The sequence below is a fragment of the Oncorhynchus masou genome, chromosome 13, assembly GCF_036934945.1.
Source record: "Oncorhynchus masou masou isolate Uvic2021 chromosome 13, UVic_Omas_1.1, whole genome shotgun sequence".
Classification (NCBI taxonomy): Eukaryota; Metazoa; Chordata; class Actinopteri; order Salmoniformes; family Salmonidae; genus Oncorhynchus; species Oncorhynchus masou.
This window is the reverse complement of record NC_088224.1, coordinates 11270458-11412095: the sequence shown is the minus strand read 5'-3', so window position 1 is coordinate 11412095 and position 141638 is coordinate 11270458. Positions and strand designations below refer to the sequence as shown.

At 42.5% G+C, this 141638-nt stretch overlaps 5 protein-coding genes, 1 long non-coding RNA gene and 1 pseudogene across 10 annotated transcripts; 3 read left to right on the top strand and 4 right to left on the bottom strand.

The window, feature by feature from the left end:
* Positions 1 to 65884: 65884 nt before the first annotated feature.
* ntaq1 (N-terminal glutamine amidase 1) lies at positions 65885 to 67663 on the top strand. Its single transcript, XM_064982944.1, has 6 exons — positions 65885 to 66060; positions 66252 to 66351; positions 66435 to 66485; positions 66652 to 66800; positions 66927 to 67051; positions 67166 to 67663. Exons 1-6 carry the CDS (start codon positions 65981 to 65983, stop codon positions 67270 to 67272), a joined length of 612 nt encoding a protein of 203 aa, XP_064839016.1. The 5' UTR covers positions 65885 to 65980; the 3' UTR covers positions 67273 to 67663.
* Positions 67571 to 71930, bottom strand: LOC135551738 (proteasome subunit alpha type-2-like). Its single transcript, XM_064982943.1, has 8 exons — positions 71830 to 71930; positions 71262 to 71338; positions 70928 to 71060; positions 70586 to 70708; positions 68446 to 68527; positions 68274 to 68347; positions 68014 to 68071; positions 67571 to 67852 (listed from the first exon to the last, which is right to left on the bottom strand). Exons 1-8 carry the CDS (start codon positions 71868 to 71870, stop codon positions 67736 to 67738), a joined length of 705 nt encoding a protein of 234 aa, XP_064839015.1. The 5' UTR covers positions 71871 to 71930; the 3' UTR covers positions 67571 to 67735.
* A 369-nt stretch (positions 71931 to 72299) lies between these two features.
* LOC135551732 (succinate dehydrogenase [ubiquinone] flavoprotein subunit, mitochondrial) lies at positions 72300 to 85230 on the bottom strand. The gene is made up of 15 exons (XM_064982935.1): positions 85120 to 85230; positions 83876 to 83953; positions 83495 to 83656; positions 81924 to 82067; positions 80423 to 80587; positions 80120 to 80268; positions 79241 to 79365; positions 78715 to 78883; positions 76749 to 76944; positions 76373 to 76547; positions 76038 to 76156; positions 75770 to 75881; positions 75179 to 75309; positions 74417 to 74530; positions 72300 to 72849 (listed from the first exon to the last, which is right to left on the bottom strand). The coding sequence occupies exons 1-15, from the start codon at positions 85177 to 85179 to the stop codon at positions 72763 to 72765; spliced, it is 1986 nt and encodes a 661-aa protein (XP_064839007.1). The 5' UTR covers positions 85180 to 85230; the 3' UTR covers positions 72300 to 72762.
* Positions 85231 to 85266: 36 nt separating this feature from the next.
* LOC135551736 (coiled-coil domain-containing protein 127-like) lies at positions 85267 to 87709 on the top strand (annotated as a pseudogene).
* An 887-nt stretch (positions 87710 to 88596) lies between these two features.
* On the top strand, positions 88597 to 89157 carry LOC135551747 (uncharacterized). The gene is made up of 2 exons (XR_010457364.1): positions 88597 to 88704; positions 88849 to 89157. It is a non-coding gene; the product is annotated as an uncharacterized LOC135551747 (long non-coding RNA).
* A 15695-nt stretch (positions 89158 to 104852) lies between these two features.
* On the bottom strand, positions 104853 to 108376 carry LOC135551733 (protein DEK-like). Of its 5 annotated transcripts, none has more exons than XM_064982940.1 (9): positions 107920 to 108373; positions 107632 to 107790; positions 107398 to 107517; positions 107059 to 107241; positions 106786 to 106944; positions 106522 to 106674; positions 106189 to 106395; positions 105930 to 106100; positions 104853 to 105604 (listed from the first exon to the last, which is right to left on the bottom strand). In XM_064982940.1, the coding sequence occupies exons 1-9, from the start codon at positions 107936 to 107938 to the stop codon at positions 105480 to 105482; spliced, it is 1296 nt and encodes a 431-aa protein (XP_064839012.1). In that variant the 5' UTR covers positions 107939 to 108373; the 3' UTR covers positions 104853 to 105479. The 5 variants fall into 5 exon arrangements, with proteins under 5 accessions (XP_064839012.1, XP_064839011.1, XP_064839010.1 ...); XM_064982939.1 differs by having other exon boundaries at positions 107362 to 107517; positions 107920 to 108371; XM_064982938.1 differs by having other exon boundaries at positions 105930 to 106091; positions 107059 to 107517; positions 107920 to 108376.
* Positions 108377 to 109840: 1464 nt separating this feature from the next.
* Positions 109841 to 123812, bottom strand: LOC135551731 (lysine-specific histone demethylase 2). Its single transcript, XM_064982934.1, has 21 exons — positions 123628 to 123812; positions 123203 to 123351; positions 122773 to 122894; positions 121544 to 121633; positions 121321 to 121432; positions 121078 to 121191; positions 120938 to 120976; positions 120636 to 120828; positions 119961 to 120145; positions 119019 to 119189; positions 118863 to 118937; positions 116909 to 117046; positions 116483 to 116654; positions 115581 to 115708; positions 114342 to 114473; positions 113923 to 113997; positions 113688 to 113804; positions 112105 to 112230; positions 111803 to 111925; positions 111506 to 111658; positions 109841 to 110946 (listed from the first exon to the last, which is right to left on the bottom strand). The coding sequence occupies exons 1-21, from the start codon at positions 123641 to 123643 to the stop codon at positions 110863 to 110865; spliced, it is 2514 nt and encodes an 837-aa protein (XP_064839006.1). The 5' UTR covers positions 123644 to 123812; the 3' UTR covers positions 109841 to 110862.
* Positions 123813 to 141638: the final 17826 nt, after the last annotated feature.

Genomic DNA, 141638 nt, shown 5'->3' with positions numbered 1-141638 from the left:
AGATCAAACATGGTTACATTTAATTCAAATGTTGATAATCTTGCAGGACTGTTCGAACGCTGGTTTGACATTGGGAATGTTCTCAAATAGTTCAGAGAATGTTATAAAAACAACGTTCTTCTGTGGGAATTTCAGTACTTCAGCCTAACGTTTCCTGGTGGTTCTATTTAAAAGCATGTTCTCACATTGTTCTGAGAACAGTAAGAGACAACACAGTAGGGCAGCCCCCCCCCCCCCCCGAAGTGACCCCTCTCATCAACACTCTTCGCAAAACGTTTTTAATGTCTTCTGAGGAAATGCAGCCTTCTCTGTGTTGATCTCACCAACCCCCATTGTCACAACACTGAGAAAAATAGGTTTTGCTGTGATTACGTATATAGGTCTCATATCTGTATTGGATGTTAATTTATATTAATACTATTGGTCAGCAATTCAGATTTTGAATGCAAACAACTCAGATGTCATGAAGGGTCTCAGACACACTGTATTTGTATCTTATGTGTCTGACCTGCTGTGCTGAGATACCTGCACTCTTTCTCTTCCTGACCTGCTGTGCTGAGATACCTGCACTCTTTCTCTTCCTGACCTGCTGTGCTGAGATACCTGCACTCTTTCTCTTCCTGACCTGCTGTGCTGAGATACCTGCACTCTTTCTCTTCCTGACCTGCTGTGCTGAGATACCTGCACTCTTTCTCTTCCTGACCTGCTGTGCTGAGATACCTGCACTCTTTCTCTTCCTGACCTGCTGTGCTGAGATACCTGCACTCTTTCTCTTCCTGACCTGCTGTGCTGAGATACCTGCACTCTTTCTCTTCCTGACCTGCTGTGTTGAGATACCTGCACTCTTTCTCTTCCTGACCTGCTGTGCTGAGATACCTGCACTCTTTCTCTTCCTGACCTGCTGTGCTGAGATACCTGCACTCTTTCTCTTCCTGGCCTGCTGTGCTGAGATACCTGCACTCTTTCTCTTCCTGACCTGCTGTGCTGAGATACCTGCACTCTTTCTCTTCCTGACCTGCTGTGCTGAGATACCTGCACTCTTTCTCTTCCTGACCTGCTGTGCTGAGATACCTGCACTCTTTCTCTTCCTGACCTGCTGTGCTGAGATACCTGCACTCTTTCTCTTCCTGACCTGCTGTGCTGAGATACCTGCACTCTTTCTCTTCCTGACCTGCTGTGCTGAGATACCTGCACTCTTTCTCTTCCTGACCTGCTGTGCTGAGTAGAGGTCGACTGAATATGATTTTTCAACGCCGATACCGATACCGATTATTGGAGGACCAAAATAGTTATTTATTTGTAATAATGACAATTACAACAATACTGAATGAACACTTATTTTAACTTAATATAATACGTCAATAAAATACATTTAGCCTCAAGTAAATAATGAAACATGTTGAATTTAGTTTAAATAAGGCAAAAACAAAGTGTTGGAGGAGAACGTAAAAGTGCAATATGTGCTTTGTAAGAAAGCTAACGTTTAAGTTCCTTGCTCAGAACATGAGAACATATGAAAGCTGGTGGTTCCTTTTAACATGAGTCTTCAATATTCCCAGGTAAGACGTTTTAGGTTGTAGTTATTATAGGAATTATAGGACTTTAGTATTGCCAGTGTAACAGTATAGCTTCCATCTCTCTCCTCGCTCCTCCCTGGGCTCGAACCAGGAACACAACGACAACAGCCACCCTCGAAGCAGCATTACCCATGCAGAGCAAGGGAAACAACCACAGGCTCAGAGCGAGTGACGTTTGAAATGCTATAAGCGCACGTTAACTAGCTAGCCATTTCACTTCGGTTACACCAGCCTCATCTCGGGAGTTGATAGGCTTGAAGTCATAAACAGCGCAATGCTTGACACACAACGAAGAGCTGCTGGCAAAACGCTTGAAAGTGCTGTTTAGATGAATGTTTACTCGCCTGCTTCTCACGCCTGCTTCTGCCTACCACCACTAAATCTGATACTTAGATACTTAGATGCTTGTATGCTCAGTCAGATTATATGCAACGCAGGACACGCTAGATAATATCTAGTAATATCATCAACCATGTGTAGTTAACTAGTGATTATGATTGATTGATTTTTATAAGATAAGTTTAATGCTAGCAATCAACTTACCTCGGCTTACTGCATTCGCGTAGCAAGCAGTCTTCTTGTGGAGTGCAACGAGAGAGAGGCAGGTCGTTATTGCGTTGGACTAGTTAATTTAACTGTAAAGTTGCAAGACTGAATCCCCCGAGCTGACAAGGTGAAAATCTGTCGTTCTGCCCCTGAACAAGGCAGTTAACCCACCAAGGCCGTCATTGAAAATAAGAATGTGTTCTTCACTGACTTGCCTCGTTAAATAAAGGTTTATAAAATGTAAAAAATATATATATTTTTTTTAAATCTGCAAATTGGCGCCCAAAAATACCGATTTCCGATTATTATGAAAACTTGAAATCAGCCCTAATTAATCGGCCATTCCGATTAATCGGTCAACCTCTAGTGCTGAGATACCTACACTCTTTCTCTCTTTCCTATGAGCTATGGGCCATGGCACAACCCATGGTTTCTTTGTCTCTCTCTTTCTCTCTCTGATCATGCCTCGAATAATGCTTCGTTAATGTCAGCATTGCTTTGTACCTTAAGCTTGATGCCTTGTGTGTGAATCCATTCATTCTACAAAGGGAATTATATTGATTAAAAATTCCATTCTCAAACATTTCTTCATTGCCTATTACTGTAACTCAGCCAGAGTGTTCTATTACCGTAACTCAACTATAGTGTTCTATTACTGTAACTCAACTATAGTGTTCTATTACTGTAACTCAACTATAGTGTTCTATTACTGTAACTCAACTATAGTGTTCTATTACTGTAACTCAACTATGGTGTTCTATTACTGTAACTCAACTATAGTGTTCCATTACTGTAACTCAACTATAGTGTTCTATTACTGTAACTCAACTATAGTGTTCTATTACTGTAACTCAACTATAGTGTTCTATTACTGTAACTCAACTATAGTGTTCCATTACTGTAACTCAACTATAGTGTTCTATTACTGTAACTTAACTATAGTGTTCTATTACTGTAACTCAACTATAGTGTTCTGTTACTGTAACTATAGTGTTCTCTTACTGTAACTATAGTGTTCTGTTACTGTAACTATAGTGTTCTGACACTGTAACTATAGTGTTCTATTACTGTAACTATAGTGTTCTATTACTGTAACTCAACTGTAGTGTTCTGTTACTGTAACTATAGTGTTCTATTACTGTAACTCAACTATAGTTTTCTATTACTGTAACTCAACTATAGTGTTCTGTTACTGTAACTATAGTGTTCTATTACCGTAACTCAACTATAGTGTTCTGTTACTGTAACTCAACTATAGTGTTCTATTACTGTAACTATAGTGTTCTCTTACTGTAACTATAGTGTTCTGTTACTGTAACTATAGTGTTCTGACACTGTAACTATAGTGTTCTATTACTGTAACTATAGTGTTCTGTTACTGTAACTATAGTGTTCTATTACTGTAACTCAACTATAGTGTTCTATTATTGTAGCTATAGTGTTCTATTACTGTAACTCAACTATAGTGTTCTGTTACTGTAACTATAGTGTTCTATTACTGTAACTCAACTATAGTTTTCTATTACTGTAACTCAACTATAGTGTTCTATTACTGTAACTATAGTGTTCTATTAATTTGTAAGTCGCTCTGGATAAGAGCGTCTGCTAAATGACTTAAATGTTAAATGTAAATGAAACTATAGTGTTCTGTTACTGTAACTATAGTGTTCTGTTACTGTAACTATAGTGTTCTATTACTGTAACTATTGTGTTCTATTACTGTAACTATAGTGTTCTGTTACTGTAACTATAGTGTTCTATTACTGTAACTATAGTGTTCTATTACTGTAACTCAACCATAGTGTTCCATTACTGTAACTCAAACATAGTGTTATGTTACTGTAACTATAGTGTTCTATTACTGTAACTATAGTGTTCTATTACTGTAACTTTAGTGTTCCGTTACTGTAACTAAAACATAGTGTTCTGTCACTGTAACTATAGTGTTCTATTATTGTAACTATAGTGTTCTGTTACTGTAACTCAACCATAGTGTTCCATTACTGTAACTCAAACATAGTGTTCTGTTACTGTAACTATAGTGTTCTGTCACTGTAACTATAGTGTTCTATTATTATAACTATAGTGTTCTATTACTGTAACTCAACTACAGTGTTCCATTACTGTAACTCAAACACAGTGTTCTGTTACTGTAACTATAGTGTTCTATTACTGTAAATATAGTGTTCTGTTACTGTAAATATAGAGTTATGTTACTGTAACTATAGTGTTCTATTTCTGTAATTCAACTATAGTGTTCTATTACTGTAACTATAGTGTTCTGTTACTGTAACTATAGTGTTCTATTACTGTAACTATAGTGTTCTATTACTGTAACTCAACTATAGTGTTCTATTACTGTAACTAAACTATAGTGTTCCATTACTGTAACTCAAACATAGTGTTCTGTTACTGTAACTATAGTGTTCTGTTACTGTAACTATAGTGTTCTATTACTGTAACTCAACTATAGTGTTCTATTACTGTGACTCAACTATAGTGTTCTATTACTGTAACTCAACTATAGTGTTCCATTACTGCAACTCAAACATAGTGTTCTGTTACTGTAACTATAGTGTTCTATTACTGTAACTATAGTGTTCTGTTACTGTAACTATAGTGTTCTATTACTGTAACTACAGTGTTCTGTTACTGTAACTATAGTGTATATTACTGTAACTCAACTATAGTGTTCTTTTACTGTAACTATAGTGTTCTGTTACTGTAACTATAGTGTTCTATTACTGTAACTCAACTATAGTGTTCCATTACTGTAACTCAAACATAGTGTTCTGTTACTGTAACTATAGTGTTCTATTACTGTAACTATAGTGTTCTGTTACTGTAACTATAGTGTTCTATTACTGTAACTATAGTGTTCTGTTTCTGTAACTATAGTGTTCTATTACTGTAACTCAACTATAGTGTTGCATTACTGTAACTCAAACATAGTGTTCCGTTACTGTAACTATTGTGTTCTGTTACTGTAACTATAGTGTTCTATTACTGTAACTCAAACATAGTGTTCTGTTACTGTAACTATAGTGTTCTATTACTGTAACTATAGTGTTCTATTACTATAACTATAGTGTTCTGTTACTGTAACTATATATATATGTTCTATATATCCCATTTAACTATAGCTTTTGTTCTACTTACAAGTCGGCTGGGGCCACTACTAGTTTTACATATGGGTGGCCCCACCGGGTCGAACCCATACGTGTTCTGCCATGCTCTAACGACTAGCCACACAGGACCCTAACTATAGTGTTCTATTACTGTAACTATAGTGTTCTGTTGCTGTAACTATAGTGTTCTATTACTGTAACTATAGTGTTCTGTTACTGTAACTATAGTGTTCTATTACTGTAACTATAGTGTTCTGTTACTGTAACTATAGTGTTCTGTTACTGTAACTATAGTGTTCTGTTACTGTAACTATAGTGTTCTATTACTGTAACTATAGTGTTCTGTTACTGTAACTATAGTGTTATATTACTGTAACTATAGAGTTATGGAATGGCATCAAACACATGGATATCTTTTTCTTTTCTATTGTGTTATTAACTGTACATTGGTTTATTCCAGGCTCTCCAGAGGGTGGTGTGGTCGGCACAAAGCATCACCGGGGGCAAACTACCTGCCCTCCAGGACACCTATAACACCCGATGTCACAGGAAGGCCAAAAGATCATCAATGGTATCAACCACCCGTGTCACTGCCTGTTCACTCCGCTACCATCCAGAAGGCAAGGTCACTACAGGTGCAACAAAGCTGGGACCGAGAAATTGAAAAACAGCTTCTTTCTCAAGGCCATCAGACTGCTAAACAGCCATCACTAACTCAGAGAGGCTGCTGCCTTCATTGAGACCCAATCACTGGCCACTTCAATAATGTTTACATATCTTACATTACTCATATCACGTGTATAAACTGTATTTACACCATCTATTGCACCTTGTCTATGCCGCTCGGCCATCGCTCATCCATATACTTACATGTACATATTCTCGTTTGCCAATTTAGATTTGTGTGTATTAGGTAGTTGTGGGAATTGTTAGATTACTTGTTAGATATTACTGCATTGTAGGAACTAGAAGCACAAGCATTTCTTTACACTCGCATTAACATCTGCTAACCATGCGTGTGACAATTAAAATTTGATTTGATTTGATCATCAAACCACCTATGTTTAGTCTAATAGTGACAACCAGAAGATACCAGAAATTATTTTGTCCAATCAATTTAAGCTACAGTATGATGTGGCTGTCCATGGTATTGATTTCTGTGTGTGTGTGGTGTGTGTCTGGAAAAAACAGTTTGACTCACCCTACTTGTAGAGATGGCCAATGCCATCCTGCTCTCTTTCATGTTGCTTAAACGGGTTATCACTCTGTCATACAGTACACACTTTTAGTTTTTGTTGTCCTAGGCTACCTGGCTAAAATGCTTGCTCACTAGCCTAACTTCCATTCATGAGCAACAATGCGCCAGGCCAGCTAGTTAACATTAGCCTACTACATCTAGCTACATGTTGAACTTCCATCCTCTCAGGCCAGGGGAACATTTTTTTCAGTCAATGACGTTTAGCGTCTGATGTGATTGTTCTGAAGCCAAATCCAAACTGGCTTCCCTTTTTTTGACATTTCACAGTTAAGCTCACTCAACACTGATTGGCAAATGTTTATACTTTTTATCAAGGGACGCCTAATGCTTGCTGGCTTCCCTTGCATTCAACTCTATGGGCGGCAACAATGTCATACTCTTTTTGACCAGACAGCATCAGATAGATGGGCTACACATACAGAGACAGAGGGGCGCTGTTTCGCTCGCTTGGATGCTTTCTCCGGTGAGATAAAGTCAGCCTCTCGCGAATTTAAGGACATTTGTGAAACACAGAGAGACTAAAATATCTTTGTGGAATTTTTTTTTTCGGGGGGGAAGCCTGGCTTCCCTTGGCATCCATCAAGCTACTGGAGAATGTTGAAAAAAACCAGTCAGGAAACTTATGGCTTCGTTCCCAGAACCAATAGGAACCAAAAAAACGTTTCTTTCCAACAACTTCCAAGGAACCAAATGTGCTAGCTGGGTATTCACACACACACACACAAACACACACACACCAGCATAAGCCCTGCTCAGCCACTCTGTGTGAATCCCTGCTGCTGCATGCTGGGAAGATGGAGGACCTGATGCCGGTGCCAGAGTGACAGCCAAATCCAGCGTCATGTTAAACCAGCACGTCGCAGACGTCAAATTTCAGTGGCTCGCTAGCAAAAGATAAGAGACGAGAAGCTGGGGGGCCTGGAGATTTTACAGCTATCACATCTCCAAAAATGTGACTGCCTGGCATTTGATAGGACCAAGTATCTTTGAGGAGAGAGGAGATAGGAGAGAAAAGACAGAGAAGAGAGAGAAGAGAGGAGAGAGACAGAGAGGAGAGAGACAGACAGACAGACAGACAGACAGACAGACAGACAGACAGACAGACAGACAGACAGACAGACAGACAGACAGACAGACAGACAGACAGGCGAATGAGAGGAGAGAGACAGACAGTCAGACAGACGGACGGACGGACAGACAGACGGACAGTGAAACAGACAGAGGAACGACAGGTGAGAGGAGGAAGAGGAGATTAAGGCAGACAGCTGGAGGCAGCCCCATCCTAGCAATCCTCCCCCAGAGTAGAGCAGAGCTCCCAGCATAGAGCCCATCTAACAGAGCATCATTAGACACAGCAGGCCAGTAAACAGCCAGCATCAACCAGGATTTGGATTATGAGAGGCCAACACACAAAACTGAACACACAGAGGTCGGTCTGAAAAGACCAGGCCGAACACAGCCCTTACCCGAAAAAGCACATGTCAAATTTGCAGTTTCACATGTGAAATAGCTGTTTACACATGGCGAGCTTAAATTTCACATGAGAAATCATAATTTTCACATGCATTCAATTTAGAGTTCACATGTTAACACCATCTTCTCACATGTGAGGAGAATATCATGTTTTTACCCCACATGTGAATTGCAGTTTCAATCGAACTTGCAGGTTCACAAGTAATAAAACTCCACGTGAAACTTGGAATTGCAGATTCACATGTGGGGTTGAAATAATGTTATTCCCCTCACATGTGAAAAGATGTTGCAGTAGTAGTAATGTTTCCACCGGACAAATTAGGAAGACCACGTCTAAAAAGCCCAAACGCGGGACAAGGGAATGACTTTGAGGTGCATTGGTGGAACAGTAGACAGAATCCATTTTTTGGGGTCAAGTAAAGGGGTCATGTTCAAGTGTCTGTTAAAAGGGCAATCTTTAGTTGGTACATGCCTTTTTGGATTTATAAATATAATGATATATATCCATTGATTCTTGAAGAATATAACTTCCTACATTTAAAAAAAATACTATAGTATACTATGGTATAAATACTATAATATTCACTGTTGTGTTTTGGGGGACTTTACTGTAGGATTCACTATAGTGTTTAATTATCATAGACAAAGAAGTGGAGGCTTTCTCCTTCAGGAAACCTACTGGAGAAATGTTACATAACCTATAGGTAGGCAGGACTGGGATTTGAATGGATAGTTCACAATATATAGTCTATATTTGGCATGTAGGTTTCTCACTTACGTGTTGCAATTGCAGCATGGAGCAGGGGAATGGGTAGGGTAGAGTGCATTCTGAAAGTATTCACGCCCCTTGACTTTCTCCAAATGTTTTTGTTACAGCCTTATTCTAAAATGGATTTTTACCTCATCAATCTACACACAATACCAGTCCCTCCTGCAGCAAAGCACCCCTACAACATGATGCTGCCACCCCCGTGCTTCACTGTTGAGATTGTGTTCTTCGGCTTGCAAGCCTCTCCTTATTCCTCCAAACATAACAGTGGTCATTATGGCCAAATAGTTCTATTTTTGTTTCATCAGACCAGAGGACATTTCTCCAAAAAGTATGATCTTTGTCCCCATGTGCAGTTGCAAACCGTAGTCTGGATTTTTTATGGCGGTTTTGGAGCAGTGGCTACTTCCTTGCTGAGCTGCCTTTCAGGTTATGTCTATATAGGACTCATTTTACTGTGGACTCGTTTCCTCCAGCATCTTCACAAGGTCCTTTGCTGTTGTTCTGCGATTGATTTACACTTTCGCACCAACGTACGTTCATCTCTAGGAGACAGAATGCATCTCCTTCCTGAGCGGTATGACAGCTGTGTGGTCCCATGGTGTTTATACTTGCGTACTATTGTTTGTACAGATGAACGTGGTACCTTCAGGCGTTTGGAAATTGCTCCCAAGGATGAACCAGAATTGTGGATGTCTACAATTGCATGATTTCTTTAGATTTTCCCAAGATGTCATGCAAAGAGGCACTGAGTTTGAAGGTCAGCCTTGAAATATATCCACAGGTACACCTCCAACTGACTCAAATGATGTCAATTAGCCTATCAGAAGCTTCTAAAGTCATTACATCATTTTCTGGAATTTTCCAAGCTGTTTAAAGGCATAGTCAACTTAGTGTATATAAACTTCTGACCCACTGGAATTGTGATACAGTGAATTATAAGTGAAATTGTCTGTAAACAATTGCTGGAAAAAGGACTTGTGTCATGCACAAAGTAGATGTCCTCACCGACTTGCCAAAACTACAGTTTGTTAATAAGAAAGTTGTGGAGTGGTTGAAAAACAAGTTTTAATGACTCCAACATAAGTGCATGTAAACTTCCGACTTCAACTGTCTGTACGCAAGGACTGACCAATCGTGGTATCAAAATTCTTGTTTGAACCATGTTATGAGGCTATACAGTGTTTGTTTACAATTACATTGTTTACAGACATTGGAGAAAAACAAGCTTATATTTTGGGTTCTAATGGAGTGTGACAGTTTAACTAAGCTCATGAAGCATTTCTAAGTTATATTCTTCAACAATCAATATATATAATGTATAATTCAAAAAATGGATTGCCCCTTTAAGTCTATCAAAAGTGTAGGAGTCTGAGAATGTGTCCATTAGCCCTATGGATTTTGGTTGCTGATCATGGGCCTCTGTACTCCTATGTAGATTTTCCATAAAAAAATAAGCCATTTCCAGCTACAATAGTCATTTACAACATTAACAATGTCTACACTGTATTTCTGATACATTTTATGTTATTTTAATGGACAAAAAATATTATTTTCTTTCAAAAACAAGGACATTTTTAAGTGACCCCAAACTTTTGAACGGTAGTGCACATAGACTTGAAACACCGGCCACTTGAATAAATGGAACACTAGTCACTTTAATAATGTTTACATATCCTGTATTACTCATCTCGTATGTATATACTGTATTCTATATTATTCTACTCTATCTTAGTCTATGCCGCTCTGACACTGTCCCTCCATATATTTATATATTATTAACTACATTCCTTTACTTAGATTAGTGTATATTGGATATATGTTGTGAAATTTGTTAGATATTACTGCATTGTCGGGGCTAGAAACAGAAGCATTTCGCTACACCCACAATAACATCTGCTAAACACGTGTGTGTGACCAATGAAATTTGATTTGATCTGATTTGAAAACTATCTGTAATCAGATTACAATATTTTTTTCCGGTAATGTAACGGATTACAGTTAGCATTTATTTTGTAATCCCTTACATGTAATGGATTACATGTAATTAGTTACTCCCCAAACCTGCCTGGACATTACTCTGTTTTGCCATTATGGGGTATTGTGTACAGATTGCTGAGAATTTGTATTAATTTAACCATTTAGAATAATGCTGTAACGTCACAAAATGTGGAAAAAGTCAAGGAGTCTGAATACATTACCAATCCACTGAATACATATAAATGTATATATACGTGTGTACACGTAAGTGTTCAAAAACCATGCCTTTGTTTTGTAAAGGAGATGCCAGTTGGAAAGATGAAGAAAGGAGAGAGGAGGAGTGGAGGAAAAGTGGAAAGGGGACGAGGAAAGGAGTGAGGACACAGGGGTTAATCTTAAATCTTTGTTGGTAAGGGAAACAAGAGTGTTCATTAGGGAAGAGGAAAGAGTAGGAGGGGAGGGTTTTGCATTCACTCATCACTCTCCATGATAAATGCAGTAATAAATAAGGCTCTCATCCTGCAACTAGTTCTCCTCACCTGCGATCATTTTTGTTGACTTAATACACAAGTTGAATATCAATATGAAACTTCATTTTTCTCTTACTTATTTGTGCTCGCTAGGCACCAAGGATGGTAGATGGGTAGTGTTCTATCTGGGTAGTGTTCTAGCTGGGTAGTGTTCGATCTGGGTAATGTTCTATCTGGGTAGTGTTCTATCTGGGTAGTGTTCTATCTGGGTAATGTTCAATCTGGGTAGTGTTCTAGCTGGGTAGTGTTCTATCTGGGTAATGTTCTATCTGGGTAGTGTTCTGGGTAGTGTTCCAGCTGGGTAGTGTTCTAGCTGGGTAGTGTTCTAGCTGGGTAGTGTTCTAGCTGGATAACGTCCTAGCTAGGCAGTGTTCTAGCTGGGTAGTGTTCTAGCTGGGTAGGGTTCTAGCTGGTTAGTGTCCTGGCTATGTTGTCTCCGAGCTGGGTAGTGTTCTAGCTGGGTGGTGTTCTAGCTGGGTAGTGTCCTAGCTGGGTAGTGTCCTAGCTGGGTAGTGTCCTAGCTGGGTAATGTCCGAGCTGGGTAGTGTCCTAGCTGGTTTGTGTCCTAGCTGGGTAGTGTTCTATATGGGAAATGTTCTATCTGGGTAGTGTTCTAGCTGGGTAGTGTTCTATCTGGGTAATGTTATATCTGGGAAATGTTCTATCTGGGTAGTGTTCAAGCTGGGTAGTGTTCTAGCTGGGTAGTGTTCTACCTGGGTAGTGTTCTAGCTGGGTAGTGTTCTATCTGGGTAATGTTCTATCTGGGTGGTGTTCTATCTGGGTAGTGTTCTATCTGGATAGTGTTCTATCTGGGTAGTGTTCTATCTGGATAATGTTCTATCTGGGTAGTGTTCTAGCTGGGTAGTGTTCTATCTGGGTAGTGTTCCACCTGGGTAGTGTTCTAGCTGGGTAGTGTTCTATCTTTGTAATGTTCTATCTGGGTGGTGTTCTATCTGGGTAGTATTCCAGCTGGGAAGGATCCTATCTGCATAGTGTTCGAGCTGGGTAGTGTCCTAGCTGGGTAGTGTTCTAGCTGGGTAGTGTCCTAGCTGGTTGGTGTTCTAGCTGGGTAGTGTTCTAGCTGGTTAGTGTTCTAGCTGGGTAGTGTTCTAGCTGGTTAGTGTTCTAGCTGGATAACGTCCGAGCTGGGCAGTGTTCTAGCTGGGTAGTGTTCTAGCTGGGTAGTGTCCTAGCTGGTTAGTGTCCTAGCTGGGTAGTGTCCTATCTGGGTAGTGTTCTAGCTGGGTAGTGTTCTATCTGGGTAGTGTTCTATCTGGGTAGTGTTCTATCTGGGTAATGTTCAATCTGGGTAGTGTTCTAGCTGGGTAGTGTTCTATCTGGGTAGTGTTCTATCTGGGTAATGTTCTAGCTGGGTAGTGTTCTATCTGGGTAGTGTTCTAGCTGGGTAGTGTTCTAGCTGGGTAGTGTTCTATCTGGGTAGTGTTCTATCTGGGTAATGTTCTATCTGGGTAGTGTTCTATCTGGGTAGTGTTCTACCTGGGTAGTGTTCTATCTGGGTAATGTTCTATCTGGGTAGTGTTCGATCTGGGTAATGTTCTATCTGGGTGGTGTTCTATCTGGGTAGTGTTTTAGCTTGGTAATGTTCTAGCTGGGTAGTGTTCTATCTGGGTAGTGTTCTAGCTGGGTAGTGTTCTATATGGGAAATGTTCTATCTGGGTAGTGTTCTAGCTGGGTAGTGTTCTATCTGGGTAATGTTATATCTGGGTAGTGTTCTATCTGGGTAGTGTTCAAGCTGGGTAGTGTTCTAGCTGGGTAGTGTTCTAGCTGGGTAGTGTTCTAGCTGGGTAGTGTTCTATCTGGGTAATGTTCTATCTGGGTGGTGTTCTATCTGGGTAGTGTTCTATCTGGATAATGTTCTATCTGGGTAGTGTTCTATCTGGATAATGTTCTATCTGGGTAGTGTTCTAGCTGGGTAGTGTTCTATCTGGGTAGTGTTCCACCTGGGTAGTGTTCTAGCTGGGTAGTGGTAATGTTCTAGCTGGGTAGTGTTCTATCTGGGTAGTGTCCTAGCTGGGAAGTGTCCTAGCTGGGTAGTGTTCGAGCTGGGTAGTGTCATTTACATTTACATTTAAGTCATTTAGCAGACGCTCTTATCCAGAGCGTACCTGGTGAATTCACCTTCTGACATCCAGTGGGCCACTTTACAATAGTGTCTAAATCATTAAGGGGGGGTGGTGAAGGATTACTTATCCTAGCTGGGTAGTTCCTAGCTGGGGTTTAGGTGTCTAGCTGGGTAGTGTTCTAGCTGGGTAGTGTCCTAGCTGGTTAGTGTTCTAGCTGGGTAGTGTTCTAGCTGGGTAGTGTTCTAGCTGGTTAGTGTTCTAGCTGGATAACGTCCTAGCTGGGCAGTGTTCTAGCTGGGTAGTGTTCTAGCTGGGTAGTGTCCTAGCTGGTTAGTGTTCTAGCTGGGTAGTGTCCTAGCTGGGTAGTGTTCTAGCTGGGTAGTGTTCTATCTAGTGCTGGGTAGTGTCTAGCTGGTTAATGTTCTATCTGGGTAATGTTCTATCTGGGTGGTGTTCTAGCTGGGTAGTGTTCTAGCTGGGTAGTGTTCTCGCTGGGTAGTGTTCTATCTGGGTGGTGTTCTATCTGGGTAGTGTTCTAGCTGGGTAGTGTTCTATCTGGGTAGTGTTCTATCTGGGTAGTGTTCTATCTGGGTAATGTTCTATCTGGGTAGTGTTCTAGCTGGGGAGTGTTCTAGCTGGGTAGTGTTCGAGCTGGGTAGTGTTCTATCTGGGTTGTGTTCTAGCTGGGTAGTGTTCTATCTGGGAAATGTTCTATCTGGGTAGTGTTCTAGCTGGGTAGTGTTCTAGCTGGGTAGTGTTCTATCTGGGTAATGTTCTATCTGGGTAATGTTCTATCTGGGTAGTATTCTATCTGGGTAATGTTCTATCTGGGTAGTGTTCTAGCTGGGTAGTGTTCTAGCTGGGTAGTGTTCTATCTGGGTATTGTCCTAGCTGGGTGGTGTTCTATCTGGGTAGTGTTCTAGCTAGGTAATGTTCTATCTGGGTAGTGAAATATCCTAGTGCTGGGTAGTGTTCTATCTGGGTGGTGTTCTATCTGGGTAGTGTTGTAGCTGGGTAGTGTTCTATCTGGGTAGTGTTCTAGCTGGTTAGTGTTCTAGCTGGGTAGTGTTCTAGCTGGGTAGTGTCCTAGCTGGGTAGTGTTCTACCTGGGTAGTGTTCTAGCTGGGTAGTGTTCTATCTGGGTAATGTTCTATCTGGGTGGTGTTCTATCTGGGTAGTGTTCTAGCTGGGTAGTGTTCTATCTGGGTAGTGTTCTAGCTGGGTAGTGTTCTAGCTGGGTAGTGTTCTAGCTGGGTAGTGTTCTAGCTGGGTAGTGTTCCACCTGGGTAGTGTCCTAGCTGTAGTGTATCTTTGTCCTAGCTGGGTGGTGTTCTATCTTGGTAGTATCCTAGCTGGGTAGTGTTCTTTCTGGGTAGTGTTCTAGCTGGGTAGTGTCCTAGCTGGGTAGTGTCCTAGCTGGGTAGTGTCCTAGCTGGTTAGTGTTCTAGCTGGGTAGTGTCCTAGCTGGTTAGTGTTCTAGCTGGGTAGTGTTCTAGCTGGTTAGTGTTCTAGCTGGGTAGTGTCCTAGCTGGGTAGTGTTCTAGCTGGGTAGTGTCCTAGCTGGGTAGTGTCCTAGCTGGTTAGTGTCCTAGCTGGGTAGTGTCCTAGCTGGGTAGTGTTCTAGCTGGGTAGTGTTCTAGCTGGGTAGTGTTCTATCTGGGTAGTGTTCTAGCTGGGTAGTGTTCTATCTGGGTAATGTTCTATCTGGGTGGTGTTCTATCTGGGAAGTGTTCTAGCTGGGTAGTGTTCTCGCTGGGTAGTGTTCTATCTGGGTGGTGTTCTATCTGGGTAGTGTTCTATCTTTGTAATGTTCTATCTGGGTAGTGTTCTATCTGGGTAGTATTCCAGCTGGGAAATCCTATCTGCATAGTGTTAAAAGCTGGGTAGTGTCCTAGCTGGGTAGTGTTCTAGCTGGGTAGTGTCAAAATGTTCTAGCTGGGAATGTTAAAGCTGGTTAGTGTTCTAGCTGGGTAGTGTTCTAGCTGGTTGTGTTCAAATATGGCTGGGCAGTGTTCTAGCTGGGTAGTGTTCTAGCTGGGTAGTGTCCTAGCTGGTTAGTGTCCTAGCTGGGTAGTGTCCTATCTGGGTAGTGTTCTATCTGGGTAGTGTTCTATCTGGGTAGTGTTCTATCTGGGTAGCATTCATCTTAAAATCAATCTTACCTAGCTGGGTAGTCCCCTATCTGGGTAATGTTCTATCTGAATGTTCTAGCTGGGTAGTGTTCTAAATGTTCTAGCTGGGTAGTGTTCAGCTTAGTGTTCTATCTGGGTAGTGTTCTATCTGGGTAATGTTCTATCTGGGTAATGTTCTATCTGGGTAGTGTTCTACCTGGGTAGTGTTCTATCTGGGTAATGTTCTATCTGGGTAGTGCCATCTGGATAATGTTCTATCTGGGTGGTGTTCTATCTGGGTAGTGTTTTAGCTTGCTAATGTTCTAGCTGGGTAGTGTTCTATCTGGGTAGTGTTCTAGCTGGGTAGTGTTCACAAATGTTCTATCTGGGTAGTGTTCTAGCTGGGTAGTGTTCTATCTGGGTAATGTTATATCAATGTTCTATCACCAGTGTTCAAGCTGGGTAAGCTGGGTAGTGTTCAAAGTGTTCAGCTGGGTAGTGTTCTATCTGGGTAATGTTCTATCTGGGTGGTGTTCTATCTGGGTAGTGTTCTATCTGGATAATGTTCTATCTGGGTAGTGTTCTATCTGGATAATGTTCTATCTGGGTAGTGTTCTAGCTGGGTAGTGTTCTATCTGGGTAGTGTTCCACCTGGGTAGTGTTCTAGCTGGGTAGTGTTCTATCTTTGTAATGTTCTATCTGGGTGGTGTTCTATCTGGGTAGTATTCCAGCTGGGAAGGATCCTATCTGCATAGTGTTCGAGCTGGGTAGTGTCATTTACATTTACATTTAAGTCATTTAGCAGACGCTCTTATCCAGAGCGACTTCCCTGACATCCAGTGGAACAGCCACTTTACAATAGTGCATCTAAATCATTAAGGGGGGGGTGGTGAGAAGGATTACTTATCCTATCCTAGGTATTCCTTGAAGAGGTGGGGTTTCAGGTGTCTAGCTGGGTAGTGTTCTAGCTGGGTAGTGTCCTAGCTGGTTGGTGTTCTAGCTGGGTAGTGTTCTATCTGGTTAGTGTTCTAGCTGGGTAGTGTTCTAGCTGGTTAGTGTTCTAGCTGGATAACGTCCTAGCTGGGCAGTGTTCTAGCTGGGTAGTCCTTTCTGGGTGTGCTAGCTGGTTAGTGTCCTACTGGGTAGTGTCCTATCAGTGTTCTAGCTGGGTAGTGTTCTATCTGGGTAGTGTTCTATCTGGGTAGTGTTCTAGCTGGGTAGTGTTCTATCTGGGTAATGTTCTATCTGGGTGTGTTCTACAAGTGTTCTAGCTGGGTATTTTCGCTGGGTAGTGTTCATGTTGTTCTATCTGGGTAGTGTTCCTGGGTAGTGTTCTATCTGGGTAGTGTTCTATCTGGGTAGTGTTAATCAAATCATTATGATGTTCAAAGCTGGGGAGTGTCCTGGGTAGTGTTGGAGCTTGAGTGTTCTATCTGGGTTATGTTTAATGAGGATGATGAGGAAATGTTCTATCTGGGTAGTGTTCTAGCTGGGTAGTGTTCACCCCAGTGTTCAGTAATGTTCACCTTTAATCATCTGGGTAGTATTCAATCTGGGTAATGTTCTATCTGACAGAGTGAGCTGGGGTGTTCTAGAGGGGGAGGGAGTGTTCTATCTGGGTATTGTCCTAGCTGGGTGGTGTTCTATCTGGGTAGTGTTCTAGCTAGGTAATGTTCTATCTGGGTAGTGAAATATCTGGGTAGTGTTCGAGCTGGTTAGTGTTCTATCTGGGTGGTGTTCTATCTGGGTAGTGTTGTAGCTGGGTAGTGTTCTATCTGGGTAGTGTTCTAGCTGGTTAGTGTTCTAGCTGGGTAGTGTTCTAGCTGGGTAGTGTCCTAGCTGGGTAGTGTTCTACCTGAGAATGAGAGCTGGGAGTGTTCTATCTGGGTAATGTTCTATCTGGGTGGGATCTGGGAGTGTTCTATCTGGATAATGTTCTATCTGGGTAGTGTTCTATCTGGATAATGAGGGTAGTGTTCTAGCTGGGTAGTGTTCTATCTGGGTAGTGTTCCACCTGGGAGTGAGAGCTGGGTAGAGTGTTCTATCTTTGTAATGTTCTATCTGGGAGTGTTCTAGAGAGAGAGTATTCCAGCTGGGAAGGATCCTATCTGCATAGTGTTCGAGAGGTAGTGAGAGCTGGGAGAGAGAGGTAGTGAGAGCTGGTTGGTGTTCTAGCTGGGTAGTGTTCTAGCTGGTTAGTGTTCTAGCTGGGTAGTGAGCTGGTTAGTGTTCTAGCTGGAGAACGTCCTAGCTGGGCAGAGTTCTAGGAGCTGGGTAGTGAGAGCTGGGAGTGAGCTGGGTAGTGTCCTATCTGGGTAGTGTTCTAGCTGGGTAGTGTTCTATCTGGGTAGTTCTATCTGGAAGAGTGAGAGCTGAAAGATCTGAGAGTAATGTTCTATCTGGGTGGTGTTCTATCTGGGAAGTGAAGCTGGGTAGAAAGAAGTGTTCTATCTGGGTGGTGAAAAGTGTTCTAGCTGGGTACTATCAGTGTTCTATCTGGTAGTGTTCTATCTGAGGCAGATCTTTCTGCATTATTTCTTTGTTGGGGGTCTGGAGTGCAGTGGGAAAACAGCTGCAGGCACTGCCAAATCATCTGGCATAATGGACAGCCAGGGTCTAATGAGAAAATCTGATTCATCCCAGTGCTTAGCTGGAGTGGAGCAGGTAGTGTTTATTCATCCCTAGCTTATCTGGGTATGGAGGAGGTAATGTTATTCATCCCAGTGTTTATGGATGGAGCAGGGAAGTTATTCATCCCAGGCTTATGGATGGAGCAGGGAAGTATTCATCCCAGGCTTATGGCTGGAGCAGTGGAAGTTATTCATCCCAGTGTTTATGGAGTGAGCTGGGTAAGTTATTCATCCCAGGCTTATAGACTGGAGCAGCTGGGAAGTTATTCATCCCAGGCTTATAGACGGAGTGCAGCTGGTTTATTCATCCCAGGCTTATAGACGGAGCTGGGTAGTGTCCTATTCATCCCAGGCTTATGGATTGGAGCTGGGAAGTTATTCATCCCAGGTTTATGGCTGGAGTTATTCAGCTGGATAAGTTATTCATCCCAGGCTTATAGACGGAGCAGCTGGGTTATTCATCCCAGGTTTATGGATGGAGCAGGGTAGTGTCCTAGCTTAGTGTTCTAGGCTGGGTAGTGTCCAGGGAAGTTATTCATCAGTGCTTATGGATGGAGCTGGGTTATTCCTAGACGGAGCAGGGAAGTTATTCATCCCAGGCTTATGGATGGAGCTGGGAAGTTATTCATCCCAGGCTTATGGATGGAGCAGGAAGTTATTCATCCCAGGCTTAGTGTGGAGCTGGGAAGTTATTCATCCCAGGTTATGGATGGAGCAGGGAAGTTGTTCATCCCAGGCTTATGGGATGGAGCAGGGAAGTTATTCATCCCAGGCTTATGGATGGAGCAGGGAAGTATTCATCCCAGGCTTATAGTGTGGAGCTGGGTGGTGTTCTATCTGGGTAGTGTTCTGGCATGGCTTATGGATGGAGCAGGGAAGTTATTCATCCCAGGCTTATGGATGGAGCAGGGAAGTTATTCATCCCAGGCTTATGGCTGGAGCAGGGTTATTCATCCCAGGCTTATGGATGGAGCTGGTGAAGTTATTCATCCCAGGCTTATGGATGGAGCAGGAAGTTATTCATCCCAGGCTTATGGACTGGGAGCAGGGAAGTTATTCATTCAGGCTTATGGACTGGGAGTGCAGGGAAGTTATTCATCCCAGGCTTATGGACGGAGTGTTCAGGGAAGTTTATTCATCCCAGGCTTAGTGGACGGAGTGCAGGGAAGTTATATCTCCCATGTTCTATCTGGGTAGGCTTGTTCTATCAGGGAAGTTATTCATCCCAGGATTATAATGACGGAGCAGGGAAGTTATTCATCCCAGGCTTATAGACGGATGTTCAGGGAAGTTATTCATCCCAGGCTTATCTGGACGGAGTTCTATCTGGGAAGTTATTCATCCCAGGCTTATGGACGGAGCAGGGAAGTTATTCATCCCACCTTATAGAGGAGCTGGAAGTTGTTCATCCAGGCTTATGGACGGAGCAGGGAAGTTATTCATCCCAGGCTTATGGGAGTGAGCTGGGAAGTTATTCATCCCAGGCTTAGACGGAGCATCTGGGAAGTTATTCATCCCAGGCTTATGTGACGGAGCAGGGTATGTTATCATCCCAGGCTTATGGGACGGATCTGTGTAGTGGAAGCTTATTCATCCCAGGCTTATGGACGGAGCAGGGAAGTTATTCATCCCAGGCTTATGCAGGGTAGTTATTCATCCCAGGCTTATGGACGGAGCAGGGAAGTTATTCATCCAGGCTTATGGATGGAGCAGGGAAGTATTCATCCCAGGCTTATGGATGGAGCAGGGAAGTTATTCATCCCAGGCTTATGGATGGAGCAGGGAAGTTATTCATCCCAGGCTTATGGATGGAGCAGGGAAGTTATTCATCCCAGGCTTATGGATGGAGCAGGGAAGTATTCATCCCAGGCTTATGGATGGAGCAGGGAAGTTATTCATCCCGGAGTGTTCTATGGAGTGTTCCTGGTTAGTGTTCATCCCAGGCTATGGAGGAGCAGGGAAGTTATTCATCCCAGGCTTATGGATGGAGCAGGGAAGTTATTCATCCCAGGCTTATGGATGGAGCTGGGAAGTTATTCATCCCAGGCTTATGGATGGAGCAGGTTAGTTTTCATCCCAGGCTTATGGATGGAGCAGGAAGTTATTCATCCCAGGCTTATGATGGAGCAGGAAGCTTATTCATCCCAGGCTTATAGATGGAGCAGGGAAGTTATTCATCCCAGGCTTATGGATGGAGCAGGGAAGTTATTCATCCCAGGCTTATGGATGGAGCAGGGAAGTTATTCATCCCAGGCTTATGGATGGAGCAGGGAAGTTATTCATCCCAGGCTTATGGATGGAGCAGGGAAGTTATTCATCCCAGGCTTATGGATGGAGCAGGGAAGTTATTCATCCCAGGCTTATGGATGGAGCTGGGAAGTTATTCATCCCAGGCTTATGGATGGAGCAGGGAAGTTATTCATCCCAGGCTTATCCCAGGCTTATGGACGGAGCAGGGAAGTTATTCATCCCAGGCTTATGGACGGAGCAGGGAAGTTATTCATCCCAGGCTTATGGACGGAGCAGGGAAGTTATTCATCCTGGGTAGTGTTATAGACGGAGCATCTGGGTAGTGTTCCAAGTGTTACCTGGTATTCTGGGTAATGTTATTCCCAGGCTTATGGATGGAGCAGGGTTATTCATCCCAGGCTTATAGATGGAGCAGCTGGGTAGTTATTCATCCCAGGCTTATGGGATGGAGCAGGGAAGTTATTCATCCCAGGCTTATGGATGGAGCAGGGAAGTTATTCATCCCAGGCTTATGGATGGAGCAGCTGGGAAGTTATTCATCCCAGGCTTATGGATGGAGCAGGGAAGTTATTCATCCCAGGCTTATGGATGGAGCAGGGAAGTTATTCATCCCAGGCTTATGGATGGAGCAGGGAAGTTATTCATCCCAGGCTTGGGTATGTCCTAGCTGCTTATGGATGGAGCAGGAAGTTATTCATCCCAGGTTTATGGATGGAGCAGGGAAGTTATTCATCCCAGGCTTATGGGATGGAGCAGGGAAGTTATTCATCCCAGGCTTATAGATGGAGCAGCTGGGAAGTTATTCATCCCAGGCTTATGGATGGAGCAGGGAAGTTATTCATCCCAGGCTTATAGATGGAGCAGGGAAGTTATTCATCCCAGGCTTATGGATGGAGCAGGGAAGTTATTCATCCCAGGCTTATGGATGGAGCTGGGAAGTTATTCATCCCAGGCTTATGGATGGAGCTGGGAAGTTATTCATCCCAGGCTTATGGATGGAGCAGGGAAGTTATTCATCCCAGGCTTATGGATGGAGCAGGGAAGTTATTCATCCCAGGCTTATGGATGGAGCAGGGAAGTTATTCATCCCAGGCTTATGGATGGAGCAGGGAAGTTATTCATCCCAGGCTTATGGTTTCTGGGTAGTGGCTTATTCATCCCTGGCTTATGGCGGAGCAGGGAAGTTATTCATCCCAGGCTTATGGACGGAGCAGGGAAGTTATTCATCCCAGGCTTATAGATGGAGCAGGGAAGTTATTCATCCCAGGCCTATGGGATGGAGCTGGGTAGTTATTCAGTCCCAGGCTTATAGATGGAGCAGGGAAGTTATTCATCCCAGGCTCTATAGATGGAGCAGGGAAGTTATTCATCCCAGGCTTATGGATGGAGCAGGGAAGTTATTCATCCCAGGCTTATGGATGGAGCAGGGAAGTTATTCATCCCAGGCTTATGGATGGAGCAGGGGTTATTCATCCCAGGCTTATGGATGGAGCAGGGAAGTTATTCATCCCAGGCTTATGGATGGAGCAGGGAAGTTATTCATCCCAGGCTTATGGATGGAGCAGGGTAATATTATGGTTATGGATGGAGCTGGGTAGTCATCCCAGGCTATGGATGGAGCAGGGAAGTTATTCATCCCAGGCTTATGGATGGAGCTGGAAGTTATTCACTTCCCAGGCTTATGGATGGAGCAGGAATTATTCATCCCAGGCTTATTGATGGAGCAGGGGGTTATTCATCCCAGGCTTATGGATGGAGCTAAATAAGTTATTCATCCCAGGCTTATGGATGGAGCAGGGAAGTTATTCATCCCAGGCTTATGGATGGAGCAGGGAATTCATTATTCATCCAGGCTTATGGATGGAGCACACAAGTTATTCATCCCAGGCTTATAGACTGTAGGAGTAGGAAGATAATTCATCCCAGGCTTATTGCTAGTGGAAGACCACACAGGGAAGTTATTCATCCCAGGCTTACAGACACACTCAGGGAAGTTATTCATCCCAGGCTTATGGATGGAGCAGGGAAGTTATTCATCCCAGGCTTATGGACACACACAGGGAAGTTATTCATCTGACCAGGCTGCCTGGACCGGTCAGGGAAGTTCTTCATCCCTTTCCTCCTTTCCTCTTCATCCCAGGCTTATGGATGGAGCAGGAAGTTATTCATCCCAGGCTTATAGACGGAGCAGGGAAGTTATTCATCCCTCCTTATGGATGGAGCAGGAAGTTATCCATCCCAGGCTTATGGATGGAGCAGGGAAGTTATTCATCCCAGGCTTATAGACGGATACAGACACAAATAAGTCAGCTCCCAGGCTTATGGATGGAGCAGGGAAGTTATTCATCCAGGCTTATGGAGGTTGCAGGCAAGTTATTCAATCATGTTAATGAGGATGAGGGATTATTCATCCCAGGCTTATGGATGGAGCAGGAAGTTATTCATCCCAGTCTTATAGACGGAGCAGGGAAGTTATTCATCCCAGGGTTATGGACGGAGCAGGGAAGTTATTCATCCCAGGCTTATGGACGTGAGAGGGGAGTTATTCATCCCAGGCTTATAGAGAGGAGCAGGGAAGTTATTCATCCCAGGCTTATGGACGGAGCAGGGAAGTTATTCATCCCAGGCTTATGGACGGAGCAGTGGTTATTCATCCCAGGCTTATGGACGGAGCAGGAGAAGTTATTCATCCCAGGCTTATGGACGGAGCAGGGAAGTTATTCATCCCAGGCTTATAGACGGAGCGCATTAGGGAGGGAAGTTATTCATCCCAGGCTTATGAGAGGGAGAGAGGGAAGTTATTCATCCCAGGAGAGGAGGGAAGTTATTCATCCCAGGCTTATGAGAGAGGGAAGGATCCCAGGGAAGTTATTCATCCCAGGCTTATGGACGGAGCAGGAAGTTATTCATCCCAGGCTTATGGACGGAACAGGGAAGATTTTCATCCCAGGCTTATGGTCTGGAGCAGTGGGAAGTTATTCATCCCAGGCTTATAGATGGAGCAGGGAAGTTATTCATCCCAGGCTTATGGATGGAGCAGGGAAGTTATTCATCCCAGGCTTATGGATGGAGCAGGGAAGTTATTCATCCCAGGCTTATAGACGGAGCAGTGAAGTTATTCATCCCAGGCTTATGGATGGAGCAGGGAAGTTATTCATCCCAGGCTTATAGACGGAGCAGGGAAGTTATTCATCCCAGGCTTATGGATGGAGCAGGGAAGTTATTCATCCCAGGCTTATGGATGGAGCAGGGAAGTTATTCATCCCAGGCTTATGGATGGAGCAGGGAAGTTATTCATCCCAGGCTTATGGATGGAGCAGGGAAGTTATTCATCCCAGGCTTATAGATGGAGCAGGGAAGTTATTCATCCCAGGCTTATGGATGGAGCAGGGAAGTTATTCATCCCAGGCTTATGGATGGAGCAGGGAAGTTATTCATCCCAGGCTTATAGATGGAGCAGGGAAGTTATTCATCCCAGGCTTATGGATGGAGCAGGGAAGTTATTCATCCCAGGCTTATAGACGGAGCAGGGAAGTTATTCATCCCAGGCTTATGGATGGAGCAGGGAAGTTATTCATCCCAGGCTTATGGATGGAGCAGGAAGTTATTCATCCCAGGCTTATAGACGGAGCAGGGAAGTTATTCATCCCAGGCTTATGGATGGAGCAGGGAAGTTATTCATCCCAGGCTTATGGATGGAGCAGGGAAGTTATTCATCCCAGGCTTATAGATGGAGCAGGGAAGTTATTCATCCCAGGCTTATGGATGGAGCAGGAAGTTATTCATCCCAGGCTTATGGATGGAGCAGGGAAGTTATTCATCCCAGGCTTATGGATGGAGCAGGGAAGTTATTCATCCCAGGCTTATGGATGGAGCAGGGAAGTTATTCATCCCAGGCTTATGGACGGAGCAGGGAAGTTATTCATCCCAGGCTTATGGATGGAGCAGGGAAGTTATTCATCCCAGGCTTATAGATGGAGCAGGGAAGTTATTCATCCCAGGCTTATAGACGGAGCAGGGAAGTTATTCATCCCAGGCTTATGGATGGAGCAGGGAAGTTATTCATCCCAGGCTTATGGATGGAGCAGGGAAGTTATTCATCCCAGGCTTATAGATGGAGCAGGGAAGTTATTCATCCCAGGCTTATGGATGGAGCAGGGAAGTTATTCATCCCAGGCTTATGGATGGAGCAGGGAAGTTATTCATCCCAGGCTTATAGATGGAGCAGGGAAGTTATTCATCCCAGGCTTATAGATGGAGCAGGGAAGTTATTCATCACAGGCTTATGGACGGAGCAGGGAAGTTATTCATCCCAGGCTTATGGATGGAGCAGGGAAGTTATTCATCCCAGGCTTATGGATGGAGCAGGGAAGTTATTCATCCCAGGCTTATGGATGGAGCAGGGAAGTTATTCATCCCAGGCTTATGGACGGAGCAGGGAAGTTATTCATCCCAGGATTATAGACGGAGCAGGGAAGTTATTCATCCCAGGCTTATAGACGGAGCAGGGAAGTTATTCATCCCAGGATTATAGACGGAGCAGGGAAGTTATTCATCCCAGGCTTATGGATGGAGCAGGGAAGTTATTCATCCCAGGCTTATGGATGGCGCAGGGAAGTTATTCATCCCAGGCTTATAGACGGAGCAGGGAAGTTATTCATCCCAGGCTTATGGACGGAGCAGGGAAGTTATTCATCCCAGGCTTATGGATGGAGCAGGGAAGTTATTCATCCCAGGCTTATGGATGGAGCAGGGAAGTTATTCATCCCAGGCTTATGGATGGAGCAGGGAAGTTATTCATCCCAGGCTTATGGACGGAGCAGGGAAGTTATTCATCCCAGGCTTATGGATGGAGCAGGGAAGTTATTCATCCCAGGCTTATGGATGGAGCAGGGAAGTTATTCATCCCAGGCTTATGGATGGAGCAGGGAAGTTATTCATCCCAGGCTTATGGATGGAGCAGGGAAGTTATTCATCCCAGGCTTATGGATGGAGCAGGGAAGTTATTCATCCCAGGCTTATGGATGGAGCAGGGAAGTTATTCATCCCAGGCTTATAGACGGAGCAGGGAAGTTATTCATCCCAGGCTTATAGACGGAGCAGGGAAGTTATTCATCCCAGGCTTATGGATGGAGCAGGGAAGTTATTCATCCCAGGCTTATGGATGGAGCAGGGAAGTTATTCATCCCAGGCTTATGGATGGAGCAGGGAAGTTATTCATCCCAGGCTTATGGACGGAGCAGGGAAGTTATTCATCACAGGCTTATAGATGGAGCAGGGAAGTTATTCATCCCAGTCTTATAGACGGAGCAGGGAAGTTATTCATCCCAGGCTTATAGACGGAGCAGGGAAGTTATTCATCCCAGGCTTATGGATGGAGCAGGGAAGTTATTCATCCCAGGCTTATGGATGGAGCAGGGAAGTTATTCATCCCAGGCTTATGGATGGAGCAGGGAAGTTATTCATCCCAGGCTTATAGATGGAGCAGGGAAGTTATTCATCACAGGCTTATAGACGGAGCAGGGAAGTTATTCATCCCAGGCTTATGGACGGAGCAGGGAAGTTATTCATCCCAGGCTTATGGACGGAGCAGGGAAGTTATTCATCCCAGGCTTATGGATGGAGCAGGGAAGTTATTCATCCCAGGCTTATAGACGGAGCAGGGAAGTTATTCATCCCAGGCTTATAGATGGAGCAGGGAAGTTATTCATCCCAGGCTTATAGACGGAGCAGGGAAGTTATTCATCCCAGGCTTATAGATGGAGCAGGGAAGTTATTCATCCCAGGCTTATGGATGGAGCAGGGAAGTTATTCATCCCAGGCTTATAGATGGAGCAGGGAAGTTATTCATCCCAGGCTTATAGACGGAGCAGGGAAGTTATTCATCCCAGGCTTATGGACGGAGCAGGGGAAGTTATTCATCCCAGGCTTATAGATGGAGCAGGGAAGTTATTCATCCCAGGCTTCTAGACGGAGCAGTGAAGTTATTCATCCCAGGCTTATAGATGGAGCAGGGAAGTTATTCATCCCAGGCTTATAGACGGAGCAGGGAAGTTATTCATCCCAGGCTTATGGATGGAGCAGGGAAGTTATTCATCCCAGGCTTATGGATGGAGCAGGGAAGTTATTCATCCCAGGCTTATAGACGGAGCAGGGAAGTTATTCATCCCAGGCTTATGGATGGAGCAGGGAAGTTATTCATACCAGGCTTATGGATGGAGCAGGGAAGTTATTCATCCCAGGTTTATAGATGGAGCAGGGAAGTTATTCATCCCAGGCTTATGGATGGAGCAGGAAGTTATTCATCCCAGGCTTATAGACGGAGCAGGGAAGTTATTCATCCCAGGCTTATGGATGGAGCAGGGAAGTTATTCATCCCAGGCTTATGGATGGAGCAGGGAAAGGTCTATTGATTTGAATGTACAGAGCCTGGTGAATTCAACATATAACCAGCTATCTGCATAATAACAACACTGTGTGTGTGGGCGTGTGTGTGTGTGCGTGCATGCCTGCGTGTGTGTGTGTGTGGGCGTGTGTGTGTGTGTGGGCGTGTGTGTGTGTGCTCTACGGAGTGAAGTTCAGACACGCACACACACACACGCCCCACACACACACACGCCCACACACACACACACGCACGCATGCACGCACACACACACACACCCCACACACACACACACACGCACGCACGCACGCACGCGCACACACACGCACACACGCACGCACACACGCACGCACACACACACACTATCTTATTGGATGTATGATGGTATTAAAACAAATGCAGCCCTCCGTTTTATTGTAGAGAAGACTGTGCATCCCTGGTCAAGTATATAACTACAAAACAAACCTTGTCAATTGACTGGATACGTGCAGCTTAAATGTGTTCTTCCCTTATTCAGGACTTCCACCCATTTAGATGGACCAGTAGTGTAATTCCACGTCAGCAGCAGTGGTAAATATTTTGGGTGTCTCAGATTGTCCAATTCAATTCCCTATGCAATTCCCACATAGTCACTTCGTTGGGAGGAAGGATGTTGGGAGGAAGGATGTAGGGAGGAAGAATGTTGGGAGGAGGGATGTTGGGAGGAAGGATGTTGGAAGGATGTTCGACATGGTTTTTACATTTGTATCACGAACCATTTTTGACAAGATTGTGATGAAAGCATTTTTTAAATAATTTTTATGTGTGTTGAAGACTGTACTGTTCCAAACAATATGTCCGAAAAGAAGCTAAAAAAATGGTTGCTTGTAGATATTAAAAGTAATAGTTTTAATGTTGAATAAATTAATGTGTCATTATTTATTTTAGAATCTAGACCTACTCCATATGTTAGAGCACATACTGTATATACAACACGTACAGCATTATACAAGTGTAATAACACCAGTATGATGTCTGTATTATGTACGCTTCACAGATCATAGGATCTTAGATGAGGAATCGAAAAAGGTTCTAAAATGGCCACATGATTTTCCACAAAATGGCGGAAGTTTCTATATGAGAATTACCAGAACAATCTGAGATACCAAAAATATTTTCAACTCCCGCTGGCGTGGAAGCTCTCAGAAATAGCCACCGATGAACAGTGCTGATGCTTACAGTAAATCACAGCCAGGTCTGGTCTGTTAGCCAGGGGCTTCTAACATACCAAATACTGCTGATGCAGAAAGCCAGAGAGAGAAAGAGAGAAGGGGGGGAGAGAGAGTGAGAGGGAGAGAGAGGGAGAGAGAGAGGGAGAGGGAGAGAGAGAGGGAGGTAGAGAGAGAGAGGGGGGGGAGAGAGGGAGAGAGAGAGAGAGACAGAGAAAGAGGGAGAGGGAGAGAGAGGTAGGGAGGGAGAGGGAGCGGGAGAGAGAGGGAGAGAGAGAGAGACAGAGAGAGAAAGAGGGAGAGGGAGAGAGAAAGGGAGACAGACAAAGAGGGAGGGAGAAAAGATGGAGAGATAGACAGGCAAAGAGAGAGGGGGGAGATAGAGAGACAGAGTGAGAGAGACAATGAAGATTAGAAATTATATTCATATGTACATAAATGATGAACATCCCACATTCAATGCATACTCCAGCTCCACAACAAACTGTGACTTTGTTTCTTGTGACATCGTGCCGACTTTGACATGAAAATGAGGAGAAAAGGAGGAGTAGAACGCAACATGTCTCTACGGTCAGGAGTTTGTAACCAGACAGACTGGCTCTTACACTTACAGTAACTCCATGGCATCTGAGTGTGTGTTTTGTATTTATTAACGATTCCCATCAGTTCCTGCCTTGGCAGCAGCTACTCTTCTTGGGTTCCAAACACATTAAGGAAATTGCATCGCACAACAAAACAGTACATCCATTATTACACCACTACATAGCTATAGTACAAAATGTATAATACAATAGAATGTGTAAGATCCCTCGGGGGCTCCCGGGGGCTCCCTGTCACGATCGTCGTAATGAGCGGACCAAGGCGCAGCGTGATTGAAGTTCCACATCTTTATTACGGTGAAACTTTAAACAAAAACAATAAACCAATAACGAAACGTGAAAGTAGTGGTGCACAAACACAAAACAATATCCCACAACCCAGGTGGGAACAATGGAGAACTTAAATATGATCCCCAATTGGAGACAATGATAATCAGTTGCCTCAAATTGGGAACCATACCAAGCACACCAACACAGAAATAGGTTCACTAGAACACCCCCCCTTGCCACGCCCGGACCTACAATACGATAGAGAACCAAGGGCTCTCTATGATCAGGGCGTGACAGTCTCTCTTCACAGTCTGCATTGCTCCATAAGTTTTAAATATATCCGTTTTTTAAATTAGATTGGACTGCTTGCATGAGTTGATGTGGAATAGAGTGCCATGTAGTCATGGCTTTATTTAGTACTGTGTGTTTCCCAGTCTGTTCTGGACTTGGGACCGTGAAGAGACCCCTGGTGGCATGTCTTGTGGGCTATGCATGGGTGTCTGAGCTGTGTGTTAGTAGTTTGATCAGAGAGCTCAGTGTTTTCAACATGCCAATCCCTCTCACAAAGACCAGTAGTGATGCAGTCAATCTCTCCTCTACTTTAAACCAGGAGAGATTGACATGCATATTATTGATGTTAGCTCTCTGTGTACATTCAAGGGCCAGCCATGCTGCTTTGATCTGGGCCAAATGTAATTTGCCTATGAACCTCGTGGCACTTGACCATATGACGGGGCAGTAGTCCAAGTGTGATTAAACTAGGGACTGTAGGACATCTTTTGTTGATAGCGATGTCAAGAAAGCGCTTTGTTACTGACAGACCTCTCCCCATCTTAGCTACCATTGAATCAATGACAGTTTACAATCCAGGGTTTGTCAGGATTTGGCCAGGGTTGTTCCGGGTTTTGGTCACTAGATGCCCCCATTGTGCTTTTTGACCTTATGTTTTTTCCCTTGTTCCCCATTATTATTTGCACCTGTACCTCGTTTCCCCTGATTGTATTTAAACCCTTAGTTTCCCTCAGTTCTGTGCTCTGTGTTTGTATGTTAGCACCCAGCCCTAGTGTTCTGTGTTTTCTTGTCGATTCCGGTGGATGCTCTTGTGGAATTCTGTTTTTTGTTTTTGAGTGTCTCTTGAGGCTTTTTTGTGCTATTCCTACCACCTTTTGGATTTGCCATTTTTGTATTTAAGGACTTCTCCTTTTTACTTAATTAAATACACCGTCTTAAGTACTGCTGTGTCTGCCTCATCTTCTGGGTTCTGCTGACTATTCGTGGCTCAGTTGGTTAAGTGACTGTTTCTCACCCCGGAGACCCAGGTTCGTAACCGGGTCCTGACAGGGTTACAACAAGAATGTTACTCTCCTCAAGCTCAAGTTCCACATTATTCAATGGCACAATATTTAGTTGAGCTTTAGCGAATGGTTTGTTCCAAGTTTTTTTTAAATATTTAATACTAGCTTATTACTTGCCACCCACTCTAAAACTGACTACAGCTCTTTGTTAATTAAGTGTTGCAGTGATTTCACTTGCTGTGGTAGCTGACATGGAAGCATTGGCTGGAGACAATTTATACCATTGTTAAATCCATTACGCAAAGTGTACACTCGAAGTTGGAGAATCTGGACCAAGCCTTAGTATAGATCAGGGTCAGGTGACCAAGACAGTTAGCTCCTCTCTCCCTTTCCTCTCTCCCCCTCCTCTCCCCTCTCCTCTCTCCCTCTCCCCCTCTTCTCTCCCTCTCTTCTCTCCCTTTCCTTTCATCTCTCCCTCTCCCCCTCTTCTCTCCCTCTCCCCTCATCTCTCCCTCTCATCTCTCATCTCCTCTCTCCATATCCTCTCTCCCTCTCCTTCTCCTCTCTCCCTCTCCCCCTCATCTCTCCCTCTCATCTCTCTCTCCTCTCTCCATATCCTCTCTCCCTCTCCTTTTCCTCTCTCATCTCTCCTCTCTCATCTCTCCTCTCTCCCTCTCATCTCTCCTCTCTCCCTCTCATCTCCCCCTCTCCCTCTCTCCCTCTCCCTCTCCTCTCTCCATATCCTCTCTCCTATGTCCTCTTTCCATATCCTCTTTCCCTCTCATCTCTCATCTCTCCTCTCTTTCTCCCTCTCCCCTCTCCCCTCTCCATATCCTCTCTACCTCTCCTCTCTCCATATCCTTTCTCCCTCTCCCTCTCCCTCTCCTCTCTCCCTCTCATCTCTCCCTCTCCTCTTCTCTCTCCCTCTCCTCTCTCCCTCTCCTCTTCTCTATCCCTCTCCTCTCTTCCTATCCTCCTCTCTTCCCTACACTACGGAGTGACAAGAATCCAGGGAGGAAGTGTGAATAATTAAAATAGTTTTAAATAGGTTTATGTCATTCTCCATGAATAAATGAGTAATTAAATGGGTTTAGGCTAGGTCATTCCCAATGTATAACTGAGTAATTAAATAGGTTATGGCTAGGTCATTCCCAATGTATAACTGAGTAATTAAATAGGTTTAGGCTAGGTCATTCCCAATGTATAACTGAGTAATTAAATAGGTTATGGCTAGGTCATTCCCAATGTATAACTGAGTAATTAAATAGGTTTAGGCTAGGTCATTCAACATGTATAACTGAGTAATTAAATAGGTTTAGGCTAGGTCATTCAACATGTATAATTGAGTAATTAAATAGGTTTAGGCTAGGTCATTCAACATGTATAACTGAGTAATTAAATAGGTTTAGGCTAGGTCATTCAACATGTATAATTGAGTAATTAAATAGGTTTAGGCTAGGTCATTCAACATGTATAACTGAGTAATTAGAAAAGGTTTCGGCTAGGTCATTCCCAATGTATAACTGTGTAATTAAATGGGTTTAGGCTAGGTCATTCAACATGTATAACTGAGTAATTAAATAGGTTTAGGCTCGGTCATTCCCAATGTATAACTGTGTAATTAAATGGGTTTAGGCTAGGTCATTCAACATGTATAATTGAGTAATTAAATAGGTTTAGGCTAGGTCATTCCCAATGTATAACTGAGTAATTAAATAGGTTTAGGCTAGGTCATTCCCAATGTATAACTGTGTAATTAAATGGGTTTAGGCTAGGTCATTCAACATGTATAATTGAGTAATTAAATAGGTTTAGGCTAGGTCATTCAACATGTATAACTGAGTAATTAAATAGGTTTAGGCTAGGTCATTCAACATGTATAATTGAGTAATTAAATAGGTTTAGGCTAGGTCATTCAACATGTATAACTGAGTAATTAAATAGGTTTAGGCTCGGTCATTCCCAATGTATAACTGTGTAATTAAATGGGTTTAGGCTAGGTCATTCAACATGTATAACTGAGTAATTAAATAGGTTTAGGCTAGGTCATTCCCAATGTATAACTGAGTAATTAAATGGGTTTAGGCTAGGTCATTCCCAATGTATAACTGAGTAATTCAATAGGTTTAGGCTAGGTCATTCAACATGTGTAACTGAGTAATTAAATAGGTTTTGGCTAGGTCATTCCCAATGCATAACTGAGTAATTAAATGGGTTTAGGCAAGGTCATTCAAAATGTATAACTGAGTAATTAAATAGGTTTAGGCTAGGTCATTCAACATGTATAACTGGGTAATTAAATAGGTTTAGGCTAGGTCATTCAACATGTATAACTGGGTAATTAAATAGGTTTAGGCTAGGTCATTCAACATGTATAACTGGGTAATTAAATGGGTTTAGGCTAGGTCATTCAACATGTATAACTGAGTAATTAAATAGGTTTAGGCTAGGTCATTCAACATGTATAACTGAGTAATTAAATAGGTTTAGGCTAGGTCATTCAACATGTATAACTGAGTAATTAAATAGGTTTAGGCTAGGTCATTCAACATGTACACACGCCGCAGCCCGTCTGGTGTTCAACCTTCCCAAGTTCTCTCACGTCACCCCGCTCCTCCGCTCTCTCCACTGGCTTCCAGTTGAAGCTCGCATCCGCTTCAAGACCATGGTGCTTGCCTACGGAGCTGTGAGGGGAACGGCACCGCAGTACCTCCAGGCTCTGATCAGGCCCTACACCCAAACAAGGGCACTGCGTTCATCCACCTCTGGCCTGCTCGCCTCCCTACCACTGAGGAAGTACAGTTCCCGCTCAGCCCAGTCAAAACTGTTCGCGGCTCTGGCCCCCCAATGGTGGAACAAACTCCCTCACGACGCCAGGACAGCGGAGTCAATCACCACCTTCCGGAGACACCTGAAACCCCACCTCTTCAAGGAATACCTAGGATAGGATAAAGTAATCCTTCTCACCCCCCACCCCTTAAATGATTTAGATGCACTATTTTAAAGTGGCTGTTCCACTGATGTCAGAAGGTGAATTCACCAATTTGTAAGTCGCTCTGGATAAGAGCGTCTGCTAAATGACTTAAATGTATAACTGGGTAATTAAATAGGTTTAGGCTAGGTCATTCAACATGTATAACTGAGTAATTAAATAGGTTTAGGCTAGGTCATTCAACAATGTATAACTGAGTAATTAAATAGGTTTAGGCTAGGTCATTCAACATGTATAACTGAGTAATTAAACAGGTTTAGGCTAGGTCATTCAACATGTATAACTGAGTAATTAAATGGGTTTAGGCCAGGTCTTTCCCAATGTATAACTGAGTAATTAAATAGGTTTAGGCTAGGTCATTCAACATGTATAACTGTGTAATTAAATAGGTTTAGGCTCGGTCATTCAACATGTATAACTGAGTAATTAAATAGGTTTAGGCTAGGTCATTCAACATGTATAACTGAGTAATTAAATGGGTTTAGGCTAGGTCATTCAACTTGTATAACTGAGTAATTAAATAGGTTTAGGCTAGGTCATTCAACATGTATAACTGAGTAATTAAATGGGTTTAGGCTAGGTCATTCCCAATGTATAACTGAGGTTTAGGCTAGGTCATTCAACATGTATAACTGAGTAATTAAATAGGTTTAGGCTCGGTCATTCCCAATGTATAACTGTGTAATTAAATGGGTTTAGGCTAGGTCATTCAACATGTATAACTGAGTAATTAAATAGGTTTAGGCTAGGTCATTCCCAATGTATAACTGAGTAATTAAATGGGTTTAGGCTAGGTCATTCCCAATGTATAAAATGAGTAGGTCATTCAACAAACTGAGTAATTTAGGCTAGGTCATTCCCAATGCATAACTGAGTAATTAAATGGGTTTAGGCAATGTCATTCAAAATATAACTGAGTAATTAAATAGGTTTAGGCTAGGTCATTCAACATGTATAACTGGGTAATTAAATAGGTTTAGGCTAGGTCATTCAACATGTATAACTGGGTAATTAAATAGGTTTAGGCTAGGTCATTCAACATGTATAACTGGGTAATTAAATGGGTTTAGGCTAGGTCATTCAACATGTATAACTGAGTAATTAAATAGGTTTAGGCTAGGTCATTCAACATGTATAACTGAGTAATTAAATAGGTTTAGGCTAGGTCATTCAACATGTATAACTGAGTAATTAAATAGGTTTAGGCTAGGTCATTCAACATGTACACACGCCGCAGCCCGTCTGGTGTTCAACCTTCCCAAGTTCTCTCATGTCACCCCGCTCCTCCGCTCTCTCCACTGGCTTCCAGTTGAAGCTCGCATCCGCTTCAAGACCATGGTGCTTGCCTACGGAGCTGTGAGGGAAGCACCGCATACCTCCAGGCTCTGATCAGGCCCTACACCCAAACAAGGGCACTGCGTTCATCCACCTCTGGCCTGCTCGCCTCCCTACCACTGAGGAAGTACAGTTCCCGCTCAGCCCAGTCAAAACTGTTCGCGGCTCTGGCCCCCCAATGGTGGAACAAACTCCCTCACGACGCCAGGACAAGGGAGTCAATCACCACCTTCCGGAGACACCTGAAACCCCACCTCTTCAAGGAATACCTAGGATAGGATAAAGTAATCCTTCTCACCCCCCACCCCTTAAATGATTTAGATGCACTATTTTAAAGTGGCTGTTCCACTGATGTCAGAAGGTGAATTCACCAATTTGTAAGTCGCTCTGGATAAGAGCGTCTGCTAAATGACTTAAATGTATAACTGGGTAATTAAATAGGTTTAGGCTAGGTCATTCAACATGTATAATTGAGTAATTAAATAGGTTTATGCTAGGTCATTCAACATGTGTAACTGAGTAATTAAATAGGTTTAGGCTAGGTCATTCAACATGTATAACTGAGTAATTAAACAGGTTTAGGCTAGGTCATTCAACATGTATAACTGAGTAATTAAATGGGTTTAGGCCAGGTCTTTCCTGAGTAATTAAATAGGTTTAGGCTAGGTCATTCAACATGTATAACTGAGTAATTAAATAGGTTTAGACTCGGTCATTCAACATGTATAACTGAGTAATTCAGGTTTCTAGGTCATTCAACATGTATAACTGTAATTAAATAGGTTTAGGCTAGGTCATTCAACATGTGTAACTGAGTAATTAAATAGGTTTAGGCTAGGTCATTCAACATGTATAATTGATAGGTTTATGCTAGGTCATTCAACATGTGTAATTAAATAGGTTTAGGCTAGGTCATTCAACATGTATAACTGAGTTATTAAAATTAAATAACTGAGGGTTTAGGCCAGGTCTTTCCCAATGTATAACTGAGTAATTAAATAGGTTTAGGCTAGGTCATTCAACATGTATAACTGTAATTAAATAGGTTTAGGCTCGGTCATTCAACATTAAACTGAGTAATTAAATAGTTTAGGCTAGGTCATTCAACATGTATAACTGAGTAATTAAATAGGTTTAGGCTAGGTCATTCCCAATGTATAACTGAGTAATTAAATAGGTTTAGGCTAGGTCATTCCCAATGTATAAATGAGTAATTAAATAGGTTTAGGCTAGGTCATTCCCAATGTATAAATGAGTAATTAAATCGGTTTAGGCTTGGTCATTCCCAATGTATAAATGAGTAATTAAATAGGTTTAGGCTAGGTCATTCCCAATGTATAACTGAGTAATTAAATAGGTTTAGGCTAGGTCATTCAACATGTATAACTGAGTAATTAAATAGGTTTAGGCTAGGTCATTCAACATGTATAACTGAGTAATTAAATAGGTTTAGGCTAGGTCATTCAACATGTATAAGTGAGTAATTAAATAGGTTTAGGCTAGGTCATTCAACATGTATAACTGAGTAATTAAATAGGTTTAGGCTAGGTCATTCAACATGTATAACTAAGTAATTAAATAGGTTTAGGCTAGGTCATTCAACATGTATAACTGGGTAATTAAATAGGTTTAGGCCAGGTCGTTCAACATGTATAACTGAGTAATTAAATAGGTTTAGGCTAGGTCATTCAACATGTATAACTGAGTAATTAAATAGGTTTAGGCTAGGTCATTCAACATGTATAACTGAGTAATTAAATAGGGTTAGGCTAGGTCATTCAACATGTATAACTGAGTAATTAAATAGGTTTAGGCTCGGTCATTCCCAATGTATAACTGTGTCATTAAATGGGTTTAGGCTAGGTCATTCAACATGTATAACTGTGTAATTCAATAGGTTTAGGCTAGGTCATTCAACATGTATAACTGAGTAATTAAATAGGTTTAGGCTAGGTCATTCCCAATGTATAACTGAGTAATTAAATAGGTTTAGGCTAGGTCATTCCCAATGTATAAATGAGTAATTAAAAAAGTTTAGGCTAGGTCATTCCCAATGTATAAATGAGTAATTAAATAGGTTTAGGCTAGGTCATTCAACATGTATAACTGAGTAATTAAATAGGTTTAGGCTAGGTCATTCAACATGTATAACTGAGTAATTAAATAGGTTTAGGCTAGGTCATTCCCAATGTATAACTGAGTAATTAAATGGGTTTAGGCTAGGTCATTCCCAATGTATAACTGAGTAATTCAATAGGTTTAGGCTAGGTCATTCAACATGTGTAACTGAGTAATTAAATAGGTTTTGGCTAGGTCATTCCCAATGCATAACTGAGTAATTAAATGGGTTTAGGCAAGGTCATTCAAAATGTATAACTGAGTAATTAAATAGGTTTAGGCTAGGTCATTCAACATGTATAACTGGGTAATTAAATAGGTTTAGGCTAGGTCATTCAACATGTATAACTGGGTAATTAAATAGGTTTAGGCTAGGTCATTCAACATGTATAACTGGGTAATTAAATGGGTTTAGGCTAGGTCATTCAACATGTATAACTGAGTAATTAAATAGGTTTAGGCTAGGTCATTCAACATGTATAACTGAGTAATTAAATAGGTTTAGGCTAGGTCATTCAACATGTATAACTGAGTAATTAAATGGGTTTAGGCCAGGTCTTCCCAATGTATAACTGAGTAATTAAATAGGTTTAGGCTAGGTCATTCAACATGTATAACTGTGTAATTAAATAGGTTTAGGCTCGGTCATTCAACATGTATAACTGAGTAATTAAATAGGTTTAGGCTAGGTCATTCAACATGTATAACTGAGTAATTAAATAGGTTTAGGCTAGGTCATTCAACATGTGTAACTGAGTAATTAAATGGGTTTAGGCTAGGTCATTCAACATGTATAATTGATTAATTAAATAGGTTTATGCTAGGTCATTCAACATGTGTAACTGAGTAATTAAATAGGTTTAGGCTAGGTCATTCAACATGTATAACTGAGTTATTAAATAGGTTTAGGCTAGGTCATTCAACATGTATAACTGAGTAATTAAATGGGTTTAGGCCAGGTCTTTCCCAATGTATAACTGAGTAATTAAATAGGTTTAGGCTAGGTCATTCAACATGTATAACTGTAATTAAATAGGTTTAGGCTCGGTCATTCAACATGTATAACTGAGTAATTAAATAGGTTTAGGCTAGGTCATTCAACATGTATAACTGAGTAATTAAATAGGTTTAGGCTAGGTCATTCCCAATGTATAACTGAGTAATTAAATAGGTTTAGGCTAGGTCATTCCCAATGTATAAATGAGTAATTAAATAGGTTTAGGCTAGGTCATTCCCAATGTATAAATGAGTAATTAAATCGGTTTAGGCTTGGTCATTCCCAATGTATAAATGAGTAATTAAATAGGTTTAGGCTAGGTCATTCCCAATGTATAACTGAGTAATTAAATAGGTTTAGGCTAGGTCATTCAACATGTATAACTGAGTAATTAAATAGGTTTAGGCTAGGTCATTCAACATGTATAACTGAGTAATTAAATAGGTTTAGGCTAGGTCATTCAACATGTATAAGTGAGTAATTAAATAGGTTTAGGCTAGGTCATTCAACATGTATAACTGAGTAATTAAATAGGTTTAGGCTAGGTCATTCAACATGTATAACTAAGTAATTAAATAGGTTTAGGCTAGGTCATTCAACATGTATAACTGGGTAATTAAATAGGTTTAGGCCAGGTCGTTCAACATGTATAACTGAGTAATTAAATAGGTTTAGGCTAGGTCATTCAACATGTATAACTGAGTAATTAAATAGGTTTAGGCTAGGTCATTCAACATGTATAACTGAGTAATTAAATAGGTTTAGGCTAGGTCATTCAACATGTATAACTGAGTAATTAAATAGGTTTAGGCTCGGTCATTCCCAATGTATAACTGTGTCATTAAATGGGTTTAGGCTAGGTCATTCAACATGTATAACTGTGTAATTAAATAGGTTTAGGCTAGGTCATTCAACATGTATAACTGTGTAATTAAATAGGTTTAGGCTAGGTCATTCAACATGTATAACTGAGTAATTAAATAGGTTTAGGCTAGGTCATTCCCAATGTATAACTGAGTAATTAAATAGGTTTAGGCTAGGTCATTCCCAATGTATAAATGAGTAATTAAAAAAGTTTAGGCTAGGTCATTCCCAATGTATAAATGAGTAATTAAATAGGTTTAGGCTAGGTCATTCAACATGTATAACTGAGTAATTAAATAGGTTTAGGCTAGGTCATTCAACATGTATAACTGAGTAATTAAATGGGTTTAGGCTAGGTCATTCAACATGTATAACTGAGTAATTAAATAGGTTTAGGCTAGGTCATTCCCAATGTATAACTGAGTAATTAAATAGGTTTAGGCTAGGTCATTCAACATGTATAAATGAGTAATTAAATAGGTTTAGGCTAGGTCATTCCCAATGTATAACTGAGTAATTAAATAGGTTTAGGCTAGGTCATTCAACATGTATAACTGAGTAATTAAATAGGTTTAGGCTCGGTCATTCAACATGTATAACTGAGTAATTAAATAGGTTTAGGCTAGGTCATTCCCAATGTATAACTGAGTAATTAAATAGGTTTAGGCTAGGTCATTCAACATGTATAACTGAGTAATTAAATAGGTTTAGGCTAGGTCATTCAACATGTATAACTGAGTAATTAATTAAATTAGGCTAGGTCATTCAACTTGTATAACTGAGTAATTAAATAGGTTTATGCTAGATCATTCAACATGTATAACTGAGTATTTAAATGGGTTTAGGCTAGGTCATTCAACATGTATAACTGAGTAATTAAATGGGTTTAGGCTAGGTCATTCAACATGTATAACTGGGTAATTAAATGGGTTTAGGCTAGGTCATTCCCAATGTATAAATGAGTAATTAAAAAAGTTTAGGCTAGGTCATTCCCAATGTATAAATGAGTAATTAAATAGGTTTAGGCTAGGTCATTCAACATGTATAACTGGGTAATTAAATAGGTTTAGGCTAGGTTATTCAACATGTATAACTGGGTAATTAAATAGGTTTAGGCTAGGTCATTCAACATGTATAACTGGGTAATTAAATAGGTTTAGGCTAGGTCATTCAACATGTATAACTGAGTAATTAAATAGGTTTAGGCTAGGTCATTCCCAATGTATAAATGACTAATTAAATAGGTTTAGGCTAGGTCATTCCCAATGTATAAATGAGTAATTAAATAGTTTTAGGCTAGGTCATTCAACATGTATAACTGAGTAATTAAATAGGTTTAGGCTAGGTCATTCAACATGTATAACTGAGTAATTAAATAGGTTTAGGGTTGGTTCATTCAACATTTATAGCTGAGTAATTAAATAGGTTTAGGCTAGGTCATTCAACATGTATAACTGAGTAATTAAATAGGTTTAGGCTAGGTCATTCAACATGTATAACTGAGTAATTAAATGGGTTTAGGCTAGGTCATTCAACATGTATAACTGAGTAATTAAATAGGTTTAGTCTAGGTCATTCAACATGTATAACTGAGTAATTAAATAGGTTTAGGCTAGGTCATTCAACATGTATAACTGAGTAATTAAATAGGTTTAGGCTAGGTCATTCAACATGTATAAATGAGTAATTAAATAGGTTTAGGCTAGGTCATTCCCAATGTATAACTGAGTAATTAAATAGGTTTAGGCTAGGTCATTCCCAATGTATAACTGAGTAATTAAATAGGTTTAGGCTAGGTCATTCCCAATGTATAAATGAGTAATTAAATAGGTTTAGGCTAGGTCATTCAACATGTATAACTGAGTAATTAAATAGGTTTAGGCTAGGTCATTCCCAATGTATAACTGAGTAATTAAATAGGTTTAGGCTAGGTCATTCCCAATGTATAAATGACTAATTAAATAGGTTTAGGCTAGGTCATTCAACATGTATAACTGAGTAATTAAATAGGTTTAGGCCAGGTCATTCAACATGTATAACTGAGTAATTAAATAGGTTTAGGCTAGGTCATTCAACATGTATAACTGAGTAATTAAATAGGTTTAGGCTAGGTCATTCAACATGTATAACTGAGTAATTAAATAGGTTTAGGCTAGGTCATTCAACATGTATAACTGAGTAATTAATTAAATTAGGCTAGGTCATTCAACTTGTATAACTGAGTAATTAAATAGGTTTATGCTAGATCATTCAACATGTATAACTGAGTAATTAAATGGGTTTAGGCTAGGTCATTCAACTTGTATAACAGTAATTAAATAGGTTTAGGCTAGGTCATTCCCAATGTATAAATGAGTAATTAAATAGGTTTAGGCTAGGTCATTCAACATGTATAACTGAGTAATTAAATAGGTTTAGGCTAGGTCATTCCCAATGTATAACTGAGTAATTAAATAGGTTTAGGCTAGGTCATTCCCAATGTATAAATGAGTAATTAAATAGGTTTAGGCTAGGTCATTCAACATGTATAACTGAGTAATTAAATAGGTTTAGGCTAGGTCATTCAACATGTATAACTGAGTAATTAAATAGGTTTAGGCTAGGTCATTCAACATGTATAACTGAGTAATTAAATAGGTTTAGGCTAGGTCATTCAACATGTATAACTGAGTAATTAAATAGGTTTAGGCTAGGTCATTCAACATGTATAACTGAGTAATTAAATAGGTTTAGGCTAGGTCATTCAACATGTATAACTGAGTAATTAATTAAATTAGGCTAGGTCATTCAACTTGTATAACTGAGTAATTAAATAGGTTTATGCTAGATCATTCAACATGTATAACTGAGTAATTAAATGGGTTTAGGCTAGGTCATTCATCTTGTATAACTGAGTAATTAAATAGGTTTATGCTAGGTCACTCAACATGTATAGCTGAGTAATTAAATGGGTTTAGGCTAGGTCATTCCCAATGTATAACTGAGTAATTAAATAGGTTTAGGCTAGGTCATTCCCAATGTATAAATGAGTAATTAAATAGGTTTAGGCTAGGTCATTCAACATGTATAACTGAGTAATTAAATAGGTTTAGGCTAGGTCATTCAACATGTATAACTGAGTAATTAATTAAATTAGGCTAGGTCATTCAACTTGTATAACTGAGTAATTAAATAGGTTTAGGCTAGGTCATTCAACATGTATAACTGAGTAATTAAATAGGTTTAGGCTAGGTCATTCAACATGTATAACTGAGTAATTAAATAGGTTTAGGCTAGGTCATTCAACTTGTATAACTGAGTAATTAAATAGGTTTATGCTAGATCATTCAACATGTATAACTGAGTAATTAAATAGGTTTAGGCTAGGTCATTCAACATGTATAACTGAGTAATTAAATAGGTTTAGGCTAGGTCATTCAACATGTATAACTGGGTAATTAAATAGGTTTAGGCTAGGTCATTCAACATGTGTAACTGAGTAATTAAATGGGTTTAGGCTAGGTCATTCAACATGTATAACTGAGTAATTAAATGGGTTTAGGCTAGGTCATTCAACATGTATAACTGAGTAATTAAATGGGTTTAGGCTAGGTCATTCAACATGTATAACTGAGTAATTAAATGGGTTTAGGCTAGGTCATTCAACATGTATAACTGAGTAATTAAATGGGTTTAGGCTAGGTCATTCAACATGTATAACTGAGTAATTAAATAGCTTTAGGCTAGGTCATTCAACATGTATAACTGGGTAATTAAATAGGTTTAGGCTAGGTCATTCAACATGTATAACTGAGTAATTAAATGGGTTTAGGCTAGGTCATTCAACATGTATAACTGAGTAATTAAATGGGTTTAGGCTAGGTCATTCTGTCATGCCTTCCTTCCCTCAGTAATTAAATAGGTTTAGGCTAGGTCATTCAGCCCATGCATGTCCTGGTAATTAAATAGGTTTCAGCCCTGGTGCTATTGTCCTGGTCTTCAACTTCCATCCCTCAGCCCTAATTAAATCCTGGTTTAGGCTGAGGTCATTCCCAATGTATAACTGGGTAATTCCCTCAGCCCTGGTGCTAGTCCTGGTTTAGGCTAGGTCATTCCAAGCCCTGGTGCATGTATAACTGGGTAATTAAATGGGTTTGCTAGGTTATTCAAGCCCATGTATAACTGGGTAATTAAATGGTTTAGGCTAGGTCATTCAACATGTATAACTGAGTAATTAGCCCTGGTTTAGGTCCTGGTTTGTCATTCAACATGTAGCCCTGGTGTAATTGTCCTAGGTTTAGGCTAGGTCATTCAACATGTATAACTGAGTAATTAATTAAATTAGGCTAGGTCATTCAACTTGTATAACTGAGTAATTCAGTTTATAATCCTAGATCATTCAACATGTATAGCCCTGAGTAATTAGTCCTGGTTTAGGGGGTAGCCTTCATTCAACATGTATAACTGAGTAATTAAATAGGTTTAGGCTAGGTCATTCAACATGTATAACTGGGTAATTAAATAGGTTTGGCTAGGTCATTCAACATGTGTAACTGAGTAATTAAATGGGTTTAGGCCCTGGGTCATTCAACATGTATCTGAGTAATTAAATGGGTTTGGCTAGGTCATTCAACATGTATAACTGAGTAATTAAATGGGTTTAGGCTAGGTCATTCAACATGTATAACTGGTAATTAAATCCTGGTTTAGGCTAGGTCATTCAGCCCTGGTGCTATAACTGAGTAATTAAATGGGTTTAGGCTAGGTCATTCAACATGTATAACTGAGTAATTAAATAGCTTTAGGCTAGGTCATTCAACATGTATAACTGGTGTAATTAAATGGTTTAGGCTAGGTCATTCAACATGTATAACTGAGTAATTAAATGGGTTTAGGCTAGGTCATTCAACATGTCCTGGTCTGAGTAATTAAATGGGTTTAGGCTGAGGTCATTCAGCCCATGTATAACTGAGTAATTAAATAGGTTTAGGCTAGGTCATTCAACATGCATAACTGGTAATTAGTCCTGGGTTTAGGCTAGGTCATTCAACATGCATAACTGAGTAATTAAATCCTGGTTTAGGCTAGGTCATTCCCAATGTATAACTGGGTAAGGGGTTTAGGCTAGGTCATTCAACATGTATAACTGGGTAATTAAATCCTGGTTTGTCTAGGTTATTCCATGTATAACTGGGTAATTAAATAGGTTTAGGCTAGGTCATTCCATCAGCCCTGGTAATTAAATCCTGGTTTAGGCTAGGTCATTCAACATGTATAACTGGGTAATTAAATAGGTTTAGGCTAGGTCATTCAACATGTAGCCCTGGTAATTAAATCCTGGTTTAGGCTAGGTCATTCAACATGTATAACTGAGTAATTAAATGGGTTTAGTCCTGGTCTTCAACATGTATAACTGAGTAATTAATTCCCTCAGCCCTAGGTCATTCAACTTGTATAACTGAGTAATTAAATAGGTTTATGCTAGCCATTGCATGTATAACTGGTAATTGTAGTCCTGGGTTTAGGCTAGGTCATTCAACATGGTGCTATTGTCCTGGTCTGTCAGGGGGTGAGCCTTCCTTCCCTCAGCCCTGGTGCTATTGTCCTGGTCTGTCAGGGGGTGAGCCTTCCTTCCCTCAGCCCTGGTGCTATAATCCTGGTCTGTCAGGGGGTGAGCCTTCCTTCCCTCAGCCCTGGTGCTATTGTCCTGGTCTGTCAGGGGGTGAGCCTTCCTTCCCTCAGGGAGGGACAGGACCAAGGTTCAAACCACTGTGCTGTTGCAAGGTGAAAGGAAAAGCAGGTCACTTCTCTCTCGCTCACACACACACACACACACACACACACACACACACACACACACACATGCAGAGTCTTATACAAGGTCTTCAGGGTTCCAGAGAGCACTGAGTGCTGCTCCCCAGAGTCTTATACAAGGTCTTCAGGGTTCCAGAGAGCACTGAGTGCTGCTCCCCTGTGTCTGTGTGTCAACCAGGCTGTCTTTGTGTCAACCAGGCTGTCTGTGTATCAACCAGGCTGTCTGTGTGTCAACCAGGCTGTCTGTGTGTCAACCAGGCTGTCTGTGTGTCAACCAGGCTGTCTGTGACTCAACCAGCTTCATACACCCAGGAAAACAAGGTGAATACTGAGAGACAGCAGGGCTAACACTGTAGGAGAGCAGTGGATCAATACCTGCTGCTGCTGGAAGACATTCCCAACTTAGACTGATAAGCACTAGTTATACCAACCTCTCAATAACCTATGACTCTAGGCAGCGTGTTCCGGGTCGTTTAGCCAATGACAATATATATATATATATCTCCTCAACTCCCTCACCCACCAGCTTCTGCTGATCAGAACAGCTGTATATACAGACACCTGCATGCCGCGAACAGCTGTATATACAGACATGCATACACCACATACAGCTGTTCGCGGACATGCAGGTACGCTCATACACACGCATGCATGCACACACAGACAATGACACACACCAAAAACTGAAGCCCAAAAGACAGAACAGAATGTGGTGATGCCCATTCAACACATAGATTGATGGCTGTGTTGCTCAGAGAGGATTCTGAGGAGAAGAGAGGCTGCCTGGCCGGTGATAGCAGGGAGACGTGGAAATAAACTAAACTCAAACTGCTCCATTTTACACAGGTTTCAGGTGTGTGCAGGGCTTTATAGCCAATAGTCTTCCACCACAACTATTGTGTCTCGGGCGAATTGTCCTTCACCTCTCCAGCTTTTTACCCCGAACCTCAGGACAACTGCATGGCGCACACACAAAGAAATATATATAATAATAATCATGTTTTATTGTCATATACACTGGATAGATGGAGTGAAATGTGTTGTTTTACCCAACCTGGTCTCAGAGGATTTAGTATTATTCTGTACATATATCTGAGACACTCCTATGATATGTTACGTTTCGTATGTTTTGTATTAATTTGTGGATGTCCATTATCCATTTTATGATATGTTACGGATTACAAATGTTATTATATTTTACGAACTACATATTTTATGATATGTTATGAATTACAAATTTTATGATATGTTACGAATTACAAATTTACAATATGTTACGAATTACAAATTTACGATATGTTACTCTGGATAAGAGCGTCTGCTAAATGACTTAAATGTAAATGTAAATGTAATGTTACGAATTACCAATTAACGACATGTTACGAATTACAAATGTACAATATGTTACGAATTTGCGAAACGTATTATGTGTTTAAAATTCCAAGTTGTTGTGGCTAACGTTTTAATTCATTTTTAACTTCAGCTAAAATGCTGAAGTTGCCTGTGATGAGATTTGAACATGTTACCTTCGGGTTGCTAGACTTTGGCTTTCTGGTGGTAGTCTCAAGACTAAGCTGAAATAACACCAGGGAAATGTGAATAATAGAACAGGGGCTCCCACGTCATCCATCCTAAAATGTGATACGTTAGGCTACCTTTCTTACAGGTAGTGTGACCTCCCAGAGTTCCAACCCAGGTCTCCTGAGTACCAGAAGATTGCGTTAGCCCACCGAGCTGACGCCTAGGCATTAGCTCGAAGGGCTAATGAAAGTCTTCAGGCCTCAGACAAGGTTACTTGTCATGCGTGCGTGGTTCTGAACCACCTCCCATACATCAGGTCCTCTCCGGGGCAATAGATCTCAGGGCCTGGTCCTCTAAGTTTGTGCCAAGGGCACAGCTCTGCTCTCCTCAACTCCCTCACCCACCAGCTTCTGCTGATCAGAGAAGTAATTAACAAACTGCCACTTTCAAAAGAGAGCAGATGCTTATTTTAATACCCTGATCGATTGGCCTCTCAGTTGGCATGGCGCTCCGTCGACCAATTACAACAACAACAATCACCACCAAAAATGGCACCGCTTAATCAGTGGTCAGAGTCTAGCCCGATATTGCCAATCGAGCTGTGAATACCAAATGTTTTTTTTTGCACTCTAATGACACTGAGGAGACCAGCACTCTCCCCCTCTGCGCCTGCACCTGGCACTCTGTCACTCTGTCCCCTCAGTAGTGCCATGGTGGTAAACTTCCAGTCTCAGGGGATGAGGATAAACACCAACAGCTGGCTGCCTAATAGGGTTGAGAGGGACTGCCCCTGACCTCCGCCGGCTTGGCACGGATATTTAGTTTAAATGGATAATCAGTATGTTAATCTGCTTGAATCTCTCTCTATCTCTCTGTCGCTCCCCCTCTCTCAAGGAGTAATGTATATTTAGGCAGATCCGTAGTAGTAAAAAAAAGATATGGAGATGCATGAGTAGCACATACTCAAGGAGCGACCAAGCAGCAGACCAAACATCAGCTACTACATCAGCCTCAAATGAAAAATAATTGAGGGTAAAAGTCAATTGGAGAACTCCAGAGAATCCGCTCGGCTTTAATGATATATTTTTTTGCCTGAACCAGTGCATTACTTAATGGCATTAAATTAACCAACCCTTGTAACCTGATGAATGAGATAACGGCATTAAGTTAAAACCCCCGAGAGTCAAATGTCCGCGCCCCCCTTCGTAAACCTAATTAGCATGCTGTTTTTTTGGGCTGCCTCTCAATCCACCGCATCCATCCAATGTCGCCCTTCTGTTTGTAAGACCAGGAGACATCCCGAAAAATCGGTCTTCTCACGAAAACATCTGTAGCGTCCAAACAATGTGGCCTACAAACAATTATGAACCCTCACGAGACTCGTCTGAAGGTAGTCTGGTACCAGTAAAAAAACAACTGCCGCAACTCGACGGACGACGGACGTTCTACAGGGATGTTGACTCCAATGCTTCCCACGGTTGTGGGAAGTTGGCTGGATGTCTTTTGGGTGGTGGGCCATTCTTCATACACACGGGAAACTGTTGAGTGTGAAAAATCCAGCAATGTTGCAGCTCTTGACATAAACTGGTGCCTTGCACCTATTACCATACCCTGTTCAAAGGCAGTTAATCCTGTTGTCTTGCCCATTCACCCTCTGAATGGCACACCTACACAATCCATGTCTCAAGGCTTAAAAATCCTTCTTTAACCTGTCTCCTCCCCTTCATCTACACTGATTTAAGTGGACTTAGCCAGTGACATCAGTAAGGGATCATAGCTTTCACCTGGATTAAATGTCTTATCTTCACTTACATTTTCAACCTCTGAGTCAACCTGACTGAGTCTGTAATACCTAGAGTTGAAGTCAGAAGTTTACATACACCTTAGCCAAATGCATTTAAACTCAGTTTTTCACATTCCTGACATTTAATCCTAGTACAAATTCATTGTTTTAGGTCAGGTAGGATCACCACTTTATTTTAAGACTGTGAAATGTCAGAATAAAAGTAGAATGATTTATTTCAGCTTTTATTTCTTTCATCACATTCTCAGTGAGTCAGAAGTTTACAAACACTCAATTAGTATTTGTTAGCATTGCCTTTAAATAGTTAAACTTGGGTCGCACGTTTCGGGTAGCCTTCCACAAGCTTCCCAAATTAAGTTGGCCCACTCCTGACAGAGCTGATGTAACTGAGTCAGGTTTGTAGGCCTCCTTGCTCGCACACGCTTTTTCAGTTCTGCCCACAAATTTTCTATAGGATTGAGGTCAGAGCTTTGTGATGGCCACTCTATAATACGATGACTTTGTTGTCCTTAAGCCATTTTGCCACAACATTGGAAGTATGCTTGGGGTCATTGTCCATTTGGAAGACCCATTTGCGACCAAGGTTTAAGTTACTGACTGATGTCTTGAGATGCTGCTAAAATATATCCACATAATTTTCTTTCATCATGATGCCATCTATTTTGTGAAGTGCACCAGTCCCTCCTGCAGCAAAGCACCCCCAACCATGATGCTGTCACCCCCGTGCTTCATGGTTGGGATGGTGTTCTAAGGCTTGCAAGCCTCCCCCTTTTTCCTCCAAACATATCGATGGTCATTATGGACAAACAATTCTATTTTTGTTTCATCAGACCAGAGGACAAATCGCCAAAAAGTACAATCTTTGTCCCCATGTGCAGTTGCAAACCATAGTCTGGCTTTTATATGGCGGTTTTGGAGCAGTGGCTTCTTCCTTGCTGAGCAACCTTTCAGGTTATGTCGGTATAGGACTCGTTTTACTGTGGATATAGATACTTTTGTAACTGTTTCCTCCAGCATATTCGCAATGTCCTTTGCTGTTGTTCTGGGATTGATTTGCACTTTTTGCACCAAAGTACGCTCATCTCTAGGAGACAGAACACGTCTCCTTCCTGAGCAGTATGATGGCTGTGTGGTCCCATGGTGTTTATACTTGCGTACTATTGTTTGTACAGATGAACGTGGTTCCTTCAGGCGTTTGGAAATTGCTCCCAAGGATGAAACAGACTTGTGGAGGTCAACAGTTTATTTTCTGAGGTCTTTGCTGATTTCTTTAGATTTTCCCATGATGTCAAGCAAAGAGGCCCTGAGTTTGAAGGTAAGTCTTAAAATACATCCACAGGTACACCTCCAATTGACTCAAATGATGTCAATTAGCTTATCAGAAGTTTCTAAAGCCATGACATCATTTTCTGGAATTTTCCAAGCTGTTTAAAGGCACCATCAACTTAGTGTATGCAATCTTCTGACCCACTGGAATTGTGATAAGTGAAATAATCTGTCTGTAAACAATTGTTGGAATAATTACTTGTGTCATGCACAACGTAGATGTCCTAACCGACTTGCCAGAACTATAGTTGGTTAACAAGAAATTTGTGGAGTGGTTGAAAAATGAGTTTTAATGACTCCAATCTAAGTGTACGTAAACTTCCAACTTCAACTGTACATGTTTCAAGCAGACCTCCATAGTCACTGTGAAAGGGAAGGTGGTCATAGACTGTTCTCTCTGCTACCGCACGGCAAGCGGTACCAGAACGCCAAGTCCAGGTCCAAAAGGCTTCTTAACAGCTTCTACCCTCAAGCCATAAGACTCCTGAACAGCTAATTAAATGGCTACCCGGACTATTTGCATTGTAACCCCCAACCCCATTTTTACGCTGCTGCTACTCTCTGTTTATTATCCATGTATAGTCACTTTTTTTTCACCTCTACCTACATGTACAAATTACCTCAATTACTAACCAGTGCCCCCTCACATTGTACCGGTACCCCCTGTATATAGCCTTGCTACTGTTATTTATTGTTGCTCCATAATTTTTATTTTCTTTGTACATACATTATCACTTTTTTTCTTAAAACTGCATTGTTGGTAAAGGGCTTGTAAGTATTCGGCGCATGTGACAAATACAATTTGATTTGATTTGATTTTGATTTGATTTTACCTTTCGAAATGTCTACCGGACCGTAGCACTCACATCGGTAGCCACGAAGTGCTTTGAAAGGCCGGTCATTGCACACATCAACACCATTATCCCAGAAACCCTAAACCTTCTCCAATTTGCATACCGCCCCAACAGATCCACAGATGACGCCATCTCAATTGCACTCCACACTGCCATTTCCCATCTGGACAAAAGGAACACCTATGTGAGAATGCTGTTTAGCTCAACGGTCAACACCATAGTGCCCACAAAGCTCATCACTAAGCTAAGGACCTTGGAACTAAACACCTCCCTCTGCAACTAGGATCCTGGACTTCCTGTAGGGCCACCCCCAGGTGGTGAGGGTAGGTAGCATCACATCTGCCACGCTGATCCTCAACACTGGAGCCCCTCTGGGGTGCATGCTTAGTTCCTTCCTGTACTCCCTGTTCACCCAAGACTGCGTGGCCAAGCACGACTCAAACACCATCATTAAGTTTGCTGACAACACAACAGTAGTAAGCCTTATCACCGACAACGATGAGACAGCCTATAGGGAGGAGGTCAGAGACAGTGTGGTGCCAGGATAACAACCTCTCCCTCAATGTGAGCAAGACAAAGGAGCTGATCATGGACCACAGGAAAAGGAGGGCCGAACAGGCTCCCATTAACATCGACGGGGCTGCATTGGAAAAGGTTGAGAGCTTCAAGTTCCTTGGTGTCCGCATCACCAACAAACTATCATGGTCCAAACACACCAAGACAGTTGTAAAGAGGGCACAACAATACTTTTTGTATTCGGCGAATGTGACAAATAACATTTGATTTGAGTTGATTTAATTCACCTGGCAGGTGTTATTTTAAGCAACAAGACACAAAGGGGTACAGTGGCTTGTGAAAGCATTCACCCTAGACCCTTGGCATTTTTGCTATTTTGTTGCCTTACAACCTGGAATTAAATTGTGATTTTTTTTGAGGATTTGTGTCATTTGATTTACACAACATGCCTACCACTTTGAAGATGCAAAGTATTTTTTATTGTGAAAGGAACAAGAAATAAGACAAAAAACAGAAAACTTGAGCGTGCGTAACTATTCACCCTCCAAAGTCAATACTTTGTAGATCCACCTTTTGCAGCAATTACAGTTGCAACTCTCTTGGGGTATGTCTCTATGAGCATGGCACATCTAGCCCCTGGGATTTTTGCCCATTCTTCAAGGCGAAAATGTTCCAGCTTCTTCAAGTTGCATGGGTTCCACTGGTGTACATCAATATTTTAAGTCAAACCACAGATTCTCAATTGGATTGAGGTCTGGGCTTTGACTAGGCCATTCCAAGAGATTTAAATGTTTCCTCTTAAACCACGCAAGTGTTGCATTAGCAGTATACAGTCGTGGCCAAAACGTCTGAGAATGACACAAATATTAATTTTCACAGTCTGCTGCCTCAGTTTGTATGATGGCAATTTGCATATCCTCCAGAATGTTATGAAGAGTGATCAGATGAATTGCAATTAATTGCGAAGTCCCTCTTTGCCATGCGAATTAACTGAATCCCCAAAAAACATTTCCACTGCATTTCAGCCCTGCCACCAGCCCTGCCACCAGCTGACATCATGTCTGTGATTCTCTCGTTAACACAGGTGTGAGTGAGGACAAGGCTGGAGATCACTCTGTCATGCTGATTGAGTTCGAATAACAGACTGGAAGCTTCAAAAGGAGGGTGGTGCTTGGAATCATTGTTCTTCCTCTGTCAACCAAGGTTACCTGCAAGAAAATACGTGCCGTCATCATTGCTTTGCACAAAAAGCGCTTCACAGGCAAGGATATTGCTGCCAGTAAGATTGCACCTAAATCAACCATTTATCGGATCATCAAGAACTTCAAGGAGAGAGGTTCAATTGTTGTGAAGAAGGCTTCAGGGCACCCAAGAAAGTCCAGAAAGCGCCAGGACCATCTCCTAAAGTTGATTCCGCTGCGGGATCGTGGTTCCACTAGTACAGAGCTTAGTCAGGAATGGCAGCAGGCAGTTGTGAGTGCATCTGCACGCACAGTGAGGTGAAGACTTTTGGAGGATGGCCTGATGTCAAGAAAGGCAGCAAAGAAGCCACTTCTCTCCAGGAAAAACATCAGGGACAGACTGATATTCTGCAAAAGGTACAGGGATTGGACTGCTGAGGACTGGGATAAAGTCATTTTCTCTGATGAATCCACTTTCCGATTGTTTGGGGTATCCGATTGCTTGGGGTATTCCGGAGAAGACAAGGTAAGCGCTATCATCAGTCCTGTGTCATGCCAACAGTAAAGCATCCTGAGACCATTCCTGTGTGGGGTTGCTTCTCAGCCAAGGGAGTGGGCTCTGTCATGTCTTGTTATGTCTGTTCCTGTCCTTTCTCTTCACTCTGTCTCTCTCTGCTGGTCTTTTTAGGTTACCTTCTCTGTCTCTCATTCTTCAGCTGTTCTACATCTCCCCTAACTAGCTCATTCACTCTTTCACACCTGTTCTCTCTTCCCCCTCTGATTAGGTCTCTATTTCTCTCTCTGTTCCTGCTACTTTCAGTGTCTGATTCTTGTTTGTGTTTTTGATGCCAGAAGCAAGCTGTCGTCGCGTTTGCTTCCACCTTGTCCTATCCTGTCGGAGTCTGCCTGGCAGGTGCATCCTGCATTATACTAACGTTCTTTTTGTTCCATTGACTACGTTGGAAGAGGATTTATGCCATTCCTGTTTTTTCATTAAAGAACTCTGTTTTCTGTTAAAACCGCTTTTGGGTCTTCACTCAAGTACATAACAGAAGAATCAGACCAAGAATGGACCCAGCGGCTCCGGACCCTTTTCACTCCGCCGTCGAGATCCAGGGAGCGATGCTAGGCAGACACGAGGAGGAATTGTCTGCTGCTCGACATGCCGTTGAGACCCTGGCCGTCAAGTCTCCGACCTCACAAGACAGGTTCACCAACTCCACCTCGATCCACCGCCCACTTCCAAGTCTCCGGAGCCCAGGATCAACAACCCGCCGTGTTACTCTGGGGAGCCCACTGAGTGCCGCTCATTCCTCACTCAGTGTGATGTGGTGTTCTCTCTCCAGCCCAACACTTACTCCAGGAGCGCAGCCCCATCGCCTACGTCATTTCTCTCCTTACCGGACGGGCGCGTGAGTGGGGCACGGCAGTCTGGGAGGCGAGGGCTGAGTGTATTAACCAGTATCAAGACTTTAAGGAGGAGATGATACGGGTTTTTGACCGTTCTGTTTTTGGGGAGGAGGCTTCCAGGGCCCTGTCTTCCCTATGTCAGGGGAATCGATCCATAACGGATTATTCTATTGAGTTTCGCACTCTCGCTGCCTCAAGTGACTGGAACGAGCCGGCTTTGCTCGCTCGTTTTCTGGAGGGTCTCCTCGTCGAGGTTAAGGACGAGATCCTCTCCCGGGAGGTTCCTTCCAGTCTGGACTCCTTAAAGCTCTCGCTATTCGCATAAGCGACGGTTTGAAGCTCGTGGAAAGGAGTGCGTTCTCCGTGCTCCCCTCTCCACATCACTGCCACCTGCCGCATCACTGCCACCCTCCTCCGCCGGCTCGGAAGCCTATGCAGCTGGGGGTATCCGCATCTCGGCCAAGGAGAAGGAACGGAGAATCACCAATCGCCTCTGTCTCTACTGCGGCTCCGCTGGTCATTTTGTCACCTCATGTCCAGTAAAAGCCAGAGCTCATCAGTAAGAGGAGGGCTACTGGTGAGCGCAACTACTCAGGCCTCTCCTTCTGGATCACACTACTTTTCCGGTCCATCTCCGCTGGCCCGGTTCATCTGCTTCCTGCAGTGCCTTGATAGACTCTGGGGCGGAGGGCTGTTTTATGGACGAGACCTGGGCTCGGGAACATGACATTCCTCTCAGACAGTTAGGGAGCCCACGGCCTTGTTCGCTTTAGATGGTAGTTCTCTCCCCAAGATTCAGCGTGAGACGCTGCCTTTAACCCTCACTGTCTCTGGTAATCATAGCGAAACCATTTCTTTTTAATTTTCGTTCACCTTTTACACCTGTTGTTTTGGGTCATCCCTGGCTAGTGCGCCATAACCCTTCTATTAATTGGTCTAGTAATACTATCCTATCCTGGAATGTTTCTTGTCATGTGACCTGTTTAATGTCTGCTATCCCTCCTGTTTCCTCTGTCTCTTCTTCACAGGAGGAGCCTGGCGATTTGACAGGGGTGCCGGAGGAGTATCACGATCTGCGCACGGTGTTCAGTCGTTCAAGGCCACTTCTCTCCCTCCACACCGGTCGTATGACTGTAGTATTGATCTCCTTCCGGGAACTACTCCCCCCGGGGTAGATTATACTCTCTGTCGGCTCCCGAACGTAAGGCTCTCGAGGATTATTTGTCGGTTTCGCTCGACGCCGGTACCATAGTCTCCTCCTCCTCTCCCGCCGGAGCGGGGTTTTTTGTTCAGAAGAAGGACGGGTCCCTGCGCCCATGCGTGGATTATCGAGGCTGAATGACATAACAGTTAGAATCGTTATCCGCTTCCTCTTATGTCTTCAGCCTTCGAGATCCTGCAGGGAGCCAGGTTTTTCACCAAATTGGACCTTCGTAACGCCTACCATCTCGTGCGCATCAGGGAGGGGACGAGTGGAAGACGGCGTTTAACACTCCGTTGGGCACTTTGAATACCGGGTTCTTCCTTTCGGCCTCGTTAACGCTCCAGCTGTCTTTCAGGCACTAGTTAACGGCGTCCTGAAGACATGCTGAACATTTTTGTTTTCGTTTACATGGACGATATCCTGATTTTTTCACCGTCTCTCTCGATTCATGTTTGTGACCGTCCTCCAGCGCCTTTTGGAGAACTGTCTTTATGTGAAGGCTGAGAAGTGCATTTTTCATGCCGCCTCTGTCCCTTTTCTCGGTTCCGTTATTTCCGCTGAGGGCATTAAGATGGATCCCGCTAAGGTCCAGGCTGTCATTGATTGGCCCGTTCCTAAGTCACGCGTCGAGCTGCAGCGCTTTCTGGGCTTCGCTAATTTCTATCGTCGTTTCATCCGTAATTTCGGTCAGGTGGCAGCCCCTCACAGCCCTTACTTCTGTTAAGACGTGCTTTAAGTGGTCCGTTTCCGCCCTGGGGAGCTTTTGATCTTCTTAAGAATCGTTTTACATCCGCTCCTATTCTTGTTACACCTGACATCTCTAGACAGTTTGTTGTTGAGGTTGACGTGTCAGAGGTGGGCGTGGGAGCCATTCTTTCTCAGCGCTCTCTCTCTGACGGCAAGGTCCATCCTTGCGCGTTTTCTCTCATCGCTTATCGCCGTCAGAACGTAACTATGATGTTGGTAATCGCGAACTGCTCGCCATCCGCTTAGCCCTAGGCGAATGGCGACAGTGGTTGGAACCGTTCCTTTTGTCGTTTGGACTGACCATAGGAACCTTGAGTACATCCGTTCAGCCAAACGACTTAATGCGCGTCAGGCTCGTTGGGCTCTGTTTTTCGCTCGTTTCGAGTTTGTTATTTCTTATCGTCCGGGCTCAAAAACACCAAGCCTGATGCTTTATCTCGTCTCTTCAGTTCTTCTGAGGTCTCCACCGACCCCAGGGGATTCTCCCTGACGGGCGTGTTGTCGGGTTGACTGTCTGGGGAATTGAGAGGCAGGTAAAGCAAGCACTCGCTCACACTCCGTCGCCGCGAGCTTGTCCTAGGAACCTTCTGTTCGTTCCCGTTCCTACTCGTCCGGCCATTCTTCAGTGGGCCCACTCTGCCAAGTTAGCCGGCCACCCCGGCGTTGTACGCTCGCTTCCATTCGCCAGCGTTTCTGGTGGCCCACTCGGGAACGTGACGCGCGTCGATTTGTCGCCGCTTGTTCGGTCTGCGCGCAGACTAAATCTGGGAACTCTCCTCCTGCCGGCCGTCTCAGACCGCTTCCCATTCCCTCTCGACCGTGGTCTCACATCGCTTTAGATTTTATCACCGGACTGCCTTCATCAGCGGGGAAGACAGTTATTCTTACGGTTGTCGATAGATTCTCTAAGGCGGCTCATTTCATTCCTCTCGATAAGCTCCCTTCTGCTAAGGAGACGGCTCAGATCATTATCGAGAATGTTTTCCGAATTCATGGCCTTCCGTCTGACGTCGTTTCCGACAGAGGCCCGCAGTTCACGTCTCAATTTTGGAGGGAGTTTTGCCGTTTGATTGGGGCTTCCGTCAGTCTCTCGTCCGGCTTTCATCCCCAGTCTAACGGTCAAGCCGAACGAGCCAATCAGACTGTTGGTCGCATTTTACGCAGTCTTTCTTTTCGTAACCCTGCGTCTTGGTCAGAACAGCTCCCCTGGGCAGAGTACGCCCAATAAGTTCGCTTCCCTCGTCTGCTACCGGTCTATCCCCTTTTCAGTGTAGCCTCGGGTACCAGCCTCCGCTGTTCTCATCTCAGCTCGCCGAGTCCTGCGTCCCCTCCGCTCAGGCTTTTGTCCAGCGTTGCGAGCGCACCTGGAAAGGGGTCAGGTCGGCACTTTGCCGTAATAGGGCGCAGACTGTGAGGGCCGCTAATAAGCGTAGGACCAAGAGTCCTAGATATTGTTGCGGTCAGAGAGTATGGCTCTCCACTCAGAACCTTCCCCTTAAGACAGCTTCTGCAAGTTTTCATTGGTCCGTTCCGTATTTCTCAGGTCATTAATCCTGTCGCAGTGCGACTTCTTCTCCAGCGCTATCTTCGTCGCGTTCACCCGGTCTTCCATGTCTCCTGTGTTAAGCCCGTTCTTCGCCCCCGCTCGTCCCTCCCCCCATCCTTGTCGAGGCGCACCCATCTACAGGGTTCGTAAGATTTTGGACATGCGCCCTCGGGGCCGTGGTCATCAGTACCTAGTGGATTGGGAGGGTACGGTCCTGAGGAGAGGAGTTGGGTTCCCTCTCGGGACGTGCTGGACCGTTCGCTGATCGATGATTTCCTCCGTTGCCGCCAGGTTTCCTCCTCGAGTGCGCCAGGAGCGCTCGGTGAGTGGGGGGGGTACTGTCATGTCTTGTTATGTCTGTTCCTGTCCTTTCTCTTCACTCTGTCTCTCTCTGCTGGTCTTTTTAGGTTACCTTCTCTGTCTCTCATTCTTCAGCTGTTCTACATCTCCCCTAACTAGCTCATTCACTCTTTCACACCTGTTCTCTCTTCCCCCTCTGATTAGGTCTCTATTTCTCTCTCTGTTCCTGCTACTTTCAGTGTCTGATTCTTGTTTGTGTTTTTGATGCCAGAAGCAAGCTGTCGTCGCGTTTGCTTCCACCTTGTCCTATCCTGTCGGAGTCTGCCTGGCAGGTGCATCCTGCATTATACTAACGTTCTTTTTGTTCCATTGACTACGTTGGAAGAGGATTTATGCCATTCCTGTTTTTTCATTAAAGAACTCTGTTTTCTGTTAAAACCGCTTTTGGGTCTTCACTCAAGTACATAACAGGGCTCACTCACAATTCTTCCTAAGTACACAGCCACAGCCTCCGAGAGCAACTTGTCCCAACCATCCAGGAACAGTTTGGTGAAGAACAATGCCTTTTCCAGCATGATGGAGCACCTTGCCATAAGGCAAAAGTGATAACTAAGTGGTTCGGGGAACAAAACATCAATATTTTGGGTCCATGGCCAGGAAACTCCCCAGACCTTAATCCCATTGAGAACTTGTAGTCAATCCTCAAGAAGCGGGTGGACAAACAAAAACCCACAAATTCGGACAAACTCCAAGCATTGATTCTGCAAGAATAAGAATGTGGCCCAGAAGTGAATTGACAGCCTTCCAGGGCGGTTTGCAGAGGTCTTGAAAAAGAAGGCTCAACATTGCAAATATTGACTCTTAGCATCAACTTCATGCAATTGTCAATAAAAGCATTTGACACTTATGAAATGCTTGTAATTATACTTCAGTATCCATAGTAACATCTGACAAACATATCTAAAGACACTGAAGCAGAAAACTTTGTGAAAATTAATATTTGTGTCATTCTCAAAACTTTTTGCCACGACTGTACTTGTGGTCATTTTCCTGCCGGAAGGTGAACCTCTGTTCCGGTCTCAAATCTCTGGAAGACAAACAGGTTTCCCTCAAGGATTTCCCTGTATTTAGTGCCATCCATCATTTCTGCAATTCTGACTAATTTCCCAATCCCTGTCGATGAAAAACATCCCCACATCGCCTACAGGGGATGGTGTCTTCAGGTGATGGGAGGTGTTGGGTTTGTGCCAGACATAGTGTTTTCTTGATGGCCAAAAAGCTCAATTTTTGTCTCATCTGACCCCCCCCCAAAAAAGCTATGTCTTTTTTCTAGCCACTCTTCTGTAAAGCCCAGCTCTGTGGAGTGTACGGCTTAAATTGATCCTATGGACAGACTCCAATCTCCACAGTGGAGCTTTGCAGCTAATTCAGGGTTATCTTTGGTCTCTTTGTTGCCTCCCTGATTAATGCTCTCCTTGTCTGGTCCGTGAGTTTTGGTGGGCAGCCCTCTCTTGGCAGGTTTGTTGTGGTGCCATATTCTTTCCATTTTTTAATAATGGGTTAAATGTTGCTCCGTGGGATGTTCAAAGTTTCTTATATATTTTTTCTAACCCAACACTGATCTGTACTTCTCCACAACTTAGTCCCTGACTGTGTCCCTGATGAAGAGCTCCTTGGTCTTCATGGTGCCCCTTGCTTAGTGATGTTGCAGACTCTGGGGCCTTTCAGAACAGGTGTACATATACTGAGATCATGTGACAGATCGTTGTGACACTTAGATTGCACACAGGTGGACTTTATTTAACTAATTATGTGACTTCTGAAGGTAATTGGTTGCACCAGATCTTATTTGGGGGCTTCATAACAAAGAGGGTGAATACATACGCACACAACACTTTTCCAGAGTTTTTTTTTTTTTTCACTTCACCAATTTGGACTATTTTGTGTATGTCCATTACATGAAATCCAAATAAAAATCTATTTAAATTACAGGTTGTAATGCTACAAAATAGGAAAAACGCCAAGGAGGATGAATAATTGTGCAAGGCACAATATACCATCGCTAAGGGCTGTTCTTTTAAGCACGACACAACGAGGAGTGCCTGGACACAGCCCTTAGCGATGGTATATTGGACATGTACCACAAACCCCTGAGGTGCCTTATTGCTGTTATAAACTGGTTACCAACGGAATTAGAGCAGTAAAAATATATATTTGTCATACCTATGGTCTATGGTCTGATATACCACGGCTGTCAGCCAATCAGCATTCACGGCTCAAACCATCCAGAATATAAAATGTTTTATCCACTCAGTGTGTATGGAAGTAGTTGAGAGCGTAAATAAATGGGTTAAATATGGGTAAAAAAATATATATTATAATTTCCTGATATTTTTATATTTCTCCGATATAGGTCAGAAACTTCACAACTTTTTATAACTGAAGGGGTCCTACAATTCAAAATCCAATAGCTAATTGTTATTGACCATGATGAATGAGATAATTGCATTTTGTTGACCAACCCGTGGAACCTGATGAAACAGATGTTTTAATGGCTTTATTAAGTTAACAAAATATTATTTACAAACCCGTGGAACCTGATGAAACAGATGTTTTATTTTATTTATTTATTTGACCTTTATTTAACTAGGCAAGTCGGTTAAGAACAAAATATTATTTACAATGATGGCCTACCCAGGCCAAACCCGGATGACGCTGGGCCATATAATAGATAATGGTATGAAGTTAACCAACCCTTGGACCCCGATGAAAGAGATAATGGTATGAAGTTAACCAACCCTTGGACCCTGATGAAAGAGATAATGGTATGAAGTTAACCAACCCTTGGACCCCGATGAAAGAGATAATGGTATGAAGTTAACCAACCCTTGGACCCTGATGAAAGAGATAATGGCATGAAGTTAACCAACCCTTGGACCCCGATGAAAGAGATAATGGCATGAAGTTAACCAACCCTTGGACCCTGATGAAAGAGATAATGGTACGAAGTTAACCAACCCTTGGAACCTCTCTGTACATGTTCCTCCTTCCCCTCTACAGCTCTCCAGACTTCCACTTGAAGTACATTTGTTTAAACGAGAACCCCAACACTTGTACTCTTCGATACCCTTTTCAGTGGATTACTTCTGCCCCCTTTTGGTCAACACAAAGCACTACAGGGACCGAGTTACATGGCAACCTATTGCAGTGATGTATTATCTTCTCTAAACCTTTTATTCTTGGTAACTATGACTGAGAAAAGGGAAAACCATTCCCAGATCATTATCATTGGCAAACAGCATAGTGTGCAGTCAATTGAACCCAAATCTATTTGACATGAGTAATTGCCGTTTAATTGACTGGTATACTATTTTGTTGTTACACCAAGCAGAGTTCAGTTCTGTGGCTCGTTTAATTGGCTGTGATTTAATTCAACGTATACTCTAAGGAAAGATGTTGCTAAGAGTTTTAAGTCTGAAGGATGGGAACGCAAGAATGTGTGCATTCAAGCCTCGTCTGTTACCTCTCTAACAGAAAATAAATATTCTGTGAAACAAGTGCTTGTCCAATGTGACATGTACCTTAAACTGTTGAAAAAATAACTGAGCAACAAAACATTAAAAACAGAATCAAGCTTTACAGAAACCTTCATCAAGTTGCTTTCATACTGTAAAATGTACAATAATGTGTGAAATGCATTGGGAAGCATTGGGTCTCTTCCACCGAGGTAGAAAAGTTAGAAACTTCACATTGCAGAGAAAAAAAATTACGAAGAGGCAAAAATGGAGGGTGAGGATTGACTTGTAACGCACATTATACCCTACAATGCCAGGACTTATAGTGAAAGCTCTCTGTTTAAGCAGCTTATTTCCCCAATGCCGCCAGGCACTCCCAACCCACCGTGCACCTGTTTTATGTGTATTTATGTATGTATGTATGTATTCATTAAACAGACACAAATGTTTCGCTGTGCCGCTGCGGCGAAAACAGCAACAACAATGGATGAGGAAATTGAACTTGGAAATTTAAGATGAAACATTGTTTTTTTTTCTACTATTGAGGGATAAAGGGAACAACCGTGTCTAACATAAAGGCCTGCAGCAATGATCAAAAGTAGTGCACTATATAGGGAGTAGGGTGCCATTTAGGATACAACCGTAAGATTCTAGCTACACTGAATGACCCTCGTCTCCCAGTGCTTTCATTTTCCGCACACACAAAGCAACAAAGGATAAGAACTCAGCTCGTATCCTATAAGAAAATATGATGTATACTTTCTAAGTACAAACGAGCTCAACATCACTTATGTTTACATTGATGCTCCTTAAAGTAGTGTGCGTATACATTTTCATATGGGTCTCCTGTGGGACTCGGACCCATAACGCTGGCGTTACAAGCACCATGCTACCAAGTGAGCCACATGGGACAGTATCAGACCCGAATACAGAACTACACCAGAACAAGTCCAGCGATACGTTTAAATCTAATCTAAGACATATGTGGACGGTCCATCCTTGCCGAGACCTCACATCTCTCTAATGAAATGTTCTGTGATATTGAAAGATAACAGCACTGACACTTCAGAGCAGCAGCAAATTAGTGGAGTGACTGCCAGAGGATAGATGGCCACAGAGCAGAAACACACCTGCGGGCACACACACACACGCACGCACGCACACACACACACACACACACGCGCGCGCAAGGAGGGAATAAAAGCAGCTCTAACAAAGGAGGCAACTTGGGTGACCCTGGCACGCAGCACAGCACCGTCCACAGATGACGACCTGTGTTCTCCCTCTCGCTCATATTTCTCTGGTAATGAATGAAAGAGAGAACTGGTTAGAGAGCTGGTCCTGTGCCCACACCACAGTCCTGAGGGAACTGGCTCAGCCAATTGAGACAATGAGCCAAAGTCTTTATATCGTCGCTGCTGTAGTGATCAAGACTTGAGTGTTGAGCTGGATTTTCCAACCACTTTAAGTTCACCAGCATGGGCATCACTTGCTTGTAGATGAATCTCGGTATCATACAACCACTGTGGCACAGAATATAAAGACATGCACCGTGCACCTCCTCCAGGACTGCCGTGCAGATGAAATGCCAGGCTGCACAGAGACTCCAGAGATTGAATTCACTGAGTTCGCCCCATTAGTTTGCACTATATAGATTCACTGTTTTTTTTATGTGATCGAAACAACATTATATCAGACCCCTTTTCAATGCAACAAAACAAAACAAATCTAACTTTGCAAGATTGACTCTGTGATGTTGTTGTAGGCAGAGCCAGAGCACAATAGAGTATAATTTAATTTGCAGGGGGACCTTGGCCCACGAGCAGTCTTTCAATCATCTGCGAGTCAATGTGCTTTTCAGTACGACAGGCTACATTGTATACTTCTCTGTATGGTAATAATAATTCCTTTCATTTTGTAATAAAACAATGCACTTTACAGTCACCTATTTAGTCCATGGTGTTACAAACCAAGTCAAAAAATCATGTAAAAACGTTTTTAATAGTCTCATGCAAAGTAGGCCTGCATTGAACACCACATGTAGGACTATTGGCTGCTGTCTAAATCTGTGAGGGTACAGCCTGTAAACGCACCCTGGAAATTGCACAAAATTATCACAACATTCAGGTTTCCGCTCAGTGCCCCAAAATATTAAAGGGAACATTGCTGAAGGAGATTAGTTGTGGTAGTGTGAAGTGGGATGATTCAGCAACGAGAGAGACGAGAGAGAGAGAGAGACAGTGAGAGAGTGAGAGAAAGAGACAAGAGAGAGAGAGAGAGAGAGAGAGTAAGAGAGAGAGCGAGAGAAAGAGAGAGAGACAAGAGAGAGAGAGTGAGAGAAAGAGAGAGACAAGAGAGAGAGCGAGAGAGTAAGAGAGAGAGAGAGAGGGAGAGAAAGCGAGAGAGAGGGAGAGATTGTTTATGCTGAGGCTTCATTGTTATGTTGTGCCTGCCTGTGGTTCTCTGAACAGCCTGTTCTGACTCTCTGTGGTTCTCTGAACAGCCTGTACTGACTCTGTACTTTGTTTCTCTGAACAGCCTGTTCTGCCTCTCTGTTGTTCTCTGAACAGCCTGTTCTGACTCTGTGGCATCTGGAATAAAATGGTTGATTTGTGATCTGCAGCTTTTTTAGAGGAGGAGGAAAAGCCAGAAATAGAAGAAGGCGGGGATAGACAGAGAGAGAGGAAGGGGGAGACAGAGAGAGAGGAAGGGGATAGACAGAGAGAGAGGAAGGGGGAGACAGAGAGAGGGGAAGGGGGAGACAGAGAGAGAGGAAGTGGGAGACAGAGAGAGGGGAAGGGGATAGACAGAGAGAGAGGAAGGGGGGAGACAGAGAGAGGGGAAGGGGGAGACAGAGAGAGGGGAAGGGGGAGACAGAGAGAGGGGAAGGGGATAGACAGAGAGAGGGGAAGGGGGAGACAGAAAGAGGGGAAGGGGAGACAGAGAGAGGGGAAGGGGGGAGACAGAGAGAGGGGAAGGGGGAGACAGAGAGAGAGGAAGGGGGAGACAGAGAGAGAGGAAGGGGGAGACAGAGAGGGGAAGGGGAAGACAGAGGAGGGGAAGGGGGAGACAGAGAGAGAGGAAGGGGGAGATAGAGAGAGGTGAAGGGGGAGACAGAGAGGGGGAAGGGGGAGACAGAGAGAGAGGAAGGGGGAGACAGAGAGAGGGAAGGGGGAGACAGAGAGAGGGGAAGGGGGAGACAGAGAGAGGGGAAGGGGAAGACAGAGAGAGGGGAAGGGGGAGACAGAGAGAGGGGAAGGGGGAGACAGAGAGATGGGAAGGGGGAGACAGAGAGAGAGGAAGGGGGGGGAGACAGAGGGGGAGACAGAGGGGAAGGGGAAGGGAGACAGAGAGAGGTGAAGGGGGAGACAGAGAGAGAGGAAGGGAGACAGAGAGAGGGAAGGGGAGACAGAGAGGAAGGGGGAGACAGAGAGGAAGGGGGAGACAGAGAGAGGGGAAGGGGGAGACAGAGAGAGGGGAAGGGGGAGACAGAGAGAGGGGAAGGGGGAGACAGAGAGAGGGGAAGGGGGAGACAGAGAGATGGGAAGGGGGGAGACAGAGAGAGAGGAAGGGGGAGACAGAGAGAGGAAGGGGGAGACAGAGAGAGAGGAAGGGGCAGAGATTGTCTCTCTGCTCTCCTTTCCAACAATTACTTCTCTTCATATGATCTACTATAGAGAAAAAGTCAGCGGTTTGACATTCTTGCTTGGTCTCATGATTGTTTTGAATGTGATTTAATTTATACATGTACAAATATTTTGTAATGCAAAAAAAATGGCCCATCCCACAAAACTTCATTCAGGTGAAACAGTATATTTTATCATTAACAAGGTTCTCCATGGTTAAAAACCTGGAGGAAGTGTAAGGGCTTCGTGGGCTGATATGTATTCTACAGAGCAAAGACCAATCCTGGGTATGTTGTTTTACCCTCTGATGGAAAAGGCTGATCCTACTCGGCTTACGAACTGTGATAAACAAACAGTTACAGTGTGTCAATCTTGAGGTGGGAAGAATCTGAGACAACTATGGGAAATACAATCTTTAACCTCACTTACAGAGGCAAACACAAAGCAAAATCCTTGTTTGAGAGTGAAAACACCGGAAATCAATGAGAAAATCAATGAGACTAACAATAGCAACTTAAAGCAGAAACTGTGAGAAGCCCGCTTTTTCACATTCTTACCGACTTTTTGAGTGAGTTGAGAGCTAAACAAGTCAACCCTAACAATGAGCTCCACATCCATGGCACCCAGGGCAGCAGAAGAGGTGAACATCTGAAGAATGGATGCTGTTTCATCGTACTCAGTGTATGATAGCAGGCCAGAGATGTCCATTCTGCAAATAAGCAGGGCTTAAGTTTATACGGTACTCTCTCTGTGTCTCCGGGACAGGGGGAGAGAGGGAGAGAGAGTCTTGCTAAATATTGCAATGGAAATTAAACAAATTCTGGGGACAGTTCCACTAACATGGATAAAGTAATAAAGGATAGGATAAAGTAATCCTTCTCACCCCCCCGACCCCCCTTAAATGATTTAGATGCACTATTGTAAAGTGGCTGTTCCACTGGATGTCAGAAGGTGAATTCACCAATTTGTAAGTCGCTCTGGATAAGAGCATCTGCTAAATGACTTAAATGTAAATGTAAACATAAAAATGCACATTTTGCCTGTGGACTCACAGGAAAGTGTTAAAGCAAATTATGTAAACAAGGAACAAGTTCACATTCTGCAATGTGATGTCACCCCCTACCGACAAACTCCTGCGTAGCATGTGAGTTGTAGCGACATCCAAGCCAGTGATAGAAAGGGGAACATCAAGAAACATTTATATTTTAGTAGACACTCTTATCCAGAGCGACTAGAGTTAAGTTCCTTGCCCAGGGGCACATCGACAGATCCTTCAACGAGTCGGCTCTGGGATTCTGAAACAGAGACCTTTCGGTTACTGGCAAAACACCCTTTACTGCTAGATTACCTTTATTAGTGTGGTTACGAAGTGGTTTTTCAGAGGAGCGATGGAGGATATGGGGAGGAGATTGGAGATTCAACAGCTGGAATGTTGTGGTGGTGTGTTTGATGTGACCACAGGATTGCATCTACACCCTATCCCATTAAGCAATGACGTAGAGAATTAGATAGGTGAAGTCAATTTAGCCCGGTTCATTGGAAATGGTAGACTGCTATTATCCTGTGCTAGCCAGGCTCAGCTAGGAAAGATTCTTCAAATGGACACTCTCAATAGGAAGAAGATCAAAAACCATGTCCCTGGAGCTTATGCTAAATTGAGAGGAGTCATTTATTTGGTCCCACTATCTCCATAGATGATATTAAAGAAAATATGAAGGAACTGGTGCTTCTACTAGTCATGACATGGTCTCAAGGCCTTTACAGAAAGCTTGCTCCCTCCCATAAATGTGCTGTGTCAAAGGACATTTTGGTAGTAAATTCACAAATCGGATTGTGGAAAGCAGAAATGTCCGGTTGAAGATTATTGTGGATATGGCAACAGTGTTATTAGGGGTAACAAGTTACTGTCTTCATCTTTCTTTTTATGATGAATAATCGCAAGGATGGATTGTCTCAGTATGATAGAGATAGTTTGGAGAGGTGGGGTTTTGGGGAGGGTTTGTTAGAAGTTAGTAAGGATTTTATTTTATAAGTAGTACATAATTAGCCACACCATAATTGATCGCACACTCCGGCACATTAGGTGGCGGCATGCACCTTAATAGCGGACCGCCATTATACTACAGAAGAAGACGACTCGTCCTCCGGCGGATACTTAAAAATGTAACACCAAAATATGCAGACTGCTGCAAAAGCAACTGCTGATTCGGGTCAGTCTGTTACATTTTCAGGGAAGACATGCATAAAGAACACGTTTCCTCAAAGTATGTCAACATCACTCCATCCAGGGATGAATGCGTGTACACAAGCTGTTACTGGTAATTGTCCGCAATGCATGCTCAGGATGAAGCTAGGTGGCTAGCTCAATACACCATGGTAGCGGAATGAACGCCACTCCATGGTGAAGGACTCTTGGCGAAGTTCATATGAATTTAATTCACCATGGAGTGAAGTAGTCCGCTAATATAATGGGTGCATGAATTACATTTTAAAATCTTGCTTTTTTCAGTGAGGAAAATGTCTGGAAACTATGTGAACACATCAAGACTCAAACGCAAATACATTTGGACGAAGTGTATGCAGTATTTATATCAAATGAAAGAAAAATGGTAAGTTGTAGGTCGTTAAAATGATGTGTCATTGTTAACCATTTACTCTGTTATAATAATTGATGAATTTCCATTCCTCTCAGATCCCTATATGGAAACAGAGGTCCAGTCGTGGAGACGAACCTGTTGTTTGGGTAGGCACTGTGCCTTGGCTTTCATTTTCAGACAGAGGATGGAGGAAACCAGAACGAGGAAATATGAAGCCACACCCTTGTCTTTAACATTATAGGAAAAATATTGTAGCCTGCACAGTAAACTATTACAACAGTCACAATATAACATTCATCATTCTGTTTGTAGGATTATCACGTTGTCCTACTTCATCAGAATCAGCAGGGACAGAGTTTTATTTATGACCTGGATACAATCCTGCCTTTCGCCTGTCCTTCCCATGTTTACACTACAGAAGCCTTCCATACAGATCATGGCCTGAAACCAGCTTTCTGGAGGTAAGCAAGTATTCATATTGTTATTTGACCTTTTTTTAAATATTCTAAGCAAGTATGTGTATCATGGTAACCAGTTCTCTTCAATGATAAACACTTTTGAATGCTCGTCTATTCAACGCCTTCCAGGAAGTTGCGAGTTATTCCTGCAGATGCCTACCTGAAGAACTTTGCCTCGGACCGGTCACATATGAAAAATGCCGATGGGACATGGCGCATGCCTCCACCACTGTATCCTTGTATTGAAACAACAGGTACATCTCGGTCCTATTACATATTTATTCTTGTAAAACTCAATATTTGAATGGAAATCACATTTGTCTGTGTGAGGGTTGTCTAACGGAATGTTTTTTTTTTTTCCATTCTAGACTCTAAAATGAACCTGGATGACTTCATCAGTATGGACTCCAAAGTGGGATGTGGACATGTATATAGTCTCTCTGAATTTGTCAAACACTTTGCAGAAAAATTATGATTGGTGGTTACCTGCTGGATATTTTCTGCCTTTCTCAGCTCAAGACTACTACAGGGTCACAATCCAGGAAATAGCCATTCTCAATGCTAGGTTCCTTATCCTGGTGGCAGAAGGTAGCCATAGGAATTGCCAGAAATACAGATGCCACAAAAACTACATTTACACATTGTATAGTTAAATGCAAAGCATATGAAGCAAACTGTATCTTAATGTCATTTAAGGCAATTAATGCATTTGTCTTTGTGGAAATGTTTTATTTTGTGGGATAAGCACAAGATGTAAATAAAAACAAGGGAGCTTTAGTTTCTGGCATTTATTGATAGGTACTGAACTTGTCAGAGGGGAAGGAGGAACTGGAATACAAAGAAAATAAATGCTGTTATGTTGAAAATACAGTAGAGTCTAAATTATTTCAGTAATAACCAAATACGAAACAAAATCACACCAACGAGTCACTTTTTCTTTAAGCAATGGCCGCCAAGTAGTCTTTCACTTCTACGGGTGAGAGTCGCCTGAAGCCGGCTTCATTGCAGATCCCCACTTCAATATTGTCTTCGGTCATCTGACCCTCAAAGCTTTCCTGTGAATAAAATATAGCATTCAGGATTCTGCTAATAACTGAAAGATCACAAGACAGTCCCGTGATCTCTTAAGACATATGTGATGACAGGAGAGCATAGAAAGGGGAAGAGATGAGAACCTTTCCACATAGGAGGATACGTTTACAACGGAGTCACTCACCTTCAATGTCAAGATAGCTGTGTGGATGGCATCTTCCAGCTCCAGGTCCTCGTTGTATCTGAGTGAGGAGACACACATTACCCCACATTTATTAAAGGGTTACTAGAGGCGTCACTACAGACCCTGGTTCGATGCTGGGCTGTATCACAACCTGCTGTGATCGAGAGTCCCATATGGCGGCACACAATTGGCCTAGCGTTGTCGGGTTATGGGAGGGTTTGGCCAAGGTAGGCCGTCATTGGGGGGGTAAATTGAAATACCTTTTCTCAAGGAATGTTTTCCCATTGACGTAGTTCTTCCCCATAGCAGTTGCCTTCCAGGCAAAATATGCTCCCTGGGTAGAGAAATCCAGACAAGGTTATCAATTTATCATGATCTCACAACAAACAGACAAATCTGCTCAGATAGCAAATGGTGGTAACCAGCCCTTACAGACGGATCAGACTGGAAAAGGTATGGTCGGTCCTCATCCCAACCTGCGATCAGCAAGGACACTCCGAAAGGACGGACACCCCTGCAACGTAAGACGACACATTAAAATATTTAAGCCGACATGAAGCAAATTGACTCCATCATGAATGCATTCATTGATCAATTTAAATTAACTACATTAGAATAACCCCCCCCCCAGAGTAATTTTATGACATCCTAGGACCATTGAAGTACAGCCAGAAGATAGATTGGCCAGCCCCTCGGAGCCTTGTTCGTCTAGATTCCTGTCTTTCTAGAGTTTTCCCTGTCCACTGTGTTCTACATCTGCATTGCTTGCGCTTTGTGGTTTTAAGCTGGGTATCTGTATTAGCACTTGTGACATTGCTTACAGTGCATTCAGAAAGTATTCAGACCCCTTGACTTCCCACATTTCATTATGTTACAGCCTTATTCTAAAATGGGTTAAATAGTTTACTCCCCCTCAATCTACACACAATACCCCATAATGACAAAACAAAAACAAGTTTTAGAAATATATTTAAAAAAACTGCTATTACATTTACATATGTATTTCAGACCATTTACCCAATACTTTGTTTTAGCACATTTTGCTGTGATTACAGCCTCGAGTCTTCTTGGGTATGGCGCTACAAGCTTGGCACATCTGTATTCAGGGAGTTTCTCCCACTCTTCCCTGCAGCCCCTCAAGCTCTGTCAGGTTGGATGGGAACGTTGTTGCAGAGCTATTTTCAGGTCTCTCCAGAGATGTTTGATCGGGTTCAAGTCTGGGTTCTGGCTGAACCACATTCAGAGACTTGTCCTGAAGTCACTCCTGCGTTGCCTTGGTTGTGTGCTTGGAGTCGTTGTCCTGTTGGAAGGTGAACCTTCACTCCAGTCTGAGCGCTCTGGGCCACGTTTTCGTCAAGGCTCTCTCTATACTTTTCTCCATTCATCTTTCCCTTGATCTTGCCTAGTCTCCCAGTCCCTGCCATTGAAAAACATGCCAACAGCATGATGCTGCCATCACCATGCTCCACTGTAGGGATGGTGCCTGGTTTCCTCAGACTATATAATCTTGTTTCTCATGGTCAGAGTCCTTTAGGTGCCTTTTGTCAAAATCCAAGCAAGCTGTCATGTACCTTTTTCTGAGGAGAGGCTTCCGTTTGGCCTCTCTACCATAAAGGCTCGATTGGTGTGGTGTTGCAGAGATGGTTGTCCTTCTGGAAGGTTCTCCCATCGCCACAGAGGAACTCTGGAGCTCTGTCAGAGTGACCATCGGGTCACCTCCCTGGCCAAGGCCCTTATCCCCTGATTGCTCAGTTTGGCTGGGCAACCAGCTCTAGGAAGGGTCTTGGTGGTTCCAAACTTCTTCCATTTAAGAATGATGGAGGCCATTGTTCTTGCGGATCTTCAATGCGGCAGACATTTTTTGGTACCCTTCCCCAGTTCTGCGCTTCGACACAATACATTCACAAAAATGTCTTAACCTGTTTTCGCCTTGTCTTTATAGGGTATTGTGTGTTGATTGAGTAAAAAAAAATAATCTATTTTTGATTAAGGCTGTAACAAAATGTGGGAAATGTCAAGGGGTCTGAATACTTTCCAAAGGCACTGTATGTGTGTGAGGGGTGTGTGAGCGAGAGAGAGATGGAGAGAGACATGAGTTTCCAAAAAGTCATGAATTAGGCCTTTCAGGATGAACTACTTCTAGTGAGGCGACTAGATTTCCAGTATGAACGATTGGGTCTATGCCAAACAGCTTTTTCTAAGGCTAAGTAGACATGTAACAGAATGAAGAGATGCTCTCAAGTCTGTGAATGGATATCAGAGCAAAGAGTCTGAAAATAGTTTTTATTTTTAATACATTTGCAAAAACCTGTTTTCGGCAACGCCATTACGGGGTATGGTGTGTAGATTGGATTTTCTTTGTCCATTTTACAATGAGGCTGTAACGTAACAAAATGTGGGAAAGGGGGAGGGGTCTGAATGCTATCCTAGTGCACTGAATAAATGATGAATAAATAGTTGACTTTTGGACTACTCCACCTTTATCTGGTCATTTAAGCTGAGAGACCTGTAATCAGTCATGGTAAGCAAAACATTCATCCTCAATAAGTAGCTACAGTATCGTACTCCATACCCTGATTGTGTGTACTCCTGCATGACGGAGGCCACCCTCTGAACGAGCTGAGCTGTGGGGATGGGCTCCTGGTACACCAGGAAGTACTGCTGGGCCAACTTCCTGGCTCTCCGGAGCAGCACCCTGTCCAACACAACAAAGAGTATCTCTCCCGAGCCCAGTCGTCTCATTACGGTCAAGGACTGTACCTTTAGTTTACTTGGTTCAGCATGTATGCTAAGAAATAAGATCTTAGCAATATTCTATAAAACAACTACATCATGTTTCTATATATAATATACTAGAGTACATAGGTAGTTGGCATATGTATAGTACTGAATGAGTTCCCCATTCCCTCATTACCTGTAGTCAGGTCCCATGCCACTGTACACCATACCAATGTGTTTGGTTATAGGCTCAACTTTGTGAACACTGGTCTCGTCATACAGGATGGACTTCTGTTTCTTCTCTGTTGCCAAGACAACTCCATTTGAGGCTGTAGTTAGGGAAGAACAATTACATGACATTACAATGCTTGGAATCAGCTCTCATAACTTGAGGTAATAATAAAAGTGAATGTTTAGTTGTGTCTAAGTCTGTTGAGGTGTTTAATTGGATGTGTACTTATTAAATCAAAAACAATAAATAAGGTGGATATAAACTACCTGCATCAAAATGTTTAAATCTAACTACTCACCTTTGATTCCTACAGCGGGTGCACCTGCGGCCACTGCTGCCAGGGCATATTCAATTTGGACCAGCTTCCCAGAGGGGCTGTAAGGAACGAGGAAGATATGTAACTAGGTAAACGTTAGTTATAGCACTAATCTACACCTGTTCATAGAAATGTTTTAAGTTAAATCAGTTACATCCATTTACTTAGCTAGCTAACGTTGAATATCTCGCTAGCTGAGTAGCCGGTAGCCAAAACTGAACTAGTTTCGGCCAGCTAACGTAACAGGGGGGGGGGGGGGGGGCATTTAGCTAGCCACTGCAGGAGCTACAAATAATCATACATTAGCCTAAATTACAGCGCTATCAATTGGCTTACGCTAGCTAGCCCGCTTGAACTCTTCAACAGCTACCGGTAAGAAGCTAGCTAGTTAGCATCGGCGTGACACTGCATCTCTTGCAGAGTTGCCTCAAGTGTTTTTAATGGCCATTGAGCAATATCAAGATCACAATTATAGCAGAATATGGCCTCGCAGTAAGATGTTAATTGACTACGTTTTGCGATGCAGAAATCCATTTTTATTTTACTTTACCTGAAGGTAGTGAGGGAGAAACTATATCCTCGTTCAGCCATTGTTAATCTGTTTTGAGGAAAGTTTTGCTGGACGGACCAGATAGCGGAAATGAACTACATGAAGTTCCGGTTCCGCCCATTTATTTCTATGTGAAACCGAAGGGCATATGTATATGGGGGTACATGGGTGATATGAAACATGCACGTAACGTTAACATGATTCTCGGAATTCATGAATAAACGTTTTTTACAATTATTAAAATGCGATTTATAATAGAAAGGGGTTGTTTTGTTATTCTTTGTAGGGGTGTTGTCAGAGAGTGAATGTTAACTGGTGTAAATGCAACAGAGGTAATTTATATAAGTGAAAATGGTTTAAAATAAATACACATCATTCTCTCTATTCCTTTCATCTTCAAATAAAATAATTGTATTTCAGATGGAACATGACATTGTGGAGATGCCCTACAATCTCTAAGACAGGGGGAATTTATTTATTTGAGCATCTTTATTGAGATAAAACCAACAATACATTAAGCACGCAAGATGAACAGAACATTACATACAGTTGAGCAAAGGACAGAATGAACAAATTGAGTATTGTATTGGCATTGTGTGTGGATATCGTAAACATGCCCCCCCCGTGATTACGCTTTTCTTTTTACACAGATTTCTAGAATCATTTAATATTTAAATATTAAATATGTATTTATTTGCCTGTAAGAACTATAGCAAATGTGGTGAAAGTTGAAAGTACACACAAAACACTCCATTTCGCACAATTCTCTGAAGGTTACAATAAGTTTCAGTTTATTATTGAACATGTGAAATATTCCACATAAAGTATTTATGAGCAAAGAGAAAATCCGGTTGAAACTTCATATAAATGATAACTGCAAAAGCATCCATTCTGATCATGAATAAAATAGTCTGCATTGGATCGGTGTGGTGCTTAATAGGAACGGATGGCGGGAGGGATAGCAGCACAGTCCTCTGCATCCAGTGAGTTATCAATAACCGGTCTGTATTTCAGAGTTACCTGGAACAAAAGCACAGAAGGGAGAAATGAGTGAGTGATGGCAAATGTACATTGGCATGTACCTAGACTCCGCTATCATTGTGCTGTTAAGCATGAACGTATGTTACAATTAGGCTTGAGGGATATAGCGTATACAAATGTATGCTTTTGATTGGGGACCGGGGGAGGTGCTATGCCACTGCTTATAACTAACTATAAAGTTGTTATAACTAACGAGTGGCATGGCATCTATGTCCTTATGTACAAGGGAGGCCAGGCTTCCCCGCCCCCCCAAAAATGGACCAAATAATAATAAAATATACATAAAGAACTCTTTCGTCTGCGTTTCATAATTTTTCCTTCAATTAGCAAAGGGCTGAATGTATTATCTCACTGACCCGGTCTCTGTATGTGTAGACCATTTATCCGATGCGGTCTGATCAACAACAAAAATGTCATTGTTGCCGCCCGGAGCATTGAATGCAAGCAAAGCCAGCGAGCATTTGGCCTCCCTTGCTGAAAATGTTTTATACAATAACCAAATCAGCGTTGAGTTAAACGGAGTGAGCTCAGCTATAAATGGTCCTGGCCCAGTGTCAAGGAAGACAGTTTGGATTTGGCTTCAGACCAATCACACCAAGCCACACCAAACATCATTGACAGAAAACTTGAATTGTTGCATCTCGTTGTGTGGTTGTCCTCCGGTGGGCTAAAATTGTCCCTTTCCTAAATTAGCCATGGATGGCGATAGGGAGTTGGACTTGTGGTTTTACTTAATTATCTGTACTGGCCAATGATTAGAACGGCGATTCTGATCTAACCCTAAATTCATACATTGTGTCTCTGGCCTGAGAGGATGCAAGTTCAATATGTAGCTAGATGTAGTAGGCTAATGTTAAAACTAGCTCGGTAATCGTTACCCATGAAATCAAGTTGGGCTAGCAAGCAAGTATTTTAGCCAGGTAGCCTAGGACAAAAAAAAAAAAGTGTAGTCATAGACCACGTCGCTAACATGAAAGAGAATGGCATTGTCGTTTCTCTACAAGTAGGGTAAAATCAACATGTTTTTCTACTTACACACACAGAAATCAGCGCCATGGATAGCCACATTTCACTTACGTCGATTGGACTAAATTGTTTTTGTAATCTTTTAGTTGTCACTATTAGACTAAAACAGAGGTGATTTGATGATGTTAAAGTTGAAATGGTTCTCGAGTAGTGGAGGCAGCTCACGTTTTCTATTTGGACTTGTGGCAACTGTGGTTCTAAATCTGTGGTTCTAAATCAATAATTGTGAAAATGTCAGCAACATTAACTTGATCGACCATGCAATGTGTTTTCTCGACTTCACCGGACAGATGCTGCTCTCTAGTTTTGTGATAAAACAAATGGTTCACTTTATATCACAGTGTCAAGGCATATGAACTAACAGGTTATAGAGCAACACATAGGTTGTAATATGGCTTTTTTTTTTTTACTCTGGCTTGGCTTCCCCAGTTATACCACCCAACCCTAGTTACAATTAATCCTGTCATTTATATTTCGAAAAATGAAGTTAACGCAATCATTAGGCATCAATTTGGTTTACCTTCCCGGTCTTAGGATTCACAGTGGACAGGGTGTGTTTCCTCCAGTGCTCTTCAATGGGCTTCCTGACCTGTCCCGCCAGAGGCTTGGCGTAGTCAAGCTCATCCATACGGTCCTGCAATGTTAAATAGGCCTCTTTCAGAATGACATCAGTCTACATACTGTTACAACTACTGCTGGAGAGAGTGCACCTATAGTGGTTCTATGGTGGATGTTTACACAAAAGCATTGACTGTCAATATGCATTACTTTATTATGTCCCCATCGAGACCCCTACTGTGAAGAAAAACTCACTTTACCAGACACAAAATGTTCATTGCGGACCAGGCTAGTATAGGAGTGGTTTGTGTCTTCAGTAAATTGTCATTGCAGACCAGGCTAGTATAGGAGTGGTTTGGGTCTTCAGTAAATTGTCATTGCAGACCAGGCTAGTATAGGAGTGGTTTGTGTCTTCAGTAAATTGTCATTGCAGACCAGGCTTGTATAGGAGTGGTTTGGGTCTTCAGTAAATTGTCATTGCAGACCAGGCTTGTATAGGAGTGGTTTGTGTCTTCAGTAAATTGTCATTGCAGACCAGGCTTGTATAGGAGTGGTTTGTGTCTTCAGTAAATTGTCATTGCAGACCAGGCTAGTATAGGAGTGGTTTGTGTCTTCAGTAAATTGTCATTGCAGACCAGGCTTGTATAGGAGTGGTTTGTGTCTTCAGTAAATTGTCATTGCAGACCAGGCTAGTATAGGAGTGGTTTGTGTCTTCAGTTCTTACCTTGAAGTCCTCTCTGGAGTGGGCTCCCCTGCTCTCCTGGCGCTGCTCGGCAGAGTTGATGGTCTGCACAGCATTCAGCATAAGGTTCTGCAGCTCCAGGGTCTCCACCAGGTCAGTGTTCCACACAATACCTGAGGGGGAGGGAGACAGAGTGAATACCTGAGGGGAGAGTTGATGGAATCTGCAGGGGATTCAGACATAGTGAATACCTGAGGGGAGGCTCCAGAGTGAATACCTGAGGGGAGGTTCCACAGTGAATACCTGAGGGGGAGGGAGACAGAGTGAATACCTGAGGGGGAGGGAGACAGAGTGAATACCTGAGGGGGAGGGAGACAGAGTGAATACCTGAGGGGGAGGGAGACAGAGTGAATACCTGAGGGGAGGGAGACAGAGTGAATACCTGAGGGGGAGGGAGACAGAGTGAATACCTGAGGGGGAGGGAGACAGAGTGAACGAGAGTGCTACAGAACATCTTTACGTGCATGTTTGACGTTTTTACAACCAAGCCCAACAAATGTGACAACAAAGATCGGCCTCTGTTGAAAGGGGCAACTGAAAGTCTATTCTTATCACATCAGCAGACATGCTGACCTCTGTCGAAGGTCTTGATGTCGTCCAGGGTTTGGTAGATGGCGTCCATCTTGTCACATCCCTCCTTCAGGACCTTGCCGGTACGGAACACAGCAGCGTGGTTCTGCATGGTCTGACAGCGGAGAGAGGGACACATGCTTAGAGAAGACGTGACGGTACTGTACAAGTCCTCATTAAAAGCCCATTATCTGTACTTTTGACAAACATTCAAGGTCAATTCCCTATTTTGGATGTTAAGACATCCGGTTCCAGTTTTTAGGATCCATACCTTCTGCATGTTCACTCTGATCTCAGAGGTCCTCATGTTGCCATCAGCAAACCTTAGCTTGTCCAGGTTGGCCACAGACTCCTCTCCTGCGTTGGGCTTCAGGGGGGAGAGCTTCTCTCCTTCAGAACCATAACATTGCCAGGATTGTAAAAATGTATTTAACCATTTAAAAATCTGTTAGTCATCCAGGTTAGTCCCATTGTGATAATTTTTCAAGGGAGTCTTAGCATTCACATTGAAAAGGCTGTGGGACAATCCATTAATGTATGTGATTTTTATCTTGAGGGCAAAGGTTTGAAAAAAAATAAAATAAAATAAGAGTATGAAGTTGTTACCTGGAGTGCATATGTCAGCGATTGTGTGAGCGCAGGCTCGTCCAAACACTACCAGATCCAGCAGGGAGTTGGCTCCCAGACGGTTGGCACCGTGGACACTGGCACAGGCAGCCTCGCCACAGGCAAACAGCCCTGGCACCACCTTATCACCCTCCTCGGTTGTGTGGGTGATGACCTGTGGGAAAACAGGACAGTAAATAGTTATAGAATAAAAAAAAAGGTTTAATGTAATCAAACTAGGGGAGACCCAGTTAAGACTCGACACAGAGCTCTCATTGTATCCGTCTACTTATTTTAGAGTTACTCAAACAGCACTTTGAAAAATACAAATATGCAGATCTAGTGCATTTATTTGGTTATGGGTACTGCTAGTTACCTGTCCCCTGTAGTTGGTGGGGATTCCTCCCATGTTGTAGTGTACAGTGGGCAGGACGGGGATGGGCTCTTTGGTGACGTCCACGCCGGCGAAGATCATGGCGGTCTCAGAGATGCCGGGTAGACGAGTGGCCAGCTGCTGTGGGGGGAGATGGTGCAGCTGCAGGTATGCATGGTCCTTCTCTGGGCCACATCCCCTAGGGACACATATACAGGGCTGTTAGCATGACAGTTTCACGTGGGGTTTCTCTGGGTCACTCAAATACAGGGCTGTTGGCATGACAGGTTCACGTGGGGTTTCTCTGGGTCACTCAAATACAGGGCTGTTGGCATGCCAGTAGTCTTTCACAACTGAAACTCATAGCAAGGTGGGGTCATCCCCATTGGAAGTTATGGGTAGATTACAAATTAATTCAATTTCCTGTTTCCAAATTCAAGTGCATTTCTTGCAGCTCGATTTTAGTTTACCAAAGCATTCTAAATGGATCTAGATTGACTATTTGAAGCCATTTGACTGGTTATTTTAAAACTGTATGCCGATATCAATCACTGGTCTGACAGCCATGGAGCATGCAGCGCCCCACATACAGGGCCTTCAGAATGTATTCACACCCCTTGACTTAATCCACATTTTGTTGTGTTACAGCATGAATTCAAAATTGCACAATACCCCATTCAGAACACATCTTTAATGTATTCTAAATGAAATACAGATGTCTAATGTAAGCATTAACACCCAATATGTTAGAATCATCTTTGCAAGTGATTACAGAGTCTTTCTGTGTAAGGCTTTCCACACCTGGATTGTACAATATTTGCATATTATTCTTTTAAATAATTCTTCAAGCTCTGTCAATTTGGTTGTTGATCATTGCTAGACAACCATTTTCAATTCTTGCCATAGATTTTCAAGCCGATTTAAGTCAAAACTGTAACTAGGCCACTCGGGAACGTTCAATGTCGTCTTGGTAAGCAACTCCAGTATATATTTGGCCTGGTGTTTTAGGTTATTGTCCTGCTGAAAGGTGAATTTGTCTACCAGTATCTGTGTGAAAGCAGACAACCAGGTTTTTACCTGTGCTTAGCTCTATTCTATCTTTTTATCATAAAAAAAACCTCCCTAGTCCTTGCCGATTGACAAGCATACGCATAACATGATGCAGCCACTACTATGCTTAGAAATATGAAGAGTGGTATTCAGTGTTGTGTTTGCCCTAAACATAATGCTTTGTATTTAGGACATAAAGCTAATTTCTTTGCCACATTTTTGTGCAGTTTTACTTTAGTGCTTTATTGCCACCATGATGCATGATTTGGAATAGTTGTATTCTGTACAGGCTTCCTTCTTTTCACTCTGTCATTTAGGTTAGTATTGTGGAGTAACTACAATGTTGTTGATCTATCCTCAGATTTGGTCTTATCACAGCAATTAAACTCAAACTGTTTTAAAGTCACCATTGTCCTCATTTTGAAATCCCTGAGCAGTTTCCTTCCTCTCCGGCAAATGAATTTAGGAAGGACGCCTGTATCTTTGTAGTGACTGGTTGTATTGATACACCATCCAAAGTGCAATGAATAACTTCACCATCTTCAAAGAGAAATTAAATATCTGCTTTTTATTTTTTTACCCATCTACCAATAGGTGTCCTTCGTTGTGAGGCATTGGAAAATCTCCCCGGTCTTTGAGATTGAATCTCTGTTTGAAATTCACTGCTCAACTAAGGAACCTCATAGATAATTGTATGTGTGGGTTACAGACATGAGGTAGTAACTCAAATATGATTAGACACAGTGAGACAATGCAACTTATTATGACACTTGTTCAGCTAATTTTTACCCCTGAACCCATTTAGGCTTGCCCTAACAAAGCGGTTGTATACTTTCTGAAGGCACTGTATGTATCAGTTATCCAGTGCAATGATTCTGTGGGTTGCTCAGGGAAGACGGGGTCTTGGCGGTGATCTTACCTGCCCTCTCGAATCTCGATGGTAATGGAACGGGACACCACGTCTCTGGAGGCCAGGTCCTTGGCGTTAGGAGCGTACCGTTCCATAAAGCGCTCGCCCTCACTGTTGATGAGGATTCCTCCCTCACCACGGCAACCCTCTGTGATCAGACAGCCGGCTCCATAGATGCCTAGAGGGATAACGTTAAATTAAATCAGCACTGACGGAGGGCACTTCACACCCAATGACATTTATAGTATGATTATGTAGCCACAGTATGTAAAGGGTTAGTCTGCCAGCCCTCTGACTCACATCACCATGTGATTGACTTATCCGACATCAACAATACTATGTTATGAAACACACAGGATTATTCAGCAGTTACCTTCAGACTAAGCACAGAAACATTTTTAAGACGACACCTCTGATAGGCCTATTCTGAGCGCTAATCCAGTCTTCTCCAATAAATAATGTTTTATTTAAATGTTATTTTGGTCTCATAAGTCTAGCAGACAGGCCTGTATTGCCAATCCGATAGGGGACTGACCTGTAGGGTGGAACTGGACAAACTCCAGGTCCTGGCAGGGCAGGCCTGCACGGGTCACCATGGCATTGCCGTCTCCTGTGCTGGTGTGGGCTGAGGTGCAGCTGAAGTAGGTACGGCCGTAACCACTAGATCGAGCAGAGAGGCAGGAGTAAGAATCAGGGCACAATAGGAGCACTTTAAAATTGTCATCAAGGAGGCACCTTCTGTTCAAGTGCGAATTGTTAAAAAGTTAACGTTATAAACTGGGTATAACTGGCAAAACAAAGCTCACACACCCAAATTACTTGTGTAGCCTAGTGTTTAGAGCGTTGGACTAGTAACCGGAAGGTTGCGAGTTCAAACCCCCGAGCTGACAAGATAAAAATCTGTTGTTCTGCCCCTGAACAGGCAGTTAACCCACTGTTCCTAGGCCGTCATTGAAAATAAGAATTTGTTTTTAACTGACTTGCCTGGTTAAATAAAAAGGTAAAAGTCTTCGAACTATACTTATTCACAACAGAAACACCCAACACAGAGACAGATACATACCCTGTGGCGATGACCGTGTTCTTGAACCTGAATACATACCCTGTGGCGATGACCGTGTTCTTGAACCTGAATACATACCCTGTGGTGATGACCGTGTTCTCAGATCTGAATACATACCCTGTGGCGATGACCGTGTTCTTGAACCGGAATACATACCCTGTGGCGATGACCGTGTTCTCGGATCTGAATACATACCCTGTGGTGATGACCGTGTTCTCGGATCTGAATACATACCCTGTGGTGATGACCGTGTTCTCGGATCTGAATACATACCCTGTGGCGATGACCGTGTTCTCGGATCTGAATACATACCCTGTGGTGATGACCGTGTTCTCGGATCTGAATACATACCCTGTGGCGATGACCGTGTTCTTGGATCTGAAGCGGTGGATCGATCCGTCCTCCATACACAGAGCAATTACTCCCTTGCATTCTCCATCCTCCATCAGCAGGTCCAGGGCAAAGTACTCCACAAAGTAGCTGGTGTCGTACCTCAGAGACTAAATAAGTGAGAAGCATAGAAGAGTGATAAATGACCTACTGGCAAAAACAGGCCAGAATTTGAGATTCTAAAAGCAGTGTGTCAGCAAAAGGGGATTAAGAGGACTGCAAGTGATGAATTATGAGATTTAGAGTCCAGAGAGTGTGACGTACTCGCCCGTAGAGTGTGTGCAGCAGGGAGTGGCCAGTTCTGTCAGCTACACAGCAACACCGGTGGGCCTGGCCTCCCTTGCCAAACTTCAGACTCTGGCCTCCAAAAGCCCTCTGGTAGATTTTACCATCCTCGGTACGGCTGAAGGGCATGCCAAAGTTCTCCAGCTGGGGACACAAAAAAAAAAAAGTCAACTCGCTGCTTCACAACAGTTATTTTCATAACAGGAAGTTAGACAAATTAAGTTATCTAAGAAATAATACATGAATGTTTTCATTTGATCAGCCTATCAGTGTTTGTGTTGATGTTGTGCCAATCCTTTGTGATTAAGGGGATTTCAACTGAATCCCCCCGAAAGTAGAGGCTACATAATTACATTTGAATTTTAGCTTAATATTGAATTATACAGAATGTATTAAATCAAATTGTTTAAGTCTACAAAAAGGCAGCTATGCAACATTGCAGAACAGATTAAGGGCATTGAAAGGCCACTTCCACTTGTTTGGATACATCAGAAGGTATGAAAAAGGACATCCCATGAAGAGTCCAAGTATGAGGGGCCCTTGAGTTCTACTGCAGCTCTTTTAGAATGGACCCTTCTTCCACCTCCCCTGTTAGCAGGCCACCTCCCCTGTTAGCAGGCCACATTCCCCTGTTAGCAGGCCACATTCCCCTGTCAGCAGGCCACATTCCCCTGTCGGACCCTTCTTCCACCTCCCCTGTTAGCAGGCCACATTCCCCTGATGGACCCTTCTTCCACATTCCCCTGTCAGCAGGCCACATTCCCCTGTTAGCAGGCCACATTCCCCCGATGGACCCTTCTTCCACCTCCCCTGTTAGCAGGCCACATTCCCCGATGGACCCTTCTTCCACCGATGGACCCTTCTTCCACCCCCTGTCAGCAGACCACGATGGACCCTTCTTCCACCTCCCCTGTCAGCAGGCCACATTCCCCCGATGGACCCTTCTTCCACCTCCCCTGGACCACATTCCCCGATCTTCCACCTCCCTTGTTAGCACCTCCCCTGTTAGCAGACCTGATGGACCCTTCTTCCATTCAGCAGGCCACCCCGATGGACCCTTCTTCCACCTCCCCTGTTAGCATGGACCCTTCTTCCACCTCCCATTAGCAGGCCACCCCGATGGACCCTTCTTCCACCTCCCCTGTCAGCAGGCCACATTCCCCTGTTAGCAGGCCACATTCCCCCGATGGACCCTTCTTCCACCTCCCCTGTCAGCAGGCCACATTCCCCTGATGGACCCTTCTTCCACCTCCCCTGTTAGCAGGCCACATTCCCCGATGTCAGCAGGCCACATTCCCCAGCAGGCCACCCCCGATGGACCCTTCTTCCATGGCCACACGATGGACCCTTCTTCCACCTCCCCTTTCAAGAGGCTGTTGGTTAGGTTTCCATACAGGGCAATATTTGCTATAGAAGAACTGTCAGAGGCATAGTTTAATTTAAGTTACTCTGTGTGTGTGTGTGTGTGTGTGTGTGTCACCTCCACCACAGCATGTGGAGCCTGCTCTGTCATGTAGTGGATGGCGTCCTGGTCTCCCAGCCAATCAGATCCCTTCACCGTGTCGTAGAAGTGCCACCTCCAATCATCGCCCTCCATGTTTCCAAGGGCTGCGTTGATCCCACCCTAAATGCAAAAACAACTGTTTAGGACCACTGGGAGAAAGATAAATAATCCTAAAGGAATAATGGGCATTTTGTCAGTGCAGAGAGTGCGTCAACGGCAGTTTCAAAGTGCATGATCAGCATGAACTTTGGACGGCTTTATGTCGAGACTGCATGGAGGTAGGCTTAATACAAGTGTAACACATTAAGGTGGCTGATAACGCCACTGCAGTGGGATATGATTGATTCATTGGGACTTTAATAATGGCATTGCTGCCTTCCGTGGACAGAGTGAAAGTGGCCTCATTTTAATGAACAGTTAAAAATGCAACACTCCACTTAACTTCTCTAGGGTAGGGGGCAGTATTTGGAATTTTGGATGAAAAGCGTGCCCAAATTAAACTGCCTTCTACTCAGACCCAGAAGATAGGATATGCATATAATTAGTAGATTTGGATAGAAAACACTAAAGTTTCCAAAACTGTTAAAATAATGTCGGAGTATAACAGAACTGATTTGGCAGGCGAAAACCTGAGAAATATCCATTCAGGAAGTAGTTTGTAGTTTTCTATTCAATGCTATTACAGTATCCATTGACTTACGACTCAAATTGCAGTTCCTATGCCTTCCACTAGATGTCAACAGTCTTTAGAAATTGTTTCAGGCTTGTATTCTGAAAAATGAGGGAGTAAGACCAGTCTGAATGAGTGGACCCTGCATGTCACAGAGCGTTTTCATGCTCGCGACCGAGAGTGCCTTTCTTGTTTACCTTTTATATTGACGACGTTATTGTCCGGTTGAAATATTATCGATTATTTAGGCTAAAAACAACCTGAGGATTGAATATAAACATTGTTTGACATGTTTCTATGAACTTTACGGATACAATTTGGATTTTTTTTGTCTGTTGTGACTGCGTTTGAGCCTGTGGATTACTGAAGAAAACGCGAACAAAACAGAGGTTTTCGGATATAAAGAGAGACTATCAAACAAAAGGAACATTTATTGAATAAATGAATGTCTTCTGAGTGCAACCATATGAAGATCATCAAAGGTAAGTGATGAATTTTTATCTCTTTCTGACTTGCGTAACTCTTCTACTTGGCTGGTTACTGTTGTTTGTAATGATTTGTCTGCTGGGCTATGTTCTCAAATAATCCTAAAGGTATGCTTTCGCCATAAAGCATTTTTTAAATCTGATACCGTGGTTGGATTCACAAGAAGTTCATCTTTAAACCATCTTTAAACCTATGTAAAATAGGTTCTGAATTTTTATAGTGAGTATTTCTGTATTTGAATTTGGCGCTCTGCAATCTCACTGGATGTTGGCCAGGTGGGACGCTAGCGTAATCTCATACCCTAGAGAGGTTAAAAAGGGGACAATCTGTCATATCCCCTCCTGTGACATGGTCACATTCCATTGATTCTTGTCGATATAGCTTGACCTACCTGTGCAGCCACCGTGTGTGACCTGGTGGGGAACAGCTTTGTGACACAAGCTGTGTTGAAGCCAGCCTCAGACAGACCGAAAGCAGCACGAAGCCCTGCTCCGCCGGCACCCACTACCACTGCATCAAACTCATGGTCTACCACAGGGTACTGTGTGGACATCTGCAAACAAAGACCCACAGAAAAAAACAGAGCTGCATTTCAGTGTTTTTCACTATTCTCTCTCGTTAAGAGTTTTGTTCATACAAATGTATACAAATTGCCTCTACAAACACTGAGACAAATACAAATTTTAAAAATCAATATAGTATGTGCAAAATAATTTTTTGAATAATTTCATATAGTACTGTCAATGATGAACATGGGAGTTTGCAGACTTACACCATCTGATACTTTAGAGTTGTTCTTCCCATAGACTGAGAAGTGGAGCTTCCTGGAGCTCTGGGATACTGCCGGAAGCTAAATGGGGAGGGGAGGGTAGGTCAATATAGGCCTAAATCATAGGTTATGCTTGGCTATTGATGTAAGTACTCGCTTAAGTACCTGCTTAAAAACACTAGGCTAATCCACACAATGGCAATGGCTTTTTTTCTTCAAGTTAATGTAAACCTTTACTATGGGTTTCTAAAGTTAGTCTAGTTTGCTCACTGTTTTCAAATGCAGCAGAAACCCATCCAGCTGATTGTGACATAAGGTGAGAACACTGCAGCAACAAAGTTGTCTCGTTGTGTGTTTAAAAAAAATAAAAAAATAAATCACTACACAACATGCATAATAGTGCTTCATAAAAGCATTCCAACCAATATTTCTGAGAGGAGAGATACACATTTGTATCTATGTAAACACAGACTAATGTGTAGGAGAGTTCGGATTCATTTACATTACGTCTTGACAAATATAGATTTCAAAATCATATAGCTAATTTACGTAAACGTCTCTGGTATCGTAGATTATCCTCACTTCCTCCCATCTAAACAAACAGCTTATTTGCTTTTTCTTCCGCAACCAATCTCAAATCCCCTCTTAAAAACACATCATGCATTCAAAACAATCGAGGCATTATTTGTGATTTAAAATAAAATCACTGACAACACAAACTCAGCCAACAGTTCGTTTTGCATGGCCCGGTGCCCCGGTGAGTGGAGATTTCTCCTTTGGGCCAATGGAATTGTCGCAAATATCAAAACAACGCCTACTAGGGGCACCGGGCCATGCAAAACGAATTCGCCCACTGGGAACTAGTCACAGATATTAAGTAACTTGGCTTGCTTGACCTTCAATGCACTGATGTTTATGGCTACCGTAAGAATCAACCCAACCGCAATAATTAAGCAAAATGAAAAGTATATTAAATCAAGTTATTCGTCAGAATCGATTTGCTATGGAAACGTAAAATGACAACATTGAAACTGCGACAGAAACGAAGCTAGCTCCCTCTTCGTATCGTATAGAAAATAATAGCTACAGTAGCTAACGTTAGCTACGTTACGAAACCACAGCAATGGTGAACCATCATTACCGGCTGATGCTGCGAATACCAGCTCATATGAACACATTCACGAAGTCAACATATAAAGTAGGTCATAGTGATATTCTACAGCAAAAGTTTGTTTCCAAATACTTACCGCCTTGGCTGACAGCACCTTTTTGGCGAGGACACGGGAGGCAGTACACACCGCAGCCATGATGGGTTCTCGTTTTGTCTGATAAACTCGACGTTACCAAACCCCTCTGACACGTCTTTGGGTCCCAGTTTATGCCGGTGCCGGAGTATACCATCTCAAGAGAGGGTTTCATTTCGTCAAGGGAAAAATAAATAATCCTCATTGATGAAATACAGAATTCATTATATAGTCAAGTAGTTTCTATGTAAAGATTATTACATTTTACAACCAAAATAATTCGATTTCCGTCATTATATTGACGATATCTAAATTAACTCAATTTTAACTCCCCTCTGCGGATTCTAGGTGGGAAATTACGGAATGTTTATTTTCCTAAAAGAGACGATTGAGGTTCGATTGAAGAGACATTCTTGAACATAAAGATATCTATCTGCAAGGTTATTTAATCCATGCTTTCCTTTTGGTAAATATGTTTTACTAAATTGTTTTGAATGGAATTGAATGCATAATGTATTGAGACAGATTAGCCTTTCCAAAACAAAGCTAGCTGTCAAGATGATGAGGCAAAACCTTTCTTTGCAAAATTGTGTTTGTGTGATCGATATACTTGCTATGACAGTTATAGCTTGGCAGTCAACCAGTCAACAACTGTGTAGTTTATCTTCAGTAAAGATATGCCCCCTCAATTCTGAATGATGTGGTCATTTTGCACAAATTACCCCATTTGTACTTTAATAAATTGTTTCATGATTGTGTTCTTATAACGTTACCAGAGCAGTTAACTCTATTATGGTGAGCTGCCCATTCACATTAGTCGGAGATGGTAACACTCATCGAATTTTCTGTATGCTACCTCTGCAGGTCAGACAAACAACCTGACGCCTGGACGAGGCCCAAATCCCTGTCATTTGCATGAGGAGGAGACAGATTCAGAGGCTGCAGATCCGGATGCCTTGTGAGAATTTGTCGGTGACTGGGTTATCCGCCTGTACCATCCGTCCTATTGGCCGGCGTGCAATCACTGGAGAATAAACTGGAAGAGCTCCATTCAAGACTATCCTACTAACGGGACATTAAAAACTGTAATATCACAGAGTTGTGCCTGAACGACGACATGGATAATATACAGTTGGCTGGGTTTTCCGTGCATCAGCCAGACACAACAGCTACCCCAGGTAAAACAAGGGGTGGTGGTCTGGGTCTATTTGTCAGTAACAGCTGGTGTGCGATCTCTAATATTAAGGAAGTCTCAGCCCGGAGTGGCGGCAATGGGAACAAGTGGAATTACGCCCTACTAATGCCCATGATTGACCTACCCGCCTTCCGTAAGTACTGTATTACATATAAACAAGCTGCATGCTCAAGGACCTCTGCAGGAGCACAGAGCAGCTTGTCTGTTGACTAGATATAAGTTAATTACGTGTAACGTTGCTGACTCAACCTTACTTTGCTATGAGACGGCCACTGTGCTCAGTTTACAGACATCCATTTTAGGCCAATGAATATGTACTGTGCTGTTGATGTCTTATTAAATGCACTTCCTGCAATCCAAGATTGGCATGTCAGATGACAAATGTTCCTTACTCTCATTTGGTAAGATAAGGTCTGAACAAGTGGCAACATTCCATAACTTGTAAGGCATAGTTATCAGACAACAAGCTAAATGTTTCCATCTTTCAGAGTTGATCTGTTCCAGAGAGTCACAGAGGGAGGTCCGACAAGTGCTTTCAGGCTATCCGTGATGACATTGAGCTGAAGTACAAGGAGACACTGAGAGAACCGACAGAAGGCGGTCCACATGGAGAAGGAGAAGACCCGCGTGCAGGGCTACCGACAGGCCATAGCCTCCCAGAGCCAGCAGCTGATGGAGGAATGCAGGAGGCTTAGCCAGGAGCAGGAATCCCTAACTGAGGAGAAGAGCCAGCGCTAGGGCCCTCTTCCACATGGCTCTGGAGAGGGAGAGAGAGTGGCACCGAGGGGCTGTGGCTGCTCTGAGGGAGGTGAAGGAGGATCTGGTGAAGATGCAGGAGGCCTTCTACAGCATCCTGGTGTCCTGGGAGAAGAGGCTGAAAATGGAGATGGACGTGCTGGCAGGGAACAGGCTCTCGCCCAGCTGGACATGGAGGCCGGCTTTAAGGACATCTTTAAAAATGACCTCCATTGTGCACAGTCCCTGAACATGGGCAAGCGCAAGAACGATAGCTCAGATACTGGCAGCTGCAGGTTACACTACAGAAACACAGGAGAGCAGAGGCCACATTGTTGGAAACTCAGTCTAGCAATCTATGATGTATCTGGGATTATGCTTCAAACTGATATTTATTAATGATGTGTAATAGGTCAAATGAGGAAGGGGGAACAATTTAAACGAGGACAGAAAATCACTGTTGTTTAATTCCAAAATGTGTATAGGGCAGTCTGAACCTCACCATTCTTTAGCTGGACAATATGGTAAACCCTGTAAAGCACTTATTGAATCTAAAATGGTATTTGCATGACCAATAGAATCCTATCATGTACTGCCTTTTTCCATCTTATATCTGAAATCTGTATGTTTATGGGTTACGCAAAATAAAGTACCAGACTGACACTGTATATCAGTTTATTTACATTTTATTTTATTCATATTTTTGTTGTTATTAAGAACAAAACAAATACAAAAACAGAAATATACAAACAAGAGTACATAAACCTAACAGACAGGGGCATTACATATCAAAATACATTTTCAATTTGTCAAACAGTTTTATGGTACGTATTGGTTTTTTGTTTTTACACTTCCTGATTATTTCAAAATAATATTTAAAATCTATATAATTACACAATGTGAAGAGGGGATTTTCTCTGCCCACTATGCATAAAGAATCTGCCATGAAAAATTTAAAAAATTAACAATGAAAGTTCAATCAGGGTCCATATCATTTGGATCAAAATAAAACACAATATCAGAGTCTCTTAGATTAACATTAATAGTCATTTCTTTTAAAATAAAATCTTCTCACACACTTTTAAGATCTTCTAACATAAGAACAGTCCCAAAATAAGTGGTCAAGAGTCTTTGGGTCACAACCACAAAATACACATTTGTTATCAATAGCTATTTTGATTCTGTGTATAATAAAGGTCTTTACAGGGTAGATTCTATGAATGAGTTTGTATGATACTTCTTTCACCTCATTAGAAAAACAATATTTGCCAGACAACAACAAGACTGTTCCAGTTCCAGTCCACTTGTCCAAGGGCTGCATTCCAGTATATTATAGTAGAGGGAATAGTAGGCCGTCTTTGTAAATACTAATTTGTTCTTAACTGACTTGCCTAGTTAAATAAAGGTTCAACATTTTTTTTAAAACGTCTTGATATAGCAGTGTATGGATGTGTTTGTTTAGTCATTTCACCAGTAGGTGTCAGTGTTGTATTATTTGCTGGAGAGGATAACAATCGGTCCCAAAATGTTTCATATTGAAACAATGAGGAGAGAAAATGGCAGCCTCGTGACAAAATAGACACTCAAGAGGAAAAAGATGGCGGAAGTGGATGCTGAGTTCGAATCAAGCCAATATGCCGTAGAGGAAGAAGAGGAAGGTAGGGTGGTATGATGCAGGATTATTATGATGGAGATAATGACACCAGATTACATATCTCTTGGAGTATATTTGTTTCATAGCAATGATGGAATTCGTATAGGCCTATAGTACTTTCGTTGTCTATTGGTTTTAATGTTTACAGATCTGGAGTTGATGATGGAATCGCTGATGACAGTTCAGATGAAGAGCCACCTCTTAAGACCAGGAAACCAACAATGGATGAGCTCCTAAAAGACTGGAGAAACTTCTGGATAGGAGGATCCTTCATCTCAATTTCCGCCTAAAATGCCATACCCAAATCTAACTGCCTGTAGCTCAGGACCTGAAGCAAGGATATGCATTTTACTGATACCATTTGAAAGGAAACACTTTGATGTTTGTGAAGATGTGAAATGAATGGAGGAGAATATAACACAACAGATCTGGTAAAAGATAAAACCAACAGGAAAAACATGCGTTTTCTATTTGTATTTTTGTTGCATCATCTTTGAAATGCAACAGAAAAACCATACATTGAGATAGGAAGCTGGGGATAATTTAAGATGTTGTCCACACTTGGCAATTGTGTGTGTGCAAAGTGTCAAACAGATACATTTAAGAATGAGAGAGCTACATAATATTTAGTATGAAGTCTCCCAGGTGTCCCTCACGAGTTTGCCCAAATGTACCCAAGTGGCCGAATTGGTCAATTGCAAAATTTTCAAGTACATAGCTAGAGAGAACATACAAACATGCTATGGTAATAAACAATTTAAGTTTACACACAAAGATGAAGGGGCTTTAATTTCAAGTCATGTCCAGCTGAGGTCCTGACTGCCTTTTAGGTCTAAATGTTGGTGGAAGTGGCTCCACATCCTCAAGCACAATGTGCCAACGGTCCTCTCCCTCAGTGGTAGATGTCGCTGGTGCACTGGCCCTCCTCCACTTCTGGGCTGGCCTTTTCACACCTCGATGGCTGGGCGGGGGTGGGGGTGGAGTCAGAGACAGCTGCAGCGGTCAGACTGGAGGGACCAGTTCCAACGTTTGAATGAGTGAGGGGATGGAGGACTTGAATGTGGTCTCTTTGTTGTTGGCTCCCAGAGGTCATCTGAGTCGAAGTCTCTACCACTATTGAGGATTTTTTTTAAATCAGAAGTTAAGTTTACTATTACTTATTTTATTTAACGTTTATTTTAGCAAGGGGGTGATCCCTGCATCAATACTTTTACTGATGCATCAAATATATAAAAACACAGCACACATCTATAAACATGTATATTATATAGAGTATGGGGAACACAATCACTATAATGACATATGTGGCAATAAGACACTCAAAAACCACATCCACAGCATGTCATAGACAAACATAACATACACATAGGCTATGCTAATACATTGTATCCCTCAGGTCGATATATACAGTCAGGTCCATAAATATTTGGACATTGACCAAATTAGTATTATTTTAGCTGTCTCCCACAGCATATTGGAGTTGAAATTAAACAATGACGATGAGCTGAAGGTGCAGACTTTCAGCTTTAATTTGAGGGTATTTACATCCAAATTGGGTGGATGGTGTAGGAATTACAGCACTTTTTATATGTTCCCCCCCTTTTTAAGGGACCGAAAGTAATTGGACAACTGTCTGCTCAGCTGTTCCATGGTCAGGTGTGTTATTCCCTCATTAGTTAATTTACAGGTAAGCAGATAAAAGGTCTAGAGATGAATTTCAAGTGTATCATTTGTATTTGGAATCTGTTGCTGTTAACCCTCAATATGAAGTCAGAAAGAGCTGTCACTGCCAATGAAGCAAGCTGTCATTAGGCTGACAAATCAAAACAAACCCATCAGACTGATAGCTAAAATATTAGGTGTGGGTAAATCAACTATTTGGTACATTCTTAAAAAGAAATAACGCACTGGTGAGCTCAGGAACACCAAAAGGCCCGGAAGAAGACGAAAAGCAACTGTGGTGGATGACAGAATCATTCTTTCCCTGGTGAATAAAAACCCTTTTACAACAGTTGTCCAGATCAAGAATGCCCCCCAGGAGGTAGGTGTCTCTGTGTCAAACTAAATACAAACAGTTTATATTTTTACAAGATGTAAAACATTGGGAAGCCTCAAAAACAGGAAGACCATATTAGAGTTTGCCGAAAAACATCTAAAAACGCCTGTATAGTTCTGGATTAACTTCCAATGGGCAGAAATCTATGTTTATATTATGACAGACAAGCTATATCTACTGCCTCAATTAAAATACGAAAGACGAGCTAGATCTACTGTCTCTATTATATTATGACAGACCAGTTAGATCTACTGTCTCTATCATATTATGACAGACCAGCTAGATCTACTGTCTCTATTATATTATGACAGACCAGCTAGATCTACTGTCTCTATTATATTATGACAGACCAGCTAGATCTACTGTCTCTATTATATTATGACAGACCAGCTAGATCTACTGCCTCTTTTATATTATGACAGACCAGCTAGATCTACTGTCTCTATTATATTAGGACAGACCAGCTACATCTACTGTCTCTATTATATTATGACATACCAGCTAGATCTATCCTCTCTATTGCATTATGACAGACCAGCTCGAGTTACTGTCTCTGTGTCTCTGTTATATTATGACAGACCAGCTAGATCTACTGTCTGAATTATATTATTGCAGACCAGCTAGATCTACTGTCTCAAATATATTATGACAGACCAGCTACATCTACTGTCTCTATTATATTATGACAGAACAGCTACATCTACTGTCTCTATTATATTATGACAGACCAGCTACATCTACTGTCTCTATTATATTATGTCAGAACAGCTAGAACTGGGTGGGGTTATATCCTTCCTGTTTGGCCCTGTCCGGGGGTGTCCTCGGATGGGGCCTCAGTGTCTCCTGACCCCTCCTGTCTCAGCCTCCAGTATTTATGCTGCAGTAGTTTATGTGTCGGGGGGCTAGTGTCAGTTTGTTATATCTGGAGTACTTCTCCTGTCCTATTCGGTGTCCTGTGTGAATTTAAATGTGCTCTCTCTCATTCCCTCTTTCTCTCTTTCTTTCTCTCTCTTGAAGGACCTGAGCCCTTGAGCCATGCCCCAGGACTACCTGACATGATGACTCCTTGCTGTCCCCAGTCCACCTGGCCGTGCTGCTGCTCCAGTTTCAACTGTTCTGCCTTATTATTATTGGACCATGCTGGTCATTTATGAACATTTGAACATCTTGGCCATGTTCTGTTATAATCTCCACCCGGCACAGCCAGAAGAGGACTGGCCACCCCACATAGCCTGGTTCCTCTCGAGGTTTCTTCCTAGGTTTTGGCCTTTCTAGGGAGTTTTTCCTAGCCACCGTGCTTCTACACCTGCATTGCTTGCTGTTTGGGGTTTTAGGCTGGGTTTCTGTACAGCACTTTGAGATATCAGCTGATGTACAAAGGGCTATATAAATACATTTGATTTGATTTGATTTTGAACTATTATCTCTATTATATTATGACAGACCAGCTTTTTCTACTGCCTCAATTATATTATGACAAACCAGCTAGATCTACTGTCTCAATGATATTATGACAGACCAGCTAGATATACTGTCTCTATTATATTATGACAGACCGGCTACATCTCCTGTCTCTATTATATTATGTCAGACCACCTCGATCTACTGTCTCAATTTTTTTTGACAGACCAGCTACATATATTGTCTCTATTATATAATGACAGACCAGCTAGGTCTACTGTCTGAAATATATTATGGCAGACCAGCTACATCTACTGTCTCTATTATATTATGACAGAACAGCTAGAACTATTGTCTCTATTACATTATGACAGACCAGCTCGATCTACTGTCTCTATTATATTATGACCGACAGGCTAGATCTACTGTCTCAATTATTTTATGACAGACCAGCTAGATCTACTGCCTCTTTTATATTATGACAGACCAACTAGATCTACTGTCTCAATTATATTATGACAGACCAGCTACATCTACTGTCTCTATTATATTATGACAGACCAACTAGATCTACTGTCTCAATTATTTTATGACAGACCAGCTACATCTACAGTCTCTATTATATTATGACAGACCAACTTGAACCAGAATGATGGGAAGAGAAGTGTCTGGAGAAGGGAAGGAACTGCTTATGACCCGAAGCATTCCACCTCATCTGTGAAGCATGGTGGAGGTAGTGTGATGGTGTGGGCTTGTATGGCTGCCAATGGAACTGGTTCCCTTGTATTTATTGATGAATTCTGAAGTGTTTATCAAATCAAATCAATTTTTTTATTTGTCACAAGCACCCAATGCAACAGGTGTAGACCTTACAGTGAAATGCTTACTTACAAGCCCCTATCCGACCGTGCAGTTTCAAAAAATGCAGATAAGAATAAGAGATAAAATAACAAGTAAATAAAGAACAGCAGTAAAAAATCACAATACATGCAGGGGGGTGCCGGTACAGAGTCAATGTGCAGGGGCACCGGTTAGTTGAGGTAGTATGTACATGTAGGTAGAGTTAATTAAAGTGACTATGTATAGATGACAACAGAGTGGCAGTGGTGTGGAGAGGGGAGGGGTGCAATGTGAATAGTCTAGGTAGCCATTTGATTAGATGTTCAAAAGTCTTATGACTTGGGGGTAGAAGCTGTTTAGAAGCCTCTTGGATCTAGACTTGGCGCTCCAGTACAACTTGCCGTGTGCTGGCAGAGAGAACAGTCTATGACTAGGGTGGCTGGAGTCTTTGACAATTTTCAGGGCCTTCCTCTGACACCGGCTGGTATAGAGGTCCTGGATGGCAGGAAGCTTGGCCCCAGTGATGTACTGGGCTATTTTCACTACCCTCTGAAAGCGACAGTTCTAGCCTTTAACTCAGTGCGGATGCTGCCCGTAATCCATCGTTTTTGTTTGGGCTATGTACGTATGGTCACTGTGGGGACGACATCATCAATGCACTTATTGATGAAGCCAATGACTGATATGGTGTACTCCTCAATGTCATTGGAGGAATCCCGGAACATATTCCTGTCTGTACTTGCAAAACAGTCCTGTAGTTTAGCATCTGCTTCACCTGACCACTTTTTTATTGATCTAGTCACTCATGCTTCCTGCTTTAATTTTTGCTTATAAGGAGGAATCAGAAGGAAAAAATTATGGTTAGATTTGCCAAATGGATAGCGAAGGAGAGCTTTGTATGGAGTAAAGGTGGTCTAGAATTTTTTCCCCCTGGTTGCACATTTAACTTCTTATGGTATAGGGGACGCTTGCGTCCCACTTGGCCAAAAGCCAGGGAAAATGCAGCGTGGCAAATTCAAATAAATTGATATAGAAATCAAACTTTCATTAAATCACACATGTAAGATACTCAATTAAAGCTACACGTTGTGAATCCAGTCCGATTTTTAAAAGGCTTTTCGGCGAAAGCATAAGAAGCTATTATCAGATGATAGCACAACAGTAAACAAAGAGGGTAGCATATTTCAACCCTGCAGGCGCTACACAAAACTCAGAAATAAAATATAAAACATGCCTTACCTTTGACGAGCTTCTTTTGTTGGCACTCCAATATGTCCCATAAACATCACAATTGGTCCTTTTGTTCGATTAATTCTGTCCATATATATCCAAAATGTCCATTTATTTGGCGCAACGTCACTACAAAATATGCCAAAAGTTGCCTATAAACTTTGCCAAAATATTTCAAACTACTTTTGTAATACAACTTTAGGTATTTTTAAACGTTAATAATCGATCAATTTGAAGACGGGTCTATCTGTGTTCAATACAGGAAGACAACAAACTCAAGTCTTGCACAACTCTCAACAGTGTTACGCAGTTCCTAGATGGCCGTACTTCTTCATTGCACAAATGTATAACCTCAACCAGTGGAAGCGGTAGGAACTGAAAACAAGTTCCTAAGAAATATCGTTTGCCAATGAGAACTCACTGAACAGAGACCTAACAACAAAAAAGATTCTGAACGGTTAGTCCTCAGGGTTTTGCCTGCTACATAAGTTCTGTTATACTCACAGACATGATTCAAACAGTTTTAGAAACTTCAGAGGGTTTTCCATCCAAACCTACTAATGATATGCATATCTAATATTCGTGGCATGAGTAGCAGGAAGTTGAAATTGGGCACCCTATTTATCCAAAAGTGAAAATGCTGCCCCCTATACCTTTACATGCTGATAGAAATTTGGTAAAAGTGATTTAAGTTTCCCTGCATTAAAGTCACCGGCCACTAGGAGCGCTATAGGTTCTTAATGTCGTCGTTCAACCACGACTCGGTGAAACATGAGATATTACAGTTTTTAATGTCCTGTTGGTAGGATATACGTGCTTTCAGTTTGTCCCATTTATTTTCCAGCGATTGAACGTTAGCTAGCAGACTGGAAGGCAGATTAGCCACTCCTCACCTGATCCTCGCAAGACACCCTGATCTTTTGCCTCAAAATCTCAGTTTCCTTCTCTAGCGAATCACGGGGATCGGGGCCTGATCGGGTGTCTGCAGTATATCTCTCGTTACGAACAACGTGGGGAAAAAAATAGCATGATTGGTTGAGAGACAATAAGACTGCAGCCCTACCCTGTCCCTGGAGAGAAGTGGCTTCTTTGCTGCCTTTCTTGACACCAGGCCATCCTCCAAAAATCTTTGCCTAGCTGTGCGTGCAGATGCACTCACACCTGCCTGCTGCCATTCCTGAGCAAGCTCTGTACTGGTGGTGCCCCAATCCCGCAGCTGAATCAACTTTAGGAGATGGTCCTGGGGCTTGCTGGACTTTCTTGGGCACACTGAAGCCTTCTTCACAACAATTGAACCTCTCTCCTGGAAGTTCTTGATGATCCGATAAATGGTTGATTTAGGTGCAATCTTACTGGCAGCAATATCCTTGCCTGTGAAGCCCTTTTTGTGCAAAGCAATGATGACGGCATGTGTTTCCTTGCAGGAAACCGTGGTTGACAGAGGAAGAACAATGATTCCAAGCACCACTTTCCTTTTGAAGCTTCCAGTCTGTTATTCGAACTCAATCAGCAGGACAGAGTGATTTCCAGCCTTGTCCTCGTCAACACTAACACCTGTGTTAACAAGAGAATCACTGACATGATGTCAGTTGGTCTTTTTGTGACAGGGCTGAAATGCAGTGGAAATATTTTTGGGTGATTCAGTTCATTTGCATGGCAAAGAGAGACTTTGCAGTTAATTGCAATTCATCTGATCACTCTTCATAACATTTGGGAGTGTATGCAAATACAAACTGAGGCAGCAGACTTTGTGAAAATGAATATTTGTGTCATTCTCAAAACTTTTGGCCAAGACTGTAAATGAGAACTTGTTCTCAACTGGCCTACCTGGTTAAATAAAGGTGAAACAAAAAAATAACAAAATAAATACTACAGAACCTGGTAATTTTAGAGCTAATGTGGATTGTAATATTCTTACTAAAACCCTTGTGATACACTTAGAGAAGGCACTACCTAATATTATACATAGTGTCTACGTAGGATTTATTAAGAACAGGACCTCAACTGATAATATGAGGAGGCTCTTACATCTCATGTGGTTAAACCGCATAAATATAGCTCCTACATCTGCTGTCTCCTAAGATGCTGAGAAGGCATTTGACAGGGTAGAGTGGGCTTTTCTCTTAAGAACCTTAGAAAAATTTGGCTTTGGGCCTGACTTTTGTAAATTGATAGGGGTCCTCTATTCCAATCATAAAGCAACAGTACTTACAAATGTAATTGTCTGCTTTCTTTTGTCTTTCTAGAGGTATAAACAGTGTGAAATGGCTGGCTAGTTAGCGGGGTGCCGCTAATAGCGTTTCAATCAGTGACATCACTCACTCTGAGACCTTGAAGTAGTTGTTTCCCTTGCGCTGAAAAGGGCTGTGGCTTTTGTGGCGCGATAGGGAACAATGCTTCGTGGGAGGCAGTTGTTGATGTGTGCAGAGGGTCCCTGGTTCAAGCCCAGGTAGGGGTGAGGAGAGGAATGGAAGAAACCCTGTTACAGAGGCACAAGGCAGGGTTGCTCCCTCTCCCCTCTCCTGTTTTCCATTTAGAGCCTCTTGTGACAATGATAAGAACAGATCCAGGATTTAATATGAATATGTGCTCACCAAAGGATGTAAGATGCTTGGCTTTACCAGATGTTAAATTTATCATTTGAAATGGCTGAATTGGGAAAGCATTGGAACTAAGTTATCCTTTCACCGCTGTTGATACTCTGTCACATAGTCCTACAGGGGAGAGGTCTGTTGATACTCTGATGTCTGTTGAAACTCTGTGGTCTGTTGATACTCTGTCACATAGTCTTACAGGGGAGAGGTCTGTTATACTCTGTCACGTAGTCCTACAGGGGAGAGGTCTGTATATACTCTGTCACGTAGTCCTACAGGGGAGAGGTCTGTTGATACTCTGTCACGTAGTCCTACAGGGGAGAGGTCTGTTGATACTCTGTCACGTAGTCCTACAGGGGAGAGGTCTGTTGATACTCTGTCACGTAGATACTCTGTACATAGTCTTACAGGGGAGAGGTCTGTTGATACTCTGTCTCTGTCACAGGTAGTCTGTTATAGTCCTACAGGGGAGAGGTCTGTTGATACTCTGTCACGTAGTCCTACAGGGGAGAGGTCTGTTGATACTGTCTAGTCTTACAGGGGAGAGGTCTGTTGATACTCTGTCACATAGTCGTACAGAGGGAGAGATACTCTGTCTGTAGTGATACTCTGTCACATAGTCTTAGGTCACTCTGTCACGGAGAGAGGTCTGTTGATACTCTGTCACGTAGTCTGTACAGGGAGAGGTCTGTTGATACTCTCTGTCACTGTAGTCCTACAGGGGAGAGGTCTGTGATACTCTGTCACGTATACTCTGTGATACTCTGTCACGTAGTCAGGGGAGAGGTCTACTCTGTAAATAGTCATACAGGGGAGAGGTCTGTTGATACTCTGTCACGTAGTCCTACAGTCCTACAGGGGAGAGGTCTGTTGATACTCTGTCACGTAGTCGTACAGGGGAGAGGTCTGTTGATACTCTGTCACGTAGTCGTACAGGGGAGAGGTCTGTTGATACTCTGTCACATAGTCCTACAGGGGAGAGGTCTGTATATACTCTGTCACGTAGTCGTACAGGGGAGAGGTCTGTTGATACTCTGTCACGAAGTCGTACAGGGGAGAGGTCTGTTGTACTCTGTCACGTAGTCCTACAGGGGAGAGGTCTGTTGATACTCTGTCACGTGGTCATACAGGGGAGAGGTCTGTTGTACTCTGTCACGTAGTCCTACAGGGGAGAGGTCTGTTGATACTCTGTCACATAGTCGTAGTTACAGGGGAGAGGTCTGTTGATACTCTGTCACATAGTCCTACAGGTCTGTTGGGGAGAGGTCTGTTGAAACTCTGTCTGTCAGGGAGAGGTCTGTTACTCTGTCACGTAGTCCTACAGGGGAGTCTGTTGATACTCTGTCTGTCTTGATACTCTGTCACGTAGTCTTACAGGGAGAGGTCTGTTGATACTCTGTCACGTAGTCTTACAGGGGAGAGGTCTGTTGATACTCTGTCACGTAGTCCTACAGGGGAGAGGTCTGTTGATACTCTGTCACGTAGTCGTACACTCTGTCACGTAGGGAGAGGTCTGTGATACTCTATACTCTGTCACGTAGTCCTACAGGGAGAGGTCTAGTTGAAACTCTGTCACGTAGTCCTACAGGGGAGAGGTCTGTTGATACTCTGTCACATAGTCTTACAGGGGAGAGGTCTGTTGATACTCTGTCACGTAGTCCTAGGGGAGAGGTCTGTTGATACTCTGTCACGTAGTCCTACTGGGAGAGGTCTGTTGATACTCTGTCACGTAGTCTACAGGGGAGAGGTTGATACTCTGTCACAGGGGAGAGGTCTGTTACTCTGTCACGTAGTTACAGGGGAGAGGTCTGTTGATACTCTGTCACATAGTCATACAGGGGAGAGGTCTGTTGTCGTAGTACAGGTCTGTTGGGTCTTACAGGGGAGTGGTCTGTTGATACTCTGTCACGTAATCTTACAGGGGAGAGGTCTGTTGATACTCTGTCACGTAGTCCTACAGGGGAGAGGTCTGTTGATACTCTGTCACGTAGTCCTACAGGGGTGAGGTCTGTTGAAACCCCAGATCTGTGCCTCGACACAATCCTGTCTCAGAGCTCTACAGACAATTCCTTAGACCTCATGGCTCGGTTTTTGCTCTGACATGCACTGTCAACTGTAGGACCTTATACAGACAGGTGTGTGCCTTTCCAAATCATGCCCAATCAATTGAATTTACCATAGGTGGACTACAATCAAGTTGAAGAAACATCACAAGGACACTTTATCTGGACGTGGTTCGTCAGGACCTCCACCAGCCGAAGCTAAGTAGAAACATTAACATGATGCCTTCTAATTGCAGTCGATGTACTCATAATATACAGGAGAACGATCGCCTTATGGCGAGGATAGCTGTGCTGCAACCCCAGCTGCAATCGTTAGGCAAGGGTAATTTCAGTGTAGGAAGGAGGGAAATGCTGTAGGAATGCTCAACTGGTTCTACCCATTAAGCAGCGAGTCAGAGTCAGAAGCCTCCCATCATTAGCTCTGACAAATTGAAAACAATAGTCATTGGCGACTCCATTACCCGCAGTATTAGACTTAAAACTAATCATGCCGCGATCATACACTGTTTACCTGTGGACTGGGTAGTGGAGAGGGTAGTAAGTTTTAAGTTCCTCGGCGTACACATCACAGACAAACTGAATTGGTCCACCCACACAGACAGCATCGTGAAGAAGGCGCAGCAACGCCTCTTCAACCTCAGGAGGCTGAAGAAATTCGGCTTGTCACCAAAAGCACTCACAAACTTCTACAGATGCACAATCGAGAGCATCCTGGCGGACTGTATCACCGCCTGGTACGGCAACTGCTCCGCTCACAACCGTAAAGCTCTCCCGAGGGTAGTGAGGTCTGCACAACGCATCACCGGGAGCAAACTACCTGCCCTCCAGGACACCTACACCACCCGATGTCACAGGAAGGCCATAAAGATCATTAAGGACAACAACCACCCGAGCCACTGCCTGTTCACCCCGCTATCATCCAGAAGGCGAGGTCAGTACAGGTGCATCAAAGCTGGGACCAAGAGACTGAAAAACAGCTTCTATCTCAAGGCCATCAGACTGTTAAACAGCCACCACTAACATTGAGTGGTTGCTGCCAAGACACTGACTCAACTTCAGCCACTTTAATAATGGGAATTGATGGGAATTGATGTAAAATATATCACTAGCCACTTTAAACAATGCTACTTAATATAATGTTTACATACCCTACATTATTTATCTCATATGTATACATATATACTGTACTCTATATCATCTACTGCATCTTTATGTAATACATGTATCACTAGCCACTTTAAACTATGCCACTTTGTTTACATTACTCATCTCATATGTACAGTGCCTTGCAAAAGTATTCGGCCCCCTTGAACTTTGCGACCTTTTGCCACATTTCAGGCTTCAAACATAAAGATATAAAACTGTATTTTTTTGTGAAGAATCAACAACAAGTGGGACACAATCATGAAGTGGAACGACATTTATTGGATATTTCAAACCCTTTTAACAAATCAAAAACTGAAAAATTGGGCGTGCAAAATTATTCAGCCCCCTTAAGTTAATACTTTGTAGCGCCACCTTTTGCTGCAAGAACATGAATATTAAAAGTATCGCGTGTGAGCATACGCCATTAAGACATGATGGGGAACAGAGGACTAAATATGTGTGGGATGGTTTGGGGAATGAAAACCAGGTGTGTATGGAACAAGACAAAACAAATGGACATATGAGAAATGGAGCGGCGATGGCTAGAAAGCCGGTGACGCCGATCGCCGAACGTCACCCGAACAAGGAGAGGAGCAGACTTCGGCGGAAGTTGTGACAGAAAGACAGTACCGTGCAGTATCGAAGAGCCCTCACTGCTGCTCGATCATCCTATTTTTCCAACTTAATTGCGGAAAATAAGAACAATCCAAAATGTATTTTTGATACTGTCGCAAAGCTAACTAAAAAGCAGCATTCCCCAAGAGAAGATGTCTTTCACTTCAGCGGAAATGAATTCATGAACTTCTTTGAGGAAAAGATCATGATCATTAGAAAGCAAATTATGGATTCCTCTTCAAATCTGCGTATTCCTCCAAAGCTCAGTTGTCCTGAGTCTGCACAACTCTGCCAGGACCTATGATCAAGGGAGACACTTAAGTGTTTTAGTACTATATCTCTTGACACAATTATGAAAATAATCATGGCCTCTAAACCTTCAAGCTGCATACTGGACTCTATTCCAACTAAACTACTGAAGGAGCTGCTTCCTGTGCTTGGCCCTCCATTGTTGAACATAATACACGGCTCTCTATCCACCGGATGTGTACCAAATGTTCTGTCCAAACTCACTAAATGTGGCAGTAATAAAGCCTCTCTTGAAAAAGCCAAACCTTGACCAATAAAAATATAAAAACTACTGGCCTAAATCGAGTCTTCCATTCCTCTCAAACATTTTTGAAAAAGCTGTTGTACAGCAACTCACTGCCTTCCTGAAGACAAACAATGTATACGAAATGCTTCAGTCTGGTTTTAGACCCCATCATAGCACTGAGACTGCACTTGTGAAGGTGGTAAATTACCCTTTAATGGCGTCAGACCGAGGCTTTGCATCTGTCCTCGTGCTCCTAGACATTAGTGCTGCTTTTGATACCATTGATCACCACATTCTTTTGGAGAGATTGGAAACCCAAATTGGTTGACACGGACAAGTTCTGACCTGGTTCAGATCTTATCTGTCGGAAAGATATCAGTTTGTCTGTAGATGGTTTGTCCTCTGACAAATCAAATGTAAATGTTGGTGTTCCTCAAGCTCTGTTTTAGGACCACTATTGATTTCACTATATATTTACCTCTTGGGGATGTCATTCGAAAACATAATGTTAACTTTCACAGCTACGCAGATGACACACAGCTGTACATTTAGATGAAACATGGTGAAGCCCCAAAATTGCCCTCGCTGGAAGCCTGTGTTTCAGGCATAAGGAAGTGGATGGCTGCAAAGTTTCTACTTTTAAACTCTGACAAAACAGAGATGCTTGTTCTAGGTCCCAAGAAACAAAGAGATCTTCGGTTGAATCTGACAATTAATCTTGATGGTTGTTCAGTCGTCTCAAATAAAACTGTGAAGGACCTTGGTGTTACTCTGGACACTGATCTCTCTTTTGACGAACATATCAAGACTATTTCAAGGACAACTTTTTTCCATCTACGTAACATTGCAAAAATCAAACATTTTCTGTCCTAAAATGATGCAAAAAAATTCATCCATGCTTTTGTCACTTCTAGGTTAGACTACTGCAATGCTCTGCTTTCCGGCTACCCGGATAAAGCACGGAATGAACTTCAGTTAGTGCTAAACACAGCTGCTATAATCCTGACTAGAACCAAGAAATTTGTTCATATTACTCCAGTGCTAGCCTCACAACACTGGCTTCCTGTTAAGGCAAGGGCGGATTTCAAGGTTTTACTGCTAACCAACAAAGCATTACATGGGCTTGCTCCTATCCTATCTTTCCGATTTGGTCCTGCCGTACATACCTACACGTACGCTACGGTCACAAGACGCAGGCCTCCTAATTGTCCCTAGAATTTCTATACAAACAGCTGGAGGCAGGGCTTTCACCTATAGAGCTCCATTTTTATGGAATGGTCTGCCTACCCATGTGAGAGACGCAGACACGGTCTCAAACTTTAAGTCTTTATTGAAGACTCATCTCTTCAGTAGGTCCTATGATTGAGTCTGACCCAGGAGTGTGAAGGTGAACGGAAAGGCACTGGAGCAACGAACCGCCCTTGCTGTCTCCCTTGCTGTCTCTGTTCCCAATCCCAACGGGGATTCTCTGCCTCTAACCCTATTACAGAGGCTGAGTCACTGGCTTACTGGTGCACTTCCATGCCATCCCTAGGAGGGGTGCGTCACTTGAGTGGGTTAAGTCACTGATGTGGTCTTCCTGTCTGGGTTGGCGCACACCCTTGGGTTGTGCCGTGGCGGAGATCTTTGTGGGCTATACTCGGCCTTGTCTCGGGATGGTAAGTTGGAGGTTGAAGATATCCCTATAGCGGTGTGAGGGCTGTGATTCGGCAAAGTGGGTGGGGTTATATCCTGCCTGTTTGGCCCTGTCTGGGGGAAATCATTGGATGGGGCCACAGTGTCTCCTGACCCCTCCTGTCTCAGCCTCCAGTATTTATGCTGCAGTAGTTTATGTCCTGAGGGTCTAGGGTCAGTCTGTTATATCTGGAGTACTTCTCCTGTCTTATCCGGTGTCCTGTGTGAATTTAAGTATGCTCTCTCTAATTCTCTTTCTTTCTCTCTCTCTCGGAGGACCTGAGCCCTAGGACCATGACCCAGGACTACCTGGCATGATGACTCCTTGCTGTCCCCAGTCCACCAGGCCGTGCTGCTGCTCCAGTTTCAACTGTTCTGTTAGTGGCTATGGAACCCTGACCTGTTCGCTGGACGTGCTACCTGTCCCAGACCTGCTGCTTTCAACTCTCTAGAGACAGCAGGAGCGGTAGAGATACTCTCAATGATCGGCTATGAAAATCCAACTGACATTTACTCCTGAGGTGCTGAACTGTTGCACCCTCGACAACTACTGTGATTATTATTATTTGACCATGCTGGTCATTTATGAACATTTGAACATCCCTACCTTTCTAGGGAGTTTTTCCTAGCCACCGTGCTTCTACACCTGCATTGCTTGCTGTTTGGGGTTTTAGGCTGGGTTTCTGTACAGCACTTTGAGATATCAGCTGATGTAAGAAGGGTTATATAAATAAATTTGATTTGATGATTGATGGAAACAGGATGCACCTGAGCTCAATTTCGATTCTCATTGCAAAGGGTCTGAATAAGGTATTTCCATTGTTTTATTTGTTTTATTAAATTAGCAAAATGTTCTAAAAACCTATTTTCACTTTGTCATTATGGGATATTGTGTGTAGATTGATGAATACATTTTATTTTTTTAAATACATTTTATAATAAGGCTGTAACATAACAAAATGTGGAAAAAGTCAAGGGGTCTGAATACTTTCCAAAAGGCACTGTATACTGTAGCTAAGAAATTAAGTGTATGTTGTGTAGTAAGCTGTTAGTAACCCATGTATCTCACACTAATAATTTGGTCCATGTCCTTACTCGCTCATGTCTTAATCGAAATGACGGATTGCGTTTTGTCTGCTCGTCTTCCCCTTATGCCATTTCAATTGTCATTAGAAACCACATTTGTTTAAGCAAGTCAGCAATATCGCCCTTGTTTTTGTTTTAAGCAGTAAATGAGGCTGAATGAACTGTTTCACTGCCAGACAAGGCTCCACTGGGGTACCTGGGGTAGCAGTGGTAAGGTGTTGGGACTCTGCTGTTGGGACAGCTTTATGTAGGCCCTAACAGATTGTGGGCACTGTTTGTCACCGTTATAGTGCAATTAATGTATTGTTTAGTGTTGTGTTGTGGCATTGCTGGCATGCATCCCACTAATTTGTTTGGAGTTTGCCCCACCAAGATGTACATGCTAAAATTGACACTGGAGGGTTTCCAGTCCCCAGTTCCCTTTAACATTGTTTCAACTGACACAAAATGTGCCCCTCATTTTACAGATGCTGTCTCAATGATACAGATGCTGTCTCAATGATACAGATGCTGTCTCAATGATACAGATGCTGTCTCAATGATACAGATGCTGTCTCAATGAAGACTGGACTTCTTTGCCGATTATCTCCCATAGAAGTGAAGGCGTGTTCCATTGGGAATGACTGACATCACACATTTTCCTAAAAAGACAAAAACAGCCAGCAGGACTTAAAACTATTCTGTCTGACTAGATTATTGTATGATACATTCATAGTTTTTTTTTGGAACGAAGTGTATATTTTTGTACTGAATCTATGTTAATACCTCATGTTTAGCAATTCAAAAATACCTTAATAATGACAGTCAAACTCAAGAACATTGCATCAGTGTTTGCAAAAAAGAAAAATAGGTGCTGTGTCTGTTGGTGGTCTTTAAAGCATACTTTATGCCCATTGAAACAAGACAAAATGGGAAACTTCTGTTCTTTTAATAAAATTGTTGAAAACAAATCAATTCATGAATAATAATACAACAAAAGAAATGTAATCTCACAATTGAATGGCAGCGCCCTTATACTTGGACTGAAACAAGAACATTTACAATGTATAGTACTGCTTCCAGGGATGGCCCATACCAGCCAAAAGGAATACGGAGGAGGAAGGTATTGCATTCGATCACACAAATGTACTCTATAATTCCTTATGCTGGAGACAGTATTGGCAACAATTAAAAATTTGACATATTGAGTGAGTCAAAATTTGCATGGTTATAAATATGCTATAGACATGAAACCACCAGCATCCAAGTGGTAAAAAAATATTTTTAAAAATTATAAAAAAAGTTACAAAATTTAAAACACTAAAAAATTCTAACATGAAAATAGTGATTCCAGATCACCAAAATATTTAGACAATTCACATATTTCTTTTCACCATAACACTGTAAACTCATGCAATAAAAAAAATGGGGTTATTGTGTCAGTAACAATTGTGCCATCTTCCCGGCAAATTTGTTACTCAACGTTTTCCCAAAACAAAGTCACTATTCCAGTATCTATAATATCCCTTGAACACGACTTTGGGTTTCCAACCATCTTTATCAAAGGTTCATCGTAAGGGCAGTTTGTGACTTATTTTCCTTCTCTGCCATAGTTTCTGGTGAAGAATGCGGGGGATTCGTGACCATCTTTATCAAGAGTTCATCATCGGAGTTCTCCTTATCCCCTGGCAAATAAATAAACAACTATAGGTGCTCTGCATAATTTTTGTATTTATTTTACCTTTATTTAACTAGGCAAGTCAGTTAAGAACAAATTCTTATTTTCAATGACGGCCTAGGAACAGTGGGTTAACTGCCTGTTCAGGGGCAGAACGACAGATTTGTACCTTGTCGGTTACTAGTCCAACGCTCTAACCACTAGGCTACCCTGTCGCCCCTGATAGGTAGAGAATAGCCGATTTCAATGTTATCTATCAAACAGTGCAGCTGCAGACTATGTCAAAGATATTCCATTTGGGAACGGAAATATACAATAAGAGGAATTCTTACCTGCACTTCTTTTACCAGTGTTTCCCACGTTGTCTCTATAGTTATCTTCCAAGACTTCTTTAGTGTCACATCTCTCCAGAATCACCATTAGGCTCTTCATTTGTGGATTTCTCACCATCTTTTTCCTCAAGGGCTCATCGTCTGAGCTGTCATCCAAAGACCCTGATAAAGCTATACAAATGATCAACTATTGCATAAAACAAGACAACCTATTTTATTCTAAGGTGTATTTTGGATTGTGCTGAAAAATAATTCTCACCTTCACGTGTTCTTTGAACAACTTTGGTGGTCCGTCTGATGACTGCTTTGTTCATAATGTCTGGTCTCGTCTTCTTTCTGGCTCCCACAGTCTTTCCTGATACGCTCCTCTTCTTTAATGGTGTCGTGGTCTTCTTTACAGCTTTAAGGGGCTTCTTGACTAGATTTATCAAGGGCTTATCATCCGAATCAGAACTCACTTCTTCCTCTGACAATTAAAACAGGATGAAGCGAAAATATTAGAGAAATTTAACGACCCAAATTCAGCGACCCAACCTGATCTGCCAGGATATTGTGCAATAAAATTGAAAAAGTGCTTTGCAGAATTAGTTACCTCGGCTCATTTTCCCTTCACTTTTATTACAGTTGTTGCTGTTTGATTCCTTAGTGACACACCTCGTCAGTATTTTACTTTCAGTCTCTTTAGATGGAGACTTCTTGGTCAGATTTATTAATTGCTCATCATCAGAGCTGTCATCTGAGGTCTCTGATCATGCAATCAGAAAACAAAACATTTGAATTAGAAACAAGGATACAACTCTCCAAAATATTATGTCACGGTGAAAGCATGGAGCCAAGAGGCGATATGTATTCTCACCTATACTCCTGTTGTGTTTTTTAAAAACTTTTCTGTGCTTTTTAATGCCAGGTGTTTTTCTGGCTGTAGTGGTGGGTGTCTTCGTTCGCATTTGTGTCTTGAGTTTGTCAACCATGTTAATCAGGGGCACGTCATCTGAGCTGTCACCTGATGATGAATCTAGTTACATAGAAGAACAAATATGAAGAGGAAAGCAAGTTTAGTCCCGCTAAATCCATTTAGCTAATTTCTGTATTTATATTCTAAATACAAGATTTGAGGAACTAGTCTCACCTGTGCTTATTTTATTAGTGTTCTGTGAGCTATTTCTGCGCTTCTTCACATCGTTCACCTCTCTGGCTGTGTTGAAGGGTCTCTTTTTGAATGGCAATGATGTCTGTTTAGGGATCTTTCTAACCATGTTTATCAAGGGCTCATCGTCTGAGCTATCATAGGAGTCCTCATTCTGGGTTGAACCTACAATTATGACAAAGACTAAATAAATTGATACCTCCTTCCATTCAGAATAGTATTGTGTGGGTTTGTGTGTGTGTTGTACAATATTCAGGGCATAGCCTACATGAGAGGGGTTCCCACCTGTGAATTTGTTGTTTGTCTTCTTGATGCCATTACCTGTTCCTCTTTTGATATCAGTAGTCCCTGGCCTCTTTGCTTGTACAGTGGCTTTTTTAGCTCTGGAAAGTTTATTCAGCAACTTCGTCAAGGGCTCATCATCTGAGGTGTCATCCAACCCTAATCACATAAACAGTGAATATGATGATAAACAATATATAATCATAAATATATAATTAGAAATATATTTAATAGGTGTTTAAAGGTTTTAATTTCACTGTAGTGTTTGCTCACCAGAATCTTTTCTAGTGCTATTCTTTGACTCAGGTTCAGGTTGTCGGTTCTGGTCTTTTTCACCCTGAGTCCCATTGTGTTCAATGTGCTGCGGCTTCTTCTTTACTAATGCAATTAGGGGTTCATCATCGGAGCTGTCATCCAAGGACTCTAACGGTACTGCCAGAAAACATGTTAAAAGAATACAACTGCTAGCTATAAGACACTGCATATGTTCGGGGGGCATATCGTTAGGGTCCTTGGATGACTTGTCTAATTAAATAAAGGTTAAATAAATAAAATATTCACCTGTGCGTGTCTCCACCATGTTTTGACTTCCACTTCTTCTGCTCAATCTGAAGCTCAAGTTAAAATGCGCGAGGATAATACACAAAAATTGAATACTCAAATAACACACTAGTATGTAAATATAGCTAGCGATTTACTCAACAAGTAAAAACCTTGATCCGCCGATTGCCTTTCCAAGATATGCAAGACTGCAAGATGTCAATTTCCTTTTGTTTACACTTGCTAGAAGCACCGAGCTCTGCGCTAGAACAGAGAGGAAAATGAGGAGCGAGAGATTTTACTCCACCTAAAATCTTTCCACGAAATAAACCCACTAAGTGAGGAATTTTTGTATGTAATTGTATGTAAAAAAAAAAAACAATTATTGCTCATTTACTACCTGAGGCTTATTTGATCGAATAGAAGTTTCGAAATGGTTAGGTTGAATGCACTGATATAAGTAGACCTACGTGGCATTTCGGAAACGACTTTATATTGCAATTGTGCCTGTTGTCATAGAGATTGATAGAGGACTAATCATAGATAGCATAGCCATTGCCATTGTTGGATTCCGCCATTTTAAGGTATCCAACTGGGAGGGGATTCCAATAAGTTGTGAGCAATCAGCCAATGTAAAAGAAGAAAATTGACTACTTAAAAAATTGAGATAGCCCCAATGGCGCTGCCCATGCTGTCACAGACGCTATACAAATATGAGTCCTCTATCTATCTCTATGGCATGTTGTTCTGCCTTGTCATTGGCTACAAGGGTCCCACCTGATGTCACCGCCTCACGTCTGCCTTCCATCTTTGAGGACATGTAATTCCATTTTTAGAGCGGTCACTTGACTATCTTGTCAATCTAAATGACAATCTTCGACAAGAAGTCTCGATGTCCCTATTTGATGACGTCATGGTCCAGCATTTTGTGTTCAATATTGAAACTACTGGGAGCCTACTTGTAAATGAAGAGGGTCTTTTAATTAATTATAAGGCATTTTTATCACTTTACAAGATCCCTGTAACATCTAAAGATTTTTCAATTGTTTTAGATGCCATTCCATCTGGTGTTGCTTTATTTTTCATTAAATCTGTTGACTCATCAGATTTGTTTTTCTTTTAGTCCATCCAACAACAGTAGAGCTCTACGAGCCTTGTTGGAATGGTTTTATTGATAAAATCTTCTTTGGGAAAAAGTTTGGATGTTACCACACACATACCTACTTATTAATAAAATTAGGACGTTTAAAAAATATATATTCATAAATATTATCATGCCAACCACTATATGAAGAAATTTAAGAAAAACATAAATTCAAATTGTACCTTTTGTAATGACCACCGAGAAACAGTGTTGCATCTTTTTTTGCATTGTATTCATGTAAGGAATCTGTGGCAAGACATCAGTAGATTTATAACTGAACACATTTATGAAGATTTGAAACTATTGTGGAGAGATGTACTGCTTGGATTCTTTTTTAAGTTGAAACAATTTTAAGTAATTCATTTAATTATTCTTTCGGTCAAATTTCATATTCACAAATGTACATTTACAAACAAAACTTTTTATCTTACAAAAAAAAAAATGGACCTATATTTTAAATAATCTACCAACAAAAAAAGCTGTTTACTCCTTGTGTAATGATAGAAACCAAATGTTCTTTATTTACTCCCCCCAATTGCAATGAAAACAAATTTCTATTGGACAAATTACAAAACCTCCCCATGTCGAATTATAATTTACTTCAGTTTGCTTAAACAGCTTCCATAGAATATAAATGGTTAATGCTTTCCGTTGCAAAACATTTTTGCAAAAGACTAAACGTTTTGCAACGGACTCTGACTAATGAATACACCCCTGTAGCATGCAGTGCACTACGCAGCTAGTGACAAATCAGTGCAGTCCATTAAGTCTCAATTAAGTGAGTAGGTCATAATGTAGTTAGTTTGGTTCATTTATTAAGCTACACATGTTTAATAAATGTCATTTTCAAACATGGTGTCAGAATATAGACAGAGGAACATGATAAGTGTGGTTGCCAACTAAAGCCTCAATAACCTGGAAAGAGAGAGAGAACTGTCAAATGTTTTCAACTTTTCTTGCTAAAAACAATGCAGGTACAACTAATACCCAATTGAAGGCTACACTAACTAACCAGTCACTCTGATTAAAGCCAAATGACCCATCCTTATTTGGTGTTTTTTATTTGGCCCAGTTTATGAAAATGTGAATTATAATTAATTAATTAATTAATCATTACAACAACAACAACAAAAAAACACTAATGCAGAAGTACTCATTTACATAACGTCTCGACTAAAATAATATTAGTCCTCATTATCCCCATACACACACACTGGAACATTAAAAGGGCAGCAGGTAGCCTAGCGGTTAGAGCGTTGGGCCAGTAACCGAAAGGCTGCCGTTTCAAATACCCAAGTCGACAAGGTGAAAAATCTGTCGATGTGCCCTTGAGCAAGGCACTTAATCCTAATTTGCTCCGGCGACGTACCACTATGGCTGATCCTGTAAAACAACACATTTCACTGCACCTAGCTGGTGTATCTGACTATAAAACATTATTATTTTTTAAACATTTTTTAAAGCCATTAATGATGTGTGATATTGACAAACAAATGGCGAAGATCCATATAGAATGCAAATACCGTTGAACCATTTGTACATCAAAATGAATTGTTTAGGAGCATACGTGTGCTGCTGATCCTGAATTATAGTGATCTCCAACTAAACCAACCGAGATGCGTCATATTTCACTCATAATAACAGAAAAACTTAACCATAACATTTCAAACAGCATTATAGCCATCTCTGCTCACACGAGGTACTGTACACACAAGAAGAAGACACCACTTAAAGAGGAGCAACTTGGGGAACGAATGCTTTGCTCTGTACAACGTCGATGTCTTTATGCTGGTATCGTGTGACTGCTCAAAGGGAAGGAGTTACAAAGCAGCTATTTTACTTGCTTCTCGGACGCCACTCAAATAGGCTCCTGTTACCGTCTGAGGAAAGTGCCTGTTGGTCGCCTGAAGATAGACAGACAGGAGAAAAACTAAATGTTAAATCAGGGGCCGTATCTATCAACCGTCTCAGAGTAGGAGTACTGATCTAGGATCAGGAAAGTGCCTGTTGGTCGCCTGAAGATAGACAGACAGGAGAAAAACTAAATGTTAAATCAGGGGCCGTATCTATCAACCTTCTCAGAGTAGGAGTACTGATCTAGGATCAGGTCTCATCTGTCCATGTCATCTGATTCATTGTGATCTAAAAGGCAAAACTGGTCCTAAATTAGCAGTCCTACTCTGAGATGCTTCTCATGGATGTTCTCTTTCAAGTGAAGGCCTGTAGTAATGCATTGGTATAAGATACAGGAGGCTGGTGGCACCTTAATTGGGGAGGACAGGCTCGTGGTAATGGCTGGAGTGGAATAAGTGGAATGGTATCAAATACATTAAACACACATGGTTTCCATGGTTTCCAGGTGTTTGATGCCATTCCATTTGCTCTGTTCCAGACATTATTATGAGCCGTCCTCCCCTCAGCAGCCTCCACTGGTGTACGGTGATAAAAGGGGTCAGGTCTTACCTCCCCAGCAAAGAACACCTTTCCTTGCACATCTTCAGCAATGATGTCATAGGCCTCCCCGCTGCCCCCCGTCTTCACGAAGCTGTATGACATCTGAGACCACATGTCTCTGCTCCACCGAGTCACAAAGTAATTCACCGGATCGGGGACCTCCTACAATGGAAAAATACGTAAAGATACAGGTACAACATTATTTATTTATTTGACATTTATTTTTGTACACCTTAAAAATGTCACTTGTAGTAGTCCTAATGTAATGTGTGGTTTTCTCTTCAGAGTAGACAGTCGTTCTAATACCTGCTCCTTGAAGAGTTCGCGCAGCACCTTCATGCACTGATCAGTGACATCTTTGTCCTCCATGTCCCTGATAGAAGGCACAGCTTCACCACTGATGACAGACATCAGGACACTCCGTTTTCCCTGCGGAATGGGCCAAGACAGGGACACATCTTTGCATACATCCCTGTCCACAATTCAACAGGTTCAACAGCTGCCTCTAATGTCTACATAACAGCATTTCTCTCCTTTGAAATAACAGATGTTTACATAGTAGTTAAGGAAGTATAGCTAGAGTACAAAGATGATTGCTGGTAGCTCACCTGTGGATCCATGTCATAGAACACACCAAACATCCCTCTCTTGTCAGGACTGGGTGGAATGTGGCCGAAGTAATCTGCTCCTTGGATCTTTCCGTCCCAGAAGCGAAACGGGAACTGCAGAGCAACCTGAGAGTAGGAATGTGTGTTAAGACAGTTTCTGAGGAAGACAACTTGTCTGTCGAAACGTTGGTCATCAGGTTATTACATTATTGCATCTGAGCTCCGAGAGTGAGACGGTCTCCTTTTCTGTTTCAGGTGTTCTACTCCGCTAGCCAGCACCTCTAATACACAGGTGTTCTACTCTGCTAGCCAGCACCTCTAATAAACAGGTGTTCTACTCCGCTAGCCAGCACCTCTAATAAACAGGTGTTCTACTCCGCTAGCCAGCACCTCTAATAAACAGGTGTTCTACTCCGCTAGCCAGCACCTCTAATAAACAGGTGTTCTCCTCCGCTAGCCAGCTCCTCTAATAAACAGGTGTTCTACTCCGCTAGCCAGCACCTCTAATAAACAGGTGTTCTACTCCGCTAGCCAGCACCTCTAATAAACAGGTGTTCTACTCCGCTAGCCAGCACCTCTAATAAACAGGTGTTCTACTCCGCTAGCCAGCACCTCAAATAAACAGGTGTTCTACTCCGCTAGCCAGCACCTCTAATAAACAGGTGTTCTCCTCCGCTAGCCAGCACCTCTAATAAACAGGTGTTCTACTCCGCTAGCCAGCACCTCTAATAAACAGGTGTTCTACTCCGCTAGCCAGCACCTCTAATAAACAGGTGTTCTACTCCGCTAGCCAGCACCTCTAATAAACAGGTGTTCTACTCCGCTAGCCAGCACCTCTAATAAACAGGTGTTCTACTCCGCTAGCCAGCACCTCTAATAAACAGGTGTTCTACTCCGCTAGCCAGCACCTCTAATAAACAGGTGTTCTACTCCGCTAGCCAGCACCTCTAATAAACAGGTGTTCTACTCCGCTAGCCAGCACCTCTAATAAACAGGTGTTCTACTCCGCTAGCCAGCACCTCTAATAAAAGGTGTTCACTCCGCTAGCCAGCACCTCTAATAAACAGGTGTTCTACTCCGCTAGCCAGCACCTCTAATAAACAGGTGTTCTACTCCGCTAGCCAGCACCTCTAATAAACAGGTGTTCTACTCCGCTAGCCAGCACCTCTAATAAACAGGTGTTCTACTCCGCTAGCCAGCACCTCTAATAAACAGGTGTTCTACTCCGCTAGCCAGCACCTCTAATAAACAGGTGTTCTCCTCCGCTAGCCAGCACCTCTAATAAACAGGTGTTCTACTCCGCTAGCCAGCACCTCTAATAAACAGGTGTTCTACTCCGCTAGCCAGCACCTCTAATAAACAGGTGTTCTACTCCGCTAGCCAGCACCTCTAATAAACAGGTGTGCTACTCCGCTAGCCAGCACCTCTAATAAACAGGTGTTCTACTCTAGCCAGCTAGCCAGCACCTCTAATAAACAGGTGTGTGTTTCTTTCACCTCCAGATCATTAGGACAGTTTCTGGTGACAGGGTGAACCAGTTTCATTTACATCACCCAGACTGTGTCGCAGCTCTAAACCCTTACCTTTTCAATGAGACCTGCACCAAGACTGTGGATGGCTTTCAGCTTTCTCTCGGGAAGAGGAGGGTTGAATTGAATGATATTCTTCTGGAGTAAAGTCAATGGGATTGTCACCAGAACCTAAAAAAAAAAGACCAAATAAATGTTCCCAAAACTACAGGTAAGAGTGGAGTGTCAGGGAAGACAACTGTACTTTAACATGCATGATTACTCTGTAAATAAACAAATGAGTTCTTACTTTCTGTGCTGTCCACTGAGTCCCATTGGATGAGGTAACTTTGACTATATCCCCTGAGTAATCGATAGCTTGAACCTACAATCAAACAAGTGCACTGTGATTGTGAGGCATCGCTCGAAATGCTTGAGTACAAAACACATTTGAGAAACCTCTCACTTGTATCTAACTATATACCACAACCAAGATGAGAGGAGAATGGGCAACGAAAGGAACATAAGGAGATATTATTGGGACGCACACTAAGTGTGCACTTGTTCACACATCTAAAAAGCATTGAATTGTTTAAGGCATTGGCTAGTAGGAGTTTCCAACATATTTGTCATACCAGTCATTTCCTTTCAAATCAGTGAAGGGAAGTAGACAAGTACACACTTTGCGAGGAAGGAGAGATAATTGGGACATAGTATTTGATGGCTCACCGGGCTCTTGATGCGGATGTCGAGGCCCTCGGCCAGTTTGTTAAGCACAGACGAATAGCCCTCTGTCAGCAGTGTATGGTCTCCTGAGAACTGAGCAAAGAACTCATTGTGGTCCCAGGATCGAGCCGACACCTGCGAACACACACACACACACGGACTAAATTCAGGGGTTAAAGCAACAACAAAATATCCCATGACTGAAACTTAAGACGATCTCAGATGGATTGTCTGGGGACAAGTTAACCTAGACTTTCATGTAAGAACATCATAACCATCATGCTTTCAGGAAAGAGAATCATTTTGTACATGTACCCTGCTTAGGGGGTCCGGGGTCCTCAACGGGATAATGTTTTTCACAAGGACTGAGAAGCTCAGTTCTGATGACTTAAAAAAAACATTCTACTCAAAAAAAGCATGAAAATAAAATGACGCTGACACCAATATAATTTAATTTCCACTTCCAAAAATGGGCCCAATAACTATTGGTAAAAATGATATTAAAATGATTAACATATTGGATCATTCATAAAGCCTATGCATGGTCTATATTATCAGGTAGGCTATCAGGAATAAGCATTAGCACCTGTAGCCCAACTGATGTCATGGCTATAAATTATACATAGGCTGAAGCATGGGGTTGGTCCATCTGCATTTACCCCAGAGAACACCACCCTGATTGTTATTATTCATTTATTATAAATACATCATTATTCATTAGTATTCACTTGACTTTTTTTTCTATTACAAAGTATATCACTGCCCTTTGAAGGCAACATTGCCCATTTTAAGAGCTCTGTTGTACAGTTGCACCTAAACCATTCTTGAAACTCTGGTAGTATCAACTGCATTTGTAAAACTACGCCACTCGCAATTGAAGGAGTATAGAAAATAACCGTGGTAGTCATGGAAACCTGGGATCCCACTCTTCTTTTAGGTCAAAGGTCAAAACTTTAACCCCTGACTATTTTTTTATTTTACCTTTATTTAACCAGGCAAGTCAGTTAAGAACAAATTCTTATTTTCAATGACGGCCTGGGAACAGTGGGTTAACTGCCTGTTCAGGGGCAGAACGACAGATTTGTACCTTGTCAGCTCGGGGGTTTGAACTTGCAACCTTCCGGTTACTAGTCCAACGCTCTAACCACTAGGCTACACTGCCGCCCCAACTATGTTGTCATGACTCTCCTAAGGTGACTTCATGGACTGTCACACAGGATAGGAATGATCTCATCCTCAGACCTGGTCCAGTGTGCTTCCACAGGCATATTCCAGGTTGCTGAGATGGAACTGAAGCACTTTCTCCTCCAGCTGGCTGAACTGGACCCCAGACTCCTGAAGGAATGTCTTGTAGACCTCCTGGATTTTCTCTGGAAGTGAAAATTGTAAAATGATAGAAACTAGAAACTGACCAAATGTCTATCACTACTTTGTACTTCATATATAAGCAAATCATTGAGTGACTAGGGTTGCAAAATTACGATACCTGTCCCAAAATTCCCAAGTCTTCCAGAAATCCTGGTTGGAATATTTCTGGAATCAGGAGTAAATAAATATAAATTCTGTGATTATTCTAAAAGCCGGGTTTATGCTACACGATTTTGCCCCATATTTAGCTGTCCCAGACAAGTTGAGATCGGAGACAAAATCCCCCGGTCTGTGCTACAGCATTTAGCGTGTGACCCCTGTCCGTGCCACAGCGTTTAGTGTGTGACCCGTCTGTGCCACAGCGTTTAGTGTGTGACCCGTCTGTGCCACAGCTTTTAGCGTGTGACCCCTGTCCGTGCCACAGCGTTTAGTGTGTGACCCCTGTCCGTGCCACAGCGTTTAGTGTGTGACCCCTGTCCGTGCCACAGCGTTTAGTGTGTGACCCCTGTCCGTGCCACAGCGTTTAGTGTGTGACCCCTGTCCGTGCCACAGCGTTTAGTGTGTGACCCCTGTCCGTGCCACAGCGTTTAGCGTGTGACCCCTGTCTGTGCCACACCACTACAGGAAAGGTGGTTGTTTAAAGTGAGAGGTTAAGCGATGTTAGGATTTTGAAAGTCGTGTAGTGAACCTTAACCGCTATTTCTGTAAAACCTTGGAATTTTGGGGAAAGTTACCAGATTTCGCAACCATAGGAGTGACCACAAAATGTGTTGTACCTCCCAGAGGAGTGTCCTGGTTCTGAGACTTGTCTTTCCTCCATTCTGACACCACATCCAGGATGGCGTTAAAGTGGAAGTCCATGCGCTTATCGATGGCCGGGTCTGTGGCACTCCCTCCCTCCTGGAACAGGTCACACCTCTCCCCCAGCTTGTGCATATTAATGCTGAGCTACATACAAGAGAAGCAACTGAGTATGTGAATACTTGTAGGACCCGAAAGACTTCAGAGGCATCTATTAGCAGTTAGAACAATACTAAATGAAATGAGGCAGCAGCATAAAAAAATACAAAGTTCTTTGGTTGAACTTTGGGTGAATGATTAGAAATGTTGACATTGAAAAATCCTGTTTTCAAGGTACAGTTTGTGAGTGAATGACTGAGTGCCAGTAGTTTGTGTCAGTGTTGTTACAAAGAATCTCTCACCTGCTCACTCATCAGTGCAATTGGGTTGTTCACACAGCCATTCACAATCTGAGCCCCCCGACCCACAGTGACGCCGCCCAGCGATGTATCGTCCCACACCCGCCCTCCAATCCGCTCACTCGCCTCGAGCATCACCACCTGTGATTGGATCAAACATTTGGAGGTTAAAGTTCATGAAGAAGGCACAGCCACAGAACTCATCAGCAGTTATTCATTTAATACGTTGTGAACAATATTATGTATACCTCATTTCAGACCAAAAACATCTTATGGGTTATTATAGGAGCAGGTTCCATATCTGAATTAACCTAAAATTAGGACACCCAGCTAGCACATTTGTTTCCTTGGAAGTTGTGGAAACGTATGTTATTGATTTCCATAGGTTCTGGGAATGATTTCCTACGTTTCCTGGCGGGTAAAACTGAACATATTTTAAATGTTCTGAGAATGTAAGTAAAAATATCACCTGTTCTGGGAACATACATTTTTAGAGGTTTCAGGGAGGTTCTGAGAACAAAAATTATAGGTTTATTTGAAGGTAATTAAATAACGTTCTGAGAACATGTTCAATAAGACTTCTAACAACACTGCTAGCTTAGTTTGGGTTCACTTTTTGAACTCCAAGCAGATAGGACACATGGAAATTAATTTGCTTAGGCATTAATCATGCAAAAAAAATGTATGAGTGAGATTCAAATGTATGATCTTCTGTTGTCTATCCATGGAATTAGTCCTCTGTGCCACAAGGATGGAGCTAGCATACCATGTTTTTTTTAAACTCATACAAAGCTGTTAATTTGAATCTATTCAGGAAACAAGCACTTAGGTGGTTAGTGTTGGCCGAGTCCAATTAGTGGACTCGGCCAACACACCTGAACACACTTGAGACAGAAGATAGAGTTTTGTTGAGGCTGAAAACAGAATGTATATATTTTTAAATAACGTTCTCAGAACGTTCTTTGAATGTTACTAATGTCATCGTGTGGTTTTTAATGGAAAGTTGTCTGAGAAAATTACTTTAAATAGGACCATGAGGAAACTTGTAGGAAACGTTACGCTGAAGTACTGAAATTCCCACCTAACATGGAACCCAAACAAGCTGCGCACGTGCGCCATCGTGCATAAATGTATTTTGTCCCCCCACACGAAACGCGATCACAACACGCAGGTTAAAATATCAAAACAAACTCTGAAACAATTATATTAATTTGGGGACAGGTTGAAAAGCATTAAATATTTATGACAATTTAACTAGTTAGCTTGCTGTTGCTAGCTAATTTGTCCTGGGATATAAACATTGAGTAGTTATTTTACCTGAAATGCACATGGTCCTCTACTCCGCCAATTAATCCACACATAAAACGGTCAACTGAATCGTTTCTAGTCATCTCTCTTCCTTCCAGGCTTTTTCTTCTCTTGACTTTATATTGCGATTGGCAACTTTCATAAATTAGGTGCATTACTGCCACTGACCTCGTTCACCTTTCAGTCGCCCACGTGGGTATAACCAATGGGGAGATGGCACATGGGTACCTGCTTCAATAAACCAATGAGGAGATGGGAGAGGCAGGACTTGCAGCGCGATCTGCATCAGAAATAGAACTGATTTCTATTTTAGCCCTTGGCAAGACAGATGCTCGTTGGCTCGCGCGAGCAGTGAGGGTGCAATAATTGAATAACATAGATTCCTAAATATATTTTGCGATGCGAGCGGTGTAGTCAGCCTGTTAGGAACATATGGTTCTCAGAATGTTACGTGCTAGCTGGGTATCCTGCACCATTCCCAGAACATTGTAGGAAGTTCTGGGAATGAACATGGGACAACCACGCTCTCACCAAGCTCTAAGAAACATAAGGTTCTCAGAACGTTATGTGCTAACTGGGTATGGTCAAAACATCAAAAACAAAAATTAACACTTGAAGTAGTTCTACATTTTAAATCTTAAAATAATACCTGCATGCCAAAGTTTTGCAGTTGCCGCGCAGCAGCCAGCCCCGATGCCCCGGCTCCAATCACAATCACGTTCTTCTGCAAAGACCAACAAAAATTCTGTATGAGCTGCAGAACATAACTGGACAAAGTTGATGGTAGAAAATTAGACACACTCACGTTATGGTAGCGCTCGGGAAGCAGGGGCTGTTTGACTGATAGAACCCCCGTGTTGATCAGACCCTTCCTGGTCATGAAGAGAAGCACCCTGTCCATTTCCTGTACACAACGCACACGTACCAGCCCTCTCACAATGATGTGGGGAGCACAGTTCTGGGGTGTCAGCACCTCCTAGACATGAGAGGAAGGGACGTGTTTAATCATTAACACCAGGCCCTGTTGTGTTTAATTGATAGAAAATACATTTAATTTCTCCTAGGTCATGTAACTCCATTGTTTTTCCTCACTATTCTATTAGTCTCTCGTCAAATATAGGTATGTGACTAGATGGCTGGGTTATGTTTGGGGCGGCAGGGTAGCCTAGTGGTTAGAGCGTTGGACTAGTAACTGGAAGGTTGCGAGTTCAAACCCCCGAGCTGACAAGGTACAAATCTGTCGTTCTGCCCTTGAACAGGCAGTTAAACCACTGTTCCCAGGCCGTCATTGAAAATAAGAATTTGTTCTTAACTGACTTGCCTGGTTAAATAAAGGTTAAATAAAAAATAAAAAAATGTGAAATAACATGTGGAAAAAGAAAAGTACTCCACACGAACCGGGTGGATGCTAGTGGATGATCCAGCCTACCTACGGAGGAAGAGGAGACAGCGTGTCTGATGGAGAGCTCGAGGCCTGTCTACCAGTATCTGACTGACGTTTCTCCCTGCCTGTCTATGATCGACGCTCCCTCCGCTCAAGCTACTGACTGTCTTTTCAGTCTCTGAAGCTGTGAAAGATCATCAATTCATGAACTGACAGATCTCTACATTTCTTTTTGTTTTCAAAGCAACTTTGAGATTCTTGTTTGTAACAACAACAAAAAAATCTATTATTATTATTATTATTACTATGACGCTTCCAAAAAGCATCTAATTTAAACAGTGTAGGGCTTATCTGTCTGGCTACCTTACAGCCTCTGTGCCAGGAGGCCAGGATAAGGTTACGCAGGGCCAGGTACATGGTGGGGTCACGGGAAAACTCTGGAAACTCATAGAGCTCATCCAGCTCCATCATGTCCGGTCGCACACACAAGGCCTTCCCACACTCGTTGGGCTGGTAAAAAGGTTGGAAGTATGGACACAGCCCTGGAACTGAACACAAAGTATGAACATGTATTTAATGACCATGAGTGACGGGTGGTTCAATAGACTAAGATAATAGAAAGAAAAGTAGCCTAGACTTAAGCAATAAGGCACGAGGGGGTGTGGTATATGGTCAATATACAACGGCTAAAGGCTGTTCTAGACACAACGCATCACGGAGTGCCTGGACACACCCCTTAGCCATGGTATATTGGCCATATACCACAAACCCCTGGGGTGCCTTGTTGCTATTATAAACTGGTTACCAATGTAATTAGGTCAGTACAAATACATGTTTTATCAAATCTGGTGCTATACGGTCTGATATACCACGGTTGTCAGCCAATCAGCATTCCAGACTCGAACCACCCATTTTATTATGGATATTAACTACTTGACGATTTACTGGTTCCTTTGCTCTGGGTCGCACTCCCTTTTCTCTGTGAAGTAGAGCAACAGAGTTGAGGTGTGGATTCTCTCCCGCCCCCGATGGACTTACTCTGTGGTGGGATGGCTCTGCAGTGCTCTGCCCTCAACTCGGCATGAGAGTGGTTGCTGGTGGATCCTGAGGGGCTCATGCCCACACAGTCGGGATAGTAGGCTGTGAGGAAAGGGTTGGCCGGGCTGTCCTTAAATAACGGGGGCAGGATCAGCATGGAGTGCCACCAGCTGTCGATCACCTCCGCCACTCTCTGTGGAACACAACAAGGTTCCGAATAAGGACAAGGCTCCAGTGATACTTTAAATTGTTGACTGAAAATGAAGGAACACAGAAGGTCATTTTTAAAGACAGTCACTCACCAAATCTTCTGGCAGAGAGCACTGGTCTGGCCCTTCGGTCTGTTGATGTAAACACGTGATATTATGGCACTATCATGAAATGTCAATCAAGTTATTGTTGATTATGTTGTTGTCTCTTCCTCCTGCTACTTCCTGTTTACCTTGACATTGTTGAACTTCATGCCACAGCGATACGTGGCTGCTAGTGAGGCAGTGAGCTGGATCTCCTTGGTTAGCTGACGCCATTTCCCACAGTCTGGCTTAGTGCATTGGACCTGGAAACAAATCACAATGGAGTGAATGTGTTTGAATTACTTACTTGATGGAGAGTGGCTGCATTGACCTGAATACTATGCCAGTTAGCTGGACATTTTGGGGTTGAAAGGCAGCTGTGTTGCTCTCACCCAGTATGGAAGCTGTTGATCTGCCATGAAAGCTTTCAGACTGGGCTCACTCTTCCCATTGCCAGTCCAAACCCTCTTCCAGGATGCATATGTCTCATAGCCATCTTTGTGACTGATAAACCAGGGAAAGATATAGTCATTACATTCAAATCAACAGAGAACAGGTGTCCATGATGACATGTTTGACAAAATGACAACGTTATTTTTTAATTAGACTGTTAACCTTCTATAGTAGTGATCAAAACACTCGTTGCAAAAGTGCTCCCCGCAGGACAAATGGTACCACCGAGAAGTGTAGCCGTTTTTGGCGCACCTGAAAGAAAGACGGAGAGCAGTCAGAAACCTGTCAGCAAGTACTCAACACACTGAATGTGATGTCGTACTTTCTCTCCATTGTGTTCCAACAGGTGGCATCACTCATACGGGACACTTGTACCTCAACTGATCAGTGCAGGCAGAAACGTCACACTATTTGATGTTATACAGTGGCAGAACTGCCATACTTGCATTCTAAATAGTAGGCATACGAAAATAGAACGTATATGACATTTCTAAAACTTACTATGCTTTAAATAACAGGATATCCTACTCATTTTGACTTTTCATCTAGTACAATTCACTGCACACTATTGAGGGGGAACAAAATGTTTCTTTCCAGACGCATGTGTGTGTTTGACAACAGCTGATAATCAGAGAAGGTGACGCATTGTACCAAAATGAAGGAGCGGCGAGAATCAACGCAATTGTGCATCAGATGACGCATCCTCAGTATAGATTAGTATGTTGATATTAGTTGCTTACTGCATTAATTTGTACTAAACAGTACATTCTAAATAGTACGTAGTACAATTAGTACACAGTATGTTGTTTTAGTAAGTAGTAGGCAAAACAGATTTCGGGCACAGCTGCCAATGACTCTCTCTGGAAACCACCAGTGAAGTAAAAACAGGAGATGATACCAGATAGAACAATGAGATAGATATTTCACCAGATGTATAAATGTGAATTATCCGGTTGGCGTTTCCACTCAATACCAAATATGGTAGTGAGAGAAAGCCCAATGGCTAGCAGTGGATGGATTTTGGCCGAAATTCTGATAACTTAGTCATCGATGAAACATTTGATCTCAATACAGTTTTCTGTTCCCAAAACTAATCTGTTACAAACAGAGTGGACTACGTTTTGTAGACTTTACCCTTTGCCAAAGCTTTAAAAAACGGCATTGTTTATAAGGAGTGCAAAGGCAAATTGAGTTATTGCACACGAGCACTTCAGAGTAGGTGTTCCATAACGGAAATATGCAAATGTGACTAGAAAGCGCCAATAGGATCTCACTAGCTCGTGCTTGGCTCTAACCACCTCCTTGCTTGTTCTGCCCACTATGACTAATTTGTTCCCATTTGAAATAACAGGCTGTTGTCTATGTTGTCTAATAAAAATATTTGATGATACCTTTCAGAGGCACTAGCAAAGCACACTGGGTATGTGGCCGAGCATCCAGCCTTTTCACACTTTCTGTACTTCTTCTCAGATTGGTCCTCTTCTTCCTCTGTGTCAGTGGCTTTTCTTTTAGTCTGGAATCCAATGACAGACAGACTTCAATATCAAGGAAAATATGTTCATTACTGAAAGCAGAGAGATTGGTAAAAGGCAGGAGGCTCTTAATTAATGGGCTGGCTGGAGGCTGGATGGCAATGGGTGAAGTGAGTGAGAATGACTGAAAAAAAGGTGGTCTCACTACACCACACAGTCCCAAACTAGCCAGAGCCGACAAATCTAGTATTGTGCCTAGCTCAGGTACAATACTTGATCTGCCAGCTCTGGTTTGTCCCAAGGCAACTGTATGAAGTCTGTTTTGTCTAATATTAGGGTGCACATATACCTGTCCAGGTGGAGGATTATTGCAGCGCGTCATTCTGACGTTGACCTGTCTACCAGAGGAGCGAATGGACGACTGACCATCCCCAGATGATGACTCCATTGCTGTCCTCTTCTTGGCACGCCGAGCACCTGAAGCATTCACTGTATAATCTGTCAATTGACCACATATCATATCACTGAATGTGACCATGTCACAGCCTAGATAAAAACATGTCATAACACATGACCTCTCATGTATTATTAAGTAATAATAGATTGCCAACATGAAGCTTACGTGCTGCCCCATCGACCAATACTCAGCTGCCCAAAACTAACAGCAATGTGGATATGCAAATGTGCCGCTGGCTAGCTGTTACGCTGGCTAGCGTTAGCTCAAAAGCTGAGCTGTCAGACAATACCGTCAGAGTATGGAAATAGCGCGCTAACCTGCATCTGTCAGCATAGCTGGCTGTGCTCTCTCTCCGATTCAGAGTCTATTCCTTTGTTTGAGACGATTTGAAGAACTATTTGTTATCAATCTGTCTTTGTTGTTGTTGTTATTCTGAGTAGGAAATGAAGGCGAAGCCAAAGATAGAAACTGTGGCTAAACTGACACCAAAACCTACTTCCGGTGTGTCACAACGGGGAAAGTATGCGTTTCGAGTTTGTACTGTTTGGTATCTTCTGCTTGCCGTAGTAGGGGGTGATAACCATAGTAACGTATACATGCGTACTTCGGTGTGTCTGTCGCATTGAGTTATGTTCCGATGCCGACACATCCACATAAGTAGGTGTTTTTGTGAGATGCAGTGAAAGTAGTTATAATTCTTCCAGGTATTTGCAATGTTTTTAATGGCAACTACCTGAAAACCATGAGTTGTACACAGTGGTGGAAAAAGTACCCAGTTGTCATACTTGAGTAAAAGTAAAGATACCTTAATAGAAAATGACTCAAGTAAAAGTGAAAGTAACCCTATAAAAAAACACTTGAGTAACTTACTTAAGTATCAAAAGTAAATGTAAATACTAAAAATATACGTAGGTATCAAAGTAAAATGACAAGTACAAATTATGTAAAACTCCTTATATTAAGAAAACCAGATGGCACCACTTTCTTGTTTTTACATTTATTTAAGTATAGCTAGGGGCACATTCCAACACTCAAGACATCATTTACAAATGAAGCATTTGTGTTTACTGAGTCCACCAGATTTTTTACAAATGGAACCTTTATTTAACTAGGCAAGTTAGTTAAGAACACATTCTTATTTACAGTGAAGTCCTATAGATAAGAGGTAGTAGGGATGACGAGGGATGTTCAATTAATTGGTGTGTGAATTAGACCATTTTCCTGTCCGGCTAAGCATTCAAAATGTAACAAGTACTTTTGGGTGTCAGGGAAAATGTATCGAGTAAAAAGTACATGATTTTATTTAGGAATGCAGTGAAGTAAAAGTAAACTTTAATATAAATATATAAATATAAATAGTAAAGTACAGATACCGCAAAAAAACGTTGTACTTTTAAGTATTTTTATTTAAGTACTTTACAACTCTGGTACACAACAAACTCTGTAAAGCGGTATTTTTCACAAATGCTTTTGCAATGCTCTCATCGGAGGCTTCAATAACTAAGTTAAAAACCTCTTAAGGATCTGACATTTTTTTCAATGTTCGCCTAAAATGACATACCCATATCTAACTGCCTGGAGCTCAGGACCTGAAGCAAGGATATGCATATTCTTGATACCATTTGAAAGGAAACACTTTGAAGTTTGTGGAAATGTGAAATTAATGTAGGAGAATATAACACATTAAATCTGGTAAAAGATAATACTAAGAAGAAAACATGTGTTTTTTGTTTTTGTTCCATCATCTTTGAAAGGCAATTAAAAAAGGCCATTATATGTAGGAGTTTAGATTCAAATTTGATTTTGGCAACTAGATGGAAGCAGTGCATGTGCAAATTTTCAGATTCATCCAATGAAGCATTGCAATGCTGCACAATATTTTGTATCAAGTCTGCCCAAATGTGCCAAATTGGTCAATTGATACATTTTAAGGTACATAACTATAGAGAACATACAAAAATTATATGATAATACAACATTTTAGCTTACACACTCCCAGGAATGTCATACATGATGGATCACTAGTTTATACACTAACGTTCACACATCTAGATAGTGGGGTGGGTGTGGAGCCAGAGACAGCAGAGGTTCAAACTGTAGAAACCAGTTCCTACATTTGAACATAAAAATGGATTTTATCAAACAAAGCTATGCTACATTTTATCTCTGGGAACCTCAGGATGACAAATCAGAGCAAGATTACTGAATGCAAGTACATTATTTACCTTCAGAGGTGAATGTATCAAATCAGTTGCCGTGATGGATTTTTTTGTTGTTGTTGTGCACTCTCCTCAATCAATAGCATGGTATTTTTTCACTGTAATAGCTATTGTAAATTAGCCAGTGCATTTAAATTAACAAGAGTTTGAGCTTTCTGCCCATATATGTCACGAATATTACCGACGGTGGCTCCCCTTCTGGTTCAGGTGGCGCTCGTCGTCGCCGGTCTACTAGCTGCCACCGATCCTTTGTTCTGTGTTCGTTTGGTTTTGTCTAATTGGTTTCACCTGTTCCTTGTTTGGTTGTTAGGGTGGGGTTATTTAAGTTCGTTTAGCCCGCTTCTGTTTGTGCGGGCTTGTTCATTCTGTATGTGTTAGAGTGGTTAGTGTTTTCATCGGGTTTTCGAGCTGTCCTTATATTTAAATGTTAGGGTACATTTTTGTTTTGTAGTTATACCAGGTTTGGTATACTATTTTGTTTCTGTGATTATTTTGGACATTAAAGTGTGTTTTTTTCCCGCATCCTTTGCTCTCTGCGCCTGACTCCACACCTATTCACTCATTGAGCGTTACAATATAAGACATGTCTATGTCCTGGAAAGTTTGCTGTTACTTACAACGTCATTCTATAGTATCATGGCGCCAGAGAAGATGTCTGACTTTTTTTTGTGCTCCTCACCAACTATTGCTTTTTTTTCTTTTTTTGTGTTGCTTTTAACTTGTTTTTTTAACTTATTTTGTACATAATGTTGCTGCTACTGTCTCTTATGACCGAAAATAACTTTTGGGCCTCACAAGTTCTCAACTGGCAGCTTCATTAAATAGTACCCGCAAAACACCAGTCTCAACGTCAACAGTGAAGTGCCGTCTCCGAGGATGCTGGTCTTCTAGGCAGAATTCCTCTGTCCAGTGTCAAAATAACACAGACACTGGACAGAGGAACTCTGCCTAGAAGTCCAGCATCCCGGAGTTGCCTCTTCACTGTTGACATTGAGACTGGTGTTTTGCAGTTACTATTTAATGAAGCTGCCAGTTGAGGGCTTGTGAGGTGTCTGTTTATCAAACTAGACACTCTAATGTACTTGTCATCGAACATGTAAAAAAAAAAAGAGTCCGCAAGACCTGGAACTTGACAGTAGACGGGTTCTCCAGGAGGTCCATGGACAGGACCAGAGTCTCAGCCAGCTCATTGTGCTCTAACAGCTGCACCAGGTCTTGCAGACTCTTCAGATGCTTTCCAGCTCCTCTGGTAAATAACAATAACAGCAGCCACCGCAATTCAAACATGAATTGCTAAAAAGGACATGTTTATTGGTCTCTGAATGTGTCCTAAATGGCGTCCTATTCCTTTAATATTACACTACACCGCTCTGGTCAAAAGTAGAGCACTATAAAGGGAATAGGGTAGCCTCTGTCCTGTGTGTCATATGTCTTTAATCCATAAGATAATGTAGCTAGTAGCTCTCGAAGGAACGACTAGTCATAGCAGTCACTTACAGTCGACCTCTGTCAATGTCAAGAGCTCTTTTTCGATGAATTCCATTTCCTACAATCATATTTATGTTTTGTTTTATAGATATGAACTGGAGCCTTGTGTTAAAGGCACAGAGGGCACAGAAGATCTGCTTCTGTATGAATGAGTCACAGAGCTCTATGTCGTCTATACTTCCGTTAGGTCAAGGATCAATTAGCTGCATTATTTTACGTTAGTGTTTTATTGATAGACTGAAAAACATTCCAAAGTACAAACAAATTATTAATACTTTCTGACTTGCGTTTTCGATGTGTTATAAACTTCATAGATAATGTTTGTGTCTGCTAGCTGTTCAAAGAAGGCTGTGTTGAACCTGCTGCACCTGGTGAAGTCTACTGCTGCTCCCCTGAGGGCCAGTCACGCAACTGGACCCATGTCCAGCAGGAGGCGCTGCAGGCTCTGGCCGCTCTGGCCACCGTGGCTCCACTGATGCTGGACAACTACATGACCTGTCAGGGAAACACCTGCTGCTGTTGCAGTGGTGTGCCGAGCAAGGTGAGGAGAGGAGACACATCTGGAAGTTGGGATACAGTCGATCTGTATTAGTGGTTTGTATGAGTGAAGTTGCAGATAAAATACCCCAAATTAATGGCCACCATTTCATTCCTTTTGGTTTATGGTATAAGGGACTAGCTAGGACATTTTTTTGGCCACTTTTGATGACTGAATTTCATTGAACATCTCCGTGGTTACTTGGTTTAATTGATGGAAGATTTAATTTATTCAGCCTCTTCTGCCAAACATATGCCTACATTGGACAGGGCCATAGTTTCCATGGTACTGGAGGGAGGGCAGTAAGAAGTCTCAGATGTGTTACAGTGTGAGGCTGCTGAGACCCATGGTGTCCCTAGGCAACGAAGCAATCAACCAGGACCTCTTTGATCAAGGAACCATCAGCCAGCTGCTTGGAAATGACAGACTGAACCTCCTCTTTTGGAACATTACAGCTGTGTTGAATATTTATAAAATGTAGAACAACTACAGAATTAAAATCTAAATCCCTTAATACTAAAGTAACACTGTAATAACATATTTTGGATTACAAATGAAAGCTTCACAAAGTCTCATAAAAGGCAGTTATCTGAAACATCTGTATTGTCCATAATATTGAGCACAACTCTCCCAGGGATCACTATGTAGATGGGAGTCCTGAGGAGGAAGACATTATTACTGATCCTGTCATCACTCAGCGAGTGAATGAGTGGGGGGGTAAGTGAATGAGTGGGGGGGGGGGGTAAGTGAATGAGTGGGGGGGGGTAAGTGAATGAGTGGGGGTAAGTGAATGAGTGGGGGGGGGTAAGTGAATGAGTGGGGGGTAAGTGAATGAGGGGGGGGGGGGTAAGTGAATGAGTGGGGGGGTAAGTGAATGAGTGGGGGGTAAGTGAATGAGTGGGGGGGTAAGTGAATGAGTGGGGGGGTAAGTGAATGAGTGGGGGGGGGGGGGGGGGTAAGTGAATGAGTGGGGGGGGGTAAGTGAATGAGTGGGGGGGTAAGTGAATGAGTGGGGGGGGGGGGGTAAGTGAATGAGTGGGGGGGGGGTAAGTGAATGAGTGGGGGTAAGTGAATGAGTGGGGGGTAAGTGAATGAGTGGGGGGGGGTAAGTGAATGAGTGGGGGGGTAAGTGAATGAGTGGGGGGGGGGGGGGGGGTAAGTGAATGAGTGGGGGGGTAAGTGAATGAGTGGGGGGGTAAGTGAATGAGTGGGGGGGTAAGTGAATGAGTGGGGGGGTAAGTGAATGAGTGGGGGGGTAAGTGAATGAGTGGGGGGTAAGTGAATGAGTGGGGGTAAGTGAATGAGTGGGGGGGGTAAGTGAATGAGTGGGGGGGTAAGTGAATGAGTGGGGGGGTAAGTGAATGAGTGGGGGGGTAAGTGAATGAGTGGGGGGGTAAGTGAATGAGTGGGGGGGTAAGTGAATGAGTGGGGGGGGGGGGGGTAAGTGAATGAGTGGGGGGGGGTAAGTGAATGAGTGGGGGTAAGTGAATGAGTGGGGGGTAAGTGAATGAGTGGGGGGGGGTAAGTGAATGAGTGGGGGGGGGGGTAAGTGAATGAGTGGGGGGTAAGTGAATGAGTGGGGGTAAGTGAATGAGTGGGGGGGGGGGGTAAGTGAATGAGTGGGGGGGGGGGGGGGTAAGTGAATGAGTGGGGGGTAAGTGAATGAGGGGGGGGGGGGTAAGTGAATGAGTGGGGGGGGGGGGGGTAAGTGAATGAGTGGGGGTAAGTGAATGAGTGGGGGGGGGGGGGTAAGTGAATGAGTGGGGGGTAAGTGAATGAGTGGGGGGTAAGTGAATGAGTGGGGGGGTAAGTGAATGAGTGGGGGGGGGGGTAAGTGAATGAGTGGGGGGGTAAGTGAATGAGTGGGGGGGGGGTAAGTGAATGAGTGGGGGGGGGTAAGTGAATGAGTGGGGGGGTAAGTGAATGAGTGGGGGTAAGTGAATGAGTGGGGGGGGGTAAGTGAATGAGTGGGGGGGTAAGTGAATGAGTGGGGGGTAAGTGAATGAGTGGGGGGGTAAGTGAATGAGTGGGGGGGGGTAAGTGAATGAGTGGGGGGGTAAGTGAATGAGTGGGGGGGGGTAAGTGAATGAGTGGGGGGGGGGGGGTAGGTGAATGAGGGGGGGTAAGTGAATGAGTGGGGGGGTAAGTGAATGAGTGGGGGGGGGTAAGTGAATGAGTGGGGGTAAGTGAATGAGTGGGGGTAAGTGAATGAGTGGGGGGGTAAGTGAATGAGGGGGGGGGGGTAAGTGAATGAGTGGGGGGTAAGTGAATGAGTGGGGGGGGGTAAGTGAATGAGTGGGGGGGTAAGTGAATGAGTGGGGGGTAAGTGAATGAGTGGGGGGGTAAGTGAATGAGTGGGGGGTAAGTGAATGAGTGGGGGGGTAAGTGAATGAGTGGGGGGTAAGTGAATGAGTGGGGGGGTAAGTGAATGAGTGGGGGGTAAGTGAATGAATGAGTGGGGGGGTAAGTGAATGAGTGGGGGTAAGTGAATGAGTGGGGGGGTAAGTGAATGAGTGGGGGGGTAAGTGAATGAGTGGGGGTAAGTGAATGAGTGGGGGTAAGTGAATGAGTGGGGGGTAAGTGAATGAGTGGGGGGGTAAGTGAATGAGTGGGGGGTAAGTGAATGAGTGGGGGGGTAAGTGAATGAGTGGGGGTAAGTGAATGAGTGGGGGGGGTAAGTGAATGAGTGGGGGGGTAAGTGAATGAGTGGGGGGGTAAGTGAATGAGTGGGGGTAAGTGAATGAGTGGGGGGGTAAGTGAATGAGTGGGGGGTAAGTGAATGAGTGGGGGGGTAAGTGAATGAGTGGGGGTAAGTGAATGAGTGAATGCATCCCACATCAGTTTACTAAAATGTTGAATTCCTACTGCCAGCCCTTGTTATAGGTAACAATCCTTTATAGAAAAGCTTATTACTCAAATTAAAATATGTAAGATTTTTTATATATAATTTTTTTTTATAAATACACAGAACAAAATATTAACTATTCATGTAAAGTGTTGGTCCGATGCTTCATGAGCTGAAACAAATTATCCCAGAAATGTTCCATCCACAAAAAAAGCCTACATCCTTGTTAGTGAGCATTTCTCCTTTGCCAATATAATCCATCCATCTGACAGGTGTGGCATTATCAAGAAGCTGATTAAACATCATGATCATTACACAGGTGCACCTTGTGCTGGGGACAATCAAAGGCCACTCTAAAATGTGCACTTTTATCACAACATAATGCCCACAGATGTCTCAAATGTTGAGGGCGTGTGCAATTGAAAGGCTGACTGCAGGAATGTCCACCAGAGCGGTTGCCAGAAAATGCAATATTCATGAGCCAGCTCAAAAGTCATTTTAGAGAATTTGGCCCTACGTCCACCTGCAGACCGCAGACCACGTGTATGGCGTCCTGTGGGCAAGTGGTTTGTAGATGTCAACGTTGTGAACAGAGTGACTTGCCTAGTAAAAAAAATTATATATATATTATTATAATAATATATATTTTTTAAACAGTGTCCCGTGGTGATGGAGGGGTTATGGTATGAGCAGGCATAAGCTACGGACAATGAACACAATTACATTTTATCGATGGCAATTTGAATGCACAGAAATACTGTGACAAGACCCTGAGGCCCATTGTGAGGCCCATTTTTTTAAGGTATCTGTGACCAACAGATGCATATCTGTATTCCCAGTCATGTGAAATCCATAGATTAGGACATAATGAATTTATTTCAATTGACTGATGTCCTTATATGAACTGTGACTCATGTTGCGTTTTATATTTTTGTTCAGTATGTGGGGGATAACAGCTCTGCAGATTTTTCTGCGATAAGACAGAATCATTAGATCACTTGTTTTGGTACTGACCATACAGTGCATTCAGAAAGTATTCAGACCCCTTCATTTTTTCCACGTTTTGTTACATTACAGCCTTATTCTAAAAATTATCAAATGTTTTTTTCCCCTCATCAATCTACACATAATAACCCACAATGACAAAGCAAAAACAGGTTGTCAGAAATTTGGGCAAATGTATAATTTAATAAACCCGGAAATATCACATTTACATGAGTATTCAGACCTTTTACACAGTACTTTGTTGAAGCACCTTTGGCAGCAATTACTGCCTCGAGTCTTCTTGGGTAGGATGCGACAAGCTTGGCACACCTGTATTTGGAGAGTTTATCCCATTCTTCTCTGCAGATCCTCTCAAGCTCTGTCAGTTTGGATGGGGAGTGTTGTTGCACAGCTATTTTCATCTCTCCATAAATGTTACATCGTTTTCAAGTCTGGGCTCTGGCTGGGCCACTCAAGGGCATTCAAAGACTTGTCCTCAAGCCACTCCTGCATTGTCTTGGCAGTGTGGTTTGGGTCGTTGTCCTGTTGGAAGGTGAACCTTCGCCCCCAGTCTGAGGTCCCCTGTCTGAGGTTCAATCAAATCAAATGCATTTATATAGCCCTTTATACATCAGCTGATATATCAAAGTGCTGTACAGAAACCCAGCCTAAAACCCAAAACAGCAAGCAATACAGTTGTTGAAGCACATTGGCTAGGAAAAACTCCAAAAGAAAGGCCAAAACCTAGGAAGAAACCTAGAGAGGAACCAGGCTATGAGGGGTGGCCAGTCCTCTTCTGGCTGTGCCTGGTGGAGATTATAACAGAACATGGCCAAGATGTTAAAATGTTCATAAATGACCAGCATGGTCAAATAATAGGTCTGGGACAGGTAGCACGTCCGGTGAGCAGGTCAGGATTCCATAGCCGCAGGCAGAACAGTTGAAACTGGAGCAGCAGCACGGCCAGGTGGACTGGGGACAGCAAGGAGTCATCATGCCAGGTGGTCCTGAGGCATGGTCCTAGGGCTCAGGTCCTCCGAGAGAGATAAAGAAAGAAAGAGAGAATTAGAGAGAGCATACTTAAATTCACACAGGACACCGGATAAGACAGAAGAATTACTCCAGATATAACAAACTGACCCTCGCCCCCCGAGACATAAACTACTGCAAGGATCTCTCTGTACTTTGCTCCGTTCATTTTTTCCTCGATCCTGCCTAGTCTCCCAATCCCTGCCCGCTGAGAAACATCCCCACAGCATGATGCTGCCACCACCATGCTTCACCGTAGGGATGGTGCCAGATTTCCTCCAGATGTGATGCTTGGCATTCAGGCCAATGAGTTCAATCTCGGTTTTGTCAGACCGTCTGGCCTCTCTACCATAAAAGCCTGATTGGTGGAGTGCTACAGAGATGGTTGTCCTTCTGGAAGGTTCACCCATCTCCACAGAGAAACTCTGGAGAACGTCAGAGTGACCATCGGGTTCTTGGTCACCTCCCTGACCAAGGCTCTTCTCCCCCGATTGCTCAGTTTGGCCGGGCAGTCAGCTCTAGGAAGAGTTCTGGTGGTTCCAAACTTATTCAATTTAAGAATGATGGAGGCCACTGTGTTCTTGGGGACCTTCAATGTTGCAGACATGTTTTGGTACCCTTCCCCAGATCTGTGCCTCGACACAATCCTGTCTCAGAGCTCTACGAACAATTCCTTCGACCTCATGGCTTGGTTTATGCTCTGACATGCATTGTCAGCTGTGTGCCTTTCCAAATCATGTCTAATCAATTGAATTTACCACAGGTAAATTGGGTATATACATTATACTGGAGACCCATTGGGGTTTTTACCTTATACTGTAGACCCATTGGGTATGTACATTATAATGTAGACCCACTCTGTGGGCGTGTGATGACTGTAGAGAGATCTTCAGCCCACCTGACAGGAGGGCCCCTGGTCCAACACAGAGCTGGCCCTGGAGAGGGTGCCCATCCAGGGGGAGCCCTGAGAAAACTCCCCCCTACCCCTCAGGAGGACCCAGAGTATTTCAACACATTCTCAGTCAAATAAATACCTCCAGGTCGTCTAGCTTTACTCAGTGTTTGTTTACTATTTACTACATGTCTCCATAAACAATGTGTTGTGTTAGCTTGAGAGTAAACATAAAGACAAGAATTCATCAATCCAGAATGAGTCATCAAAATTAGACTAATGTTATCTACTAGGAACAGGTATAAATGGGTGGATTAAAACACACGTTTCTTTGCTTCATGCAGATTTGAAATGTGTGTATCTGTCAAATAAAACTGTGCTGTAACTTAATCTTGTTATTGGAATTAATCCATATTTAAATTATATGATGTAACAATGGACTGGAGTCACAATAATTTGTGAAGACTCATTGTGACATAGTGCACAAGGTGTTTCATTTGCAATGTCACGGATTCCGTTAAACAGATTCCGTTACATTAGACATTAAATGATAAAGATTCTACTTCAGTGTCTTCATTCATAACCTGCTCATTTACTGTGGTTTTGATGTGTGCTTACATTTCTGTGTGAATATTTAAGTAATTTCTTATTCAATAGTTTGAAGAATACAAGTCAAATATTTGAGTATAAATTACAGGCTGCCATCCTGTTATTGTTGAACATTATTAGTGGTAAGTCAATGTCCATCATTTTTGTTTAGTTTTTACAGTTACAAACATGACAGACACAGACAGTCATTATTGTCTGTAAGTTTCTTTTAATTGACTTAATTCTTATATTCTGCAGTCATCATCACTCGGAAGTCCAAAGGAAAGAAAACAGATTCTGTAAATAGCCTGAAGTAAACGGTATATTCAAGGTTTGTATCTCTCTTTTACTACAAACGTATTGATCTAAAGGACTCTAACTTTGTATTTTTTATGGTTCTGTGGTTCAGATGGTATTTACACGTTTTGTGGTTACATGGAGACGAAATATGCTACCAGCATCTGTTGTTGTGTAATAATGTCTAAGTTTACTGAGTATGCTGACTGTGGGATGAAGTCATTTAGGAGCCCACAATCAGCATATTGTATTGTACCCTCCCCTAACAGATTGACTGGCCTTTCCTGCAGACTATTGACAAAGAATATATTAACACCAACACTAAACAAGACAAACAGTGAGTAAAGATGGGGGAAGATGGCACTTTCCTCCATTTTCTTTGGTTTTGAAATGTTGTCATTTCCATTTAAAAGAAATGTCTATGGTTTATGGTCCTCAATAGTCACTCCTTTCATGCTGGATATGTTTGAAGATCATTACATTTTTCCACATATATTTTCAAGATACTTTTTCAATGTAAAGGAGTATTTACAATGGTCATGACATGAAAGAGGGGCCTATTTAAAAATAGTAGTTGGTCCAGATTATACAGAAATGGCCCACAGAGAAATCTATGTGACATCATAGAAAATGGAAAAAGCCTGCAGAGAATGACATTGAAAATGCGGAACTGGCCAATATGTTGAAATAATCCGTCATTAGAATGACTTCCTGCTGGGATCGTTGAATGAGTATTGCAATGGATTCTGTTGGATAAGGTCCTGTTTTGGGGAGGATTCCGAAGTGCCCTTTCTCATGTTGCATAACCCCTGCAGCGCGTTAAAATGTGTTCTATAACCCACTGTAGAGTATCATCACGTGTTCTATAACCCACTGTAGAGTATCATCACGTGTTCTATAATCCACTGCAGAGTATTATCACGTGTTCTATAACCCACTGTAGAGTATCATCACGTGTTCTATAACCCACTGTAGAGTATCATCACGTGTTCTATAATCCACTGTAGAGTATCATCATGTGTTCTATAATCCACTGTAGAGTATCATCATGTGTTCTATAACCCACTGCAGAGTATCATCACGTGTTCTATAACCCACTGTAGAGTATCATCACGTGTTCTATAACCCCCTGCAGCGCGTTAAAATGTGTTCTATAACCCACTGTAGAGTATCATCACGTGTTCTATAACCCCCTGCAGCGCGTTAAAATGTGTTCTATAACCCACTGTAAGTAGTATCATCTATAACCCACTGTAGAGTATCATCACGTGTTCTATAACCCACTGTAGAGTATCATCACGTGTTCTATAACCCACTGTAGAGTATCATCACGTGTTCTATAACCCACTGCAGAGTATTATCACGTGTTCTATAACCCACTGCAGAGTATTATCACGTGTTCTATAACCCACTGCAGAGTATCATCACGTGTTCTATAACCCACTGCAGAGTATCATCACGTGTTCTATAACCTCCTGCAGAGTATCATCACGTGTTCTATAACCCACTGTAGAGTATCATCATGTGTTCTATAACCCACTGTAGAGTATCATCACGTGTTCTATAATCCACTGTAGAGTATCATCATGTGTTCTATAACCCACTGTAGAGTATCATCATGTGTTCTATAACCCACTGTAGAGTATCATCATGTGTTCTATAATCCACTGTAGAGTATCATCATGTGTTCTATAATCCACTGTAGAGTATCATCACGTGTTCTATAACCCACTGTAGAGTATCATCACGTGTTCTATAACCCACTGTAGAGTATCATCACGTGTTCTATAACCCACTGTAGAGTATCATCATGTGTTCTATAACCCACTGTAGAGTATCATCATGTGTTCTATAATCCACTGTAGAGTATCATCACGTGTTCTATAACCCACTGTAGAGTATCATCATGTGTTCTATAACCCACTGTAGAGTATCATCACGTGTTCTATAACCCACTGTAGAGTATCATCATGTGTTCTATAACCCACTGTAGAGTATCATCACGTGTTCTATAACTCACTGTAGAGTATCATCATGTGTTCTATAACCCACTGTAGAGTATCATCACGTGTTCTATAACCCACTGTAGAGTATCATCATGTGTTCTATAACCTCCTGCAGAGTATCATCACGTGTTCTATAACCCACTGTAGAGTATCATCATGTGTTCTATAACCTCCTGCAGAGTATCATCATGTGTTCTATAACCCACTGTAGAGTATCATCATGTGTTCTATAACCTCCTGCAGAGTATCATCATGTGTTCTATAACCCACTGCAGAGTATCATCACGTGTTCTATAACCCACTGTAGAGTATCATCATGTGTTCTATAACCTCCTGCAGAGTATCATCATGTGTTCTATAACCCACTGCAGAGTATCATCACGTGTTCTATAACCCACTGTAGAGTATCATCATGTGTTCTATAACCTCCTGCAGAGTATCATCATGTGTTCTATAACCCACTGCAGAGTATCATCACGTGTTCTATAACCCACTGTAGAGTATCATCACGTGTTCTATAACCCACTGTAGAGTATCATCACGTGTTCTATAACCCACTGTAGAGTATCATCACGTGTTCTATAACCCACTGCAGAGTATCATCACGTGTTCTATAACCCACTGTAGAGTATCATCACGTGTTCTATAACCCACTGTAGAGTATCATCACGTGTTCTATAACCCACTGTAGAGTATCATCACGTGTTCTATAACCCACTGTAGAGTATCATCACGTGTTCTATAACCCACTGTAGAGTATCATCATGTGTTCTATAACCCACTGTAGAGTATCATCACGTGTTCTATAACCCACTGCAGAGTATCATCACGTGTTCTATAACCCACTGTAGAGTATCATCACGTGTTCTATAACCCACTGCAGAGTATCATCACGTGTTCTATAACCCACTGTAGAGTATCATCACGTGTTCTATAACCCACTGTAGAGTATCATCACGTGTTCTATAACCCCTGCAGAGTATCATCACGTGTTCTATAACCCACTGCAGAGTATCATCACGTGTTCTATAACCCACTGTAGAGTATCATCACGTGTTCTATAACCCACTGTAGAGTATCATCACGTGTTCTATAACCCACTGCAGAGTATCATCACGTGTTCTATAACCCACTGCAGAGTATCATCACGTGTTCTATAACCCACTGCAGAGTATCATCACGTGTTCTATAACCCACAGAAGCTCTCTCCTCCTCTCCTCTCCTCACCTCTCCTCTCCTCTCCTCACCTCTCTTCTCCTCTCTCTCCCATTTTTAAACTGGATGACTATTATCATATCTGACAGAGAAGGGTATTTATGCAGTAGGCCAGACTGAGTCCATTGATATTTTACTGGATGGGATGGGGCTGGGGTGTACAAAAGACTAGGGACACACAGGAGCTTCCTCAGTAGCCTATCACAGGTCTCCACTGTGTGTTCAGGGTCAGTATCACAGGTCTCCACTGTGTGTTCAGGGTCAGTATCACAGGTTTCCACTGTGTGTTCAGGGTCAGTATCACAGGTCTCCACTGTGTGTTCAGGGTCAGTATCACAGGTCTCCACTGTGTGTTCAGGGTCAGTATCACAGGTTTCCACTGTGTTCAGGGTCAGTATCACAGGTCTCCACTGTGTGTTCAGGGTCAGTATCACAGGTCTCCACTGTGTGTTCAGGGTCAGTATCACAGGTTTCCACTGTGTGTTCAGGGTCAGTATCACAGGTTTCCACTGTGTGTTCAGGGTCAGTATCACAGATGTCCACTGTGTGTTCAGGGTCAGTATCACAGGTCTCCACTGTGTGTTCAGGGTCAGTATCACAGGTCTCCACTGTGTGTTCAGGGTCAGTATCACAGGTCTCCACTGTGTGTTCAGGGTCAGTATCACAGGTTTCCACTGTGTGTTCAGGGTCAGTATCACAGGTCTCCACTGTGTGTTCAGGGTCAGTATCACAGGTTTCCACTGTGTGTTCAGGGTGTGTTCAGGGTCAGTATCACAGGTCTCCACTGTGTGTTCAGGGTCAGTATCACAGGTGTCCACTGTGTTCAGGGTCAGTATCACAGGTCTCCACTGTGTGTTCAGGGTCAGTATCACAGGTTTCCACTGTGTGTTCAGGGTCAGTATCACAGGTCTCCACTGTGTGTTCAGGGTCAGTATCACAGGTTTCCACTGTGTTCAGGGTCAGTATCACAGGTCTCCACTGTGTGTTCAGGGTCAGTATCACAGGTTTCCACTGTGTGTTCAGGGTCAGTATCACAGGTCTCCACTGTGTTCAGGGTCAGTATCATAGATTCAACATTTGAGAAATACATGGTCCGTTGGAGCTTTGACAGGTTGATGCAAAGTCATGATGACAGCAACATATGAAACCACTGATAACCATGACATGAGACTAATACCACAATTGAGAAATAACTTCAGAAAATTATAGGAGAAAAGTAAAAAAAATATATTTTTGAGAGCTGCTGCTGAAGGGCTTGGTGAAGGGGAGGATTCAGCGAGATTCCTGGATGCTGTGCTGTCCTGGATAATTGCTCTCTCTCTCTCCCTGCCCAAGGCTCTTTTTGTACTTTTCTCCTACAAATTTCTGAAGTTATATCTCAATTGTTATATTGGTCTCATGTCATGGTTATCAGTGGTTCCGTTATGTTGCTGTCATCATGACTTTACATCACTCGAAAAGCAAGGCACACTGGGAAATGTGCAAATTAGGCGTTACACCATACAGTGTTGAAACAACATCCAAAAATGAATTACTGTAACACTATAGGTGTTCATTTTCTGCTGGGTATTATTGCAAAGGAGTTTAGTTCCCTCTTAGCAAAATGTAGTGATAGGATCCCATTTCTATCCATAGGCAAAGAAATGTATTGCATTAGGCCTACAGTGCTTTCCAGTACAACCTCTCATAATGACTAACATTGCATGGTAGCCATTCACCCATCACAAATAGCCCCCAATTAGAGCTTTCTTTGTTTATCCTGGCCTGTAGGTAGTTACATTATGAATGTATGGTATGTCCTTTAAGTCTTGGAATATCATTATGGGTCTTATTTGTCTGTATGTTAACAGTGGAACATCTTTTTTGATTCACTTGTTCAGCCCTGAAGGTTGAGCCAGGGGACTTTGTGTTTGTGCTTTGGGGTAAATATGGGAAGGTGGCTTGCTTATTATTGAGTCTTGATTTTAATAAGTGGATTTTTCATTGTGTTGCTTATGCTTTTGCCTCAGTATCAACTGAGAACTGAGGAATTATGATGAGACGATTGTATTTATAATGGATTCCTCCGCAGGCAGACACTGGGCTAGTCTGAGAACTCACAGCCGCAGACATGATCAGCAGACTGGGACGTCTGACGCCTGGATACCTCCGTCTCCTCCAGGTTTGAGTGTTTCTATGGATCATTTTAAACCTTGGTTTTGTAGCTTATGCTCGGCACACACTGTTTATCTATAGTTGATTCGTAAAGAAATGTGTTGATATTTTAGCATAGGATTCCATTTTACTGTAGGCTAGTTGTGATGGCTAAACTACACAGGATAAAGTAGGCATTAATATTTCATAGTGAACTATTGATTCAGGCCTTAAGTGATTATATAATACAACCGTCATGACTGTTTTTCTGACTGAATGAACCAGCTCATATTATTTGAAGCTTCTGCAGAATTGTACGTTTTTAAATAAATTGTAAATTGAGTTGCTTGCATGCCCTTCTCGTGGCTTTAAATAAAATAACTATGCAACGAAGAGTTAATTCCTATCGGAAAACAAAAGTGTGTCACAGTGGTCTGATGAGAGGTTTAAATATGAGCTGCCCCTCTGTGACAATGTTTCATGTCTACAGACTTTGTTCTCCGGCCTCATACCACTGTGTGTGAAAAGAACTCTGTGTTTCATGAACTCAAATTCCCCGTTTCCCCTCTTAAAATGTTTCTAGTGTGGCAGTGCAGGCCAGCTCATGTTGGGTTGTGTACAGATGATTCCCATGTTGGGTTGTGTACAGATGATGCTCATGTTGGGTTGTGTACAGATGATTCCCATGTTGGGTTGTGTACAGATGATGCCCATGTTGGGTTGTGTACAGATGATGCCCATGTTGGGTTGTGTACAGATGATTCCCATATTGGGTTGTGTACAGATGATTCCCATGTTGGGTTGTGTACAGATGATTCCCATATTGGGTTGTGTACAGATGATTCCCATGTTGGGTTGTGTACAGATGATGCCCATGTTGGGTTGTGTACAGATGATTCCCATGTTGGGTTGTGTACAGATGATTCCCATGTTGGGTTGTGTACAGATGATGCCCATGTTGGGTTGTGTACAGATGATGCCCATGTTGGGTTGTGTACAGTTGATGCCCATATTGGGTTGTGTACAGTTGATGCCCATATTGGGTTGTGTACAGATGATTCCCATATTGGGTTGTGTACAGATGATTCCCATATTGGGTTGTGTACAGATGATTCCCATATTGGGTTGTGTACAGATGATTCCCATATTGGGTTGTGTACAGTTGATGCCCATGTTGGGTTGTGTACAGATGATTCCCATGTTGGGTTGTGTACAGATGATGCCCATGTTGGGTTCTGTACAGATGATTCCCATGTTGGGTTGTGTACAGATGATGCCCATATTGGGTTGTGTACAGATGATGCTCATGTTGGGTTCTGTACAGATGATTCCCATGTTGGGTTGTGTACAGATGATGCCCATATTGGGTTGTGTACAGATGATTCCCATGTTGGGTTGTGTACAGATGATGCCCATATTGGGTTGTGTACAGATGATTCCCATGTTGGGTTGTGTACAGATGATGCCCATATTGGGTTGTGTACAGATGATTCCCATGTTGGGTTGTGTACAGATGATGCCCATGTTGGGTTGTGTACAGATGATTCCCATGTTGGGTTGTGTACCGATGATTCCCATATTGGGTTGTGTACAGATGATTCCCATGTTGGGTTGTGTACAGATGATGCCCATGTTGGGTTGTGTACAGATGATTCCCATGTTGGGTTGTGTACAGATGATGCCCATGTTGGGTTGTGTACAGATGATTCCCATATTGGGTTGTGTACAGATGATTCCCATGTTGGGTTGTGTACAGATGATGCCCATGTTGGGTTGTGTACAGATGATTCCCATGTTGGGTTGTGTACAGATGATTCCCATATTGGGTTTTGTACAGATGATTCCCATGTTGGGTTGTGTACAGATGATGCCCATATTGGGTTGTGTACAGATGATTCCCATGTTGGGTTGTGTACAGATGATTCCCATGTTGGGTTGTGTACAGATGATTCCCATGTTGGGTTGTGTACAGATGATTCCCATGTTGGGTTGTGTACAGATGATGCCCATGTTGGGTTGTGTACAGATGATGCTCATGTTGGGTTGTGTACAGATGATTCCCATGTTGGGTTGTGTACAGATGATTCCCATGTT

Coding starts and splice junctions, on each gene's coding strand:
- LOC135551731 (XM_064982934.1), bottom strand. Junction 121,634..122,772: donor TTTGCTAGTGCCTCTGAAAG/GTATCATCAAAT, acceptor TCTTTCTTTCAG/GTGCGCCAAAAACGGCTACA. Junction 120,146..120,635: donor CAGAGCCATCCCACCACAGA/GTAAGTCCATCG, acceptor CTTTGTGTTCAG/TTCCAGGGCTGTGTCCATAC.
- LOC135551738 (XM_064982943.1), bottom strand. CDS start 71,870: ATGGCTGAACGAGGATATAGTTTCTCCCTCACTACCTTCAG. Junction 71,061..71,261: donor ACCCGCTGTAGGAATCAAAG/GTGAGTAGTTAG, acceptor CCCTAACTACAG/CCTCAAATGGAGTTGTCTTG. Junction 70,709..70,927: donor GGCATGGGACCTGACTACAG/GTAATGAGGGAA, acceptor TGTGTTGGACAG/GGTGCTGCTCCGGAGAGCCA.
- ntaq1 (XM_064982944.1), top strand. CDS start 65,981: ATGCATAAAGAACACGTTTCCTCAAAGTATGTCAACATCACTCCATCC. Junction 66,061..66,251: donor GTGTACACAAGCTGTTACTG/GTAATTGTCCGC, acceptor TGCTTTTTTCAG/TGAGGAAAATGTCTGGAAAC. Junction 66,352..66,434: donor TATCAAATGAAAGAAAAATG/GTAAGTTGTAGG, acceptor CATTCCTCTCAG/ATCCCTATATGGAAACAGAG.
- LOC135551732 (XM_064982935.1), bottom strand. CDS start 85,179: ATGGCTGCGGTGTGTACTGCCTCCCGTGTCCTCGCCAAAAAGGTGCTG. Junction 78,884..79,240: donor TGTCCAGTTCCACCCTACAG/GTCAGTCCCCTA, acceptor TTATCCCTCTAG/GCATCTATGGAGCCGGCTGT. Junction 76,548..76,748: donor CCACCAACTACAGGGGACAG/GTAACTAGCAGT, acceptor GTTTTCCCACAG/GTCATCACCCACACAACCGA.
- LOC135551733 (XM_064982936.1), bottom strand. Junction 107,518..107,631: donor TAGCACTAGAAAAGATTCTG/GTGAGCAAACAC, acceptor TTATGTGATTAG/GGTTGGATGACACCTCAGAT. Junction 105,605..105,929: donor CACTGGTAAAAGAAGTGCAG/GTAAGAATTCCT, acceptor TTTATTTGCCAG/GGGATAAGGAGAACTCCGAT.